The 138,572-nt window shown below is 46.3% G+C and overlaps 2 protein-coding genes and 2 long non-coding RNA genes across 5 annotated transcripts; 3 read left to right on the top strand and 1 right to left on the bottom strand.

The window, feature by feature from the left end:
- The first annotated feature begins 20,385 nt into the window (after window positions 1-20,385).
- On the top strand, window positions 20,386-30,125 carry Bmp10 (bone morphogenetic protein 10). Its single transcript, XM_028853677.2, has 2 exons — window positions 20,386-20,786; window positions 25,094-30,125. The coding sequence occupies exons 1-2, from the start codon at window positions 20,453-20,455 to the stop codon at window positions 26,023-26,025; spliced, it is 1,266 nt and encodes a 421-aa protein (XP_028709510.1). The 5' UTR covers window positions 20,386-20,452; the 3' UTR covers window positions 26,026-30,125.
- A 24,095-nt stretch (window positions 30,126-54,220) lies between these two features.
- On the bottom strand, window positions 54,221-128,627 carry Arhgap25 (Rho GTPase activating protein 25). The gene is given in 12 exon segments (XM_028853669.2): window positions 54,221-54,944; window positions 56,773-57,220; window positions 57,223-57,304; window positions 60,131-60,327; window positions 61,113-61,234; window positions 62,592-62,665; window positions 64,679-64,811; window positions 70,645-70,852; window positions 86,629-86,745; window positions 90,642-90,729; window positions 95,067-95,266; window positions 128,205-128,627. Coding segments are annotated over 12 exon segments (1,953 nt in total). The 5' UTR covers window positions 128,266-128,627; the 3' UTR covers window positions 54,221-54,721.
- Window positions 101,253-112,198, top strand: LOC119087631. Its single transcript, XR_005091115.1, has 3 exons — window positions 101,253-102,135; window positions 103,040-103,209; window positions 111,341-112,198. It is a non-coding gene; the product is annotated as an uncharacterized LOC119087631 (long non-coding RNA).
- LOC119087630 lies at window positions 125,285-132,577 on the top strand. 2 transcript variants are annotated; one of them, XR_005091114.1, is made up of 3 exons: window positions 125,285-128,180; window positions 130,685-130,843; window positions 131,218-132,577. It is a non-coding gene; the product is annotated as an uncharacterized LOC119087630 (long non-coding RNA). The 2 variants fall into 2 exon arrangements; XR_005091113.1 differs by lacking the exon at window positions 125,285-128,180 and adding an exon at window positions 128,187-128,281.
- Window positions 132,578-138,572: the final 5,995 nt, after the last annotated feature.

Here is a 138,572-nt window from a genome sequence, read left to right as displayed (position 1 = left end):
GCTACCTGCCTCAAACAACTGCCCCCACCCCCAAATAAGAGTCTGGCTGTGTGAATGTGTGTGTGTGTGTGTGTGTGTGTGTGTGTGTGTGTGTGTGTGTATACACACACATATATATGGAGGATTCTTCAGTCACTTAAAACTGTACAAATGTACATTGATGTAAAGTATATTCAGGTCACGTGATGAAGTGGTTTACTGAACATCCTCCACAGCGTAGGAAATTCAGAAGACACTAACATCTGACAGAGGCTGTGTGCTGTCACTTCAGGATTAAAGGTTGGGAAATAAATGTCTTTTTCCTTTTGTTCTTAGAAGATGGACTGATGTGTAAGTTGACAAATAAAACTCACCATTTACCCCAAGGATGACCCCAGCTAAGACTCCTAGCAATAGTGGAGAGGGTGCCTGAACTGGCCTTCTCCTGTAATCAGATTGGTGACCACCCTAACTGTCATCAGAGAGCCTTCATCCAGTCACTGATGGAAGCAGATGCAGAGACCCACAGCCAAGCACTGGGCTGAGCTCCTGGAGTCCTGCTGAAGAAAGGGAAGAGGGATTGTAAGAGCCAGGCAGGTCAAGGTCATGATGGGGGAACCCACAGAGACAGCTGACCTGAGCTCAGAGGACAGCTAGGGAGCCTACATGGGACCAACCTAGGCCCTCTGCATGTGTGTGACAATTGTGTAGCTTGACCTGTTTATGGGGCTCCTAGCAATGGGATCAGGACCTGACCTTGGCACTTGAACTGGCTTTTGGGAATTTATTCCCCATGCTGTGTTGCCTCATTCAGCCTTGATGCAGGGGGAGGAGCTTGGTCCTGCCTCAACTCCATATGCCCTGCTTTGTTGACTCCCACGGGAGGCCTGCCCCTTTCTGAATGGATGTGGAATGGAGGGTGGTTGTAGGGAGGAGAGGGGGAGGGGAAAGTGTGGTCAGTATGTAAAATAAATGAAAAAAAAAAAAAAGCCCTCACCATTCAGCATGTACGGCACCACACTTACTTACAGAACTTACCCCATCACCTGAGGAGGAAATCTCACAGGCCATCAGCAGGCTTCTGCCCATACCACCCAGCTGACCACCCCTGCTGACGCTGAGCTGCTTTCTGTGTCTTGAGGTTTTTACAACCCCTCCTGATTTGTGTTTTGAATCCATACTTAATTTTGTCGTTTATTTTTAGATGGTGTTGGATTTTAATGGGGGGAGTCTGTAGTGGGGCATCTCTGTAAGAATCCCTTGCTGGGGTAGTTAGTTACAGGGCAGAGGGAGGGGCAGGAGATTGAAGAGTTTGATTTTTTTTTTTTTTTCCTGAGATTTTCTGGGAATGAACAAAAATTAGAGTGAGCAAAAGAATGCCAGGTGATTGATTCATAAACACATCCACGGCCAGCCATTACCAGGGATCTGCAGGGTGGTGTGGCGGCAATGGGGACTTTAGCTCTAGAACACTAATTACTGTGGCTTGGGGGAAACTGCCAGAACTTTTCAAAATGACGTGGCCATGAATAACATAAAATAACACTTCTGACTTTTTTGTGTGTGAGCTAGGTGAGAAGAGGGTGCATTTCTTGTCAGCCCTTTCCTGCTGGGCGAGGTCAGTATCCTCCTCAGGGGCCTCGCCATCAACTGAAAGGTCAGTGAGAAGGATAGCACGAGCAAGTGTCTTAAGTCAGTGGACTATTTCACGTGGGGTATCTGCAGGGGTGGGTGTAAGAATCAGAGGCTGCCGCCGGGCAGTTACTGGACAGAAGTGGCGGGTGGAGAAGGAGGTTGAAAAGATTCAGTTTTTTTCCTCCAGAGATTGGCCTTTGCTGGGGATGAACAAAGAACGGTGAGTAGTGAGGAGAAGAATGTCAGGTGATCCAAAAACATATCTTCTGAGCAGCTGTTCCCAGGAACCTGCAGGGGTGGGTGTGGGAGGATTCTAGGCCAGCCATTATCTACAGCATTATCTATAGCCATTATCAGGGGACTGCGCAGGTGTGTGGCAGGAATCTGGCTAGTTCCTAGTAATAATCACAGAATGCTAATTACCGTGATGTTGGGGAAGCTGCTGGAACTTTTCAACATGGCACTTTTCAAGGTAAGATGGCCGTGGCTAACATTCCTGACTTTGACACGAGAAAAGGGGAGCAGGCTTGTCAACTTTTGAGCCAGCTAGGACTTAATATCAACTGGACACAGCCCAGAGGGGGAAGAAGGAGGCTCAGCTGAATTTCCCAAATCAGATTTGTCTGCCGCAGGCCCGGGAGGCGTTTTCTTGACTGCTAACTTGGTGTAGGGGAGCAAAGCCAGTAAGTGGAGTTCCTCTGTGGTTTCTCTTTCGTGGAGCTTCTGTCCTGACTTTCCTCAGCAATGATGGATTGCAACCAGCACATCTAAGCTGAACAAACGCTTCCCTCCCCCAAGTTGCATCCGTTTGCTGTGCTTGTTACAGCAGTAGAGAGGCAAACTAGAACGGCTCTTTTCTGCGGAACATGAGTGGTGTCCCTTGTGGGGAGGGGTGGGTTGGTCTTGGGACAATCTCTGGCATTTGAAATGTTGGAGGAGGGAGATGCTTTGAAGGGGCCCTTCCTCTTTGGCCCCTCAGCCTGCTATTATCTGTCTAACATTCTCCACTCAAGAGCTGAGACCCTAAAATCCATTTAGGAGATGGACATCGAATCAGTCTGACTGCTTCCGGCTGATGTTAGGGATGTAGAGGGATTTTACTCCTGTGACATCCAGGCATTGGAGAGTAATCAAAGTGACCCAGGTGGACAGAGTTAGATTGCTACAGAACCATCCTAGTGTGATCGACTGTAAAAAGAGGAGACAGAATCAAGGTAGCTGTTGAGTGTACAAGGTCCAGAGAAGAATGGTATCACTACTAAGGTTATACTAGACCTGACCCAATTCACCATGAAGGGCCAGAGATCCCGGTTTAAAGCTGTCCACCAATGGGATGATTCTGTTTAGTCTGATTTTGTAGATTTTGTAAAGCAAATAAGACACCAGCAGAATAAGCAGAAATATACAAATAACAGTATGTTTGTAGTTATGAAAAGCATGGAAACTGAAAATTCCTTGATTTGATTAAAGCTGGAATGGCCATGATTACTCCATCTAGCATGTCAGTAGCCCAGTCATAGGCTTGTAAAGCCTGGTCAACTGTCTGTTTTATATTATTATAAATTAGTTTAATGTTGATTATACATTCTTGCTGGGTATTTAAGACAATGTAGGTAGCCAAAATTAATCACTTTTCAAAAAAACAATTAAGGCCAGGTAGGGTCTGGTCCTCAGGGAAGGACCTCCTGGATCCTTTAGCTGCTGCTGTTTCTCTTCTTCTTCCTCCTCCTCCCCCTCCTCTCCCTCCTCCTCCACACCGTCCTCCTCCCCTTCCTTTTTTCCCAGTGGTTCTAAGGGAGGACAAGCCAAAAGCCTTTTTGGCTTCACTTGAAAGAATGGAAGAGTGTTTCCTCTGTGCTGACCTTCGTGTTTGTAGAATGGACACTGATTAGTGTCCACCCAGTGGGGTCTTCATGGCCTCTTTGAACAAGAGGACAAGCAACTTAACACAGCCATGCCCCACAGGTCCATGGGAATTGTTGTCCTTGGAGGGCAAAGGGCAAAACATTTAACCCCTCTCTCCACATCAGTGCAGGTCCATGACATCAGGCCCGTGGGAATTAGTTATCCTTGGAGGGCAAAGGGCAAAACATTTAAGCTCTCTCTCCACATCAGTACAGTATTCATGACATCAGCTACACCAGTCTGGTAATTTAAAGTCCTGTGTACTATCTAGATAAAGCTTGGGCAGAAATAAAACACTTTTGAATAAGCCCTGGTGAGAACTGTGATTCTGTTCTTGCAAGTGACACCAAACGTAGATCAATAACTTATGATATCTCAATTAATTTAAATCGAGGCTGAGTTGAACTTTGACCTTAAGAAAGCTTCTGTTGCTTGCTTAGCTAGGGTTTTGTGGATTTCTTTCCCACTCTGGAAAAGCACGCAGCCATTTTAGGGTAAAGTCCCATCATACAGAGGTCCTTTCCTAAAAATATTTTCATGCTTATACACCTTCAGCATTTTCTCCTATTACTGGTTCCTTTTCATTTCATTTCCCTTCTGATACCATGAGACATAGTAACAGCAAGAAATAAATGTATCATCTAATTAAATGAGTACTGAGTCCAAACAGACCATAATGTAATAAATTAATATTACCTGTATATTGTTAAACCATGGGTCTTTGTAGATTCTCAGGAAAAAAAAAACCATAGAAAACATAAAATACTGAAAGAACTTTGTGCTCTGTACAGTCTGTAGAACTATTTACCACATCTGTAAATCAGATGAGTTTTGAACGAAGACACGTAGCAGATAGAGAGAAAGCCCCTGACGAACAGCAAAACATCAAACTGATGTTTACAACATCCAGGAGAAGTGACTACAGAAGCTCTAACCAAGGTGATGCTAGGGTTATGACTGAGGATGTTTGGGCAGAGTCCTCTCCTGCAGCGCCTACCCACTAGCCCCATTGTAGCGATTTATACCACAGGCTAATCAAAAGCGACCTCTGTTGTTGCATACACAAGAAGGTAATAGATTTTCTATTAAAAGATGAAGATAGTTCAAGATAATTTAGGCTTTGGACCTGTAACTGTTTAACTCTTTACACTTGTCATGGTATGGCTTGTTGGTATTTTAAAATAGGTGTAGCATGGAGGCATTCTATTTAATATTAAAGTAGAAAAGAACAATATGTATCAAAGAAGCAAAGAATAAGCAAAGGAGAAAAATGTGCTAATTTACATTAGAGGAATTTAAATCAGGTATCCCCAAAAATGTATAGGTAGGGAGTCTTTGTAAGCTAACAGTTGTATCAGAAAGACTTAGTATTGTCTCTATTTGTCATCTCAGGAGAATCAAAAACAGACATTTTTATCACTGAGGAATGACCCAGTAATATGTTAACATCTTGTAAACATAATAGTGTTTAAGAAATACAGAAGTATGGGCCTTTCTGTTCAAGCTAGAGCAATGGTTCTCAACCTGAGGGTTGTGAGCCTTATGAAGGTTGAACAACCCTTTCATAGGTCACCTAAGACCACTGGAAAACACAGATGTTTGATTCATAATAGTAGCAAACTTACAGTTATGAAGTAACAATGAAAATAATTTTTGGTTGGATGCTGTGGAATAATCTTCTTGTACACTGTAAAGATTTGTCGTTAGAATTGGTTTAATAAAACGCTGATTGGCCAGTAGCCAGGCAGGAAATATAGGCAGAGCAGGCAAACTAAGAATGCTGGGAGAGGAAAGGTGGAGTCAGGAGTCACCAGCCAGACACAGAGGAAGCAAGATGAGGGTGTCATACTGAGAAAAGGTACCAATCCATCTGACTAAACACAGATAAGAATTATGGGTTAATTTAAGTGTAAGAGCTAGGTAGTAAATAAGCCTGAGCTACTGGCTGAGCATTTATAAGTAATATTAAGCCTCTGAGTGGTTATTCAGGAACTTGTGGTGGGAGAGAATTGTCTGTTTATAGTGGGAGGTTACCACAACATGAGGAACTGTGTTAAAGAGTCACAGCATTAGGAAGGTTGAGAATCACTGAGCTAGAGGGTGTTACAGTTTCTTAGTGGCAATTGTTTAGTATTAATCTAGAAGGGTGAAGATCACAGGCATAATGAAATTTTATATAATGGGTCAGATTTATAAATAGACTTAATCTTTATCCAGTAAAATAAGGTCTGTGACCAAACCATGACTTAGTCAATGATAAAACATAAAAACAGTATTTAGAGAAATCAAATCACAGGTTTTAAATATCTCATTTAATAAAAAGATAAAACAAAACCCTAGCTTTTATAAGCCAGTTTTTGTAAACATTGCTAAGATTTGGTGAATATTAGTAAGACTAGATCAATCCTTAGGAAATCCTTATTGCTGTACATAAATTTCATGTGGATGTAACAGAATTCTGATCTCAGGCACTATAATTAATTAAGCTAAAACCATATTGTAAGCTTTCTTCATAAATTTTTGCCAGTGGTGATGGTGCATGCCTTTAACCTCAGCACTTAGGAGGCAGAGACAGTCGGATCTCCAAATTTGAGGCCAGCCTGGTCAACAGAGTGAGTTTCAGGAGAGCCAAAGCTACTCAGAGAAACCATGTCTGAAAAAAAGTTTTTTTTCCTTCTCTAACCATTCATCAACTCTGTGCTTTATATCATTTAAATTTTAATGGTTTAATTTTGTATATAATACATTTTACATATAAAATACAGTTGGTTTTTACAGTTATATGTATAGTTAAAACTTAATAAAACTTATTTAAAACACATATCCTATATTCCAGATGTTTAACAGTCATAACTACAGAAAGAGCATGGTAGTCAATAAAAATACTGAAAAACTAAATCACCTTCAAATGTTGGCATACATCCTACCCATCTACATACACCCATGCTGTGGGATGGTCTGTATGTCAAATTGCTCTGATTGGTCAATAAATAAAACACTGTTTGGCCAGTGGCCAGGCAGGAAGTATAGTTGGGACTAACAGAGAGGAGAGTTGAGAGAAGTGGAAGGCAGAGGGAGACACTGCCAGCCACCGCCATGACAAGCAGCATGTGAAGATGCCGGTAAGCCACGAGCCCTGTGGCAAGGTATAGATTTATAGAAGTGGATTAATTTAAGATGTAAGAACTAGATAGCTAGAAGCCTGAGCCATTAGGCCAAACAGTTTAAAGAATATAAGTCTCTGTGTTTACTTGGTTGGGTCTGAGCGGTTGTGGGACTGGCGGGTGACATAGATTTGTCCTGACTGTGGGACAGACAGGAAACTCTGGCTATACACCCACATGCATGCACCATCTTAAAATCAGGAATCAAATAGAGCTCTATAATCTTATCAGCTGCTACAGGCCTTATGACATATACAGTTTACATATATGTTAACATTTAGCTGCAGCACAAAAATAAAATGATAACACACTAAAATAACACGATGGCATTTAACCAGCCAGAGTGAAGGGAGATGTGACACTTTCCTATCTGGGCAGAGAATGTGGGTCCTTGGCAGCAGTTTCACCATATAAGGGAGATGCAGCTGGGCATTGGATTGGTTAACTTGGCCTCCACCTCTAGCCCCATCCCTGAAACAAGGGTGAGGTCATTCCTGCAGGCTAGAGAAGCAGTCTTGAAGTCTGCAGGTTGTACATAGATTAGCTTTTTAAAAATAAATAATGGAGCTCATGAGGTTAGCAATGAGGGGAGCTTCCAGTATGCTCATCATGGCAGCCACATGGGTGAAGATAGACTTAGCATCTTTGAGAAACAGAATGGCCACTAGCTGTGATCTGAAAGCCGGGCTGGGGTTACTGCAGTGGAGGCATGCTGGGTCTCTCCCTGGGGGACCCACATGACAGAGCCCATCTGATGATCATGTTTTCAGCCTCAACATTCTCTCCTGTGACCCCAAACTAGGGGCTGTGTTACATCAATAATGACCCAGGTGGTGTCTTAGTTAGGGTTACTGTTGCTGTGAAGAGACACCATATCCAAAAGGAACTTGAGGAGGAAGGGTTTATCTGGCTTACATATCCAGAATCACAGTCCATTGAGGGAGACAGACAGGAACTCAGACTGAGAGGAAACCTGGAGGCAGGAGCTGATGCAGAGGCCATGGAGGGATGCTCCTTACTGGCTTGCTCCTCATGGCTTGCTCAGTCCACTTTCTTATAGAACTCAGGACCACCTGCTCAGCAGTGGCATCACCCACAATGGGCTGCCACATCAATCGGTAATTAAGAAAACACCCTACAGGAATGCCTTCAGCCTTATCTTATGGTGACATTTCCTCAGTTGAAGTCCCCTCCTCTCAGATGAGTCTAGATCATGTCAAGCTGAAATAAAACTAGCCGGCACTGGTGACGTGAGAACTGGACGGTGGTGTGATTTTGTGTAGCTTAGGTTTGGAGATTTCAGTTTCCTTTCCAAACCTGAGCAGGTTGACCCAAATCATGAACACTGGATGTGCATTATTTATTCAAATGATTTTGCCAAGTTGATCGTAAAGATCAGAAATGGAATTTGGTAAACAATTAAACGAATTTAAAATGCGCTTGTTTTGTAAATTTCAAATATCATATACCTATGATCTTATTGCTGTATCTCATTACTGATCCCCTTTGCAGAAGAAGTGGCCGGTGGCAGGGTGCATCATCACGGAATCCTTTCCATGTCTTCCTTTTCTATCCAGGAGAAGCAGGCCCCTCACCTGTATGCTGTGACGTCTCTCACTGGGCCCAGTGCTGTTTCTGTGTTTAGTAGTTCTAGGAAGCTGTCCCCTCCACTTAACTCTCCTTCAATTTGTCACCTAATTCCTACCCGGAACCTTTAGCTCGTTGAACAAACCTCTCAATACCTCATTGCATCCCTTTCTTTGTAACAGGTCCTCAGAGCGCCCTATCCAACCATCAGCTACTGAAGGTATTAACCTGAAAAAAAAATGCAGTGAGATGTACCGGTAGAGGAGATCTGAGATTTGTGTAGGTCCTCTGTTACATTCTAGTTAGACTTCTTATCATGCATCTGTTCTGACAGTGAGGGCTTCTGTCTGGTAGGATACTTTGGGTTTACCAACAACAGTCACCAGATGATAAAATACCAGCGGGTGACTACTTGACCACATCTTGTGACGAATACCTTTTCCCAAAGTCCTGACATTATAACTCATCATGCTGTAAGAAAAATGTGTCCTGGCAACTGCTTCTGAAGCTATCTTGGAATCCTGTCATTATTCTTTGGGCAATGGAATGATACAAGTCATTCTTATAAGTCATGGGTACTGAAGGGTGATGCTAAGTCCTTCCAAAGCATTCTGGAAGAGCATCATGAAGCCGCCCATCGCTGCTATCAGACACCGTGTGCCCCGTGAGAGGAGATAATGGGAGTGTGACAGGGACCAGCATGTGCTTAGTGACTAAAATTAGTTTCCAATCTGACATCTCATTTCTCCCTTCTCTGGAATCATACACAGTTTTTCCCATACATGGTCCATTCTGAAAGAATCCCCAATCAGAGGTCTAAATGTCAACTGCCCTGAAATTCTGATGGTGAATGAATGTGTAACTCTCCAAACAGACACTGTGGAATCTTGTCACCACTACCAGGAAGAAGCCAGAGAGAGCCATGGCCATATACTGAAGAACAGCCTGCCATCTGGCCTTGTAAAGCCATGTTGCAAACAGGCAGGCATTCTCTGCAAGCTGATTTCCATCCCAATTTGGAGCCTTCCTCCACTCTTCCTATTCCCACATGTCAGCAGCCCCACGGGAGGTCAGGGTTTAGTGTTAGAAGCAAAATGTAAAACTCTCCCCCAGCCACAGAGCTGTTCAGAGCCGCTGCTCGGAGGTCCAGACGAAGGCAGAGTGTTTTGTAAGAACTCCGTGCCTAAGACTTGACAAGGTCCCTGTTCTGCCGCTGTTCTGATAACCTTCTTATTAGTGTCAATAACCTAATGTGAATGTTTATTGATGTCCAGCTATTTTATGATAAGGAAAAAGAAGTTACAAATTAAGACCACATTTTACAACTATTACTGACAGTATCATTTCCATGTCCCTATAGTTCCCTCCCCCTCCAAAGACTTTCCAAGGACCTCTCCAAAAATCAGTGGCATAGGCAGCTCACAAATCTATTTGGTCATGCATGGGACTTACTATTTGTGGAATTAATACAGAGGAGCCAACTGTTAGAAGTATGTATAACACTTTCACCCATTTTTTTTGTTTTGATCTTTTTGCCTTTTTTTTTTCTTTTGAGACAAGGGCCCACTACATAGCCCAGGTTAGCTTTGAACTCATGGCCATCCTCTAGCTTCTGTCTCTTGGATGCTGGGATTCCAGGCAAAAGGCACCAAACCTAGCTTTGCCTGAGCTATTGATTTCAACTTCTCAAACTATCAGCAAATACTCTGTAGCCTATTGAATATCTAAAATTATTTTTAAAGATTTTGTTTATTGTTTTTATTTTATGTGTTTGAGTTTTGCCTGTGAGTATCGAAGTGCACCATGTATGTGCAGGACCCTCAGAGGCCAGAAGAGGGCATCAGATCATCTGAGACTGATGTTACAGATGGTTGTGGGCCACCCTGTGGGTGCTGGGAACTGAACCTGGATCCTCTGTAAGAGCAGCCAATGCTCTTAACTGCTGAGCCATCTCTCCAGCCCCAGGCATCAGAAACTATTAAAACTGTGAACTAACCACTGGTTTTATCATTACAGTGCCGCCCAGGGCATTGCCCATTTGAAAATAACCTTTTGCCTGGGGCTGGCTTCCTCGCTCTCTAAGATCTGGTTTAACTGTCAGGCTTCAGCCAATTTCCCCATCACTGTAAGGAGTGCCTGACAAACCATACTGGGGCATGATTGTCTCACCTTGTGGGAGCTGCGCATTAGACCGGTTGTGAATTTCCTGGGCCCTTTCCCACTTTCCTCTGTCTGTACCGGTTGTTCACTCACGTCTGCACGTCCATGAAGAGACAGGCAGGTGGGGACTGTGCTTCTCCAAGGTTCACATCAAACTTCAGTTTTCACGTCTTCCCCCTTGTGGACACAGCTAAGGAGAATTTCCTGGAGCTGTGGCTTGACCTCCTCTCACAACCACCGCATAGGCAGCGAGAGTGAATGGACCGGGCCAAGGAATGAGACCCTCTCGCTAAGTGAGACTTCACTGGGTAATCATCCAATCATTGTTTTTTTTTTGGTTTTTTTTTTTTTTTCAAAGTTCTAAGCAGTTTTCAGATGCATTTGAATCGCAGGTTAAGGCCTGACAAGAGAGAGAGGAGACATTAAGTTTAAAACAAAACTTCTCTTGAAGGGGAAAGGAATAGTTTCACGACCCAAAGTGGCCTTGATCTCTGCTTTCCTAAGAGATGCTCAGGATCAAGCCTTATTATGTTTGATAAGTAATGTCACCCCTCTTTATGGGTGACAAAATGAAGGCTTTAACAGCTTTAAGTAATCACCAGATTGGAGCAAGGATCCAGTATTCTGACCATGGGGTCACAGTCTGATCAGCAGGGAGCCCTAAATTGGGCCGTCAGATTCTGGCAGTAGGTTGGATGTAACACTATTTAAACTGGTTTCATGTTTGCTAGTTCCGTGTCGTTCACTGGGGGACAGACAGAATTTTATCTACAGATCCAATTTCCAGCTGAAGTGGGACTTACCGCTTTGTCACCTGAGTAGTGAACATTAAAAATATTTTAGAGGACCCCACCCCCCAGCCCCTGCCAGTGGACCTCTCTGAGAGCCCTGGAGTTCAGTCCTTGTAGATGTGTCCTCCTATGGACCAAGAATGTGTGTCCCACGAGTGTGTAGCCGGAGCCTGGGGCTGGGAGAGAGAGTGGGATTTGATTGGCGTCCTGGAGAGGAACGGGTAGAAGTCTGTGGAATTCTAGCTAAAGGACGGTGAAGGTGGTGTTACAGACTTTGCCCAGGGATCTGGAGATATTCATCAAATGTGAAACATTTTGGTGAGTAGTGCTGTCCTTAGCAGAGATTCAGCAGTGAGAAGAAGACGTTCTCTTCTCCCGAGAGAGGTTTTTCTCACTGGTGTGATGCAAGGAAAGCGAGGCAAGAAGCTCTGAGGGAAGCGGACACCCACCTTCTGAGAAGACACTCCACCTCTCACTCACAGGGAGGAGCTCAGCACGGGCCGTCACTGCTTGCCATGCTCGGGGTCTCTGCTCCTTTTCTGCAGCGCTCTGCTTCCGTACTGAGCAGACGACACACTTGCTACCATTTCCGTGGTTCTGCAGGGCCCCACGAGCTCTGCTCCTGACATTTGCTATTGTGCCTCCTAGTTCCCGAAATTCCATGATGGAATTGACTTGGGTGACTGTAGGGATGACTCTGCTCTTATGTACGTAGGATGGAGAAGATTCTGAAAGGGAGTCCTTCATCTTTTTGCTATATGACATTGAATTTGCTTGGGGGAAGTCATGTTTTAAGACTATCCATAAATGGTGGGATTTCTATCTATCTTGAGCTGTTTCTCACTAGGTTGATAATTATTCTTTCTGCTAAAGCTCTGCACCCAGCTTCTTGAGCCTCACTTTCTGCATTTCCACCTCTTGACCTGTTGCTCCCACTGTCTCATTTCCACTCTCCAAGTTCAAAACCTCTCCACCAGCTACTTCTTAGACCACGAGGTTTCCAGTTTTTAATCTGTTAAGTAAAAAGTCAGTTAGAGTCCATGTTTCTACAAGCTCTGAGCACCTTCTCTGCCCCCAGGAAGCCTTGGTCTCTGTGTCAGAGTCCTAGTCACATATTATGTGTTCCACAGAGGGTATCTTATGGCTCTTCATTGAACCTCAGTTTCCCTGGGTGCAGAGTAGTATTGACCTCAAGACACCTTGAGGATTAAGGGGTCATGCATGTAAATAGTTCAGTGCACAGTCAGGCACAGGTGGTTGGTACTTTCTGTCGTCATGGTCATGTGTCTCCCCAGGTCCTTCTCCACACCGCCACACTTGCTTTTCTCAGTAGATGAGCTGAGCTCTCTTACTTCCTACAGAGAGCTCAGGGCACCAGAAATGAAGTTTCTCAGCTTCTTTCACCTCTTCAAAGGTGAAAGAGAGAGTTACCTCCTAGACTCACTCTCCTGCTCCAGACACTACCCTCCTCTGTGCTATCCCTCCACTGAGTAAACTTCCTTGGGGGTACAGAGCATGTGTAACGAAGCATCCGGGCTTTAGGGGTGCTTGAGCTGGAATCAATCTTCTCTCTCCCTCTTCCTGACTTCTACAGCAACCCCTTCTGCTGATGATAATCCTGAGGCTGTAGGTTTGGAGAACGTGGTCTGGCCCAAAGCAGAGCTTGAATAAATGGAAGCGTTCTGTTGTTACCTTGGCTGGCATGGAGCATCTTCCCTGGAAGCCCCATGTCACTGTGCAGTACATAGTGCAGGGACTTAATGAACATTTGTTCGAGTGGTGGCAGTGAATGGCAGACTTGGCTGTGATAAGGTCGCCTCTGGCTGAGGCTCAAGATTCCCTACCTTCGTGGGGCTGCCTCCCCTCATCAAGGTTTCTGAGAGCACACATTATGAACTGGGTGCTCTGGGCAGTCATTCTGTTACTATGAAAACTTTCCCCAAACATGTGGTCCCCTGAAAACCTGGACCAGACCACACAGTGGAACAACTATGCTCTGGTTGGAAACAACTTCAAGGCTTGGAACCAAGGGCAGCAGCTGTCTCAATGGTTCTTTTTTCTGGACTAGTACTTCGGTACACTTAAGAAGAAGAGTTTAAATTAAGCACAGAAAGAAAACTAAATAGTTCAGAGGGAATCTTGTATAAGGGGGTGGGGGGGAGAGGAACATGCCATTCTTGTCACATCAGTAACTTGAATGACCAGGAGTCCTATAAAACGAGTTTTGGCCAATATTCCTAAAGCATGGTCTAATGAGAAACAGCCAGAATGGAGCGCTGACGGTTCCAAGGGTACTTTAGAGAACAAATAGCCAGTCAGCAAGTAACAGTACTGCATCACAACACCTGTGCTCATTGACCGCAGAGCATCCTCTGTGTGCCAGCCTCCTTAGTGGGTTCCAGGGATACACGAATGCAAAACACTCAAGTTGCCCTCAAGTTGCCTGCGTTATTTGAGAAGACGGACATTCTAACCTTATCATGTGGAAGCTGATACAACTCAGAACTATGTCAACCATGCAACAGAAGGGTCACTCTCGTGTCTGGAATAATAGATTGGGAGCAAACTTTGGAATCATTTTTATCACAGATTTGGCCATTTGACTCTATTACACGCTGCTCTGGGAGGTTTCATCTTACTAAGCCAATGACCGCTGAGTGGCAAGATAGAAGAATCAAGGCAAGTGCTAGAATCTTCATGAATAGAGTCGACCCCTCCCACACACATTATTGAGTGACTTGGGCATGATTTAGCTGTCTGGCTGCCTATTTAGGGAATTCTGCTGTTATCATTCACTAGAATTCCTTTTAGGTACTGTTATCAAGACTAACCCTTCCAAGTCTTTGGGAATAATTAGTGATGAGTCTTAAACGTAGTCATTTAAAACCTAGATCATTTGCTAATAATTTGGGGGCACTTGTGGAGTATGTGATTTTGACCCTCTGAACATACACAGTATAGGTGGATCAGAACCAGGTTACTTGAAGACCCTTGTTTAAAATCTATCTTATCACTTCCAAGTCTGCATTCACACTGTTTCATAAGGGTTTCATAACCAGAGCTACTGCCTTATAAATCACAGTAGAGTGGAATCTGACCCTCAGAGTCTCACCTTCAGGGGAAGGGGAAATAAATTGCTTGGAAGGCATTGATGACCCCTTCCCTCCCGCCAGAAGACTGTTTCTACCAAAGGGTTTGTTATCATAATGCTACTGTAAATAATACTTTTTAAAAATGACCCATAGTTCCAGGAACTTTTCTCCTTTATGCACAGTATTTAATAAAGATGAGTCACATTTTACTTTGAATCGATGTACAACACACTTCGGTTGTTGTTTAATTAAGACCTTGCCTGAGGATCCTTTCTTTTTAAACTTGTCCAGTGAAAGTCAACAGGCTCCCACTGATAAGACAGGTCCCATTCATTCTCCTCTTCTCGCTTCCTGTGCAGTGTAGAGGCTAGCCAGGCTGACCTCTAGTTTTCCTTCCAGCTTTCAGAGCCTAATGCTTTTTAATTACACTGTTGGATTGTGGAAATGGGAAATTGAGGTTCATTTGTGATGTCCTCTATGATGATACAGCCTCAGGCTGTGGTGCTGACATCCACAGATTGATCTGCTCAGACTGAATTTTTTTATGAGGCCACTGTTTATTTCTCACAGGTGTCCAGCCTTCTGTAATAATACGTGTGGCTTGCCCTGACCTTGTAGCTCTGTGGACAGGAACCTGCTAATGATTCCTCTAAGTCAAGATGCGAACTGTTCTTCCAAAACCTGTTTACACTGAATTCTCCAGATGACGTGATTGTATTTTGTAAGAAAGAAAGAAAAGAAAAGGGGGAGGGGGAGGGGTAGACTCATATCCAGCCTGTTCTTAAGTGGAAATGGTACACTTGAAATTGAATCTGAATGAGAAAATACAAGACATCAGAGGGGTCTTTAGCCACAGGGAAATTAACTTAGCAGACAATACAGCGAGGCCTCTAATGTATCATCTAATCAGGTGTATAATCATAACAGCCCTATGAACTACCATCCTAACAAAAGTGGCTGAGAGAATTAGGAGGAATTAGAGGCAAGGATGTGACTCCAACTTTCTCCAAGCACGGGTCACCCAGTCACTTCATCTAACCATTTGGATTTTAGGGGCTTCTGCAAAATGAGAAAACAAATTGCACTTTAGACATTGGGCCTTGGCTTGTGAGTGCAAAGTGCCTGGCAGGCGGGCTCTGTGAGGCTGCGTGGTGATGACATGCTTTGAAAAGCCAGTCACTCCGAAGCACAGGCTCTTGACAGAGCCTTGAGTAACTAAACCCAAAACATCTTCAAGTTTGCTCATTTTCATCCCTAAAATGATTGCCTGTGCCTGGCTGCACCTCTTAGATTTTCTCTGAGCTGCTTTCCTGATTGGGGTGTGCTGCGAGGCATGAATGGCAGCTTATCTCGCCCCGAGTGCGGAATAAGCCCTTAGCAGTCCCTGGTGTTAAAGGGCTTGACTTATCTCCTGCAGTGGCAGAGTGCCCTGGCTGCCCGTACATCCTTGTCGCTGCTCTCTGTGCTGTGGCTCAGTACAGCTGTCAGACACCTCTAGTGTGAGAAGAGCACACTGATGGGCTGTCCCCTCCCAGGATATCCCAGGTCAGCGGGCATTTTCATTGTTAGCATGTTTTACTTAAAAAGCACATTTGAAAAAAGATCGGTTGCTCGAAGCACCACAAAGACGTTTCTTAAACGACAGGTGACGTACTCTCTTGTCACAGGTAAACGTCGCCCTGTTCCAGGCTGTGCTTGTGCTGTGGGAAGCTCGGCAAGCATAATCACCTCCATTGAAAGTGTGTCCCACTCACTGTTCCAAAAGACGCCCTCCTTGTTAGATGTTTGGAATTCGAGCACACCTCTTTCTCTAAACGTGACCTCTCTTTTCTCCGTTTTCTAAGTCGGCCAGGAAAACCATTCCCGTCTTTTCTCTCTCTGGTTGGAGGGGCACCAGATGTGAGGGCAAAAGGGACACTCTCACAGGACTCCCCCAATGTTCAGATTTTCTCTTTCAAAAAACCCTCCATCAATGAGTTTGATTTTTTGTGTAAAGAATGACACAGAGCATCAATATTCCAGTAAGTGATCCCCTATTGTTTATCAAATGTTTGTAGTTTTCCCTTTGAACTGTGATACCAGCTATTTTTTAACCAATTTTTCTTATTTGTGAATCTTCCCCCAGTTCTTTCTATCTTTCGATCTATCCCCACAATACAATGCTGTTATGAATGTCATTGACTTTTGATAGATCCTAATATTTGGCATGAGTCTCCCACTTAATTTTTTCCACATCTACACAGCTGTTAATTCCGTTCTTCAAGTTCCCCTCTCTTAGGAGTTTCAGGATGTGGACGGGTGGGTATCTGCAGAGACATTCAGCTCACCCAGAGTCCCCCAAGTCAACTAACACACGCTGACAAGGACATCGCTCAATAAAATCTTTGCTAGGAAGAACAAGCATGGGACACCTATTTGGGAAACAATCTAGCATTGTATAATATTGGGAATCTTACCTACTAGCCAATAACTCTGTTCCTATATTTAATTTTATGGAACGGAATCCAGGTCCCCACTGTCCAACACGACAAGTACTAGCTGAGTGCACTTGTTGAAATGCCAACAGTTAAAATAAGATAAAATTAGAAAGCCAATTCTTCCGCCACTCTAGCTGTGGTCTTGAATCCAGTATCCAGGCATCTCGGGGACTATGGCGATGGACAGGGAGTTATAGCAGATGCACTCCTAGAGAGTCTCTTGAGCAGAAAAATAGACATCATCCATGGTAGAACATGAAAAAGTGAGTTCCAATGTCCACTAACAGTGAACAATAAAACTTCATATTTATAAAACTGACAATTTAATATTGAAAATCAATGAATAACAGCCACATGTAGGCATCCAGTGTGTGTGTGTGTGTGTGTGTGTGTGTGTGTGTGTGTGTGTGTGTGTGTGTGTAAAATATGCTGGAGGCAAAAGAAAAAGATATAAAAAACTGAAACATTTCAACTGATCTATGCTAAAATAGATAAACCCATCACGTAGCTTGTTAAATGTTTTTATTATTACATGATGTTTGAGACATATCTCAAAGTCTTGATCATATCGGAGTAAATAGCAAGAACAATGTCATGATCTTAAGGTGTGATTCAAGGAAGAATGGGCTCCAAGAACCTAGAGCCATCTTCAAGGAGCTCCTAACTTCATTGACCTCATGTCAGTCAGGGGATATATATTGACTGTTTTTTTTTTTTTTTTTTTTTTTTTTTTTTTACTTACCACAACTCATGGGACAGCAGAAACCATAAGGATGTTGTCCAATGTCTAGTCTTGGATTGAACCATGAGTCCTCTGAGACTACAAAAAAGCTCAACCTTAGATCCTGCAGGCTTGTAGAGTTGTGGAACTAAATGCAGAACATTTTGCACCAGCTTGAAAAGCATTATGTGTAATTGGTACTTTGTTTACCTAAAATGTCTACCATAATTCTTATATACTTATATACTTGGCTCAGCAGGAGAGTGATATTCAGCCCATGATGAATGGAATATAACACACTACAAATGAGTGGGACCCAAAATTATAAGATCAGTCCAAAATAATAGACTATGTCAAGAAAATAAATCAAGATAGTAAAAGATACATGGAGACATTCGGCTCCTTTGGAGTCAAATGAGAGTCACCGGGAAAAGATTTCTAGAGAAACTTTACCTGATAAAGAGACCTTGCAACAAAATGATAATGCATCACTGTTGCAGAAGATAGAGGCAATTAGCATTTCATTTCTGTGTGCATGCAGCCCTGCCTCTTCCTCATGCACGAAGCATGGGTATAGTGTATAAAGACCTTTACTAAGCACGTATTTCAAGATAGCATAGGTAGAGGGATGCAACTGTGCCCATTTTCCTGGTGTATCTATCTATTAACCAGCTAAAGACATAAATGTTGATGGCTTGCTTTTCTTTTCTTTCTTTCTTTTTTTTTTTTTTTTTTTTTTGGTTTTTCGAGACAGGGTTTCTCTGTGTAGCTTTGCGCCTTTCCTGGAACTCACTTGGTAGCCCAGGCTGGCCTCGAACTCACAGAGATCCGCCTGGCTCTGCCTCCCGAGTGCTGGGATTAAAGGCGTGCGCCACCACCGCCCGGCTGGATGGCTTGCTTTTCTAATACCAAGTACATACACAGAAGCCAGTGAGATCTCTATGGTCCACTTTTCTCTCTGGGTTGTGATGAGCTCAAAATGGTGGTGTGTGTGTCTGTCCTCTGACCTCTGAAATTAGTGCATCCTGGGAATGGAGTGCAGCCACTTGTTCTGATGTCCCACAAAAGTTGCATGTACATGCCTGCCATTCAGAATTTTGGAGTGTGTGCTGACATGTGTGTGTGTGTGTGAAGATAAGCAGGTGCTTGTCCTGATCAGCACATGATACAGGAGGCTTGCTGTCATGATGTCAGGAGCCTTGTGTTAAGATGCACCATCGGTAGAGTGGGCTGTGGCTTTGGGACTCACTTGCTTGTGGGTCTACTCAGGTGCAATCTATTTCTAATCTGCAGTCGCCATTCTGCTACATGAGCAGAACCATCGATCAAAACATTGGATTTGAATCAACTACCAGACCAGCAGACAGTGAGCATAAAGGAGATATGACTCTTCCTAAGCCAGCTCAAGAAGAAGGCTGTAAAAAAATCTAGGAAGGAGGAGAAAGAATCAAAAGGTGACTAGAAACTCGGGGAACCAGTGAAAATGGCAGATGGGGATGCTGCAGCTAGCCTATTAGAAAGGGTGCAGAAAAACTTAACCAAAAACTACGACAGTATTCTAGCGCAGCAAAGGTTTAGGTGCCGTCCTCAGCACGCACCGGGGGCTGCCTGCAGAGTTGCATAGGGAACATACTGAGCAAGCAGAAGAGATTCCATTGTAGTTGTCCCTGCAGGAAATCACCCCTTGGAGCTGTCTACAGAGCCACTGAGCCAGCTCCATGCCTCCTACTGCCACCAATTAGTGTGGACCGTATGGTCAGCCTGGCTTGCTATTCCTGAAGTGGACATGCAATCAATTCTACCAGCACCACCACCCCTTTACCGAGATACTGGACATTTTTAACTGCTTAGTAGTGCTGTTGGTGCAGATGCTGGAGCTCTGGACTTAGTCTTGGCGGTGAACTTGGCAGAGATTTCGGCTATGTAGAAAACCAGTATCACAAACATAGAACCTGAATCCACACCCAGCTACCTGCCTTCTCACTGACTACCAAGTACAAGGCTGGGCTGGGGTTTAGTTGCTATTACTACCCATTCCTGGTCTAGTGGAATTTTGGTTACAAAGTTGGGCAGTTTCTATTCCACAGTAATGAGACTGCCTGGGCTTAACCTGGGGCGTCACAGCTGCACAGTTCAGTAACTTCTGACCAGCTAGAGGACCGCAGGAGTCTACAACACGACAGGAATGAAAATGGGGTTATTAGACGAAGCACTTTAGATGCTTTCTGCAAAGCTCCTCACAACGCCATACTCCAAACCTCATCATAATCAGGTGTTGACTTTTCTCCAGCCTAGTTGCGAGTCCGTAGGAAAATGACCGTGACTCGTGGTCTTTCCCGTTCCTAAAAGCAAGTGCTTCCAAGTTGGTTTCTGAGCCATGTATATCTACTTAACTTGAAGCGATTGGATATTTAGTCCATCTTTGGACATGTAAGTCCCATCATTTGAATCGATATGCACTGTCGCTAATGTGCATTCTGTTGATTCTTACTATCTGCCATACACACGTGCAAAGCTGAATCCCATAAGCCCAGAATCCAGACATTCCTACCAAAAGGAAGTCGAATGAAAGAAAGAGCAGCAGGGCCTCTGAAAGAGAAAATTGTCTTATCCCTCACCCGTGTCAGAATGTAGAAGTGTTTACAAAATGCTCATTAAAAGAAAAAGGGGTTGCAAGATAAAAATGAAATCTGGTGTACAAGTTTACACTGGGCAGATAAGGAAAAGCTAGGCCCTATAGGGGATTTTGCTGTCCAATTACTGCAACCTGACTTTTGGCGGGGGTGGGGAGTAGTGGGGGGAGGGGAAGAGAGAGGAAGAGTTTCCATACTTGTGTCGTGTCCAGTGACACAAGACATTTACACTCCACAAGATAAAACTGCCACTTAGAGCCCAGGGGAGTTAAGCCTTGCTAGGTTGGCCTGGGGAGCTGAGCAGAGTCATGGGTTCTCTGGTCCTGCAGCTGAGCGCTGTCCTCTGCCTGGTGGCTCACTCCGTTTCTGGCAGCCCCATCATGGGCCTTGAGCAGTCACCCCTGGAAGAAGACATGCCTTTCTTCGATGATCTCTTCACAGAGCAAGACGGTATTGACTTTAACACACTGCTGCAGAGCATGAAGGACGAATTTCTCAAGACACTGAACCTGTCAGACATTCCCCTGCAGGACACAGCCAAAGTGGATCCGCCAGAGTACATGCTGGAACTCTACAACAAATTCGCCACTGACCGGACCTCCATGCCGTCAGCCAACATCATCCGGAGCTTCAAGAATGAAGGTAGGCTGGCTTGCGTTTTCACCTATGAGACTCTGGCTTTGCTTTTTCTCAGGAAGAAATAAGTAAACTTCCATGTGGGGATGATGTGGAAGAGGATGAATTCATGGAAATTCATGGCTCAGACACAGTGCATCAGCTGACCCTCACAGTCCACCTAGAACTCCAGAAATGCTATAAAATATCTACTTAGGAAAACCCACAGAATGCCCATCATTCTGGCATCAGAATAGGTTCTTGATAGAGTTTTAATCTGGACATCAGGTATCAAGGTAACATAAATGTTGATCTGTTGCTCTATCTTGTCAGCCACTTTCTAGACAGGACTTGATTTCTATCTGGGGTTGATAAAAATTTGTCAACTTTTCCTTAGATCAAAAATGGTGAAAACACTGACAAGGAATTAGAAATTTGGAATTTGTGGTTCATTCAAACTCTGGGTGATTTCTAATTGTGACATCATTTAAGCAATGTCCTGATAGAAAGGGGCTGTATTTGGGAGATTCTTCTAATGCTGTGTTGTGTTTAATGAGCCATAATAAGACCCCCAGGAAGTGTACAGGACCCAGCTAACAGTCCAGCCTATTGTGACTGTGTCTTCATGAAGAGTGATACACAAATTTCAAATTGTTATTTGTTTCCCTCAGATCTTTAAATGAGTCAGCGAGCCAATCCTATGTTTAAACGGCACTAGTAGAAAAAAAAAAAAGCATGAAAATATGGTAGAGGCTGTGGATACAAGGAAACTGGGTCTTTATTATTTACCAATTGTGCTTTTATAGACACTGGGCTCCTAAAAACGAGGTCTGATCAATATTTGCCAGATGCTCTCGGAAGCAGAAGGCAGGCTCACAAAGCAGCGCAGGACTGCTGAGAGCTAGCTGCCTTGGGGAGTTGTGACTAACTAGTCTAGGAGATGGGAGCCCCACCTTCCTCCTGTGACACAGAAGCTGCATGGCTTCTGAACAGATGAGCGACTCGCAGGCAGCTAGAGGTAAGGGAGGGCTCATGGTTAGGAAGTGCTGGACAAGCCATGATGACTTTTAATGAATTACTTAATCTTGGCTCTGGAGTAAACACTGAGTGGGTATTCCCCAGACACCAAGATAGCATTTGCTCTTAAAATTCAACTGATCACCACCATTTCTATTTAGTAACATATTTCTGGTGGAAACTGCAAGCTGAGATTCTAGGTTCCTTTGGAGGCAAGTCTAGGAGGAAAAGAGCAACCTCCTGAAGGAGCCTGCCTCAGCTTTCTTCTCTGAGCCACGGTCTAGCTCAGGCATGGTGGGAATGTGGTCTAACTCAGGCACAGGGGGAATGCAGTCTAGCTCAGGCACAGGGGGAATGGGTCTAGCTCAGGCACAGGGGGAGTGGCGTCTAGCTCAGGCACAGGGGGAATACAGTCTAGCTCAGACACAGGGAGAATGCGGTCTAGCTCAGACACAGGGGGAATACAGTCTAAGTCAGGCACAGGGGGAATGTGGTCTAGCTCAGGCACAGGAGGAATGTGGTCTAGCTGAAGCTTGGTGGGAATGCATTATTCCACTCTTATTTCTTGCTTCTCTCATGGAAGAGCAGGTGATAAAGGGGAGGATGTGAGCAAGCTTACCATTACTGGAGATCCATGGGGAGGATCAGACTTGGGGACACCCAACCATCCACCCCTTGCACCTCTGTCAGCCTAGAAGAAGACTGGTACAGCAGAAGACAGGTGTCCCTTCACCAGGCTCTCCCTGCTGGCTGCTGTCATCCATCTACACACCTTTTGTGTTTGCTGAATGACATGCCCTGGGAGGTAAAGACCAAGAAGATTCCAAATCTAGGTCATCTTTGAACTAATGTCACGTGCAAGATGGAAAATGTGGCTTCAGTTCTTAGCTTGGCTCCATCCTCCATATTGTCTAGGAAGTCAGATCTATACATGGTGGTTTGATTTCTTCTGGTGCAAAACTAGTGGTGGATCCATGTGTGCATTGTGGGTGCCACGATTTGCAGAGTAACTGGCATGTGGAATCTGTCAGGGACTTAGTTCTCTTGCTCTGAAATGTGACTCTTCCTGCAAAAAATTGTGGGTGGTTTTATTTAGTTAAGGGTTGGTTGCGTGTGCATGTGTATGTGCATTGTTTTGTCTTGTTTTAAGCTGGCCTTGAACTCACCTGTAGCCCAGGCTGGCCTTGAAATACTCATATTCAAATTTTAAAAATTGTGAACTATTGCTTTCTTTTGAGACAGTATTTTACTATGTAGCCCAGGTTGACTCTCGATCCTCCTATCTCAACCCCTTGAATGTGAGTTTATTTTTGCAAAGCACATCTTCATTGAAGTATAGTTAATATATAGGAATCTGCATGTATTTAAGGTGTATAATGTAAGTGTTTACATTTGTAAACATCCACTGAAGTCCCTGCCACAGTCAAGACAGTGAGCATGAACATCCCCCGAAGCTTCCTCCATTCCAGAGCACATTTTCTTTGTACTTCTCTCAGGAGGGACAAGGACCCTGCTCTCCCATTTTTGGTCTTCTGTGACAGCAAGTGCACAGGTGACTCCTAGTAGGATAACCTTTCAGAGAGAGACCTGAAGGCACCAAGGCCTCAAGAGGGAGGCCAGAGATGGAGCGGTGGTAGTGAGGCAAGAGGCCTTTCTTTCTAAGAGTCAGAAGAACATCCTCAAAGGTACAGAGGGCTGTAGTTCTTGTTTTTGGTTTATTTTTCAAATAGGATGAAATAGTCATTCCATTGGTCAGTAAATATCCATTGAGCAACTGCAGCATTCTGTGTACTGAGGAGAATGGACAGGAGCCAAGGCTTGATCAGGATGTTAAGCCCTGATTACAGTTGCTCTGGCCACACCAGTGACTTCAGGGCCATCCCATAAGTCAGTGTCCCCACTGTCACTGTGAAGAAATTTTTAGTTAGCACCCAGAGGAAGCTGTGAAACATGTGAAATATCTATGTGCTTTATCTGTGTAAATTTAAAAAGCCCATATAACTATCAGCTTAAGGGCAAACCTTTAAGCCTTTTGAGAGTAAGTATAAAGCCATCAGCTAAGGAAGGATGCTGAGCATAATGTGGATCATAGAATGCACTGAGATCATGAGCTAGGTATGCAGTTGGGGAAAGGTTGCCAAGGACAATAGAGGACCCTCGGTTGCAGGTCCCTGGTATCTTGATGTCACAGTCCTTGGATACTCTGGTGTCAAATGCCTCAGTCCTTGTAGAGGCAAGCTACCTGAGGTAAGTACACAGGAGTTCTGGGTTCTCTGAAAAATTCTCACATTAAAAGATAATATCAGGGCCGGGCGGTGGTGGCGCACGCCTTTAATCCCAGCACTCGGGAGGCAGAGCCAGGTGGATCTCTGTGAGTTCGAGGCCAGCCTGGGCTACCAAGTGAGTCCCAGGAAAGGCGCAAAGCTACACAGAGAAACCCTGTCTCGAAAAACAAAAAAAAAAAAAAAAAAAAAAAAAAAAAAAAAAAAGATAATATCAGACATGGTACAGTGACACATGCTTGTCAAGTGTCACAGGAAACAAAGTTCGAGACCATTCTGCTGTATACATGGTTTACAGGCCAGCGACCTGGTTAAAAAAATTAGTATGAAAGCATTTGGAGACATGCTTCTGGTACTAAAGGACCTTTAACGAGCTATTTCATACAGCTCCTGGGTGGTGTGTGTGTGTCCAACTCCATGCTGGCTGCTAGTGAATACCAGTAAGGCAATCCATCTACCCCTGAGACACATCTTCTCTCACTCACTCGGGAGGACTACACACTCCAGACCAGTTTGACAAGACTTTGCTAAACTTTGTCACATTGGGACCGGGTCAGCAAACTTCCTCTGTAAAGGCCAGATAGTCCATAGCTAACTCCGCCTCTGCAGGGCAAAATTAGCCGGAGATGGTACAGCAATACCCAAGCAGGGCTGTGCTCTGCTGAAACTTTATTTTCAACAGCATTTTAAACCCCAGTTTGGCCTGTGGGTTTAATGACCCCTGGTTTATGGAGATCTTCCATGAAGACCAGTGGCCAACCAACCACATGGAGATCACCGCCCATTACAAACAAACTTTGAAGTCTTTAGTCATGAGCTAGTTCAAAACAATCTCCACGATCCGTTTCATGGCTCATTACTGGTTGTTTGGACAGAGGGCTTGTCTGCAGCTCCAAGATTCCTTCCAGTTCTGTCCCCGTGAGACAGCTCAGGGTGGGCAAGGTTTCTTTCGTCTTACTACAGAAATAAGTACCTGCTTTATCATGCAGCATACTTAGCAAGTCTGTTTTCTCATAAATATCTTCCTTTTTTTAGATCTGTTTTCTCAACCCGTCAGTTTTAATGGGCTCCGGAAATACCCTCTCCTCTTCAATGTGTCCATCCCTCACCATGAAGAGGTCATCATGGCTGAACTCAGGTTGTACACACTGGTGCAAAGAGATCGTATGATGTATGATGGTGTGGACCGTAAGATCACCATTTTTGAAGTGCTAGAGAGTGTCGAGGGCGCCGAGGACGAAAGGAGCATGCTGGTCTTAGTGTCAACAGAGATCTATGGAACCAACAGTGAGTGGGAGACATTTGATGTCACGGATGCCACTAGGCGTTGGCAGAAGTCAGGCCCAGCGACCCATCAGCTGGAGATCCACATTGAGAGCACACAGAACCAAGCTGAGGACACCGGAAGGGGGCAACTGGAGATAGACATCAGTGCCCAGAATAAGCACGACCCTCTGCTTGTCGTGTTCTCTGATGACCAAAGCAATGACAAGGAGCAGAAAGAGGAACTCAACGAAATGATCACTCACGAGCAGGATCTGGACCTGGACACCGACAGTTTTTCCAGCGGGCCTGACGAAGAGGCCTTGTTGCAGATGAGGTCTAACATGATCGACGACTCTACTGCTCGAATCAGAAGGAACGCCAAGGGCAATTACTGCAAGAAGACCCCACTCTACATCGACTTCAAGGAGATTGGCTGGGACTCCTGGATCATCGCGCCACCTGGGTACGAAGCCTATGAATGCCGCGGTGTCTGCAACTACCCTCTGGCAGAGCACCTCACACCCACAAAACATGCTATTATCCAGGCCTTAGTCCATCTCAAGAATTCCCAGAAAGCTTCCAAAGCCTGCTGTGTGCCCACGAAGCTGGATCCCATCTCCATCCTCTATTTAGATAAAGGTGTTGTTACCTACAAGTTTAAATATGAAGGAATGGCCGTGTCTGAATGTGGCTGCAGATAGGAGAGGAGTCCCATGGCTTATTTAATAACTGCAAATGTGTATATTTTGTGTTCTATTTAATGAGACTATTTAATGAAGGTGTACAGACAATAGAGGTTGCCATCTTAGGGAAGTGGACAGGTCAAATGTGCTGTAGAAAATGTGTATTTTGCTATACAATCCGGTCCCTTCCACTCATCTTGTTTGGACTCTCATTTCCCAGTGATACATCTCTAACAACAAAATGCAGGCCTGTACCACTTATCCTCTGTGTCAGTGTGGAAAGAGCAGCCCCTAAAGGGAAAGAGTGTCAACACACAGGTATTTGTGCATGTTTGTGCAAGTGCACATGAACTTATAAAAATCTTTTTGTCCAAAAGAGGCAGACTATGCTCATACATGTGAGTGGCTTCCTCCAGAGTGTCTGTATTATAGGATATGGAATTTAGGGTGAGAAAATTCATATCAGGAATTTAACCATCTAGAGAAGCATATTTTCCAGATCTTCTGGGAATGGGAATGTAGTTCTTTTCAGTTGTATCTGCCATGTCTCAGAGCAGCAGGCTCGATGAGCAGGCTGCTGACTCAAGAGGTGGGTGGGGTTGTCAGATACACGAAACAAATGGCCTTGACAGGCAACGGTCCCAGAGATGCACTTGCAAAGACCAGGCCCCTGGGCCATGTACTCCGGAGGACAGTTGCCTGGTCAAGAAAGATGGGGGTGGGGGACTTCAGGACTGACTCCCCCTCAGTTCACAGGAGGCAAGGCCACATGTGCCGGCCTTTTCTGCTGTCGAGGGCCATGGAGGTGGTGGAGGGGGAGAGGAGGAAGGGCGCAGGTGGTGTCCTCAGGTGTGATGGTAAAAATCGTCACAATTCTAATGGGATAATTAAATCTTTTTGGACAAAATAAAGCTATCCAAGACTAAGAGGACTATCAGAATGGAGCTATTTGATGGACTGTACTGAAAACAGTCTTCATTTTATGACCCCCCTCTCTTTCATCTTCTTCTCTTATTTACCTTTCTGCCCATCATGCCTCTGGTTTGGTTGTCTTTCTTTCCCGTTCATTACCCATGACATGGGCTGGGAGGAGGCACCTGAAAGCATTTTCACTCAGTGTGAAATCAGTTAGTGGTTTGACTTGTAGACTTCTTCTGGAAATGGAACTTGATTTGATTTTAGCTGTATTCTTTACGCTATGTTTTTCATGAAGAATACAGAATAGAAGACTAGAGTCCAGGTGAATACATTCAAACCCATGAATTAGTAGATGCTTGAGCAGGCAACTCAAATGTTGAGCTTAAACTTTGAAATCAGCCTTGATCTTGGAAGGGACCCTATAGCATGCCCATTCTTCCCACTCCCCTCTCCTTCTGGTTGGAAATTATTCTCCATCATCAGGTGGGTTATAAGGACACTGAGACCCTAGCCTTATAGCTTTCTGTTAGGGTTCTAGACTCTGTACAGGAGGATCTAGAGCAGGCAGGTCCTAAGTCACCCCAGCATCAGCAGACAGGTGACACAGTGATTCACATGAGAAGCAGGAATGTGGCTTCTAGTACATTGCCCAACCCTACCCTATTGGTACTATATATTAATTTGGGGCTAGCTATCAGCTTCCTTTCCATAAACTTCTTAGGGTTATACATTCAGATTGTTCTGTCAAGGAAAGGCATTTTCTGAATTTGAACTTCAACTCCAAATAGCCAGTTGGTCAAAATGGAAATCTCAGAGAAGTTGTTGCCCTAGAAGAGGAATATTTTGATTATAAGTGGGAACACGGTGAGGGACATTGTCTTGGCTGAGATGGAGATTCAACTCTTTATAACACCATGTGTTTGGGCACATGCATAAATCTGTGTAGATATAGCTGGCATTGGATAGCCACGGCAGCATCCCCGGAGGAAATGGTACAGCCTTCATAATCTATGGTACACCACACATACTCATACTCCATGGTACTGCTGGTCCTTCTTTCTTAAGGACACTATCATAGACATATAACAAACTCTCAGCTTGGCAGGAATAGTTTCTTCTAAATTCTAGTCATGGCTCCACAACCAGCCCAGGACAGAGAGCAGCCCAGCTTTGTAATTTCAATAGTTTAGATGTGTTGTGTGATGCCGAATGCCTTGCAAACTCCAGGAAAACATGACAGCCTGATCTGTGGAACTGCATGCTCTCTGGCTCAGAACACCACTGACATTCACATCTGATACTGGAGGTGTCAGCTCTTGTACCCCACCATGCCCACGGCTGCTGGCCCAGCCAGCTCTTGGAGAGACTTTGCTGAGCTATGGAAGGGAGGTGACAGTTGAGGCTGTCTACATATCCCACATATTGATTGCTCCATTTCCTACAGTGCAAACGTAAGCTGCGCTTTTCATGATGGTCTTCTCGTACAAAGGTGTGCAGATAGTCACGTACTGGATATTCAAGTGTTGCTGTTTTCATGATTGTTATGAATTTTGCTGCCTTATCAAAAAGTGAAATGACAAAAGCCATAAATAGAAGCATTCTTCTCCCTTCTCCCAGCCACTGCCTGCAGCCTGTTCCCTTCGCTGTCTTAACCTGAAGCCACAGAATGGGTAGATAAAACTTAGTGATGACAAATGTTCCACTGCGGCCAGCCCATACCAATCTTGCTTTATTTTTATTTCTTATGCTTTGATGGCAAAAGCTGATAAACCTAACAACTCTGGAGGGAAACTCTAGCAGGGGACTGGACAGCTCACCACCAGCATGGTTATGTAAAAGTTTCTAGGCTTCTTACTATTTATTGATTAATCTATTTATTTTTGTAATATAGTGTAGAATATTAAATATTTTATTTTTATGTGTGTGACTCCCGCTTGAATAGAATAGCCTTCTCCGCAGTCCGTAGTGCACCCTTCCCAGGAGTGTAGCTTGACTGGATTGTACACATATATGTCTGCCTCTGCTTTTTACATCAAACTGCTATTTAAGGGATCCGGCCATGGCTTTGTGTGTTTGTGTCTTGTGGGCAAACTGTGACCGCCCCCCCCCCATATCTGCTGACTTGTAAATAGCAGAGTTGAAACTGAAACACAGATGTTTCTGAATGTGTTTGGTCAATAAATGATACGCCACCCCCTAAGTCAACCGGTCTCTTCATCATGAGAGAGAAACATGGTCAGCCATAAGCGAATGATTACTACTCCGTTAAATGGAAGTGACATTTAACTGAACCTCCTCCCAAATGGGGCCTCTTTTTTTTTTTTTCTGAAAATATCCATTGCCTCCCTGATATGCCAACTCAGACACACAATTGTACCAAAAAAAAAAAAAAAGTCAAGGATATTAATGGAGCGATTCCTCAGAGTTCACCTTCCAGCACCCTGCCCTTTTCTAGTGTGAAACTGTTAGTCTGGGAATTTAATGATGAAATACTTTTAAAAATGATTACTAGGGTTTTATCATCTTTTTTATAATTTATATTCTTTCAGTGAAAGATATGTTCATATGAAGGAATTTACATCTCAATTTTTACCAAATTTATAAAGTGTAGCATTGTTTAGGCCAATTACTTTGTTATTTATTTGCGGTGCTGTGTAGATCCACTTCGGAGTGAGCCCTACTCCGCCCCCCTTAACTCTCCGCAGTTCTCTAAGTCCGTGTGTGGTGGGAAGGGAACATGGATTTTCTGTGTGTGTGTATTTTCTTGTTTCCAAACACATTTGATTTCACACATTTAGTGAAAGGGGGAGAGCTAACCCTGTACCACGCCAGCACAAAAAGGATGTTTCCACACACGGAAACGCCCCCTGGAGAATGATCATTCGCGGTGATCAGTTCAGTTCTGTCACACATGCGCACTGGTGTTTGTGAGCTACTGGCCGAATTGCGGCGTGGGGATTGACGCGAGCTCTCACCCAGCAGGCTCGGAGGCATCCAGGAAATTAGTTGATACCTGGACACGCCGAATCAGCTAAGCACAGTCATTTCTTCGGAAAAGCAAGTTCATCATTCTTGTCCAGATCTACTGCAAGTTAAACCAAAAGGAAGATGGAGATAAATATTTCACACTCTGTTCATTAAACAAATGTGTACATCAGAGTCATCTTGTTAAATAAAGTGGAAAAATTATTTTGACAATACTCTTTGGCAGTTTATTTTTTTAAAAATTTGATCTCTCCCTCTTTTCTACACTCCTCTTTTTATGTTTCCACATAGCAGTATATCCAGATGTAATAGAACTTCTTGCTTAATTAGTAGAAAATGGTTGGAAGAGACAATAAGCTGCCCTGAGCTTCTGCTTTTCAATAGTCTTCTCATCCTATATGATTCTTGTAAACTCCAGGAATACTAGCAACAGATGAGGAAAATGAACTGGCCCCTCTTTGCTAGTAACTGGAAAGTGATTCTTTGAATCCTGATTGTATTATATCAAAGAGCAATTAATTTGCAAAATATTCAGGTTAAATTTGATTGACCTTTCATTACTGAATGTCACATGATCTCAAATTTAAAAGGGGATCCTTAAAGCTACTCTCTAGATAGACCTCAAAATACACCTGTGTTCTCTGCAAATATTAGTTATAAGACAGGGGTGTCCTGACTTCTTAGGGGACTCTACTGCTGTTCTGTGCTCAGTTTAACACATACTTTGGGTCACTATGTGTGAAAGTCTCTAGAGAAGCACAAAGGATCTTTAGGGTCCCAGGAAATACACAGCGAGTATCTGAGTGTGTGAGATGTGCGGCTCCCTCCTCTGCGTGGGAGTATGAGGAAGGAAGCATGGTGCGTGATCTGGAAGGAAATTCATTCTCCAGGCAGCATGCAGGGCTTGAAGGGCAGGGAGACAGCCTATGGAGGAATATAGTTCCTCCCAGAAGACCTTCTTCTGCCTCTCTCGAGTGGACTCGAGCATTCTGGCTAGCAGGATCCATCTGGCATGTGTGACAAGGAACACAGCCCTCATCCTTGGATGAGCACTGACAAGGTGAGGCAGAGTTCAGTCCAGAGGGGAAGAGAGCAGAGCCCTCCTCAAGGACTTGGGTCAAGCCAGGACTAAAGGGGATAGGGAAGCCATTCTCATGACGAGGCTTTGAATTCTTTAGCAGCCTATCCATTCTTCTGTAAATAATTCCATTTATAGATGCTGCTAATGGTGTGGGGCCTGGAGCTTTTCTCCACATGTGGTCTGACCTGGGCAAGGCCGCTCTGATTGGCTACTTAATTCTGGATGTCTTTTTTTTTAAACTGAGGCAACTGGGATGCACTGGGCAGAACAGAGGGGCACATAATTTTAGGAGGCAGCTTATAACAAAGTGTGAGAAAACTATATTCAGAGCTCATATAAATATATATGTATCTACATATATATTTAATACTGTGCTAAAATTCTAAGAATGAACTTGTGTGAACTGATCTTTCTGCTGTTGAGAGAATAAGATGTGAGACCCCAGCACGTGACTCTGTCACATGGACAAGAGCCCACTTTCGCACAGAAGTGGCCCTTTGTAAATAAGGGGGATATTTGGAGGCGAGAGCTTGTTAACTTGGCAGTTATAAATGGATTATGGGATTATCGTAGACTGTCTCTCCACAACCGTCATCTTAAAGAAATGGCTCCTGCCTTCCCAGCTCTTCCTCAGTCTGTCTCCACGGACCTCAAGTGTCTATCTCATCCACCCTGAGAAAGCTGGGAAATGCATGGCTACACAATCCATTTTTACTTTGAAATTAGATTCTTAGAGTTTGAGTCTTAGAGTTCAGCCCACTTAGCTGAAGTTAAGATTTTCTGATAAGAGGTTGTCACACCAAGACTTGGCAGAGAATTTCACAGCAGAATGCCCGATGATTTCCTTGATGGCCCGGGAATGTTTTCAGCAAGTCTAACTTCTAATTAGTATTGGTGCCTAAATGTATAGCAGCCTGATTAATTATGAGGAAATTTTAGAGGACCCATGTGAAGACCATTCTGCAAAACAGGCAGTTCTGTTTAAAGATAAAAGTAAAAAGAAAAAGGCAAACCGAGACTGAGGAACCGTGAGAGGTTAAAAGAGATTCAAGCGCTCTGGCAGCACCACCGTGTGCTGTGGAGTGGAACCGAGAACTTTCTGAAGGGGCAGAGAGGACATTTTGTTGTCCTTAGCTCTCTGCTACTTGGGGGCATGTTGGACTTTATCAAATGACACCCTCTCAAATGGACGTTTATCTTTACAAATCTGTAAGGCGATTGCGCTTTCTCCGAAGTGGTGAGGGGCTGTGCAGGAGGCGGGACCAGGCTTCCTTTGTTTTCTGTGATGTGTACACGGGGTCTCTGTATACACAGAGATGTGTACGGTGTATACACACGGGATCTCTGCCCTGTGGGCAAACTCAGCAGAAGGACGGGACAGGAGAAGTGTTCTTCAGTGTGGAAAACCTGATGTCTAAAAACGAACCACAAGACATTTTCCTGAAATAGCCAAGTTCAACCTTCTGTTCCCCGAAAGGAAGCATTGCTTTTCAGGCAAGAGACCATCTGTTCCAAGTGTTTAGAGAACACTCTCCAATGCCTGGGAATCTAAACTTCCTTACACCCGGTTCAATGTTTGATAAGGAAAGGGCGCTAACAGGATGGGAACTGAGTTACTATATTAAGAAATCCAGGCGGAACAGAAACCAGCCCCCGAAGTTATTTTGTTTATGCTCCATCTGTTTTAATTAACATAATATTTACATGAGACCGGCTTCTGTTATGTTTTTTTGCTGCAACCGTCATATGTTTTCTTCTTTCCTTCTCTCTTTTTTGAAGTTTTTGCAAAAATATGATTGCAAAAGCATTGTGAGATTTGGACACGGACTCAAAGCAGAACACTTTAGCTGCCAGGGCCCTTTCTTGACGCACAGTGAGGTCAGATATTAGCTCCACAAGCTGGCTAGTGAAACTTCAACCTAAGATAAATAATACAATTTTACTATAAACATTTCTCAAATATTGTACAAGGCGTACTTATTCTAAAAGTCTTCAGTGTTTACCTCAAGTTCAGATTTAATTGCACATTTTTATTTGTGGAATCTGGCAGCCTGTACATGATGGCTCAGAAGGTTACAGGAATGGAAAGAGGTATGCCTGTGCATTCCTGAAGGGACTGTTCAGAGGACCCACAACCAGGGCTCATGGCTGAAGAACGGCTTTGAGATTTGACCACAGAACCTGCTCAATCACAACACTACAAGCCACAGGAATTCCTATTACCTTGTCAGGTCATTTCATATCATTGGTCCAAACCTCTGTATCCTTAGTGAATTCTTTGGAAACTTGCAGACCCGTGACCTGAGGGCTGGTTGTTGACCCCTGCAATGTCCAGCCCAGATTCTTGTGTACTGATGTCCAAATCTTGCCTCTAGGAGTGTCTCATTATTGCTACCATTGCAGCGTGACAAGCCACACCCAGGAAGCTCTTTAGATGATGACTGTTTCTTCTGATCATAAATCTTGGGTTGATTCAGTTTTGAGGGGACCTCTCCAAGATGTCTTTGGTCTGATGGTGGCAGGGATATCATCAAGGCAAAGGCACCTGACATAGATCCTTATAGGTCTTCATTTTCTCTCTATGTGTTCTCCCCACAAGGCCACCTTGGGGCAGCCAAAAAGGTCCTGGAGTGCATATTCTGCCTCAAAAGTGCAGTGCCTCCTTTAACATCCCTTTGGGCAATGTGAGTCACTAAGCCAATTCAGACCCCAGGGAGAGATGGCAACTCTGCCTCCTGCTGACAGGCACATTGACAAATTCTCAATGAATGCATCAGGCACACGGTCAAGTGTGAATTCCTTGCTATGACTGAGCTTAAAGAGTGACCTAAGGTCCCTCCATTTTCCCACCAGTCCAGGTCACAGACCTCTTCTGACCCCAGATTTCCCAGTTGGGGCTTCAACTTAAATCCTTCATGTGTCTTCTGTTTTCAAACACAAGGGACACATGCCAGGACCTCTCCTTTGAAGAATCAACTCTCACTACCTTTGAACTGAGGGGCAGCTGCCCATCCCCCACTCAGCTCCGCTTTAACTATCAGCTAAGTAAATTAAGATGCGTCAGCTGTGAACTAACAGTCACTAAAATCAACTTTTATAGAATATTTATAGACGTGGAAAATATTTTCTAATAGCATAACAGTTTTCCTTAAGTCAAATCATTTTTAGTTTTTAAATATTTGGTAACCCAATATATCTTAAAAGTACATTCAAGCCAGAGATATAGACCCTTTCAGGCCCCCTGATTTTGTATATTTTAAATCCAAATTTATCATCCCTCCTTTTGGAACTACACAACAACAACAACAATAATAATAAACACAACTCATCTGAAGTTACCTTACCAATCAGTAGAGGTATCCCCATTTTAACACTAGAATTCTCGGCATCTAATATGAGGACTCAGTGTCATGCAAACAGGATGTTTCAGTGAAATTTTGTCCTGACATCTTCTGGATACATTATTTATTTATTTTTTTGATGAGGCATACAACAAAGAACTCCAGATTCTACATACTGCATTTCGCATTTTCCCAAACTTTCATGAAGGTGCTTGAACAAATGCCAGGTATTAACAAATAAATCCAGCCAAATATTGTTCTGTTTTAAGTAGGAGCCACGTGGCGTGCATGAATGCCACCTGCCTGAGGAGTTGCAAAGAGAAAAGCAAAGTGCCTCTGAGACAGCCCAGGGTGTGGTGTTGAAAAGCTCTGTGCAGAGAAAGCAAAGACTGAAGGCTGTGTGTCCCCCAGGACGTACAGTAACCAAGTCCCATGATCTGTCACCTTTGGTTTGTTGTGGCTCACCATGGCAACTTCTTATCTCTGAGAGATGTTTTTGGATCCAGAGTTGACACTTGAGGAAGTGGCTCTACTTGACTAGCTTGACAATTGGGACCAGCAATGGAGTAACGGATCTCTGTAGGGCAGATACGGTGGGTGCACTATAACCAGTGTTTCCAAGGCCATGAAGTGATACCAAAACAAGGCATCGCTGGAAATCTGATTACTCCAAAGTTCCAACATTACCAATTAGATGAAATTAATCAGCCACCTACAGTTGCAGGTAATCTGCTACCTGCAGTCGACATGAATGCATCAAAATTCTCACTTTGGAGATTACACAGAATCTTAAAATTAGTGGTTGGAGGGTGGAGCTAGATGCCACCAGCTAACTCCAGCTCCCCAGTGATTCAGTCTGACATGAGGTCTGCTGTGGACTATTACTTTAACTAGGCGAAGATGTGTTGCATTTGTTTATGCTGCATTTGTTTAATTACGTAACGATGTGCTGCTGTTTCACCTTGCCTGCCTAATGCATCTGGTTGGTCAAATAAAAAGCCGACTGGCCAATAGCTAGATGGTAGAGGGATAGGCAGGGCTGGCAGGCAGACAGAATAAGTAGGAAGAGAGAAGAGAATGAGAAAAGAGGAGAGAATGAGGGAGAAAGAGAGGGAGATGCCCAGGGCCAGCCAGCCAGGCAGCCACCAGCCAGGCAGACATGGAGTAAGACATACAGAATGAAAGAAAGGTAAAAAGCCCTGAGGCAAAATGTAGATGAAGAGAAAAGGGTTAAATTAAGTTATTAAAAACTAGTGGGACAAGCATAAGCTAAGGCCAAGCACTCCTAACTAATAAGTCTCCATGTCATGATTTGGGAGCTGGTCAGTGGCCCAAGAGAAAGCTGGCTACAGAGGTCCTCGTGCCGAGCTGGACCCTCTCTGCTGCTCTGAGACTGCACGGCTGTCTTCCTGCCATCAATTAAGCTCTTGCCCCTTCTTAGGCCATCAAAGGATCCAGGGCTCCATGGACTGTCAGAACGGGCAACCCCAGGAGCCAGGCAGACAGCAGAGGCGAGGAAGCCTGTGGCTGTGGGGCCTGGAGAGCATGGGGGCCTTGGCAACTTAGTCATTGTCAAGATCTAAAGTAGAAACAGAAGGTTTAAAAGTTGAGACTGTTCAATCTCGTTCCAGAAAGGAGAACTCTGCAATGGACAAGAGAGCACATCTGAGAGCTGAGTTTGAATTTCAAGTCTTCCTTTCCATCCTGGTCTGGGGCAGGCCCTGGGAGAGCCCCTCCCTCCTGACTTACTACAGCTGTTCACACTCACCTCTTCGTTTTGATGCTATATATCAAACTGCATGGTTCCTTCTTTCCCCGGCTTTTAAACTATGATAAAGCACACTTGAATGAATTTGCTATGCTAATCGTTTGTAGGTGTGCAGCCAACGATGTTAAATACAATCATAATGAGAAACTATCCCCACTGTCCTCAATCACTTTACTTATCTAGTGAAACAGAGATTATAGACCCATTAGATGATATCTCTTCGGTTTCTGCTTCACCCCATCCCTGTAGGCCACCATTCTACTTCCTGACACTGAAGTATAACTATTCTGCTGTGTGTGTGTGTGCATGGGAGTGTGTGTGTGTGTGTGTGTGTGTGTGTGTGTGTGTGTGTGTGCTTGCATGTGGAGGCCAAAGATAGAGGTTGAGTGTGTCTGCTTGATTGTGCTCCACCTTTATTACTTGAGACAGGTCACTCACAGCACCAGAATATTATTAACTTGGATGAGCTGGGTTCTGGGATCTGCCTGCTTCCTTCCCTCTCCTGGAGTGCAGGGGTTACAGACATGTGGGGTGTGGGGATTCGAACTCAGAACCTTGTGCTTGCACAGCAGAGACTTTACTGATAGAGCCATCTTTCTGACTCTGTTTAGACTGGACCAAGTGCTTCATATAAATGTAACCACACAGGGTTTCGCATCTGGTAATGTCATCAGAGTTCATCCATTTAGTCCCCCACATGTCAGAATTCAATCTTTTTCAAGGCTAAATAGCATTTATGTAGCCGTAAGTTTTCTCGGTCCCACCTGGCCCTGCAGTCCTGTGTTCCTCTGGTTCTGCCCAGCCCCAGGGTTCCTCAGCTACTTATAAAATAATCATACAGAGGCTTAATATTAATTACCAATTGTATGGCCTATGGCAGGCTTCTTCCTAGCTAGCTCTTATAACTTAGCCCATTTGCAGTAATCTATAAGTTGCCACATGGCCGTAGCATCACCTGTCTGCTGGCATCTTGCTGCTCCTTCGGCAACAGCTGGCATCTCTTCTGCCTCTGCCTTTCTTCTCCTCTCCCTGTTTTGGATTTCTCACCTGCCTCTAAGCTGCCTTGCCATAGGACAAAACAGCTTTATATATAGTCAGTGGGAGCAACACATATTCATAGCATATAGAAAGACATCCCACAGCACATTTATATACTTCACTCTCTACCATCCATTCATCTCCTGTTGGGCACTTGGGTTACTTCCATATTTCAGTTGTTATAAGTCATGGTGCTATAAACATGGTGTTACAAGTATTTCTTTAAGACCCTGCTTCCAGTTCTTTTGAATATGTATCCAGAAGGGAATTAATGAATCTCATAGCAATTTTATTTTCAGTGTTTTGAAGAGCTGTTGCTGTGAAGAGACCACAGCATGACCAAGGCAATTCTTATAAAGGAGAACATTTAACTGGGGCTGGCTTACAGTTCAGAGGTTTAGTCTATTATCATCATGGCAGGAAGCATGATGGCACACAGGCAGACATGGTGCTGGACAAGTAACTGAGAGGTCTACATCTAAAATGGCAGGCAGCAGGAAGAGAAAGAGACACTGGGCCTGGCTTGAACATCTGAAACCTCAAAGCCCATCCCCAGTGACATGCTTCCTCCAACAAGGCCACACCCACTCCAACAAGGTCACATCTAACAGTGCCACTCCCTATGGGCTGTGGGGGCTGTTTTCATTCAAGCTACTACAAGCTGTAATGGCATCTGTATGTTTTTCATTTTCATCAACAGTGCCCAAGAGTCTCTCTGCAAACTCCTGCCAACACTTGTTATTTTATTTCATTTTTAAAAACATAATAACCCTAGTAAATGTGAAGTAAATTCTTACTGTTTTGATAGTATTTCTTTTAGTTTCATTCACTTTCTTGCAAACAGTGTAACTTCATTCTTCTCTGAGACTGAATGTCTTAGTTAAAGGTTACTATTGCTGGGATGAAACACCATGACCAAGACAACTTGGAGAGGAAAGGGTTTATTTCAGCTTAACTTCCCCATGACAGTCCATCACTGAAGGAAGTCAGGACAGGAACTCAAACAGGCCAGGAACTTGGAGGCAGGAGCTGATGCAGAGGCCATGGAGGGGAGCTGCTTACTGACTTGCTTCCCATGGCTTGCCCAGAACCACTTACCCAAGGATAGCATCACCCACAATGGGCTGGGCCCTCCCCCATCAATCACTAATTAAGAAAATGCCTTGCAGCCAGATCTTATGGAGGCCTTTTCTCAATTGAAGTTCCCTCCCTTCAGATGGCTCTAGCTTGTGTCAAGTTCACCTAAGACTAGCCAGCACACTGAGGAAACATCTGTCTGCTGATTTATGTAGGTGATCTGCTGTGGCGGCGGTGAACATGAACACACACACACACACACCACACACACACACACACACACACACACACACACACACACACACACACACACACGACTGTTGTGGTTCATTCCTGTTTGATTCTTAGCTGACAATCAGGCATTGAGTGGATTTTGCCTGACACCCCCACCCCATTCTAGGCATTTTGTCTGGGCTTCACATCGATGTACGGCCAACAGCATCCTTGAAGGCCCTCATGAGCCTGCCGAGAACCTGGATCCTTGCACTGTTCCTACCTCTAACACAAGCAGGGCTTCCTTTCGCCAGGCATACCACTTCCATGGGTTTTCAGCTAGTCTGTGTACTGGAATTATCTGAGGAAGAATTTTCTTTTTTCTTTTTTACTTCCTCCTTTTTTGTTGTTTGTTTTGTTTTTTGTTTTTTGTTTTTGTTTTTTGAGACAGGGTTTCTCTGTGTAGTTTTGGTACCTGTCCTGAATCTTGCTCTGTAGACCAGGCTAGCCTTGAACTCACAGAGATCCACCTGGCTCTGCCTCCCGAGTGCTGGGATTAAAGGTGTGCGCCACCACTGCCCGACCCTTCTTTTCTTTTTTCAATTTTTTTATTTTTTAAAATTAAAATACTACGACATCATCTCCCGATCCCTCCTCCCTCCAACCCTTCTGTCTTCCCCTCGTTTGACTTTGAGGGAGAATGTTCCAAGTAGATTCCTGGACACACAAGGAAAATCGCTCTTAATCAAGTACACAAGATATAGAGCAGAAAGTTCTTAAGCACTTTCCTCTTGAGGTTCTTATAACCCTTTAAAAATCCAATTACTCATCTGAAAGAGTTCACATTTATGAGGATTATTTCCTTTGATATTTATTATGCTAAGAGCTGAAACTTTCAAAATGTACTTGTTAATCCATATTAATAAATTAATTGCACATACATATAAGTAATTCAGTTTGGAAACATAAAATATGCAAAACAAAGTCGCTATAAAGACAAGATTGGCCTTGCTTCACAATTTTGCAAATCTTGTAGACGTCTGGCTGGGAGGCAGCTCCACTTTCCTGCCTGCTGCAGCCAGTTATCTGAACCCAGTATAGGAAGAGAATTTGGCTTCATATGAATTTGCAATTGACAAAGGTAAATAAATATTTTTAGTGGCCTGCTTAGTTAATTAACTTTTTCTCCTTCAATGATAAAATGAACCTTAGTGAACGACAGCTCTTCAGATGCTGGCCGCAGGTGGAATGTTAAAACGCCAGTGTGTTCTCGGCACGTGTTACACTAAGACCCTTTCATCCTCTTCACTGTTTTACTCAGGTGTGAATCCAAAACAGTGAATATCTGACACTTGCAAAATGGTCTGCTTATAGGCAGTCTAAATATTGACACATTTGATTATGTTATCATCACATGTCATGTGACACCTGGAACATTCCACTGTGGATTCTGTGAGAGAATGAAAATCATAAAAGCAAATCATGTCCCAGCATTGAAACGGAATTATATGTGAATCCATGAACCTGCCCGCACAACAAAAGCGCCCTTTCTTGGTGAGAGACGGTCAGTGCAGCTGCAGGCTGCACTCTGCTAAGCTAAGTAGGCCCTGCAGAGATGCTGCAGTTTCTGTAGTTAGGTGGCCAACCCTTAAGTGGAAGTTTTAAACTTGAATCTGTGTTCACCTACAGGAACAAGGTTGGCACTTGAGACAGACAAAGATGTCATAAGGAAGAGTCCCTCAGGTTGTCAGTCTCCTTCGACAAATAACACTCACCCACGGGACTCATCCCAGTGCCCTTGAGGGAAACCTTGCAGGGTGATATTGCCTTTCCCTGTGACCTAGGAGATACACGTTTATGTTACTGCATACTTCCAAAGCCAAATGCCATTAAAATTGGGAAAACGACAATTTCTCACACAGGAGAGCTTATTTTGAGTTTCTTCTGTTTTCTGTGTGTTTATCTGTTTAGGTGTTGTTGGGATCCCTAAATATATTTGATGTGGAAAAAACATTTGTGACCTCATGGGAAGCAGCAAAATCAGAAGAGCTAGAGGTGGAGTTGAGAAGGGAACTGAGAAGAGAAAGCCCTTGAGAGTCCCCTGGCCACTGTTTTACAAACAGTGAAACTTTTAGTGACATCATTTTGCCCAAAGCCTTGCAAAGCTCATCTTGCTATAGGGATGGGGAGGAAGAGTGAGAGTCCTCACTGACCCCAAGCTTCAGGAAGCATACAGATGGCCGGCCACACTGCCTCGGCTCACTCTGCCCTGCCTCCTGTTCTGAGGAAGAAGCTGAACAAAGGGACCTGGCTGTTCCACTTGTCAAAAGAAAACAAGTGTCAGCCTCCTGGGCAATTGTGAGGATTAATGGTGATAATCCTCAATGGAAGTGTGTGCCAATAACAAGGGGCCACAAAAACCAGCTCACAGCATCTCGGAGGCTCTGGCTGCCTCCGATTTATGCCCACCTTTCCCTGTGACATGTTTTTATTCTTTTCCTCCCAGGAAAGGGCTTAGTTGGAAGCTGATTTATCATACATTTATTTATCTGTTTTTGACAAGGTCTCATGTAGACCAGGCTGACCTCAAATTCACTATATAGCTGAAGATGACCTTGAACTTCTGAACTCTGGCCTGCATCTCCCAAATGCTGAGATTATAAGCATGTGGCACCACATCTGCTACATGCAGTGTTGAGGCTGGAACCCAGGGATTCACGAATGCTAGGCAAGCATTCTACCCAACTGAGCTAGTGATATCCCCAACTTGATTGTTGGTTTTAATGGGATGAGCTTAGTCAGACAAAGTTGTGGGGGTTTCAGCAGAATTCTCGGGGAGCTCCTTCTGGACACTTCCAATGTTCCTCAGAGCAGGCACCCTAGAGGGGAGGGATTGGTTTGAAATGGAATCCTTTGGCAGTGAAAGTCCCATAAAAAGAGACCCAAGTGAAATTTCTATTTTCATCTTTCCAGTGACGGCAGCCACTTCTTGTCACTCTCTGTCCCATGCATCATGATGTGAACAGCTATTGTCTGTAGTATGTTTCTGTCACCACAATGTTTGTGTCAAACATATGAAGCCAAGAAACCACAGAGTCCTGCTAACCTGAGTCAATTAGATCTTTTTTTAAATTTATTTTATAATTAATTTAATTTTACATATCAGCCACAGATTCCCCTGTCCTCCCTCCTCCAGCCTTCCCCCCCAGTACACCCCCATTCCCATCTCCTCCAAGGCAAGGTCTCCCCTGGGGATTCAGCTCAACCTGGTAGATTCAGTTGAGGCAGGTCCAGTCCCCTCCTCCCTACACCCAGGCTGAGCAAATGTCTCAGCAAAATGTCCCTAGGTTCTAAAAAGCCAGCTCATGCACTAAGAACAGGTCCCAGTCCCACTGCCTGGGGGCCTCCTAAATAGTTCAAGCCAATCAACTGTCTCACTTATCCAGAGGGCCTGATCCAGTTCCACGAGGGTTCCTCAGCTATTGGTTCGTAGTTCATGTGTTTCCACCAGTTTGGCTATTTGTCCCTGTGTTTTTTCCATTCATGGTCTCAGAAAGACACAGGGATGGCCCAAGGACAGAGAAATGGATGGGATCTACATGAGCAAACTGGACGTGAGAGGGTGGGCAATGGAGGGCAAGGGTTGGGGGAAAGAGAACTTAGGGGAGCGGGAGGTCCCAGCTGGATCAGGAACAGGGTGGGAGAACAAGGAAAGAGATACCATGATAAATGAAGACCCCATGGGAATAGGAAGAAGTAGAGTACTAGAGAGGTTCCCAGAAATCCACAAACATACCTCCACAATAGACTACTGGCAATGGTGGAGAGAAAGCCCAAGCTGACCTACTCTGGTGATCAGATGGCCAAACACCCTAACTGTCATGATAGAACTCTCATCCATTAACTGATGGAAGCAGATGCAGAGATCCATGGCCAAGCCCCAGGTGGAGCTCCAGGAGTCCAATCAGCAAGAGAGAGAGGAGGGATTATGTGACCAATTAGATCTTTGTAGCTGAAGTTTTCCTGGTCCTGCCTGGCCCATGGTCAGGACAAATCTCTCTCACCCACCAGTCCTGCAGCCGCTCGGACCCAAACACACACAGACTTATATTACTTATAAACTGTATGGCCGTGGCAGGCTTCTTTTTATCTTAAATTAACCCAGTTCTATAAATCTATATCTTGCCATGTGGCTTGTGGCTTACCAGTATCTTACCGGTTGCTTGTTATGGTGGCAGCTGGCAGCATCTCCCTGCCTCAGCCTTCCACTTCCCAGAATTCTTATCTCTCCTTGTCCCACCTATACTTCCTGCCTGGCTACTGGCCAATCAGCATTTTTTTTTTTTTTTTTTTTTTTGTTTTTCGAGACAGGGTTTCTCTGTGTAGCTTTGCGCCTTTCCTGGAACTCACTCTGTAGCCCAGGCTGGCCTCGAACTCACAAAAATCTGCCTGCCTCTGCCTCCCGAGTGCTGGGATTAAATGCGTGTGCCACCACTGCCCGGCAAATCAGCACTTTATTTCTCATCAGTCATCCACAGCAGATCTTTCCTCCCCATTGTTTGCTGGCTATCTTGGTCTCAGCGATGCAAAAGCAGCTAATATCCTGACAGACCCCCAAGTAAGCATTAGACAAAACACGGGCGTGGGTCTCAGAGGAGTAATGTTGCCCCTAAAGCCACTGCTTCCTTCTTACCCTCCAGAAAGCAAGCTTCACTCAGAGTCCCATTCTGCTCCTTGTAGAACCGCCCCTTTTGGTGTCCAGAGACACTTTACTTTCAAACACCGAAGGAAGGAAAGTCTCACTGGAAAACGCTTCTGTTTATTTCCAGTGTCCAATGTGTTTTGAAATTGGGTGAGTGAGGAAGTTACGTCCCCTGGTCCTCTCTCTGAGGCATGACTCTTTCCCTTCCCTACTGTAGGGATTCTTTTCTGTTTCCACAGGGACAGAGTCTCTGAACCCCCAGACCAGGCCAAATCTGCAGGTACATATTCCTCTGCACCTGCACACGCTAGACCGATGTCTGTCTTCCCAAATACACACTAAGTTTCCTTCCTGCCTAATGTTCCTGTGGCATCACCAGGTTCTTTAACATACTGTTTCCCTAAAACGGAACTGAATTTCCCAAGTTAATCAGAATGGCTGGAGATGTGTACATGGCTGGTCTCATTATAGTAATCAACCCAGCCTGTCATAGAAGCAACCCCTCTCTTCAGAGCAAACACTGGACAGTGTTTCCTGCTGCCTGCCTGACTTCCAGACGAGGCTCGTGAGTCTTCAGACCCCGGGAGCACTTTCCACGACTCAGGCTCTCCGCCCCTCTCTTTCCCAGAATTTCCAGATTCCCTCAGTGGGAGAGAAGGAAGGTAGGAGGAAGAAAGGGAAGGAGAAGGTGAAATCAAGATCTGTTCTGAAGCAGTACACATGCCTGAGGTCCGGAAAGAATGCATTCAAGAAGTATATCCAGACACAAAACCGGCTGGCTTCATGAAGAAGTGGATTTTGTGGGAACAAAGGTCAGGCTGTGGGGGGTTCCTGGTGGTTCTGGTGAATGGTGATAAACTGTCAGGTTGTGAATCTGAAATCCCTCCCGCCCCTTACAGGGTCATGTTTTAAATGCTTGCCCCATAGCTGGTGGCCCTCTTTTGGCAGAATTTCCATTACTTCCTGCCTTCTTTATTCTTCCTTGATTACTATGGAGTAAGGTATGGTAGCGGCCCAAGCAGGTGCTCCTCTAGCTCAGAGTCTATAGACCAATGACCCCGAGACTGTCTGCAATCCTTCCAGGGCATCGTGGCCATCTGTGCGGCCCACTTAGTTAAAGGATATTGCAAATCCTTTATGTTTTCATGGCCTGGAGCCCTTGTCCACTGGTGGTGCTCATCTGTCCTGCAGATTCTCAGGATCTCAGGAAAAATGAGATCCTCTTCTCTGTATCGTATGGAGTGTGGTGTGCATACCCCAGAAAGAACACAAAGAGTTACACAGTGACCGAGTCGCCACAGCAAGGGGTGATGAGACAGAATAAAAATGATTAAGATAAAAATAAAAAATAGTATCTAACACTTACTTAGTTCTTAGTAAGTGCCAGGCAGCGCTCCAAGGGTGACACCTTGCTAATCCTCATGACAGCTTTCTGAAGTGGGCAGAGCAGATCCCCTGTTTATTCACGCGTCTCTGCTAAGAGACCTCAATTTAGTTCATCCCCATGGCAAGGCAGAGGAGCCAGGATTAAACACACGAACCTACCGACTCTGAGACGGATGCTGAGAAAAGGAGTTTGAGACCAACGAGGGAGAATCACAAAACTGAAGCTAAGAAAGGCTGCAGCTGCAGCTGAGGGTGCAGTTGAGGGTCTAGCTGAGTTTGCGGAGTACTTACCTAGGATGCAGGAATTCCCGAGTTCAGGCCCCAGCACCCCGCTAAACCAGGTGTGGTGGTGCACACCTGTAATAACAGCACTCCAGCGGGGGAGGCAGGAAGATCCGGAGTTCCAGGTCATCTTCAGTTATCTAGTGAGTTCGAGGCCAGCCTTGGATACATGAGATGCTGTCTTTAAAAGGAGAAGTTATTTCTGGGGAGTGCCCCTAAATATGGAAGAAAGACAGGGACTTCTGTCTTATGAAAATGGCTGTGTCTCTTCACACTGTCTCCAATACCACACAGACTGCAGGTGGTGAGCAGCCTGGCCCGGGGCATGGTAAATCATGTAATAATAAAGACCAGGAGCTTCTGCTCGACTGATGTCCCGTCCAGAGTGACCGCCTGTCCCCTACAATCCCCACCTGACTCTGTAACTGCAGTGTGGAGTAGACTCAAAGCATGAAACAATGGAGTCAAAAAAAGAAGCAGATGAGGAATGGATGGCACCAGGCGAGATGTACAAGGTTACTTAAATTCTTAAAACAGAGAGATGCACAAGTCCACCCAAGAGAAAAAACAAATGTTAAACACCCGAGTTTGATTTAAGGGCATGTACCTGCTCAAGGCTGTGAAGTGAGCTCCGGATAGGAAGCGTCTACCTCTCCCGCTTGGATGTCAAGTCAGTCGTTTTTAGCCTTCTGTGACCTGGTTCCATATGGCTGGTCCAGTGGCTCCTAAACTGGTTGATGCTCTGCTCGGTGCACCACATCTCCTCTGCTCTGAACCAGTTCCTCTGAGAGGTCCTATCACTTTCCACATACAGGATTAGCTCTCTAGCACCACCCCCTCCCAGCAGCCCCTCATCAGCACCAGGGGATCCTTTTCCTGTCTGTAGCACGATCCTGTACAGGTCTCTGTCACGGCAGAGCTGATCTGGAAGCATCTACACTTCAATAACTTAGGCCTCGGTAGCTTAGTAGCTGTTTGAAAGGACACATATAAATGGAAAGAAAAACAATGCTTTTAGACTCCCGTCTGTAAATAAACACCATTATTAATGGTCTGTGGGCAATTGCTGTGTTCTGTGTGATTTCTCGGACCTGGAAATTAGACTAAGCATCGCCACTCTTGTTTCCTGTCCACCTTGCTTTGTGTGTGGTGTTTGCTGTGACTGGAAGGAAGGCAGACACCCCAGACCCAAGCTACGAGAACCCATGGCTGGCAGGCTGCCCCGGGCTTCTGTGGGTGCCAAGGGTCACAGTATTTCTCTCTGAGGTATAAAATACGGAGCTGGTGGGACCGCTCAGTGGGGAAAAGTGCCTGCCATGCGTGCATGGTGACCTGAGTTCGCTCCTCTGATCCGACTGTGGAAGGCGTGGTAACCGGAAGCTGTCCTCTGACTCCATGTGTGCTCTGTGGCCCATGTCCTCGCAGTCACACTCATGCACACAAACACATAACAATAACACAGTAAAAACGTAAAATGTGGTGTAAGCCAGCACCGTGCCCCGGCAGGTTTGCTTTGGAACACAGTCTGGGACTCTCCAGAACCGTTCACGTGCATGTGTCTAGAATTCTCCAAAGGATCGGGTCTGATGCAATGACCCGGACAGACAGTCTGTGCCTCATAGGTCATATAGGTGATTAGATGTGACCAACATTAACAAGATAACCTTACTCTTAAATACATCTGCATCCCTGTTCTTCAAACCTAGGATGTTTAGGGAAGGAAGGGTGAGCAGTGGCTTCAGGAGCCTCATGCCAAACTAGCTGTCAGGTCACCAGACTCCCAGAGCTCACACTACAGGGGAGTTGTCCCTGGCCTCTTGACCTCTGATCCAGGACCAGAGAGCCTGGTTCTGGACTCCAGGCTGTAGTGTGAGGCATGGGCCAAGCGCTCCCTCTAGTGGCAGCAGTAGTTCTTACCTTATCAACTCTAAGGGGACAGCCGTAATAGTGATGGTTTCTGTGGATTTTCGTGGAACAATGGCTACCCTTCGGCCTTTACGAAAACCTCTTCATTGGTGATCTCCAAAGACTGAGGCATAGGACAGAAATGTAAAATCATTTGATTCTTTTTGTACCACCTTTACCTATACATACACTCACTGGTGTCTACCCTCCTTCCTCCCTAGCCCCCAACCCACCACCACCCCTGTTTATGGTTTTCCCACTCATCTGCCAGCCGGGAGGTGTGAGGATGGCTGGGAGGTGTAAAGTTGAGGGGTCACATAGAGCACTTCCTGCCTCCTTTCAGGTTGATGTTTTCTTCGCTCTGTTTTTCTCTTTGCCGCAGGAAGGGATGGAGGAGACTTCTGGGCCATCCTTGGTGTGAGTTGCAGATCCACTCTGGAGTCAAGTGCAAGGGCCCTGTGTTGCCTGAGGCCCATGACAGACCCTTTGGGAACAAAACTATAGTTCAGAGCAAAAACTTTATAGAAATACAGAATGTGCTAGTGGCCACCTCCCCATAGACCTGTCATGGTAACAGCTGTTTCAACATGGGGCCAGGTCTTCAGGGTTCCTGAATCATATTATCACACAAAACTAATAAAATGTTATTAGGCACAGCTTAAAATAATTGCATAATAAAATAGATAAAAAGTAAATAATAAAACAGTACAAAGCCAACTCGTCTGACTATAATCCAGGGCCCTTGTTATGGTATCCACGGGTGGGTTGACAAGGCTTGGGAGTCTGGTCTTACCTCCGGGGGCAAAGATGGAAAAACAATCAAACGAAAAAGCCTATGGTTCTAGCCATTCGGATATGAAGATGTTTGCTGACGTGTGGAGATTGTGAACAGTGGGACAGCTAAGAGGCAGCTCGAACGGAGGTACTAAATACTCTAGGGCTGTGGGTCTCAGCCCTCTTAATGCTGCCATCCTTTAATACAGGTCCTCATGCTGTGGTGACCCCCAACCATAAAATTATCTTCCTTGCTACTTCATAGCTGCAATTTTGCTACTGCTATGAATCCTAATCCCCAAGGGGGCCTCGACCCACAGGTTTAAAACCGCTGATCTATGATGAATCGTGCTTCCTTAAAATCCACATGGAGTCCTCCCCCTCCTCCTTCCAACAACTCAGACTGTGACCACATTTGGAACTGGAGACTTTAGGTGATTACGATGAAATTAAGTCGTGGATATGTGACTGGGGTTCTTACAGGGTGAGATCAGGACACAGCTAGACATGCAGAAAAGTGACACAGACCCACAAGGGACACACAAAGAGAAGCCGCCTCTCAGTCGTGGAAGGAGGCCTCAGAAGAAACCATCCCCACCCACACCTTTATTCATCAGGCACCTAGCCTCCAACACTGTAACTAAAGAAGTTTCTGTGCCCAAGGCACTCCAGCTGTGGCTTTGTTATGCATCCTGGGAAATAGTCACCCCATGGTTCAAGTTTTTCTAACAGGCTTAATGATGGTGATACAGAATTCCAAATGGTACCAAGTAGAGCAGAACAGGGATTCCAATTCAGATGACCCTCACTGTATGCAAATGATGAGTATTAATTTTTACCACCCTGGTTGTTTTGAGCCAACGGCTTTCAAAAGGCTGTTAAAGAACCCAGACATTATCACTGTAAAGAGGACCCACATTGTAAGCCCCAAGGAGCTAAGGAGGATTTCTGCCCTGCTGGGGGATTACTGTATGTTGGTAAGCCTCACTACGAGAGCCTTGTGCCAACAGGGACAGTGGACCTACAGCCTACTTTAAGGGGACTTCTTTCTTCCAGGGGCCTTGGATGCAACACATCTTGGTCATTATGCTCATGGCTGAACTCATACAGCCCTCTTCCTTCTGAGGCAGAATAAGAAAGGCCTGACTTCCCAACCCTGTCTGTCTTTGAGAAGAAGCAGGCCTTTTCAGGACCCTCCTGCTCACCCAGCTTTTTCCCTGTAAGAGACCATCAGCAAACTACACCCTCCTTCACAGCCTGGGAGAGAAAATGCTTGTAAGAAAAACAAGGACTTTGGTCCTTGCCAGAAAATCAGCAATGATTAAACACAAGAAACGGGGGTCAAGTCAGTGTTGATGCCTCACAGCCTTGGTCACGGTGGTCACATGACATTGCTGCTTTTGCTTACTGGCCCAACAGGAGTGTTTAGCAGCCGGACCACATGAAACAGGCTCAGGACATCGAGTGTTCTGAGTCAGGGTGGGCTGCAGAACTGTGAGCTTCCATAGACTAGATCCTATATCAACTCAGAGGCATCCTAAGGAGATAGGGAATGCGTGACCCAGCTTCCTTCCACCACACCCTTTGCAGAGTCCTCCACATGCACGTGGAGGCCGCCTGTCAATGTCAGGCATCTTCCCCCATTGTTCTCCGTCTTGTTTTTGACAGTTTTTACAAAACCCAAAATACACCAGTTTAGCTAGACCGGCTGGCTAGGAAGCTCCAGGGATCCTCCCAACTCTGCCTCCCCAGCATGTGCCATCATACCCAGCTTTTTTAAAAGCTGAATTTGGAGGAGTCAAACTTATTTGGGTACAGCAAGCATTTTATCTACTGAGTTATCTTTCTAACCTCCAAAAGACAGCGTTGGTGTAGTCTGCAGAAGGGCATGATCAATATGTCTCTGAACAAATTAAACAGGTTGTCTTTAGTGCCTAGCTCTGCTGTATTGAAATAGACATATATATATATATAATTGAGAGCTAAGAGAAATGATGCTCTGTACAGAGCCTGAAGAGCACAGTATCTGCTGCTTGTTAACAGTAGTCATTGTCAAGGTGTTGGGACTGTTGCTAGGTAAGAGCCTGGATAAGTTTAGCACGGCGAATCTCCACAGGACAAAGAGGACAACAATGAGCAGCAGAGGGCCAAGAGGAGTCAGGGTCACAGCTCTGGCAATTCTTAGACATGCTTGATGTGAATAGGCTTTTCCACCCTGAGTCTGATCCTTCTGTCGTGGGTATTTTCCTCACTGTTTTGACATAAGGAAAGGAATGTATATTTTGGCTCACAGTTTAAGCATATCTATCACTGTCATGGGGAAGGTGTGGTGGCAGGGAGGTGAGGCGGCTGGTCACATTGCAATCTCAGTCAGGAAGCAGAGAGAGATGGACCCTCATCCTTAGCTCACTTTCTCCTCAGGCCAATGGAATGGTGCCGCCCACATGTAGGGTAGCTCTTCCCACCTCACCCCAACCTAGAAACTCCTTCACAGACATGCCCAGAAGTTTGTCTCCTAGGTAAGTCTAGATCTTCCCAAGTTGACAATATTAATTGTCACACTCTGCTCAGGAGATGCTAACATAAATATTGTCAATGGTTATAGACTGTCCCCCATAACATTGCACTCATGGTGAGTATCCCAAGACTGCTCAGGGATTCTTGCTCTAATATGGTTCTTAAAGGCAGGCAGTTGCAATCAAGCTACCCCCAGGACTCTAAATCCAGCCTCAAGTGTTTACCTTCTTTGCTGATGCATTGACTCAAACTTCAGAGCAAGTTGAACAGCTCCCATTGACAAGGGTAATCTCAGAATCCCCAGGTTTGTCCATGACTAAATTACTACTGATTTTTTTGTAATGCTTTTGGGGTCAGATTTTACCATCTGTGAAATGCACATATAATAAATCCCCACTTTGTCTCTTAGGCATCTTTTATCCTTACAAATTTTACTTTCTGTATTAGTCAAGGTTCTCTAGAGTAACAAATTATAAAATGAATCTCTCTACATATATAGAAAGGGGATTTACTAGAGTTACTAATTCAAAAACCACACAAAAACCGGCATGTAGGGAAGACCAGAGAATGGATCTGTGTGGACAGGGGACAGGAGAGGGAAGATGTTCATTTAATATTATCATTAGTCCTGATCCACCCCAACACTCAGCAGTTTACAAATGTATTTAACCATCCTGGTTACAAATGCAAATAAGGATCAACTGGGAATTTTGAAAGTATCCAGTTCTTTAGGCCTCCCCGCAAAGATTTTGATTCAGTGGGTATGGAGCAACAGCTGAGAATCAGATTTTTATTTTTGTTTTGTTTTGTTTTGTTGTGTGCAGGATTGAACCCAGGGCATCTTGCCTGCTAGGAAAGTGTTGTGGCTATTCTTAGTTGTCAACTTGACTACATCTGGAATGAACTAAGACCCCAAAATGGGGGGCACACCTGTGAGGTGTGTAAGTTTTGCTTAATTTGAAGTAGGAATTTCTACTTCTGATCTATGAAGTAGGAAAGCACACCTTTAATCCTGATCTTGAGGTGGGAAGACCCACCTCTAATGTGGGCCATGCCCTCTGCTGGAAGCCTATATGAGGACATGGAAGAGGGAAGTTTTTACTCTTTGCCTGTTTGCTCTTGCCTTGCTAGCAAGTCCTTAACTGGCATTAGAGTCTGCTTCAGGATTCTAGCATCTACTGAAGACCAGCTGAGACCTCCAGTCTACTGGATGCTCGGACTTTTCGTTGACAGCCAGCCATTGTTGACTTACTTAGACAATGGCCTGTAAGTCATTCTAGTAAATCCCCTTTCTATATATGTGGAGAGATTCATTTTATAATTTCTTCCTCTAGAGAACCCTGACTAATACAGAAAGTAACAGCCACCCAGGGAATCCCCCAGCCCTCTTTTCATATTTTTCCTTTTAAGACAGGCTTTGAGTAAGTTGCCCATATTGGACTTGAACTCATCTGTGGTCCTAGCAGGCCTTTATCTTCTGATTCTATTGCTGGAATTGCTGGTCTTCACCCACTGCATCCCGCAGCAGAATCCTTGTCAAAGACCGTGAGTGATTCTAGTGTCTGGCTGACACTAAGAGCTGCTGGCATAGGCAGCATTGGCGATGCAGAGGAGGTGAGAAAAACAGCTCCATATCCGGTGGGTCTTAGCTCTGACCCTGAGCTGAGCCCAGCTTTGCATTCTGCAAGTGCTTGGCAGCTGGCGCCCGTGGGATTCAACCCATCACTGAGGTTTAGGGAAAAGGAGCTCCTGGAAAGATGCCAAGAATCTCCGAACTGTAGACTGCAGGTTCCCCACCTCCTTAAGTTTCTTGTTCGTTACTCTGGAAACACTGGTCAGGAAGCTTATGTCTCCCACTCTGTTTCCCTGGCCACTGAACGCACAAGCTGGATTAGATACAGTAGGAGTTAGTCTGTGATGCTGAGTTTTCCTGACTGGGCTACGAGAACCTGCAGTTATACTCATCCTCCCTGCACACTACAGTTTGGACGCTGCTCTAGGAATCGGAGCCAAAGATCCAGCTCTGTCTCTCTGCCGCCAATGCCAGATGCCAGCCTGGGATGGGTGTACCTGGAGCCCCATCCTGGGCAATGCCTTCTCCTTATGCGATGTGCTGAAAGGCCACCCACTTTCCTTGCAGCATCAACATCCAAGTGTTCCCTGGCTTCCTGGTGAGCACATGGCCTGGTCCTCACTGGTATCTGCACAGGAAGTGGTGGAATGCGGACGTTTACCCAATGTGAGTACTCAAGCATCTTCCCATGAACCTGTGGAGCCCAGCCAGCACTTGCTGAGGCGCTGTGCTCTTTGCCCTCCTCCCTCATCAGTCCCTAGCTGTCTCCTGGATCTTGTTTCCCTGAGCAGAGCTTAAGGAAGTTCATCAAACAACAAAATCAGTTTATTGTACACACCCCATGTTGCAGGCTCTGTACTAGGAACACCACACTTGGTCTCTCCAGGCTCCCAGCCTGCCCCAGCCCACCCAAATCTCTACCAGGAGGAGATTTAACAAAGCCTGGCACAAATTGTCCCATCCAGTCTGTAAACTTTCAAAGAAAGTACCACATCTGCCTTATGCTTAAGACAAATATGCGCCAATGCATGCCATGCTCAGTACTGTGAGGGAGAGGAAGTCTAGCTGGGCAGAGGGCAGGGCGAGGGTGCTTTAATCATGTGACACAAGAGAGAGCAAGGGGAAGTGGGGGTGTGGCTGGAGAAGAGTAAGATTCACTATAATCCTGTACTGTGTGTAGGCAGGGACTCCTAGACCTGACAGAGTGCCTGACCTGTGAGTCCTGGATCCCTCTCTCACTTGTCCCGTCCTTCTGAAGTGAGAGCTGCTGTTCCATTGCCTCAGCATGAGGGGGAAAGCATTGCTAGACTAGAAGAGGGTGGGGTTCAAACAGCACTTCTACCCAACCTGACTGAGGGCTGCCAAACCCAAGCTCCTGTATTCCCGGCCTTGACACAGACTCCGGGGATCCCTGATCATATTTTCAGAAAACTATCCTCTGTGGAACTGTGACACTGCTCACTCTCATGCTCCACTCTGTCAGCACACAAAGAAACAGTGGGAGGCAACGAGAGAGGACGTGTATTGGCAGAAGCAACTTCAGGCACTCATCGATTCAAATCAGGTGTCCTGTGCATCGATTCAAATCAGGTGTCCTGTGCACGGCACCATGCCGGTCTACAATGTACAAATGGTAGTTCCTAGGAAGCCAAATGTCATACTGCCCCTCTTACTGCAGTGTGTGTGTGTGTGTGTGTGTGTGTGTGTGTGTGTGTGTGTGTGTGCAGGCACACGTGCTGCGCGAGGTCAGCAGGACAACGTGTATTGGAGTCTCTCCTTCCAGCATATAGGTCCCAGGGCTCTCTCTCAAGTCTGGTTGGGTCTGTAAGCAGGTGCTGTCACCCACTGAGCCCCCTCATAACCCCTGACTGCTCTTAGTAATGCCCCACCGCCCTCTTCCCTGTCTCCTGCAAACATGTCTTAGAGATGATGCTCTGTGCTCTCCGCACGCTCTCTCCATCAGTACCATCTTCAGGGCATTGGGGGTGGGAGAGCAGGACCCATCTATCTGTACATTTACACTTTGAACAATAAACCATGGCCAAAGGCAGGTGACATTAGCCATAGTTAAGAAAACAGAGAATAGTGCCAGATGCCCCTCTCAAGAGTAAACTCATTTTCATTTTGGTGAAGTTAAAAAATAATAAACAAATAATCTTCACTATTAGCTACACAAATCCACACTCCTGAGGTTACCTCATAGTTGAAAAGTCTTTGTTCTTAGGTTTTGGCCACAGGAGGGTAACCCAGCATAAGCTCTGCTCACACAGCCATGTGCTGTGAGAGAGACTCACCTGCTTCAGCCAAGAGGTACCTTCTCCTAATTCTTTTTTCTTTGTTGTTGTTGTCATTATGATATTTATTTATGTATGTATGTATGTATTTATTTATTTATGTATGTATGCATGCATGTATGTATTTTATGTGTATGAGTATTCTGCTCGCATGTATGTATGTGCACTATGTGAATGCCTGGTACCCTCAGGGGCCAGAAGAGGGTGTCAGATCCCCTGGAACTGGAATTACAGATCATTATGAGCCACTGTGTGAATGTTGGGTCCTCTGGAAGAGCAGGAAGTGCTCTTAGCCACTGAGCTAACTCTCTAGCCACTCTCTACTAATTCTTAAAAAAATGTCTGACAGATGGTCAATATCCTTGCTCAATTTGTTTTCTTTTTTTTATTTGAACATATTTTCTTGCCAATTTTTTTTCATAAATACACTTCATTGTTTTGATTCTGGTTCCAACAGTCCAGCCTCCCCAAAGAGTCCTCATTGGGTGAGTTCTTGAGAGCTAAGCATCATGTTCTGCGCATGTCTCAGAGCTGACCAGAGTCACCTGACCAGGCAAGTTAGCCGCATAGAAAACAAAGACCTGAGGCCTTGGCCTAGCTCTGGCCTGAGGTCCTTAAATGTCTCCTTTGGACATTTGGAAGATCCCACTTCACTCCTCCCACAGTGGACTAACAGTCCCTTGAGTACAGTACACGGCCACAAGCGTCCTGGTATACTGTTGCTGCCTCCACATTCTGTTTATTTGCCGAGGACTGTAGACTTCCCCTCAGGTAGCTGTCCATCTTAGGAGGTGATCCTATTTTCCAGTCATCAGGTACATGGAGAAATGGAGTGGAGTTGACTGTCCCCACCACACACCTCAAAGCCTCAAGCCTCGGTCTTTGTCTCCGGACTTCTTCATTGACTTCACAAACTCCTTGACTTCTTCTTCCAAGACCTTGTTCCTCCTCTCAACGTCCTCCCTGGAGCGCTCCACATTTCGAAGGCTGATTTCCAGGGCTGCGGACTTCTTTCTCTCCCCCTCCAGCTCTTCATTGAGCCTGACCACCTTAGCCCAGACATCGTAATTTTCCTTCTCCAGGCTGCAAGGAAGAAAACCAAAGGAATGCCTGAGTATTAATTCTAAACCCTTCCTTCATAGCCCTGCACCCACGTTCACAACCTCTTGCTCATTTGCCTTTCTGAGACACAAGATACCAATTGGTGAAATGCCAATCCAGCCATTGTATGTCTGTCTGTCCTGCCTTCCAGGAGAAGACTTCACAGAAAACCTGACTTCCCAAGGCACTTCAGGGTCTCACTTAACACCCTGGTGATGTCCTCCCCAAGCAGCCTGCCTGAGCTCATCTGCAGACATAAGTTGCCATCTGAGCCCAGGTGTCTCAGAGACTGCTGTACTCAGAAGGAGTAGACATCTCTACGGTTGTCGGTCCTTCTGCTCTTCAGTGGCATTTGGTCTAGGACATAATGACAGCCTTTTCTAGGACTGATTTGCTCCTGAAAAAGTATCACAGAAGTCTTATAATTCTACAAATGGTTGATTTCAGGTTATCAGACAGAGGACATATGTTTTGCTTGAGGGCCATCCTTCTGTATGGAACAATGGATGGAGACTCACCATAGTCTTTCTTTTTGATACCTAAATCTTAGTAGAAGAAGTATCCGTAAATGTGAAAGCCCATTATTCTCATTATGACAAGTGTTCTTGTGGGTCAAGTTGGACTAAAGTTACCTCTTTGAGAAAGAATTTGCCAAGGGAGAAGAATGAGGAGAGAATCACAACAATGACCAGTGTGACATGATAGCCCTAAGAGTGTAGTAGTGGCACACACATGACCAGTGTGACATGACAGCCCTAAGAGTGTAGTAGTGGCACACACATGACCAGCATGGCATGACAGCCCTGAGGGTGTAGTAGTGGCACACACATAACCAGTGTGGCATGACATCCCTAAGGGTGTAGTGGTGGCACACACATGACCAGCGTGGCATGACAACCCTAGGAGTGTAGTAGTGATACATATACTTTGGCAGTAGCCAGCAGCTAACAAGCCTTAAGACCTATTCAACAAGAAGGAAACCATGCCAGGTACAGAAACATAGTTAACTACTCAGGACTAGTGTAGTTGTGGATCTGGAGGAGAACCTGTTAAACCAGCATAACCCCTAACGACAATCTAATTTGTCTTTATACCTACAGGCAAGTGTAGTCTCACCACTCATCAAGGAAACTTCTCTCTTTGGACACACAAAGACCACGACAGAAAACCACAAACAATCAAAATGCAGAGTTGTGGATTCTGCTCCCAATGGATACATCTACAAAACACTGTCACACCTAAGGGTCAGCGAACACTGGGGAAGAGGGGGTGGACAGATTGGAAGAGCCAGAGGATCAGGGAGTTTGCTGAGAGATTGTGTCTCCAACCACTCAGAAACTCATTCCAGAAAGCCTCACCAACATGGCTGCCCAAACATAGGCAAGCCAAAGTGAATGGAAGAAAACCCACAGGCTTCAACCCTGCACAAAGAACAACAGGCAACCAAAGATGCTGAGAGCAGAGAAATGGTCTCCCCAGGGAAGAGCACACCAACTCTTACCCCACACCAGAGGGTCAGCCCTGAAGACATACATTAATATAAAGCATCAAGAAAGTTTCCCTCCACTCACATAAGCAGATTCACCCTGAACACTTGGGTTTCATTTTTCAAGTTTCCACAGATCTATTAAGCAAGGTAGGATTTTCCCATCTAATCTCTTCGTTTGTCCTTTTCTTTATTAAGTTTGGTTGCTACAGAGTGCTCTGTCCCCTGAAATACGTTATGCCATTTTAGAAGGTGAAAACAATATATACTTCCTTCTAAACACAGAAGCCAAGTGCACTCAGTGGCCCTCTGCACAGGACTTACTTTTTAATCTGTTCCTCATACATGTGCTTCTGGGTTTCGATTTCCTTTTGCAGGTGCTGGACCATCCTCTGCAAAGAGTCGAGGTCATCCTCTCCAGAGTTCTTGCTTCCAGACCCCATTTCAGAGTCTGTGCTGACAAGAGCATCTCTCTTGGAGTCACAGGCAGGAGGAGAGAGTGTACCTGCTGGGTTCCCTGGGGACCCTAGTGGGGCAGGAACATTATCGTAGGTAGAAGTCCGCTGGTCATTGGAAAGGTGGCGCAGGTCTTGAGACAGAGTTCTCCTGTGCCCTTCCCCTGTCTTCGCCTCTGTAGATGGAGACCAGAACTCATTTTTAAAGATTTCCAGTTTGCTGCTAGTGGTGCCTTGGAACGCTGATGTCAGGAAACACTTGCGGTTGGGGAGCGTTTGAGTCCTTTTGCGGGATTGCACCCTCCAGTCTCCTGGGTTTCCCTGGAGGCGTTCTCATTGTCCTCCTGATGCTGCTCACCGGGCTGTGGTCCAGTGGGGCTGGTGGCATCAGGACTACCTGCCTGGAAGAAATAGCCATGGATATTATATTAGTTTTTTTTTTCCTTTATGTATGTCATGCCCTCAAGATATGGGTTAGAGACCTGGGAGGAAGATTTTCCTAGTCACACACCTGTGATACCCTTAGTGGATCACCTCGTTGATAATTTACCAAGAGGATATGACAATTAAGGGACTCAATTAAACTCCAGAGAGGAAGCATGAACTAAAATCACTTGCTCGATTGGTGTGAAATCCTAAGTGAGGATCCTTTCATGACCTTAGGAGGTTTTGTGACTCAAAGCCCAAGACTCATACGTGAAGTTCAATAAGCTCCACTGAGTCCATTTCCACGACCTCCAGAACGAAGAACAGCCGCCATCCACTAGGTGAAAGGCCAAACAGCACTCTGGGAACAGCTTTATGAAGCATGTCCCAGACAGTGAAGGGCTCCTGCTGGCGACTCCCTGTGGTACTGAGCTTACATACACTGAAAAGGAAAACATCAGTGACCAAGAAGAAGTGGGCAAAGAATTTAAAAGACAGATAGTTTGTGCTGCAGGGATGGCTCAGTGGTTAGGAGCACTTTCTCTTACAGAGGACCGAGGCTCAGTTTCTAGCACCCACAGAGTAGTTCACAACCACCTATAACTCCAATTCCCAGGAATCTGATGCCCCCTTCTGGTCTCTGCAGGCTACTGCATACATGTAGTGCACATATACCCAAACAGGCTCACATACATACATATAAAATAAATAAATATTTAACAAACCAAAAAACCAAATAGTTCACAGAAGAAAAATGAACTGACTCTGACACTTTTAAAAAGATAGTTAGCTCTTTTCATAACCAATGGGAGAGGCTCAAGTTAAAGTTACTAAATTATCAGTTCTTTCACGGGGTGGGGACACCCCTAATCCTGACAGCATGGTCCGTGAACCATAGGCCTGTTCATGCATTTCTGTGAAAGGATAAAATGGCAAGATGTCAGTAACATTTATGAAAATCACATATTTAAATCTATTTATCTTCTCACCCACTAGTCCCATTTTTGAGAATTTCATCCCAGAATTGTATCTACCTAAATACAAATTGAGGTGTGGGCAGGATGATTCATGGCAGCCCTGTTTGTGGTGCAAAACTGACCAGTTCATCCCAGGTCCAGAGAGGGGATCACAGGTAGTCAATGAATGGAACACCATACATATAATTGCCAAAAATGAGGTCATGTGGGTAAGTATTTATGCCCTGATATTCGCTAGAGTCTCCGGGATAATACTGGTAAGTTTTAAAATATGAGAAATGAAATAGAGAAAAATAAAATTTTTGTGTAAAAGGGGAGATAAGAAAACAGTTTCTATTTATATCGTCTTACATTTGCATAAAGGAACAGCTGAAGGGCGAGGAAAAGCTAATCCAGCAGGAAAGGGAGGGTGTGAGAAGGGAAGCGTGGTGGTTAACACTGCCAACTTGCCAGAATCTAGATCACTACAGAGACGATCTTCTGAGCATGCCTGTGAGTGAATTAGCGGAAGTGGGAGGACCCACCTTGACTGTGGGCAGAACCACCACAGGGGCTTGTGCCCTGGACTGAAGGAAATGAAGAATGGGAACTGGGCACCTGAGTTCATCTCCCTGCCCCCTGATTGTGGATACGGTGTGACCAGCTGTCCCAAACCCTCGCTGCCATGGCTGCTCTGCCTTTGTGGACTGTCACCCCCGTCTACAAGCCAGAATGAACCCCTCCTTTCCTAAGTAGCTTCTGTCAGGGATTTTCTCACAGCAATAATGTAAGAACTGACACAGGCATGGAGCAGGACTTCTCAGCTGGTAACTTATTATGTTGTGTTTTTTTTTTTTTTGAACCATATGGTTGTATATAAAATCAAATTGAAGAGAAAAAAGTGAGTCCCACATAAGATGGGAAAGTCAGGGGCTGAGGTACCTTCTAGCCAATCCCCTGCTTCGGCAGGAGCACGTGGTCTTGCAGGACTAAGACCTCAGACATGACATTCTGCTCTAGAGCATGCTAGTGTTACTGCCTGGATCAACCTCCTGCCTCAGATCCTCAACCAAAAGAAGCGTGTGTGATGAACTGCTCCCAGTGTTATGTGGACTCCGGAGCTGACAAAAAACCCAACCCAAACCAAACCTAACAAACAAAGAACTCCAACCACAACCATTTATTGCTTTTTTCCCCTCTCATCTTTAACAGCACCATAGGTAGCTTTCTCGGTCAACTAGAAATTTAATTTTTTTTAACTTAGCCACATATTAAAAAAAACAAAAACAAGCTGCTATAAAAAGTCTCCATATCCTTTTTAAAACCATCTGTTCCTATAAATACATGAAAATATTTGACCTTTGTCAGCCTTCACCCTCTAATAGTCTATATCTTGGAGACTCCAGAGTCCAGCAACACTGAGAACGTGAGCTCTGAGCCTTCTGTCCAAGCGAGGGGCTGACGCTGTAGAGCAGCTTATCAGGGCATGAGGAGGACTACACGAACACAGCTCCTGCTCTGAGGAAAGAATCACGTTCAGAATCACCGGGACACCCGCCCCACCCCCTGGACTTCCCCTCAGAATCTTCAGCAGCTCTCACATATTTATTTGTTTCTGTTGAACCTCCCTGGGATTTTGTCTTGGAGAAGATGTCAGGAAAGGTCCCAAGACCCAGTCAATTCTCACACATGTCACTAGCTCCAGGTTTTCCCGGTGTGTTCTGATGGGTCTGTGCCAGCTCTACCCACAGCCCCAGCATCACCCACCGCTCCTCAAACTGCTGCCTTAAAATTACCAGACTAAAGGAAGAGTCAGGGGGAGGGGGTGGGCAGCAGGCATCTTACTGTGTTATTGAAGCTGTCTGTCCTCGAGAGTGGTGGCTCTTCTGTGGCATCCCATCCCACAGAGCTCCGAGGCACTGGAGCCTTCTTGGCGTCGTTCTTCTGGGCAGGGGGTGACAGTGGTGCATCCTTAGACTTGGGAAAGAGGACTTCGTGGTCTCTGATCATCATGGTCATCACTCTTTGGATCTGAGGAGTCCCTGAAGGAAATAAGAGATTTGTAGTGCTGGTTCATGGAACAGGAGCCTGGAAGCACTCAAGGGTTGCCCACTCTCCAAGAGGATGTTTCCATGTTGGCCCCAAAACTATAGGCTCATTTGCTCTTCATGGGGCCCTTCTTAATTATTTGGAGTTGAATATTTCTGGTGAGAGGATGTACTAAAATAAAGATATATGGTGTGTATGTGTGAGTGTGAATAGGAGCTGTTGAGGACATTTTCCACCTATATTGGCCTGAATCAGCTTTTATCAGGCAGTAGGTAACAATAAGTCAAGAAAACAGACATCTTTCCCTCCTGCTGTGGTCTTCCATGTGATGTCTGTCTTCTCATTGCACCCCAAGCAAACGGGTGTCAGGAACACTGCCTTGTCCCATGCATGGCAAACATGAGTCCTCTGGGCCAGGACTTTTGCTTATCAAGTCAAGACGCAACCTCACAAAGCTTTTCAACTTAGCTCTACAGCAGCCTCTTTGCAAATCAGCTTGTAAAACAAAACCCTGCTTGTCTTCTTAGCTATGGGTGTTTTAAAGTCATACAAAAGACTCGGAAACACTAGTTAATTGGTTTGAGGTCAGACTACTGTACTCTGAGGCCATTGGGCAGGGGACATAATTCCTGCACTGCTCAGGAGGCTGTTAATACCAGTCAGAAGAGACCACAAGTGGACAAGCTCGGTAAGCTGCAAAGCAGGACACAGACACTAGGGGCAATGTTCTCGCTGTCACATCCTGGGCTCCTCTCTATTGCAGGATCAACTTATGTACCTTTCATGATCACAGCTGGGTCTTCAACCTTCGACCTGATGAGGTTCACTCCAATCACAGTGGCCAGGTTGTCCACACTCATCTTGTTGACGGCACAGTTCAGCTGGATTTCATGCAGAAATCTGGGGACAGCCAGGAAACCCCACCATAGACAATAGGAAGTGGCCAGGAGAGAGAGTACTCCCCGGACCCAACAGTACACTTGTTGAATTCTAACTCTTTCCCCTGTTTCAGGAGTGGAGTGAACTGGCTCTGCCTGTAAGAGTTTAACTTGAATTTGGAAGTTCACAGACCAAGGAAGGATGAGGAGCCATGGACTGTTCACTTGTTGGGGGAGGGGCGGGCTGGAGGTGGAGTCTCATAGCAGGGCTTGTTTGGGAATAAGAGGGGGCTAGAAGGACTCAGAACAGTGTCCAACAGCTTCAGTGTTTTGCCTTTACCATTTACTTCTCAGTACCCACCCCATTCATGTTTCCAGAGAGGAGAAAATGTATTGGTGAGGAGGACTTAGAGATGGCAGAAGAATCCATGGTGCCTCCTCTCTCTCATCCTCTGATTGGAGAATGGAGCATCTCCCACTCTTAGCAGATGCTCAGCATTTAACAAGGAAGTCCCACTAGACTTCCAACCATTAGAAGCCTGAAACCCTCAGATTTGTTGGAAAAACAAAAATGACTGAACAGATCAGTAAAGAAATTCTGGATATCTTAAAAACAACAAACAAAAAACATTAAAAAGTGGGTAGCCTGAAATACCATAAAACTCCAAATTTGAGAAAAAAATTATGTGTTCACATGATAAAAATGACATATTATGGGATAATTTATTTTATGATAAAGGACATGCTTTTCAGTTGGGTATAAAAGCATCCCCCTGTGGTTACACTCATGTAAGAAAAGACTCATCAGAGAGAAAACACTCAGGAGGAGACATCACTGGATGTGGGGGCACATTGCATCTAGTTTTGGTTCTTATGTACAGTTTTTATATCTTTGTGGGTTCCAGATTAAGTTTGAGTCATCTTTATAATTTGGAAATTACATCACAGTATTTTTGAAAAAAGAAAGACAACACGGACATGTGAAGATTCCCAGCACAGCAGATCTGAGCTGGTCCACCTGCAAGGTGTTGCCACAAGGACCTCACACAGTAGGTCCTCAGAAAGGGCTGCAAGAAAATATAAATGGTGGCCTAGAATGAATTTTTCCAGGGTGTTAGTTTTGGGAAGAACAGGGATTCCAGGTTCTCTTGCAGGCCCTGGGACAGGTCTAAAGGAAGGAATGTGTTCGTTCTGTGTGCAAGTTCTTAGGGACCCCTGACATTCTTGTGCGAACAGAACACCCGCTCAGTGCTCCATGAAAGGAGCTGACCTTCTGTGGTTCTGGACCAGAATCTGTGATCTTAGAGGAACTGCCTCCTCTTCTAAGCAGGGCTTCTCTCTGATGGCTGGAAACTGTGGCTCCACACCAGGAGACTCACCTGCAGATGTAGCTCAGGAGACTATAGTTGTCCCGAGGAAGGATGGACAGCTGCTTCGCCAGTTCCTGCTGAGCCTGGGAAGAGAGTTTTGACTTGAGTAAGCAAGCCTGCTGCCTGTTTGTCGGCAGTGAATGTAGAGATGTGACTGTACATCTGTGGAGGACAAACACTTTGGTTGTCACTCCTGTTCCCACAGGTCTCCGAGTTAAAATATTTTGAAATTAAAATTCTGAGAATTCATAAAGTGTGAATTGAAGCCCAGACTGCTCTTGAATTCCCTATGTAGCCAACGGTGACCTTGAACTTCTGATCTTCCTGCCTCCAGGAGTGCAGAGATTAAAAGTGTGTGCCGCCATACCCAGTCTGTGCCAGGGCTCTCTACACAGACTAGAAAGCAGTCTACCAACTGAGCTCCATTCCCAGCTGCCATATTTTTTTTTTCTAAAATGTATTTAAAATGTCTGTTTGAAATAATGTTGCCCACCCGCTCCTGACCTTGAACGGACTACCTGATAACTCACATTGATGATGATTTGCTGAATGAATGAGGTGTAATGGTCCAATAAACAATCAAACCACAACCTAATATCTCAGAAGGACCTTAAAAGTGATGAGAAAAAGGTTCTTCTGTGGCGGCTTCAAAGCCCCGTGGTCTTGCTGAGAAATTCTGGGACATAGGCCAGACTTGGCCACACCGGAAGGCGTGCCCTGGGATGGGCAGCTCAAGTTTTACAACAGCTATAGATGTCAGATGTGGCCATTCATAAATCACATGCGCCAGGGAGAGGAAGGACAGGTCTCGCTGCCCTTGCCAGCCCAGCTGTCTGCAGAGCCTGTGATCACCCTCTGATGACGTGTGGGGTGGCATCTAACATGACTCTCCTTAGGAGTTTCTCAAGCTTCAGTCCATATCGTTCACAAAGGAGTTCTGAAATGCCCCTGTACATCAAGGGTTTTCGTAGCTCCTCTCTCCCCCACAACACCCACAATTCCGGTAGACGGTGCAGCCTCAATTTTTTTTCTTGGAAAACAGCTGCATGTTGGCTGCATCGGCACAGTTCTCTTCCTGTCCCAGCTTTGAAATGTAACATCCTCCTCTCAGCCGGGATCTTCATAACCATGGCTGCCTATGCGCAGTCCACCCAGGGAGATCTGAGAGCTGTTTTCTCCCTGGCCAGGATGTCCTGGGACTCCGACCACATCACAAATACTGAAGAACAGAGAACCGCTCAACCCCCAAAATCTTCAAGTTATGAATTAGTTTCACGTGCCTTGGTCCTCCAAACAATTCCAGGCAAAGTGGACAGGGCATTGTCTAAGTTTGCGTTGCTCGACATGTGTGCAAATTAAGAATTTGGCTCTTCTGGTATACTAGCCATATTTCGTGGACATGATATCACATGTGGCTAGAAGTTAGCACCTGGGACGGTGATAAGATTACATCACCACAGAAATCCTATTGGTTTGACTAAGTATACTGAGTCTCATAGAATATGCCTGAGGGGGTTATTCTTCGTTACCAACCCAACTGGATTTAGAATGACCAGTGGAGGCACACTTCTGGTACATCTGCAGGAGTGTGTCCAGAGAGGTTTAATGGAGGTGGGAGGTGGGGGGCCCACCCTGACTGTGAGCCACAGCATCCCACAGTCTGGAGTTTTGGTAAAAGGAGGAAGGCAAGCTGAGCCTGGGCGCTCTTCTGTCTGCTTCCTGACAGTGGCTGCAGTGTGCGCAGCCGCCTCGGCCTCTGCTGCCACGCCCTCTCCACCACCGTACACTGTGTCTTGAAACTGAGTCCACATAAAGCCTTCTTCCTTCCTCACGCTGCTTTTGTCTGGGATTTTAGCACAACAACGAGGTCGTAATTAATACAGCGCACGATTTGTCAAATGACAGAATGAAGGTCAAATCCAGGTCTTTGGCACTGTTTTGCCAGTGGGACTGGCATCATTGGCCTGGCACTGCCGCTGAAGTTCCAGCCTCCCACCAAGGGGTGTGGCCCCCACGCCTCACTCTCACCTGCCGGAACCCTGTTCAGAAAATGAAATGGTTTCTTCTAAGTAGGATGGTCAGCTAGAGACACCAACCTTTGCCTCATCCGCATTCATGAGGTGCCCGCAGAGCAGGAACCCTTCATACTGGCTCCAGGGAACCACGGGCTCTGGGAGGTCTCGGAGGTAGAGCTTCAACAGAGAGGCAACGGTGTGCACGTCTGTGTCCCTGAAAGGAAACAAGCTGCGCTTAGGGAGCAGAACCCAGGGTTTCTCACTGATCCTGATGGGCCACCGGGTCAAAGCATGGACTACAGAGGGATGTGTTACAAAGGACCAGAGCCTGGTAAAGTCCCAGACCCAGACATGGGCTCCCAGAACAACTCCAGCCGCTGCCTCTGCTTCCACAGCTGCCTCAAAGGTAACAGCAAGGTTCACTTTTTCATGAAATGCTCTTTAACTATTTTGACCTTTTCCTGCCTTCTTATTTCTTCAGACCACTCACAGTAGCAATGTCTAATTAGTCTCTCATTTTGTGTGTGAACTCAATTATATCCTTGGTCCATTGTTCTCATTTACTCCCAGGATGTTCAAAGAAGTTCTGAGGTCCAGTCATATATCTCATCAACAGTTCATTTGATCATAACCAATGAGGAAGCTTGCTTTCATCTTGGTTTCTTTTTTCCATTCTTTTGCTGATTTCAGTAGCAAGCCTGAGGGAATACCTAGTTCCATCAGACCACAATGCTTGGAACACACAAATGTTACTAAACACTGTGGTGGGAGATAGGATGTGAGAATCCCAGGACTCAGTAGATTACAAGTCTATAAAGGGACAGCTTGAGAGACATAGGTGACTCTTCAGATTAAATCGTAAGGAGTGGGAGATCTGAAAACCACAGGTGTGTCAGCCTGGCCAGTGGGAATAGCAGCCCCCCCCCCCCAATGAGGGTCTGTGACATTTGGCTTCTTATGTTTATAGCAAATGTTGCCTCAACTCAGGAGGCAGATCTGGCCTGGAACCTTCATTTTTGTAGCCTGCTGGCTGACAATGACTATTTCTTTTTTAAGTGTTTGGAGAAAAAAAAAGCCAAAATCCATCTATCTCATGACATGTGAAAATCATATGCACTTGAAGTATCAATAAAATAAGTGAGAGGAACACAATCCCACTTGTTCACTTACAAACTGTCATTGCTTCCTTACTGTGAGAGAATACAGATGTGTCAAAGCCCCAAAGAGCCTACGAATGTAATCTGTGGCCCAGCCTGGGAAGTCTGCAGGCCCCTGAACTGCAGTGGTTGCATTTATTCTGCTAAAAGAGAAACTAACTCTGAATCTACCACATAATAGTGAGTCACTCAATGAGGGGGTGTGTTCTGAGAAGTGCGCCATTAGGGAATTAGTCACCGTATGAAAGTCCTGGAATGATGTTCATAAGACCAGGTGGTATAAGCTGCTGTAGTCCTAAGCTACGTGGGAAATGCTGTTGTGGGCTGCCATTGAGGCTTTTGAGGCAATGCAAACAGGAATACCGTGTGTGTGTGTGTGTGTGTGTGTGTGTGTGTGTGTGTGTGTGTGTGAGAGAGAGAGAGAGAGAGAGAGAGAGAGAGAGAGAGAGAGAGAGAGAGAGTTTCTTTTGTTTGCGTTTCTGTTCTTAGTTGCCAATTTCTTGCTTTGGCTTCTGTGCCACCCCCAACACCACACCCCATTCCCACTCCCTAATCCATTATCCCCACCCCTGCCTCTGAAGCCTGTGAACTTGTTGCCTCTGAAGGAGAGCTCAAGCTGCAAAGGATACCATCTGCACTCCAAGGCAGGAAATTGGGGCCAGGCATGTTCCCTTCACACGGATATTCAAAAACATCCTACCCTACTGAGTCACGGTCTAAAAAGAAAAACGCGGCTAGAGAAAGCATTTTCGGTGAAAACGTGAGGAGAGGTGGCAGAAAAACCAGGGCCTGGCAATCTGTAGAATTCTCCTAAGTGCTCCAGTGTCACGGACCACCCTGTGTCTGTTTGTGGCCTCTACCACATACACAACGAAGCTCCTGTGTCCTGACCATCATCTCAAGCAATCCCTCATGGCCCTCTCCTTCTACTCTGGACTTCAGATAGCCACAGCCTTCCCCAGGCCCTGTCCTCTCCATCCTATCCACCGATGGCATGGCCCCAACATACAAAACACACCCACAGAATGAATGGAGAGGAAAAAATGTCAGTGAGAAAAATAGCATCAGTGATACAGGGGGAAACAGACCCTTAAGGAGAAACCGCAGCTTAGAAAAGGCAATTTTATCACAAGAAACAAGGATGGCAAAGATATCCAAAGTTAGAAATAGAATGGGAGGGCAGTGGTGGTGCATGCCTTTAATCCCAGTGTTGTTGGAGGACTTCTCTCAAGGTTCCCCAAGCCCCGCAGTCCCACAATCCACGTATAAAATAATCACTCAGACGCTTATATTACTTATACTGTATGGTGAGCTTTTGCTAACTGTTCTTTTATTTAATTAACATTTTTATAAACTATACTTGCATGTGCTGGTGGCTTACCAGAGTCTTTACATGCTGCTTGTCCTGCGGTGGCTGCAGTGTCCCCTCCTCAGCTTCTGCTTCCAGATTCTCCTCTCTCCTTGTCCACCTACTTCCTGCTTGGCACCTACTTTCTGCCTGGTCACTGGCCATCAGTGTTTTATTTATATAGAGCAATATCCACAACATCCCAGCACTCGGGAGGCAAAGGCAAGTAGATCTCTGTGAGTTCAAGGCCAGCCTGGTCTACAGAGTGAGTTCCAGGACAGCCAGAGCTATACAGAGGAACTCTATCTCAGAAAAAAAAAAAAGGGAGGGTGAAGAAGAAATAGAAAGATGTTATAGCCATAGACACAATAGGATTATATGGTATTATATTATATTCTTAGAAAGTCCAGTTAATTTTGAGAAGGATGAGGCTGACAGTGTCTGAGGTTAGCCTGGGCAACTCATTTTTGGTTTATCAGGTCTCATCATTTTCTCAAGGACTTCTTGAGTTCCACCAGACCCACACGGCTCCCTTTCTCTAAGTTCGGTTATCTCTACTCATCATTTTTAGCACTAACACAATGGAACTTGTGCTGGTTCCTGTGTATTCGGGGTACAATGTCACCCCACTGTGTTAGTGTTGACTTGGGGGTCACCCTATGGTCTAAGTCTCCAGGATCGTTTCTTTTGAGTTCATGTCCCTCCAAACCAAAGGGTCAGCCTTAAACTGACTTGTTCAGTTCTGAGTTCTGACCCATTTCAGGTGGCCCTGCCAGGTTGCCTGGGAGCCCTCATATGGGCCATGCAGCACACCTGTCCATTCTCCCAGAGAGGCACAGGGATGGGAAGGACATCAGCGTTGTGGCCAGGAGGCATCCAGCCCAGTAAAAACCAACAAGGAGATTTTTAAAACTGGTTTTGCTTGTGTACGTGTGTGATGTGTGTATTTATATGTGTTCGCATGTGTGTGGGTACACACACATGTGAATGTGAGTGCATGTTCCTGTGGAGGACAGATGTTGACATGGGCGCCTTCTTCATTTCTCCCCACCTTATGTAGTGAGGCAGGGTTCTTCACTTGAACACAAAAGCTCGAAGATTTGGACAATCTAGCTATCTGGATAGCTCAGGGGGCCTCCTGGCCTGGCCTCTGGAGGACTGGGATTGTAGCCAGGCCACCATGTCCCTGCCATTCATTGCTGGGGATCTGAAGCCCCACCCTCATTTTTGTGTGTGTGTGGGAAGGTCCTTAGCCACTGAAGCCTCCTGCCCTAGCCGTACAAGGAGGCATTTTATTTGCTTTTCTCTATTTGGTGAGAACCATGTATACCTGTGCTAGAATCTCACCAAGCAAGGGACCCATGTGACATTTATTCAGGTGAAAAAACAGCAGGTCATCTGACAGAACCCAGTGTATGGCCTTGGGGAAGATCTAGGGGCTGCCCATTGGCCCCATGTGAGAGATGCCAGGAAGGGATTCCTTGACCTTCCAGCTCCCATAACTCACTGAAAACATTATGATAAACATGTTCAGGGTTCAGAAAAGCTACACCATAGGCGAGGTGTATCTTACTCTGGTGGCAAAAGTCTGCAAGGTGCTAAGCCATGGTCACCTGTAGGTGCTGGGACACACTCTTAGCCTTGGCCCTAAACATGTTGGACGTTAGCTAAATGACAAGAATAAAAGGTGCCTGCATTCTTCTCCAAATAAGGGTTGTCCACTCAAGGGACATATGGACCCAAGAGCTAGCCCTAGCGCCCTCTCTCTCTCTCTCTCTCTATCTCTCTCTCTCTCTCTCTCTCTCTCTCTCTCTCTCTCTCTCTCTCTCTCTCCATGTGTGTGATTGTGTGTGTGTGTGATTGTATGTATGTGTGTGAGGGAGCAGCTGTCCTCCTCCTTCTGAGCTCCCTAATTTCATGGGAACCATAGACTGCCGTACTACCTCCCCACACCGACCTGGCAGAATTCAAACTGGCATCCAAGGCAGTTATTTAGCAAATCCTACTATAGTTTTTGTCCTTCAGCTTCCTGACTTTACTCTTTAAGTAATAACCCACCTACATCTTTTGATCAACTCAAACATAATCTAAACATGTAGAAGAAAATTGACTACGACAGTGAGTATACTAGAACAGGCACCTGCTCATGAACTCTAACCGACTGTGCTGTTAAAAGGGCCCATAACTTGCTATAGTTCCAATGATAGCTATACTGCTGCTTGCTAAACTACACAGGCAAATTAGCCTGTGGCATACAAGGGTGGAAGAGACAGTCGTATGGCAGGCCAAACTAAGACCGTGGCAGAGTGGGCATGGAGAAAAACTGATGGGCCTCAGAGGTGTTTCAGAGGAAAAACGGCTGCATTGGTGGACAGAATGGAGCTGCAGGGGAAGAGCGAGGAGACTCGTGTGTAGAGTGACTCAGGCCTTCGTCATTTCCCCTCTGTTCTGAATAACTCTAGGGGGTTTCAGCATTTGTAAACTGGGGAGTGTTCAGGCCCATTGTACCAAATCTTGTTTGCTGAGCTGCTAACTAGGTGAGAGTGCTTGGTCTTAAGCCAGCAGGACAAGTGCGTGCAGGCAATCAGGTACTGCACAGTAAACAGCGTGGGCAGTGTGTGGTGGGGCTGTACCAGCTAAACACGCAGTGTGTGGTGGGGCTGTACCAGCTAAGCATGCAGTGTGTATTGGGGCTGTATCAGCTAAGCATGCAGTGTGCGGTGGGGCTGGACCAGCTAAGCATGCCGTGTGTGGTGGGGCTGGACCAGCTGAGCATGCAGTGTGTGGTGGGGCTGTACCAGCTAAGCATGCAGTGTGTATTGGGGCTGGACCAGCTAAGCATGCAGTGTGTATTGGGGCTGTACCAGCTGAGCATGCAGTGTGTATTGGGGCTGTATCAGCTGAGCATAATACAGAAGGACATCCTTTCTGGATGCCTGGAGAGTGAGACTGTAGGAATTGTCACCACACCAGATATTTCCCAAATAGGATTGGAAACCTTTGATGAGGAGAAGGGTGAATGCCACGCTGCCATGGTGGTGTATACTCTAGTCAGACAGCTCAGAGCTGAGTTTAGAATCACATAGTGCTGTGGCTTTGGAGACTTACGAGAATTGCTAGTTCTAGCCACTCCTGGAATGCTGGAGAAGACTACTGGTGCCTGTGCACAGACGTGGTGATCCTCCCTCACATGTTTATGTAGATAGCTCTGCTCTTGATGTTTCTCATCTGCATGAGGGTGCTGAGAGTGTTCCTAGGCTAAGCCTCAGTTTTCCCCCATGCTCTGCATCTCCCCTTCCCTCATGTCCTAATCATCACCTAAATCTGCCCAGAACATACTGTGTCCTATAAATCATTTGCACACTCTGCTAACTGTGCCCAGGTCCCAAAATTCGGAGTGGTGAACAGAACAAACTCTTCTTCCTATTGTGATCCGGGGCTTTTGAAGCCTCTGCAAGGGTTCCTGGCTCCACGAGGTCCTCTCCCCAGTCAGCTGGGCAGGGCAGAGGCGGACGGGGCAGTGCAGGGTAAGGACAGCATACCTGTCAAAAGAAGGCCGTTCCCCTGCATCGAAGGCATCTCTCAGCTGCTTCACTAAGTTGTCCTGCCCAGGCAGGCGGAAGATGCCCTCTTCACTCACACCGTGTTCCAGGATGAACTCTGCACACTTCTCCACCAGGATGGGCACCAGGTGAGGACCAAACTTCTGCTCGTAGGCCACAGTCTCATCCAGGCGCTGGCCAAACACCGCTGGGAAGAAATAGGGGACCCCTGAGTTATTCTGACCTTCTCTGAGTCGATGAGTAGTCAGGGGCTTTGCACATTTCTTCTCTTTTTAAAATTATTGTTATTTCTATTATTATTATTATTATTGCTATTATTATTATTTTACATGTATGGGTGTTTTGCCTGCATGTATGTCTATGCACCACATGCAGGAGTGCCCTTGGAGGCCAGATGGGGGCATCAGATTCCCCAGGATACAAGTTACAGATGGTTGTAAGCTGCCATGTTGGTGGCTAGCTCCTCTGGAAGAGTATTCAGTGTTCTTAACCACTAAGGCCCCTCTCCAGCCTCTTTTTTTCTTTAAAAATTATATTTATTTTAGTTTAATTTTTGAGAGTTTCACACATGAATACCGTATTGACATCATTTTCATCCCTTGCTCTTCCACATCCAGCTCTTTCCACGTGCCCTGCCACTCTCTCAAATTCATGCGCTCTTCTGCTTTGATTGTTGTTTTATATACACATGCACAAGTACACATACGTGCACACCACACACACACACACACACTGCTGGCTAAATCCATTTAGTGTTGCTCTATATACTCGTTTAGAGCTGACCACTTGGGATTGCTAACCTATCAAGGGGTCTTGTCCCTGGAGAAGATTAATTCTCCCTCTTTCAGCAGCCACTGATTGCCTGTAGCTCTTCATCTAGGAGTAGAGTCTTGTGAGAATTCCTCTGTTAACATTGTCATGTCAACTGGTACTGTTATTGTTCAGGTCATATTTATTTGACCATATTTTTGAGCTTTTGTGGGTACAGATTCCCTGTCATAGACAGCAGACACTATCTCACAGCCGGGGTCTTGGTCTCCCAGCTCTTACAATCTTTTGTCCCCCTCTTTCATGACATTCCCTGAGCTTCAGGGTTGTATTTTAGGTGTATTAAGTGGGGTTGGACACCATACAGTCTGTTGAACTCTGGATTTTGGACCAGATGTGAGCCTCTGTAATGATCTCCAACTGCTGCAAAAAGAAGCTCTTTGATGAGGGCGAGAACCACGTTCAGTTAGGAATTATACTGGTTCTCATCTAAGGTCCAACATCCCAGCAGCCACAAGTAGTTGGCTGGCTTTATAGTATCAAGCATGAATGCCTTCCTCTTGAGTAGGTCTTCAATCCAACTAGACAGCTGTTGGTTGCTCCCAAGATACAAGTGCCATTATTGTACCCTTGGGGCTATCTTGCCGTCCTGCTCATTGTTGTGGTTTTATAGTTGGGCAGGATTATTGATTACTTATCTCCTTTGGCAGATTGCATAACACCTTTTGCTACTAAGAAAGCTGGTCCTCTGGGAAGAGCTTCGAGTTGGTTCCAGCTCAATTTTTCTAAGTCTTATGTCTAGCACATGTGGAGTCTTCAGCAATAGGGTTTTACATTCAACTTCTGGGAAGAAACCAAGGGCAGCCACAACAGCCCATACTGGGGGAGTCTCTTCCACTGCCCTGGCCTACAGCTCAAAAGGAGGTTCTATGCCTGGCACTGGGGGTGTATTAGACAGTTTATGGCTCTTGGAGGGAGTATTATTGATGCAGAAGAAATTCAAAGTGATGTCATTGGTATTATAAAGGGCTTACTAATAGATTTGCTTAGGAGACATTAACTCACACAAGTAAAATTTAAACATCGGAGCACTGCCTCTAAAATACCCCCCCCCCATATAAGTAGTATGATAACCAGGCCTGTTAGAGATAAGAGAAATTTAAGGTGCTAGGATACAAATGTTTATTCACTGGGATTGACCAGTCATTAGGTTCTGTGGTGGTTTGAAAGAGAACGGTCCCCATAGGCTCATAGATGTGAATTTTGGTCATCAGGGAGTGGTACTATTTGAAAGGATTAGAAGGTATGGCCTTGTTGGAGGAAGTGCGCCACTGGGGGTGTGGGCTTTGAGGTTTCAAAAGCCCAAGCCAGGTCCAGTGGCTTGCTCTTCTTACTGCCTGCAGATCCAGACGTAGAACTCTCAGCTGCTTCTCCAGCACCATGTCCTCCTGCATGCTGCCACGCTCTCTGTTTTGACAATAATGGCCTTCTGGAACTGTAACCCCGCCCCAGTTAAATGCTTTCTTTTGTGGGAGTTGCTGTGTTCATGGTGTCTCTTCACAGTGATAGAACAGTGGCTAACACAGACTTCTTTCCCACAATAAAGACATACCTCTAAGCGACAGCTTAAGGAGGGCAGTGCGGAGTTGCAATCGTCATTAAGTCTCGTCCCACCATTAAATTACCTGTGCTCTGATCAGGAAAGGCAAGGTGACCCTGGCTAACAACCATTTGAAAGAGAACAACAGGACTATGCTTAAAATAATTCTGGCACTATGTAACATGTGTGCTGTTCTAAATCTCCTATCTGCCTAAGCAGGCAGACTGGCAGTCTCCTGATGCTGTTTAAACTATTTGAAGTGTAACCTGGGGCCAGGACCTGAAGAGATGTAAGGATGACAGCGTATGTAAAATGCATAAGCCTAAGGTGCAAGTAGCTAATGAAATCTTGTACCGGGGAGTCGACTCTTACTTGGCCATTAGCCCCAGATAACCCAGCACTATTAAAGAGATTCCCCTCATCTCTAAGTGTATTTCTCACTGAGAGAGCATATTATTTCCATTCCATTATGACAGATAGCCCACTGCATCCCAGGGCCTCAGCTCCAGGCTTGGCTTCTGAATGTGCCCTGCCCCAGCTACTCATCTGGCAAGTTTACCAATGCCTCCAAGGCTCAGTGTGGTTGAGAGGGAAGTGACTATGATGGCACTGTCACCTCAGGGCTGCTGTCAAGATGAAATGAATGAGAAACAGTAAGCAGAGTGCCTGACAAGCTTCAAGTTTAGTGCTGTCTTAAATACGTTAAAAAAAATGGGGGTCAAAATGGAGACTGACAGAAACAGCCCCGAATGTACAGCCTCAGGAAATTCAAATGACTTGTCTTCGGGTCTTGTTTAAAGGTAACGCAGGAAAATCAAGAACTGAATTCTACTGGTAACATGGAGCATGGAAGCACAAGAGCCAGCCCATCACCTGGTTATCTCATACCGAGTTAAGCCATTAAGGTCTTTTGTAGAATTCAGAGTGTTTGCTCTACTTTCAAAAGCACAGCTGTGGTGAACATGTTCACTGGAATGTCCACACACGAAGGCCTAATATTTGCTTATTGTCGAATTAATTAGTGTCTGGATAGATGAACACAGACATTTCATGCTGTTGAACTATTTTCCTGGGGCGACTTTCTGCATGTTGAACTACAGGGTCAAGTGGTTTGACCTGATGGTATGCAAATTGCTTTGCAAAACTATTTTTCCAAATTGCACAGCCTCCAGCAGAGCAAGCGTGGGCCAGCTCCACCTCGGCTCTGTCAGCACCCAGCTCTGTAATTTCCCCACCCCTGAGCCTGATAAGATTAGATCTACGTGAAGGCAGTCAAGGCCTACCTGTTCTTCCCACAAGCTCCACGGCTCCCCTGTACCCTTCAGGTTCAGAGGGCGATGGATTCAGTTCTGTCCAAACCTGGGCTCTGTCCTAGAAGCTGGCCCTTTGCAAAGTCTCTTGGTTCTCCCCCTGAATCACTGGCTGTTCTCCTCCATCCAGACACTAGTTAATATGGATTCCACCTGTGAAGAAGGGTATCGGATCCTGAATCCCCGTGTCCCTCTGCTTCAGTATCTGGCATTTTCAACCCCTCTGGCACTTACTTCTCTAACCCACTGGTCTGTTAGAGCACCACTGCCCTGCTTCTGAGGTCATACACCTCTTCCTCGGTTGCCACAGCAGTGTTCTTCAATTGGCCCTCAGTGCCAGATGGCTCCTCCCTTGTGGTATCGGGCTCTGATCCTAAATCTGCCCAGACGTTGCCTATTTGACTTCAGTGCATCTCAGTGCTGGCCTAACGTCCACCTACCATTTTTGTATGACCTACTAACGTGTATTCAAAGGCACCTCACTCTGATGCTCCCCAAACACAGTGCTCTCCAGTTTCTATGTTCTCCAACGCTCTTCTCCCTCCCACGTCTGCTCCCTTCCCCGCCTCCTGGAATTCTATTTGTCCCTCCTGGAACTTTTCTGACGTCATCATCATCCCTGCCAGGCCTTCTTGCTCTCAGGTAGAGAGATGACATCCCACTGTGTGTGCCCTTCTTCTTCTCTGCCCATTCCATCCCTCTCATGTAGGGCTATTGGGACCCGCGTGTCTGTGTCTGGGCATGTGACCATAAGTTCCTGTGGTTAGAAAACACAGGTAAAGTCTCTTTTCTCCCGCTGTGAGCCCGAGGGCTCAAGGAGGGTGGGCAACAGATTCTGCTCAATTACTTAGTGGATTAATATTAGTATTTTCTAAAACGCATGGCTATTCTGGCATTTCTTTGCTTGGAACACTAGCAGTCATCACGTATATTAATCCAGTTCCCTCTGTAATGGTCATCAAGTGGCCAGCACGGGCCAGCAGCAGCCTTGTGGAATGACAGGGAGCACAAAGACCTTGTCATTGCCTCCAATTACCCAACTTCCCATTATGAAAATGAAAGGACCACACAGAAAATGCTGAGACAGTCAGAATGTTCAAGACCCCACAGAACTGGGCTTCTGTCTGCTATGAAAGGAGCTGGATAGATATTTCCACTGTGCCAGATCACGATTGAAATGACTTAAAACACAGACAGTCATGCCGCACTGGGAAATTCTCTCTGAGAGGCACAGAGAACCACTGTCAGAGGGAAAGGCAAATGTCTTCTGGAGCATGGATTGTGGGCACCAGTGGGCCACTAGATCCAGATGGGAACAAATAGCCCAAATATACCGAGAACCAAGAAAAGTCTGACTTCCCTGTTCCTCCGGGTCCACACTCAGCTGTTCTCATGTAGCTCTTAGCAGGATATCCATTTCTCAATATTACGTTCCCCTCCAACAACCCTGCCCTGTCAGGTCTGACTTGGTCAGTCCACTGAGAACTGAGGGCATCATGTTATACAGAGATAGTGCCGTATCCCAGAATGCACTAGTCCAGTCGTCGTGAGAGCTGGGTTCCGAATCCTTGCCACTCTTGAGCCTCACTGCCTTTTCACTCACTTCCCCGCCCCCTCCCTGCTTCAGCAGGTCAGCTGACTCCTCCCCAGGGAAGACATAAACAAGGCTGGCTCCCAGGCCCTGCCCCCACCCTCCTCCTCAACAGGGTCTTCCTCTCTCAGAGGAAGAAGAACCCTGTTCTTCCTCCACCATCTGCTTTCTGAGCCTGTCAGCTCCGTCCTTTCCAGCTCTTCCGAGACTTGCTCTTTAAGAGTCAATCTACATCTTTGCCAATTTATAAAGACCAATCCTTTACCTCAGCTCTGCAAAGCAGCAACTCTTACCGTTTTCTATTTGCCATTGTTCTCACAAAATGTGTGTCTACTTCTGGAGGGCGTTTCCTCCCTCACATCCCATTGAATTTATTCAGTTCCCAACTCTCAACTCATCAAAGTTTAATTTTCATAGCTCATCTCTTTGCAGCAAAACTTCTTGGTGATAGCGGATGCCTTCCCAATGGCCAAATCCTACTTTGGACTTGGGATGATTCCGTACCTGCTGGTCTTCTCCAAACACCGATAGTCCTGTGTTGCCTTTCTTTCCATTCCTCTCCACGTGCCTACAGAAATTCCATTCTCATCCTGGTGGCTCCCCTGTGCCTCCTTTCCATGTCTCCACACATTTGGGTACCACCTAAAAACCAGTGACCACACCCTGCTTCCTCCCCCTCCTCTATTTCCCTCAGTCCACACAGAACAGCTCGTCTCCCAGGGTCTTCTTCAATCCCACACTCCTCCTGCTTCCTCTTTAGTCCCAGCTCTTCCACTCCCAGCATTCCTCACAACCCACAGCATTTAGACAGTCAACCAAGTGTCAAGTGCCATGAGAACCCAAAGCCTCTGGCAACAGGTGCCTAACGCAAACGGACCAATTAGCAAGACTGAGGGCATCACACTGGAGTTATCCCTAAACACTCTCTGCCTCCAAACAGACTGGGCCACCTGAAACATGTTAACCCCCTCCTGCCTCACTGCCACTGTTCACGTTGTTACAGTTTGGAGGGAGGGACAACTACGTTTCTTGCAAATTTCTCCTGCAGAATGCACAAAATCATCCAGCAAATCATCTGCAGGATCTTTGAAGCTTGAGGTCGTGTTAGAATAAAAAGGAGGCTTGCACTTAAAAACTTGAAAGCTGATGCCTGGAACTAAACACCCAGTCTTCCTGAGTTTGGAAGACGTAGGGAGGGGATGGAGCCCTCTCTGAATGCACAGATCTCCCCACTCACGCGCTCTCTCATCACCTCTTATGTAGTTTGTGATGATTTATTTAAGCAGCACTCTTCCATGGGCTGTGAGAGCCTCCGAGACAGACAGCCCGTCTGGTTCACCTATTTTTATCTCCTGGCACAGAGGCTGCCTTAGACCTCAGGAACATTCCACCTGCTGTCTCCTCCCATGCTCTCCACTCTCCACACTTCCCTCTGCTCAGCATTTCTCCGAACTCCCTCGTGTCAAGGAGACCAATGGCCTTTCCACTTTTTGATTGTGGGGTTAGATTTCCAGGCTCATCTCAGCTGTTCAGTCAGCAGCGTGGGGCCCAGTAGGTCACGCTTCCCCTCTCGCAACACTTTCTAGTGGCTCCTGGAACTACCCTCTCTGGCTTCCTCATTCATATCATCGTCTGCTCTCACCCTCCTCCAGGGCTTCTTCCTTTCTCCCTGACCTCCAAGCACTAGCTTGTCCCAGGCACTCTCTTCCCTGTCCTAACCCACTTCCGTATAAACCCATGACTTTAAATTCCTCCAGGATGAAATCCCCAAACTAACTTCGTATCTGTAGCTTAGAACTCAGCCAAAGCCATTCCCTCTATGGAGAACTCAGCACATGCCCTAGAAACAGGAGGGCCACTGTGTCCCTTCTTCCACGAAAGAAAGTATCCTTTGGCTGGACACAGGCCTTTAATCCCAGCACTCGGGAGGCAGAGGCAGGCGAATCTCTGTGAGTTCAAGGCCAGCCTGGACTACAGAGTGAGTTCCAGGAAAGGCTCCAAAGCTACATAGAGAATGCTGTCTCAAGCCCCAACCCCCAAAGTACCCTATGCTTGTCTTGGTCAGTTTATATCATTCCTCATGCAGACCACATGGGAGTGTGGCATCCAAAGCAGATCCTTGAGTTCAAAACACACACACACACACACACACAGAGAGAGAGAGAAAGAGAGAGAGAGAGAGAGAGAGAGAGAGAGAGAGAGAGAAAGAGAGAGAGAGAGAGAGAGAGAGAAGAGAGAGAGAGAAGAGAGAGAGAGAGAGAGAGAACTGCACCAACTGTACTGGTCTTGTTCTCTGGGTCCTCACCTTTACCTTTGTTTGTTTGTTTGCTTGTTTGGTTGGTTGCGTTTTGTTTTGGGGACAGGGTTTCTGTATATCACAGCCCTGGCTGTCCTGGAGCTCGCTTTGTAGACCAGGCTGAACTTGAACTCACAAAGTAATCCCAGAGGGCCGGGAATAAAGGCATGTGCCACCACCCAGCCCTTATCTTTACCTTTGCTTCCAGACACACATGGAAAAGCCTGGATATGGGGAGAGAAGGTGAGGCAGCTCAGGGACAAAAATCAGAGAGGCCAGTGAGGGAAGAGGCCAGTGAGGGAAGAGGCCAGTGAGGGAAGAGACCAGTGAGGCCGGCCTAGGTGGTGCCCACCCCTTCAGGGCATCTGGACTCCATAGTTCTGATCTTGGCTGCAATGTGAGGTCCAATCAATTCATTCACTAGAGCTCACTGTCACTCTGAGCCAATCAGTTAGCAGAAGCGCTTCCATCTTAACAGTTATAAAAGTCAGCCTATAAGTATAGCCACTGTGTGGTTGCAATATAAATTTATAATTGCTAAATGCAACACAATCTTCACAGCAATTGACTGGTTTGTTTTTTAACTTTATTATTAAAAACTTGCAAAATATGATAAAATCAAAATATGATAAAAATATCATACACCGAAATAAGGTGGGTTCAGATTAGAAATTTCTCTAAGATCTTATTTCAGTCAATTGGTGAATGCCAATTCTAACTGTATATCAGTTCATTAAGCTGTACAGGCTTTGGCTAATTTTTGAATGGTGCAACTGACTGATTTACTTGGGCTAATCTGAAGCTGGAAACTGAGAAGCTAGTAGACTCAGGTTAGAAATTTGCCTAAAGCCATATTTCTTTTCTGGGACTCTCTGTGCAACAGTTTTATCTGGTTTTATTAAAGTCAATGAGAAGGCAGGCTACTGTCTTAAAAAAAAGCTAAGAAAACAAAACAGGGGCTGGAGGGGGGGAAGCTCAATGGGTAAAGCATTTGCTCTGCAGGCGCCAGTACCCGAGCTTGGTCATCAGTTTAGTCCGAGAGAGGTGAAGACTGTCAGGTCCCAGGGCTCACTGGTCAGCAGCCTAAACCTGAGTTCCAGGCTTGCAGGAGACCACATCTCAAAATGTTAGATGGAGGGCTCCTGAGGAATGACACCCGAGGTTGATCTTGGCCTCCATGTGCACATACTTAGTGCACGTGCGTGCATGTACACACACACACACATACACACACACACACACACACACACACACTTTTTTTTTAAGGGATTGGACTATAGTTCATAGCATTTGCCTATCATGCATGAAGTCTTGGATTTTACACCACAGTACCCGCCCCCCAACTCACTGTAACGATATTTAAGACATCATTCATGTCCAGGGAGGATCCAGGGATAGAGCCTCCTGGTGTTTTTCCCATAGTGCTCCAGCACCAGCTATAACCATCTTATCCTTCTAATATCCTCCCCAATTTTTCCTCAGTCTTCAGACCTAAGGCTTTGAACAGGAGATGCCTTGTCCTGACAGCCCACGACAGTGACATCCTGTTCTCACAGATTAACACAGCTGCCCCTTCTGTTCCCTGTCCATCCATCTTCCGTCCTCAGCCCCAGAGATCCCTCCCCAGAGTGGCTGCAAAACCCCAGGGCACTGAGTGGTGTAGAGAAGTGAAAATGGCTAGATCAGCTGTGACCTCCCCCTGTATCTTGTCCCTCCTCTGTCACCATTCAGTTTCTCTGAACCCTTCCCCCGCAGCCAGACCCCAGCACTGCCCCTGTGCCGGCTTCACGGTTTCCCAGGACTCAGTTTCAGATGCACACCCTATCCCGACACAGAGTACAGAGCATCTGAGAAGAGTGCCCTATCGTGGAAGAGTGACAAAATAGGAAAGAAATACCTCTCTTCCGGAGCTTGGGGGCTCTCTTCCTGAAGTTCCAGCAAAAGAGGAGCGCCAGGGTGGGAAAGCCACAACCCAGTTCCCAGTGCGGCATCTTGGGGACGTGAGGCATGGCTGCCGAGCACTCTGCCTCAGAGACAGAAGCCAGTCTGGCCTCTCTTCCTGCACTGCCAGAGCTAACTGTCCTCTCCGGCTTCCAGATCAGCACATGCTTGCAAAGGCTGCTCAGGCTCTGACTCCTGGGCGGAACCCTAGGGATGTGTCGGCACCTGCCCGGCCCTTTCCCAACCTTCTTCCTACTCACCTTTACACACAAGAGGCTGGCTCCCTCGGCTTTCAGAGAGTAAACATAAAGCTGTCAGAACACAATAAAAATAAGTGCCTCCTTTTACTTAGCAGCTAATTGTCAGCCGCCATTCAGGGGACAGCTCTGAGGTGGGTTAAAAGAAAGAAAGAAAATCCCACACGCAAGCGTTTACCAGCATCGCGCCATATATCAAGCTGTCTGGCAGGAACACAGAATGCCACTTAGCCTTTATGAAGCCAGCCCACCATCTCCTGGAAAGGCTTTCAGAGACACACATGGCTCAGTCAGGGTCTTCTGAGATAATGATCTCAGAGGTAGGCTGTTGGGTGAAGCAAGCCATTCCCCCACCCCCTCCTCTTGAGAAGACATTGCTGCAGCTGACCCTGTGCACCCTAGAGAGCACCTCAGAGGTACAGGCAGGGAGAGAACTGCCAGGAAGGGCCTGGGGCAGTCTCGTCCTGCCAGCCAAGTGTTCACCCCTCTGTCATTCCCCAGGCAGGAATCGGGACTCATCTTTGACACCCCCTTCTCCCTCCGCACGGAATTCACACCCGAGTCCTGGCGGTGCCACCTCTAGAGTGTTGTGCAAACCTGTTTGATTCTCCCAGTTCCACTGCCCTCTTCCTGTACAAGCTGCCACCCATCCACTCCCGCCTGGTCTACTGCCTTTTCTCTGGGCCTCCGGCCCAGGCTATGATGCACAGAGCAACTAGAATGAGCTTTTAAATTCAATCTGACGTCATTGCCTTCTTTCTTGAACCTCTCTCCCCAATGGCTACCTGTTGGTCCTAGTAACCAGCACATTCACCAGCTGTCCCTACTGCTACTGGCTACCCTCACCCCACCCTGACCCCCACCATACGCTCACCTTTCTGTCTCGAGACATTTGCAGGTGCTCTTCCTTTTGATACACACACTGTTCCTTTCCCTGCTTTTCTGTCTGGTTCACCCCTCCTGCCCATTTGGAGTTCAGTGTGAGTCATTTCTAGTTCAGGGAAGCCCGCCTCCATCTCCTTCACACAGATTTCCTTTCCTTTGTGTCTGGCATTTTTATTCCGTGACACATTTTCACTTTTATATTTTAAGGCAGGTTCTATCCCAGTCTGACCTAGAACTCATTCTGTAGCCCAGGCTGGCTTCAAACTCTCCGTGAGCCTTCTATCTTAGGTCCCAAGTGCTGGAATTATAGGCGTGAACAATCACACTCGGCCTTCAGAGTGTTATTCAAAATTATCATTTTATATTATCCCTTGGTTTTTAAATTATAATTTTAGTGTGTTTTAGTAGCCTATGAGTTCCTTGAGAGAGTGCTTTCCTTCTCTTGCCCAATGGGGAGGACCAGTGAGTCTTTCTCCCTGGTGCTGGCATGTGATCACTGGAGAGTTTTAGAGTGAATGAATAGATACATGTCTTTCTTATGTTTAGGAGCTAGAGGAAGGGGAGATGAGAGAGTTGGTAGAAATAAATAAAAGCTATCAGGCTTAGCTAGAAAAAAAAAAGACTAGGCCACACAGAATAAGGGATGGCACATCCCATAGCTGCACTGTGCTGTGGATTGTGAAACCATGTTCTGAAGGGCATGAAGAAATAAAAGAGCAGAGGAAGAAAAACTCCTTGAGGCTTATAGTAAGTTAATATTTACATGGCATAAGCCTTGTGTTGGCAAATCCACAAAGAAACCTAAACAAAGGAGCTGAACCCTGTCTTCTGACAGGAGCATCAGAGAGAAGGATGAAACCTGGACTTGAGGATGTGGTCTCCATGCAGAGGAGAGGAGTCTAGAGAACACACACACACACACACACACACACACACACACACACACACACACACCAGAATTGAGGCCTGGGATGAGCTATTAGAAGCTGATTGCCTCTGTTCTCTTTCCCTGCTTAACTCGGCAAGACTTTGGGGTTACATCCCCAATTTCCAGGCTACTGATGCTGGGCCCGTCTATCCAGCGGTTCCTGTGCAAACAGCTAGCCTGCTAGAAAACACCAAGCTGCTTCTCCCCAAGGAGATGTGGGACCATGCAGAGTCTGCCAGAAGGGAGGAACAGCTGAGAAGCCAGAGACCTGGGGCCACCTTTCAGCGACAGGAGCAGGAGAAGGTGTCAGTTCTGCCCAGAGTGGCTTCTCTCATTTAACGCTGGCTCTCAGGCAGGCTACAGGTGCAGAGAACACCCTGCTGTGGAAGGCAAAGCTCTTCGAGTTCAGCTATCATTCTGGCTAGTTTCCATGCTTTCGTTGGATTTCCTAATGATGTCTTTGGATCAAAAAGAACTTCAACAAGGCTTGCTGTTGACATGCTCCATGGGAAATAATTCTAGAAGGAGCACTTCCCTTCACTGAGTCCTGTCTTGGCTGAGCATCAGCCAATGGCAAGAGTAGCCTGGGAGAATGACCCAGGGTGACTCTGCTGTGGAGGAGTTCTTCCTTAACCAGTCCATTTAACACACGCCAGGTACTATTTCAATCCTGGGGTACACAGAGAAAAACAATTCCTGCCAAACAGATTGAAGACTTGATCCCAGTGAGGGGGACTAGGAAATAAATATTTCTCAAAAGTTACAAAGGGTTTACATGCTGGAGAGAGAGAAAAAAGAACAGAGGAATAGGGAGGGCTGGGCTAGATAAAGACAGCTACTAAATGTTAAACAGAAATGCCCAGATGGGAATTACTGAGGTGATCTTTAAGCAAAAGCCCGAAGAAAAACAAGCAAACAAAAAATACACAAGTAAGCAAGCCATGCAGAGGATTCTGAACAGAGAACAGCATGTGCAAGGGCCCTAAGGCAGGGGCATGCCTGTGGTGTCTGAGGAGGCTGGTGATGCTAGAGTGCAGTGGTGTGGAAGGAGGTTTAGAAAGCAAGGACGAAGAGGTAATTAAGGGGACAGTGTGCATTGTGGATCAGTATACAGCTTTTAGCTTTCACGTGGAGACGGGAAGAGTAGGAAAGGGTTGAGCAGAGGGGACTTGACCTGACCGTTGTCAGGCCCATTCTGACGGATGGCATCAGCATGTCTGTCAGAGGGAAGATATGCAAGTTTAGCAGTGGGTTTGAGCAGGTGATTTTCGATCAGGTGGAGAGGTGAGGGTAATGAGAAGTGGCCGAGCTATGCATGGGAAAGGCACAGTTGTCCTAGGGTTGGAATGAGCTGGCAACGTGTCTTAGTGATGTCACAGTTTGGGGAGTACGTCCTGCTATCCACTTGCAGTTCATTGATGGCACCATACAAAGAGCCCTGGCTCTGGCCCTGACCTTCTCCAGATGGTCTCCTGGGGGTGGCCATCTACTCTTTGGGGTCTGAAGTTCCCTCAGTTAACATGGGAAGGACGGGAGCAATGTCACGGCTGCAGTGAAGCTCTGCTGTCTGCAATCCATGTTTGGTCTGTGGGAACGACTTTTCTAAGAAGTGCTGTATGGTACTTGCCTTTACAAACCAAAGGCAGTCCTGTGCTTTGAGATCATTGAGAACCATGTGCTCATTCTTCTTACATACTGTGTCCCCAGTCTGCTTAGATTAACTGACTTCTAAGAAAAGCAACCTAATCGATCTTACTGTATTTTGGACTCCTGAGGTGCCATGTATCACTCCTTTGAGGCTCAGTCATGCCCCTGCCTGGGAACAATGAATGTGCAGGTAAGATATGGTTCCTAGACTAAAGACTATCTGCTGAGATCAGCCAGGCCTTGACAGCAAAGGGCCCAATGAAGAGGACAAAAACAGCCTGCAGGTACAGGCTGATCCTAACTGGCTGTGGCTTCGCGTGCTGTTCTGAGTCAGTATGGCCCTAAAAACCATTTCCTCCCTTTGAGACCCCTAGAAAAGCTTGATCAAGACAGGAGTTCTTCGTTCCTTTTTGATGTCCTATTGGCTAGGATGTTCAATAGATAGAGAGGGCAGCCTTTGTTCGAGAGGTGAGATCAGAACTCTTCAGTCTCAGGCAAATGACACCAAGGGTCGGTTTTCCTTAGTTTACTCCGTGACACTGCCACATTGGTCCAATGAGTAGTCATCACAACCACAGCTAATACCATTCCCTGAATAAGTCCACAGTGCTCTCCCACTCCTAGGACTAAAACTCCATTTCCTCCTCAGGGTGGAGGCTGAGAGCTTGACAAGAGGAACTTTTGAATATGGGGACAGAGGTCAGCATGGCCAGACTCATCCAGGTGGTAGAAGGCCCAGGGCCCAGGGAGAGCACAGAGCAGATGCAGTTAGATAACACCCATCACCCCTGCCAACGACCAAAGCCCCTCAGTGTGAAAAGGATGTCTCAGCAGGCTTTTGATCTTGAAGTCAGGGGCTTAAGGAAGGTCCTGGTGAAGACATTCCAGGGGGAAGCAGCACAGGATCGAGCTTTCATATGATAAAAATAAATAAATAAATAAAACCTTCTTGGCACAGTTACCATAATAAAAGCTTGTGTTTAGGACTTGGGAAACAGCCAATGGAGCCATGGCGCTTTCTGTGCATTGGTGCAGATGTTAATGAAAGCCTTGGCAGACACACTCCTATCCTATGGCTTCTTTCTCCAAGCCCCTCCTGGCAGGCCACAGGACCCAAGTCCCCAGACGGAATCCTGACCTCAGCTGAGCCAGGTGGAGTTTCTTTCTCAGGAGTTAACAATGGGGCTGCAGAGGCTGGGCTGGTGCTGGCAGAGACGTTGGCTGGCATAAGAATATATGTGGGACGAGTGTGGGCATGAGGGACAGGAACCAGGCAGGTGTGCAAAGAAAAGTCACTGGGTGAAGGTATGGCCCCAGAGGAACTGATAGAATTCCATTTCTCAGTTCTTGTCCCTGTGGAGCCCAGGGGAGTTCCTGTCCCCAGTGTATCTACCCAGCCTTTTGGCTACTTAACAGCACTGGACAGGATTTCTATTCTGCATCAAAACAGTCTTTGGAATGACTCAATAAGATTCTATGACAGGGACTAGAGAAATGGATCAGCAGTGAAGAGGGCATCTCTCTATGCAGAGGATGAGAGTGTGGCTCCAGCACCCATAGGCAGCCCACTGCCTGTGGCTATGGCTCCAGGAGATCTGACACAGTTTTCTGGCCTCCACAAGCACCACATACATGTATGCATGCGCGCGCGCGCACACACACGCACTCACTCACAAATCATAAAAATAAACCTCTAAAAAGATTTTATAATAACATGGAATAACTCAGTTAGAAAGCATACAAAATTTCATACATTCTACATTTATCTTTCAGAAAAAAAATATATGTACATACAACGCTGGAACAAAGAGGCTCTAAACTCAAAAGGACTAATTTTTTTTTCAATTTTACATAAAATTATTTTGGTATTCTTGTAATTTCTGAAAGAAACTGTTGGGAAATCATATCAATATTTAACCATGAATGCTCCCATAAATGAGTTCTAAATAAGAGACAACATCAATAATTAATTACATATTTATAGTTTTCCTGGAGTCAACACAAATAGTTCATTTACCTAAAATGTTGGAAAATGGTATTTTGTGAACTTACCCATTTGAATTATTCTATGGTTTTATGAAATGAAGAAAACATGCTACACTCATATCTGTTGATCTCATACATACTTTGCATTAGGTTTTTGTTGTTTGTTTTTCGTAGTCAGGTCGTTGCCCAAGGGTGAAAATATCACTAGGATGCCCAGAGACCTCAAACACTGTGTATGCCCTAGAAAAGACTAACTGCAGAGTTTACCACACATCTGTAAGACCCGGAGAGCTCTTCCCCTCCCTTGGGGGCAGCTGTCCTTCTGTACTGACCAGCCTTGATTGCACATCTTATCATTAGACTTCTCAGATCCATAACGGACATACCCATGGCACAGTAAGAGTTAAGGCTACCAGGAACCCAGGTCAGCTAGCCAACCTCTTCACCTCAGAGACAGTACTTTAGCTAAAGTGGAGAAGGCCCTACTTTCGGGGTGTCACACTCCTTTGCTGGCCAAGGCAAAGGACTCACTATGATTCCTTTTGATCTGGAGTTGGCTCCTTGAGGTGAGCTAGGAGGGTGTCCCGATCCCCAGAAGCCTCTTCCCCCATACTCAGCAGAGGGCCTGACTTATGCCAGTGGCTTCAGGGGCCTCTGATCCTCTCCTCTGAACAAAGAGAGACGGTGTCTGGAGCCTGCTCCCTCCTCCTCCCAAGAGGCCTGCTCAGAAGCGGTTGTATGTGCGAGTCCTTACCTCCAGAGGGCGTGCCGGCCACTCTCCTGAGGAACTTAACCCACTCCTCCATCTCTACCTGAGAGCTGGCCATGAGGATGTAGGAGTCTTGTCCTATGCGGTTCTGGTCACATGAGGCTGGAGGAAAGAGAATACATGGGGAGGTTGTAGAGTGGGAGGAGCCCGAGCCAGGGGATGGGGGTGGGGAGTGGGGGAGGGTTGGGGGTGAGGTGAGGAGGGTCTTGAACCTGGTTTCTTAGTTCAGTGAAGTCCCGAGAGTCAAGTGCTATCTAACGTTGCCCAGGGGCCCCGAATCGTGCTCCACTTTTACGGCTTTAGCCAATGGCTTATTTCTATTGACAAGTCACTGAATACAGGGCTCCCTGCTGGCAGAGAGCCGCCTCCACAGAGGTCAGAAGCCATTTGCTACTGACAGGAAGAGCAACTGCAGCATTCAGTGCAGCATTCAGTTCAGCGTTCAAGGAGACTTCTGGTCCCCATGCCCACAACAGATGCTTCCCAAGACAGCCTGAGCTCAGCTGTGGAGATCCGGAAGGGAACAAAAGCCCCAGGCAAGAAGGACCGTGGGTACCAGAGTGCCTTTCTCATAGAACTGGTGTCTCCGTCACAGATGTTGGGGCCATGGAGTCTTGCAGAGGTGGGATTCCAATGCTTAGTTAAGGGGCACATGGAGATTGTCAGGGCCTTGTTTACCAGTCTCACTTTAAACTAAATAAAGCTTAAATGTATCAAGTGAGCAAAAAGATGGTAGAAAACACAGAGAGGACAAAGGGGTGGCACAGGAAGGGACAAAAAAATGAGGAAAAGTGACAGAAGAAGAAATGAGGGACAGAACGGAACCTAACATCTTCCTACACCTCCCTGCGGGCAGAAATCTGCAGAGAGAGAATTTTCTTCAGCTGGTAAAGGTGTTAGAAGGGACAAGCATAACAGTAATCCCTTCGATCATTGGATGCTGATGAAGTCCCCTCTTCCTACAGCGCCACATCATCTGAGAGAGCCCATTCCAACTGTCCTAGGGGCCTAGCCCTGGATTTTCCTGCAGAATGCAGCTTTCCACCCCTTTGGTTCTGGCCTCCTGGACTGAGCATCACCAAGCCTTCTTTCACAGTTTGGGGTGAGCTGATTCTAAATCCATTTTGTCATTGTCTCAGCTCCATAAAAGCCTTTCTTGTGGGAGCTCTAGGGGTAAAATTGGAAGCAATAAATGCTCAGGAAAGAACTAAAAACTACCTGAGTAGCCACAGAGTCCCTTTGAGATGGAGTGGGGAGTCGTGATGTTACCAGCTTACGGTTATTAGGACTGAAGCCCAGAGATGCCAGGTATCTACCCACTGGAGACCAAATGCCAGGCAAGGCTGCTGCTCTCCTCCTCCCTATGGATGTCCTGATGGGCAGAATCTATCTAAAGTCCTCTCTGCTGTGAACACACTTCAGTCTGCTGTACTGTCAAAATACCTCTTGGTTTACTGGCTCCAGGAACCCCTTTGGTTCTGCCATGAGAAACCCCACTGGGAAACATTTCCTCTGGCCACTACCTCTGAATTGTCTCGTTGCACAAGTCTCCTTATTGGTATCCATCCCTATTCTGTCCTCATCCCTATAACTTACATTTTACTCTCAAATGACATGAATTTTAAACATGAGCCATGTCATGCCACTGTACCTAGAACTTCCCAGTGGCTTTCCATCCTTCTGGCATAGACGTTCAGTTTCGTATAATTGCCAAGAACTACCTATCCAATCCCCTACTCCTAAAATCATGTCACCCTGACCACATAGTCCACTTGGAATTCTCTGGCACACGGAGGCTTGGGGATGCTGCACTAGCCATCCTTGTTCTTGGAAAGGCTTCCTCCAGCCAGACACTTAAGTTTCTCTGTTGGCATCTTCCTAAATTTACCTCAATCCCCCCTTCTCAGGGACCCATCCTCTGCCTGCTCTACTGTCAATGACTAAGCAACAACCTCCACCCTCCTCAGTCAGAACGTCTTCTTCCTTGCTTTAATTTTGCCATCAGGAAAATGATACAGTTCGCCAGGGCTATTTGGTGTGAGGCTGGATTGTTAGCTGTGTGTAGCTGTTTCTGTTCTTTGACCACCCGCCCTCATGCAGCTCCAGCTCTGAGCAGATGCTCAACACATTTGCTGTTGAATGAATGATAGCGTCTCCTAAAGTGCTAGTGTGAAGGCTGAATGAGATGTGTTACACAATGGGAGGAGAACCCTACACACTTGTTCTCAAGCTAAAGATCAGGCAGAGAGGGACACCCTTCCTCACCAGTTGCCTGCTGTAAGTTAAAGGCATAACTATGTGTACGCACTACTGTGTGGCCCTGAACCTGGGGTCTGTAGAGAGAGAGGGCCTTGACTGGGAATCCTGTTTCTTATGGCAGCATGACCTTCCTCAAGAGGAGGACTAAGAGATGAACTGAAAATTTTACGTAGCTTAGTCTAGGCTAGGTGGAGCCTTGGAAACAGCAGTAGGAACAGAGGTTCTGAGTTTAGGATTGCTATATACCCACCTGTGTAGGTAGAGGAAGATACCATGACAGGAAGAGACAGATGGACAATGAGATAGACAGAAGGAAAGACAGAGAGACTGAAAGACAGAACAGGGAGAAGGAGATGGAGAGAGCGGAAGGGAGAGAAGAGCTGCATTGAGGAACTCCTGCAGGAGGAATATGTGTGGGCAAGATGATGAAGGCCAGCCTCTTCCCTTCCCTCCCATTGAGCAGCCTTCTAGGGTGGTGGTTTACGGGGCAAACCCACAATGCACTTTCAGGGAGCTTTCCATGGAACTTTCTGGATAGAAAATGCAGTCACTGGGACACACTGTTGTGGGTGGTTGTAGTCCAGGAGTTGCATTGGGAGAGAGATCCTAGAGACATCACAGTTCAGGCGTGAAATTGATGGAGTTTTCCTGGATGGAAATGGGAGGAATGACTGGGATGGTGGGAAGAAATGGCTAGATCTTCAGATTAGAAAACAAGAGAAGCCAGGAAATCAACTGGACCTCATTTTTCCTTCTCTTTGGTGTAAATCATCAGCCAACATTAGGATTTTTCTCTGCGTTGTAATTCCCACCAGATGTTCCCAAAACCAAATATCTACATAGCACTTACTATATGCGAGGAACCACACCAAATGTTTTATCCAGACATCTCCATGTAGTCCTCACTGTCATCATTGTCCTCATTACAGATAAGTCAGAAACATCAGGGAGAATCTAGAGGGGCTGCTATACAGTGAGAGGCGTGGTCAGGGCTTGGGTGTGGGGAGATCGGTTCCAGAGAGGGTACTTTACTCCTCCGCTGCCATGCTTCCTTCTCTACCCACGGCTCTTTGTACATGGCTGTCTGTGTGAGCAAGAAGAAGAGGTCTAGGAACTCGTGACCTTCCCTGCTGGGATCAGGGCTATGGCAGCCAGACAGCATAGCACTACTATCATTCCTGGCTGGGCAGGGGCAGCCTCAGAGCAAGAGACCATGGGGGAGCCCCAAGGTGGCAGATGCAGGGGTATGTGCTAAATTTCCATTGTTCTTAATATATTCTTCTTGGAGAACAGGCACCTTCCAGCATACAGCTCATGTGCATGCAGGTGACATCTAGCACCTGTAGTCCAAGGCTAATTTCATTTCTCATTAGGTCCTGTTGGAACATAAAGGACCACTGAGATTCTACCACCTCAAACCATTCATGTGGCAGTATCACCCAGCTCAACATGTATTTCAACTGGTAGTATGATGCAATCTGGGTGAGGGAGAATGGGTGACAGCTATTCACAGTGAGGGCCCAGAGCCTCATGCTACAACTCCTGGCTCCAGGCATCCTGAAACACTCACAGGATTGCACCAAATGAGTACCCACCTGTCATGGGTGTCCCTTACGCCAGTTAATCACCTGGGATATGTTCACTAACTGTATGAAGAGCCACTATGAGTTCATAGCATGGTTGATTGATGGATTGTCACCTTGACTTCTAGGCATGAGATAGAAATGCAGGCTACCTACCTGGAATAACTTCGAAGACAAATTTCCCAGCTTCTTCGGGGTTTGTGGCGATTTCTTTGACTGTACTGCCTGGCAGATACATGGAGCCCTGAAAGATCAAAGGTTACGCTTTTATGTAATCAGCAATTTCTTACCAAGGGAGCAGTTAATTTGGGGAAACAAACAAGATGCTAACAGTAGAGTGAGGAGAGCAAGCAGAGGAATGTGGGAGCTGCTCCCAGTTTAAAGGGCATCCCTCTGACTCAGGCCTTGGCCGAGATGAGTGGCAGCTGCTGGGTACCTAGGAAAACCAGGACAAGGGCCTGACTGGAGACAGCTCTCAGAGAACCGAGTTGCTTCCACCCTGCATGCACACAACGCTCCAGCAACCTGTTGGGCTTTCCCACACTAGATCCTCACAGCAAGGACTGTCACTTCCACCATTCAGATGTGGCTTAGATTGGGAGCTAAATGGCACAGCTGATTTCTCCAGACTTAGTGACTCCCGATTTATACACACGACCCTGAGGTTGAAGGTCCTGAGTTGTCATTATTCCAAACAGTCTAAAGAAAAACCAGCAGCAGTGAACGTGGAAAGGATTAGAAGCTCAAGACATTTCCAAAATAACATCAGAAGCCTGGAAGAAGAAAGTTTCCTGAGATCTGGGAATAAAGATGTCTGAGAGAGAAAAGGAAGGAATAAGAAGGAAGAGGAGATGGAGGGAGAGAGGGAGACAGGAAGAGAGGGAGTGGGAGGAGGGAGCGAGGGAGTTTGGGTTAGTGCAGCTCCAGAGGGAAAAGCCATGTCGTTTTATACAGGAAGGAGTGCCACCAGGAAGGAAAGTGTCTTTCAGAGGTACCTCTCTCAACTGTCACTTGATACCCCAAATCACTTCATCACAACATTGTAAAGATAAAGTACTAGTGTTACTGCATGTATGTATAATCTGTTGAGCACCTGCAGGAGGCCAGACCCTGCTCAGTGCTCCAACTAGATAAGTGGAGCAGATCCTCATGGGAAATCCAGGAAGGATTGTGTTCTCAGCTGGAGAAGTGAACAAGAACCCGAGAGGTGAATTAGCTGGAAAACGGTGACTTGAACACTGGACCGCGAGAATCCAGAATTCCTGATCAGGACTTCCTAACCAGACGTGGCGCAAAGAAGCAGCAGAATTCAAGTCACTCACACTAACCAGAACGCTCGCTGCAGGTCTCCCCTCTCACTGTGCAGGGAGACCCTTGGACGTCATAAGCAAACAGGGGGTGACTAGAGGAAGATGCCCCGGGGGTAAAGGTGGGACAGTGGGGAGAGAAGGGTCCAAGCTGCGTGTAACTACTGTCACTAACTTTGCCGGTTGGCCTGGGTGGCTTCTGAGTGGAGATGGGGCAGAGGCAGAGTGCATGGCTCCTGAGAGCAGATCGAGGCCCATTCAAACGCTGTGTGAGCCAGCTGCTGAGCACAGCCATCACTGGAACTTACACTATACAGGCGCACGGTAAATGATTTAGTGTTCAGAAGAGTAATGTGGGGCTGGAGAGGTGGCTCAGCGGTTAGGAGGAGGGCCTGCTTCTCTTCTAAAGGGCCCGATTTGGGTTCCCAGCACTGTGGCCCACAACTTCTCCAGGGAATCTGACACCTCAGGCCTCCTTGGACACCTGCACTCACATGCACATACCCGCCCCCACCCCACCCATTAAACATTAAATAGAAGTCATCTTTATTTGAGTGAGAGGATGGAGATCACAGGACGGTTGTAGAACAGCCACCGACTGTGGTTTGGGATATACTGTGCCCATCAATTAGATTTCCAACAGTAAGAAATTTGTTTTGTTTTTTTTTTTTAAATTTCAGAATATTTCCCAGGTGGTGTGGCACATGCCTTTAATCCCAGCACTCAGGAGGCAGAGGCAGGTGTATCTCTGTGAGTTCAAGGCCAGCCTGGTCTATAGACAGAGTTCTAGGACAGCCAGAGCTACACAGAGAAACCATGTCATGAAACAACAACAAAAAATGTACCTTATGTTTCAGAACGTTTGTACAATATGTTATTTACCATGATCACTGGCTACATTCTAGAATAACAGTCAACACTAAGGAACAATATTTGTGACATGTTGCCACTTTTATTAAATGATATCCTTACTTCACATGTACGGAACAACTTCCTAAGTGTCCTAAGTGTCTGCGGACAGGGAATGCTCCATTTAGGCAGCTATTACTCGACAGAATTGTGAATAATTTTTTATTTGTGTTTTTCTGATGATCTAAACTTCCTACCGTGTACAAGTGCAGCTTTTACAAACAAATATGCAGAGCAGCACACAGTAAAATACCTCCTTTATAAGGAATGACCATTCTCTCCCCACAATTTGTATTTTTAGATCTGAAAGGAGTGTGTTGTTTTATCAACCGTTTCTTTATTTCAGCCGCCTGGTGGGGGTTGTGAGGTTTCCTCCCTTGGCCTCTTGGTCTGATTACTGTATTCACAGATTTCATAATAAACTGTCCTTGAGGACCGAGAACATAATTGCCTACTCATCCTCGGTCAACTGAATCAGGAGAAGCTGTGAGTTTCTCACGTGGGGAAGAAGCCGGGACTCCCACGTGACAACCGCTGTCACTAGCTTGTTTTTACAGAGCAGGGTTTCATGTGGGCTTCGTACTATGCGACCATGTGACAAGCACAGGCCCGGCAGTATGGTCTCGTTATTAATAAGAAGGGAGGATCCAGAAAAGGTAGCGATTACTGCGGAGCCCCGGGCAAGAGCGCAGTGCTCCACGGGAGGCACCTTCCCCTTTCCACACGGAGATGGCCACTACCCAGCAGCCCTTTCGGTGGGCTTGGGGTGGCCGAAGCGGCGTGGCCTCCCAGAGGATTCTCACATCACTCTGATGCACCAGCCCCCGTGATCTTGTCCTGTGTTTGCCAGACTTGATAAGATCTGTGCTGTTCATAAAGAACAGGAAGTCCAGTCACCACACTCAGAGGTCCGCAAAAGCCGGCGAGGCGGAGTCTCCGTGACTGTTTCATTTTGGTTCCACCCATCTGCTTGTCTGTTCCCCTGCTTAGCCACCTCCAGTATCCATATGTGGCTTGTCTTCACCTTCCTAATTTTGGGAGTCTATTTTCTCTGATAAGTTCTAGTAAAGCCCTTCCACCCTGCTTCCGTTACCACGGATATGAACCTGGTGGGTACGCAGCAGTCTTCGGTGCCAGGGACCTTAGTTTATACTCAGGAACCCACAATCATGGCTAGTGGTGGCCCGTCACATTCTCACTTCCCATTGTGAGCATCAGAATAGAGGGAACAGGGAGAAGAACCGGCCTGAGGCTGAGGAGCGCAGCTGAAGATATCCTCACCCTTAGGTGTGATGCTGTCCTTCTGCCCTGGATACCCCGAACCTGACCGCTGAACTTCAGCCCGCAGCCCCCTCCGACATTCCTAGCACCGTGACCGCTGTCTATAATACCTGTGCTGCCTGCCCAGACTCCAGTCTGTCTTAGGACACACATCTGTGTACAGCCAGCTGAAGACTGCAGTGGCTCTCCATGACCCTCGGTGTAAACGCCCAAGTCTCTGCAGTGACACTCACAACCTGCCCCCTAAACCCACACCCTGTCCTCACTGCTCTGACCTCTTCCCCTCCGGGTCTCAGCACTGGTTCTGTTACTTCTCTGACCTCTTCCCCTCTGGTTCTCAGAACTGGTTCTGTTCCTGCCACCCGGAACCCCCGGTACTCCCTACCCAGGTCACCTACGCTCCAAGCGCCAGTCTGTGGGTGGCCATTCCTCTGCCCAGGAGGCCCCTGTCCCAGAGACCCACCTGGCACCCCCTCTCCTTAGCATCTCCACCACCTGCATGATGCCAGTCTGCATTCCTGCCCCATTAAAGATCGCAGTATGTCTCCCAAACGTCCCCCTCGCCCTCTTCTCTTTGCTCACATAACTCATCCTTTTTCTAACAACTCCATGCTTCCCTTATCTGTTGGGATTATTTGCTGCTCCGTTCAGCAGATATTTCCCCTGCTTTCCTGACTGATTCACTTCACATGTCTCCAGCGGTAACTGGTGTGGGAATATTTATGCATGAATGCATGAGGCATTAAATATAGTAGTTGTCCAAGGCATAGTAATTGAACAACAACAACAACAACAACAGAGTCCCGAATCAGTTCTTCCTAGCTGCTATGATGGGCTCCCATCTCAGTGCCACCGTTACGGCGTGAGACTGGACTTGGGGTGCCCTAGGAACCCTATTGTGCTAGTGGGAATGTTTCTGCCATCCTCACACTCAGGGCATGTAGAGAAAATCTACGACAAGGCAGCAGGACCACCCAGCTGGAGGTGTCTGGCCCCACCGAGGAGGCCTGGAGGAGTGAAAGCAGCCGGTGGGCTGGGGCCAGCTCCTCCGGACCTGAAGCGAGGGCACACACCCAGCAGGTACCTGCGGCTTGGAGTCCTCTTCGTCCTTGTAGTAGTAAAGCTGCTGAGCCCTCAGCACGAAGTACCGCTGCTGCCAGTTTTTCACGATGGACCTCTGCTTCTTCAGCCAGCCCATCTTGATCGGCCTTTCCAGGGGGTTGGGGGTGCTTGGTGGATGAAAGGCCGCCATCTGCTCCCCAGTCATCACGCTCCTTGACCGAGCTATAGAGAGGAACAGACAGGCGGGCTGACTGAGGGACATGAAGCAGGGAGTCAAGAGCGGGGTGGGGTGGGTGGGGTGGGGGGCTGAGAGGAAGCCCTGCTGTCCCCCACACCCCAGAGAGGAGCCGGGGGCCCTCCTCCTGAAAGGAGCCCAATCGACCAGTGCCCGCAGTCCAGCTGTGAGCTGTGAGCTGCAGAGCGGAGATTGGCTGGGGCCTCTGAAGAGGAAGTGGCCACAGCATCTGACAGAAGGTGCTTCCTTTTCCTGCGTGGGAGTATCTGACAGAGGACAAAATAATGCCCTGCTCTGTGTCCAGTGTAAGGCCCACGCAGCTGCACAGACCACCGGAAGCTGTCCGCTTTTCTTCCATGGCTCTTCTGAGGAGCCAGCCTGTAGCTTGGGCCCCACCGCCCCATGCTGTCTCCCCCTGCCAGTCCCCGTGGACTTGGCACCTCCTGAAGTTTCTGGTCAAGTGTCATGTACCCTCCAGGCCCCGCCCACTGTGTTTACATCACTTGGCTGGCCCAAGGGCTTCGGTTGGCACATTTGTCGTATGCTTCTGGTCAGATGGTCATCACTAGCAGAAGCAGAAGTAGGGCTCGAAGCCGAGCTCCTCTGCCCACTGCATGCTGTCATTGGCTTCTGGCTTCCTACAGAGTTCTGCCTGTCATCTGATCGGGTCCTAACCTGTGCCTCCATGGTGACTCCCACCCAGAACAACTAGCTCCTTCCTTCCTGTCCCTCCAAAGTGACCCAGTCGCTCTGCTGGCTTCTAGCCAACCCTTTCTTCTAACATCTGCCTTTTTCCTCCTCTAGCCAACTCAGCAGTGGCCTTCCAGCCACTCGGAGCCACAGCCTTGTGCTGATGTTCTGGACACCAGTGTCTGGGCTCCGCTCTGCTGCTGAAGCACATCTCTAGCTCGCTGCTTCTTTAGTTAGCTTTAGTGTATCCCTGAGACACTAATAATATGGCTAAGTTATTGAGTCTATTCTCATCCTTTTTCCTTGCCTGACTAGAGAACTGGCCTTTCTCTCTTGCTTTTGACTGACACTTCTCCAAGCCCCAGTCAGTTTCCATACTAGCTAAACCGGGTTGCTGATAGTCCTTACAATGTAGAATTGCGAAGATTAAACAAACAAACAAACCATTCAGCACACTTTTAGTTGAGCAGACGCCACTCTTATTTTTGTCGATGGTGACCACTTCTAACTACAAGGATGGAGAGCATCTTTAAGTTTAAGAGCATCCTCAGTCTCTCTCACTTCAAGCTTCAAACCTCCGGATTTTACTCATTCCCATCTTTAGTAAATTTAACTGCAAACTTCTCCCCGTGGCATTTGATTGCTGCTTACCTGCCTCCTTCTAGGCCCATGGTTCTCAGCCTTCATTCATTCATGTTCGCAGCATCCTTCTGAGGACCAGGGCTTTACACAGAATGGCAGTCTGCTCCAGCGGTATCAAAACCCACCACCTCTACGATGCAGAGTGCTACAGCGCTGTGTGCGCAGAGCTCTGCCTAACTGGGCCCTTCAGTCCCACAGTCACTCTGTGTTCCTGTTATTCCTTAACTCCCACGAGGGAACTGGAGGGGTTGTAACACATGCCTGACCCAGCCTTCCGTTGGACAGCCATCAACACGGAAGAGCACACGGTCAGGGCTTGTGGAAGATAACTTTTCAGCTTGATGCCAATTTGGTTTGTAAAGAGATTGCTTTGTATCCGTGTGTCTTGACACCCCAACCAAAAAACAAACAAACAAACAAACAAAAACCAAACCAAACAAACAAACAAACAAAAAACTTGGCTTCCAAACTTTTTTCCCAGCTGACTACTCAATTCCAGAGTCTGTCACTGGCGCTGATCACTTTCTCAAAGGAACCCCCAGGGCAGTGAGATGATGAACAGGCACTGGCCGTGGAGCAACGAGGAGGAGTTGACCTGAGTGAAGGACCGAAGCCTCTGTGCAGCATTATATCTTTCTGTGTGGGAGTGTATCATGAAAAGACTCATCTGTACCAGGAAGAAGGCACACATGGACAAAAGGGAAAGTGTCCTTCACACACAAAGCTTTTGAAGAGGATGGAAGAGTGAGGTGATGGGCATTCTCTTCTGCTGTAATGGCCTCAGTTGTAAGCCCATTCCAGGGCAACTCTGATGACCACCCACCTAAAGCAACATCAGATATGGAAGAGGACCCCTTCTTGCAGCAGAGTGATGAGGAGCCTCCAGAGGACCAAATGGAACCAACACAGAAAAGGGAGAAATTGGACAAAGGCCACATGGTACCTATGAGGACACTCCCATAACCCCACAGACCTTATTAGGATCACTTCTAGAGGCAAGGAAAGTGGAAGATCTCAGAAGCACCCAGAAATGGGACAGGGATCTAAAGAAACCAGAAAGATTCTGTGGATTGGAGGGAATTTGATTAACATGGAACCTAGTGGGTAAGGTATTCTTTTATAATTTAGTTCTGGGGGAACATGACTCTTTAGGGTAAAAAACAATAGCCACACCAAAAATGATCACCCCTAAAAACATCTGTGCCCTGAAGAATGGCCTGGGAGAGGCAGGAGAAGGAGGTGTGAATGCCTGGTATTCTTAAGTATGGCCCAAAGAGGACATGATAGCCATGAGACAGGAAGACAGCACGACACCAAGACGTGGTCTAGAAAGATACCTCTCACCATATGTCCAGCCAGTGTGTCTTGAGTGCGTGCCATCATCCTACCATCCCTGATACAACAATAGGTCCAGGGTCACCCATTCCAAGTTAGAGCATGTGGAGAGACCTGTACACACTCTTCACAGCTGGAAGTCAAGCCCAGTATTGGGGGACAGTGACAGCGCAATGAGCCAGCAACTGAGCAGAGCAGCTTCCTGCCCCATCTCAGCCTCTAGCCACCAGGCAGGCCTCTTGGGGATGATGCAAGTGCTAGAGAAGCAGCCTGGTGGGTCTTGGCTTGGACTAACATTCTTTGTTACTTCTTTGGACAGCCCCTCTTTGTAGGTGATCTGCTACTGTCAATGGTTAATTCCTCGTAATAAACATGGCCATGGTGACAAGCTCTGCTGTGAGCTGGTCTGCACACCCATGGTAAGTGTTCCCCTCAGGGAAGAGGTATGAACTAGGTAGGCATGGCTACAGAGCAGGCTACAGGGAACAAGGGAAGGAGAGTGAGGCCACAACCGCCCAGTGTTTGTAGAATTCCCTGCAAGAGCAGGGTGAGGGCTTCAATGAGGCCAGGAACCCAGGAGAGATAAAACAAGTGCCCAGCTAGCACTGTGCTAGACAATACAGCAGTAGTCACCGTGAGTGGCTGTAGGCAGTTACATGTGTTAGGGTAAACAGAATTAAGTAAAAACACATTTCCATCAGCCATGCTTCAAGTGCTCAGTAGCCAATGGACTACTGGGCCCAAAGAAGTGGCCTTTAGGTGTAGAGTGAGGCTTCAACCTTCTTCTGAGAGGGAAAAGAGGAGCCATTTCATGCCACTGAGCAAGGGGAGACCATCACAAAACATAAGCATGTTATGCGATTAGATTGTCCATGCTGAATTTTAGTGTGCACCGAGAGAAGAGAAATAGAAGATGTGTGGACCCAGGGTTTTCTTTCTGCACAGAAGTTAGCTTATTTTTGCCCCAAGTTGTAACAAGCGAAGATTAAAGAAGGAAGTATGAGCAGAGAAGTTGCCTCGGAAACACGGCCACTTCCTCTTCCTCTCCCATCTGCTGACCCACTGACCTGAAAAATAACCACAAACTTTCCTAGGCCCACCTTTGAAGTATCTCTACCGTGAGCTCTCCAGTCACCCCCGTCAAGGCTGTGCTTTGGGGGGCTGTGGGTGCAGGGAAGAGGTTCACCAGGATTTAAAGCTGGGAGGGCCTGTGGATATTTTCTCACCATGATCTGTGCATCACCGTGGAAACCCGTCTGAATGAACTAGAAAGGGGAGGAGAATTCCTCCAGATGGCTTCCCTCCAGACAGCTCTGTTGGGTTACAGACCCATCACCAGGGTTACAGACCCATCACTGCTTACAGGCACCAGGGAAATTCTCAAGTTCACCACATGGCTAGTCAAACTCACCACCCTCCCCCTTCGCATCATCTGCCATTCCTGCCTTGTGCTCACGAACATACCCCAGCTGCCTGCCTTCTCTGGCCTCTACAACTGGTGTCCCATGATTGTCCCTATGACTGTGGCTCCTGCAGTCAGCACTGATGAGACTGCTGATGCTGTGACCCTTCTTAAGCACAGACTTAGGTGTCTCCTGACTACAAATCTCCCCCGAACCCAGCACCTCTCTGCTAGAGATCAGGTATAAACACCCTGTCCATGGACCTGAGGGCTGTGTGCCTTTCTACATATTTTCTGTTCTTCCTACACATCCAGCCTGCAGGATAGTATGCTCCTTGCATGGATTTCCTCTTAAAAAGTTCTTGCCCATCCTTTGAGACTCACATCAGGCCACATCTCCATGATCCAGCAGCTAAACCTGCCAGTTTTCCAGCCCTGTCCCTTCTTCACTGGGGACATGTGTGTAGAGCAGCATTTTTTTTTACCCTGCCTGGTAGATTTCGTACCCTGTCTCCCTCTCCACTTGCAGTATAAGAGGACAAGGATGCTGTTTCTGTGCCTGTCCTTGCTCATCCTGTATCTTGGTCGTCCCCCCCACCCCGTGATCAGCAGGCAGGAAGAGGTAGAGAGGTACACAGGCTTCTGTCACAGTGGCCGTGACTGAGTCTCCATCTAACCTACTCTATGACATGTTTCTTTTTTCATGAGATTGTGAGCATCAGAGGCACTTGGTATGTGGTTAACCTATAAGAGCTTAACCATGATACTGGACATATCTCAGCTAGTGCCTATTTTTAAAACATAAGACTTGACCAGCACTCAGGAGGCAGAGGCTGGTGGATCTCTGTGACTTTGAAAAAGAAGAAGAAAAGAAGCCGGTGCTGTGAACATTGTTATTGTTAATGTGCAGTTAATTTAATGTCAATCGAGATGGCAGACTAGAAGAGTAAAGGGTAAAAGGGGGAGAGAGCCGGAAGTGGGAAACTAGCAGGACATCACACAGTATCCAGGTGTGACACACAGGCCTGGATTAGGGAGGAATTACAACTGAGAGTGGACAGACAGACTGAGGACAGAATGAACGAGGAAGAGCCCCGAGTCTCCGAGGCTTGGGGTTTGCAAAGCTCAGGAAAGCTAGCCTTCCCACTGCTCAGACAGTCCACGTTGCCGAACCCTTGATGGGCTGCAGGATAGTGTCAGCCCCTAAACCATGGACCTCCCTGCCGCAAGAAACCCTTAGAGCCCCAAGACCTAACTGCAGGGGCAAGGTGGAGAGGGCCTTAGAGGACAAGAGTGCTTGGCTTGCAGCCACCCCAGAGTTCTGGGGTTTAACAGGTAAGGGTCTGGATCAAGAGAGGCTAGAAGGAAGAATTTAACTAACACGGAAACCTCACATCAGAAAAATGAGGCGGTGGATCTTCAGAAGTCAGCAGGGCTGCACACAGCAGCAGCTGGCCCAGAGGGGAGCGGCCATCACCGGGGGCTAGGGATACAGTCCTCCGTACAAGAGGAGCATGCTGCTTCCCTCAGGACATGTGAGAGAGCCACCAAGTAGGAGTGCCATGCCGTGAGAGTGGTGTCGATGAGAGTGCCACACGGTGAGAGTGCCACACATTGAGAGTGCCACACAGTAAGTGCCACATAGTAAGTGCCACACGGTGAGAGTACCATATGGCCTAGAAGAGGTCTGGCCAGCACACAGTCCTTGGTGAGTATTTAGTGAATGTATGAAATGAGCATTTCAGGATGCACTGACAGCTATCATCAAGAAGCTTCATATTTGTAGGAAGTAATGGCAAATTTTCCTATTTGTGGGACTTCTAGGTGTGTTCACTTGTACCAGTGCAGGCAGTGGCTGGTACAAGGAATGATGCCTACTCCAGTAATAATAGGCCGCCGGTTACTTAACACATATCAGGTACTTACAAGTACCTGCTTTGGTGCGGGACTCCAAATGTCTCCATTACTTCCATGCCCACACCAGCTCTTCATTACGTAGTACCTGAATTCGACCTCCATTTTAAATACAAGGGTCTGAAGTCCAGAGAGCCGAAGCGGTTATCTCCAGCTAGTGGAAATCTGATTTTAAAACCAACTATCCATGCTCAGGCCAAGAGACCCAGAAAAGAGCGGCATCCTGTGGTGAAGAGAGCTGCCCACATCACCAACCAAGGTGGTTCTAGAGTAAGAAAGTGTGCCGAGGACAGAGACAACCGTGCTTCATCTGGGCAGGCGCAAAGCCCTGGGGACCGACCACAGGAAGCTCCTGGTCTTTGTGAGCCTCTGCGTTGTAACAGGACGTTGGGAGCTGAGTAATTTACCCAGAACAGAGACCATTTGCTTTCCAGTTCTGAAGGCTGCTCATGGCCCCAGCCTTTGAGCTACAATGTCCCATGGTGAGAGAGCAGGAGGAAGGGGCAGGCAAATTAAGAGCGAGTTGGAGTCACTTTGTAACAACCTGTTCCCTAGATAAAGGCATCGCTCCACTCCTGAGGAGAGTCTGTGACAATCACCTGTGGTGAGGCTCCACCTCCAAACACTGCTGCACTGTAGACTGACTCCCCAATATGTGAACCTGGGGGACAGACTCAAGCCATAGGACACCCACCTGGCCCCACCCAAGTTGCCTCAAGCACTGCATATAAACAACCTCATGTTTCTGCTTCCGCCCAGCGCATCATTTGTGACACTCATCGGGCCTTGAAGAAACACTGACAGAGAAGGGTGCTGAAACCTCAAACCTGCCACCAGGCTTTGCTGACACCACCCGGAAGATGGACATATTAGGTAATCCTGCTGCGTCTCACCAGCTCACTGCCCACGCTCATTGGAAGACCATATGCTAATTGAAACCTAGTGTGGGCATGGAGTGGGAAGGAGAGTGCTGAGATAGCCCAGCTCTACCCCAGGCAGAGGGAGCTGCTGAGGTACCCTCTGAGCAGTAAAGCTATTGCTACCTCAACTTTGTCTTCGCTTGGGTATGACGAGTATCACCACTTACACAGACAACAGGCCGTGTGAGCCTGGAAGCAGCAGAGGGACTTCTTCTGTCTGCTCTGAAACGACACACGAACCTTCCCTGAACATTCATGTTTATCTAACGCCTGGAATTGTCCCCTGAATGCCTGCCTTTGCTGCCCAGGACTGGAGTGCATTTTGCTTTCGCCATCTGATGGAAATGTCTTTCATGTTAGTTAGGGGACCTTGACAACTGCAGAGCAGAGCCTGCCTTGGAAAGGATTATTGTATAGATAGGATGTTGTCTCAGTAGTAACAAAAGAGGTACTGACAATGGAAGTGTGTGTGTGTGTGTGTGTGTGTGTGTGTGTGTGTGTGTGTGTGTGTTGTAGAAGGGGAGGGAGTGGGAGTAGGAGAGGGGTGGGGATTAGAAGGGCTTGGATTTCTGCTGCTTTTTATTTATTCAGCAGCCCTAGAAACCCAGGCTAGGAACCAGCCTCAGGCTCAAAATATTTCCTGCCTTCAGGAGAATTCTCCTAGTCTGGGTTACCTCTCAGGATACCTTTGTGGTGTTCACATTTTGGAGCTTTCATGGTTCTTAGGGCCATAGAGTGCCATCGCCTCTCTTGGGTCTGTGTGTGTTTCCATCAGTTGCTACAGCTTCCTAGCTCTCTCTCTCTCTTTTTTTCTTTTCTTCTTCTCTTCTCTCTCTCTCTCTCTCTCTGCATAACAGGAAACCAAGTGTAATAACAAGAAGTTTTGCAGAGTTGTGAACACTTCCTACTAAGCAAGGCCTCTTCCTCAGCGCAGACACTAGGAGAGACATGGCAATGGGTAGCAAAGGAGCCCTCGAAGACAAAGCAGCTGTGTCTCTGGCTGTCAAGAAGTTCCCTGCCTCCCCAGGTAGGAGTGTGAGGAAGAATGCTCCAATCTACGGGACTGTGGGATAATTAGAGCCGTGAGCTACCCAGTGGCAAGAGTTAAATTAAGAGTTATGCCCTTCTCCCCCATATCAAAACTAGCCATTTTAGGTAAGAATTTTGCTTTATTATCCACTAACATTCATAAATAAATAGTGTGTTAGGGTGCTTGAAGTCTCTGCATTTTTTACATGTGAGGGCCTTCCACAGGCATAGTCCCTCCAGGAAAACAATACTCCAGATCCATCAAGATCTGAGTCTTGGGGGCCACAGGCCTTTGTCCTTCATCAGACATTGCTCTAGGTGGTTCCTGGGGCCCCTGGACTTTGGGAAGAATACTTTCTGCCTTGAACCTTACCCAGTGTATAAACAACCATTGGGGTGTGACGGCCAGTGATACAGCATGATGAAAGGATCCCATATCTCATTAGAAATTAAACTAATTCATGTGTGATCAGAAGGCTGATGACCTAAGATATTGATTAGTGTTGTTAAGCATGGTCAAAGCAACATGGTTAGGAAATAAAATATCCATATTTTTTAAAGATGTTTATTTCAGCATGAAGCAAAGGGTTACACTGTGTGTGGAATTTGCCTTAAAATATCTCAGTAAAGAAGAAATAAAGGGATATATTCAAAGGTGACAACCTCAATAAACACTGAATTTCAGAAAGAGGATATACAGGGGTGTGTTTGGGGTGCACATACTAGAGTTTCTGATATGAAGAATGCCTCCTGCAGGTCACTATGCTCAAGCACAGAAGGCCCGAGGGGAAAATAAAGAAGGAGCAACTTTTGAATCCCTACCCCCATCCTTAGTCCTGGCACTTAGGTCTCTGACCTCTAACGACAGTGCTCCTTTACAACTGCTGTTGAAGTGGCCAAGCCTATCTCAGCAGCAACCAAAAGAAAATCTGAAAAGAGTGAAACAAAATCTGAAGTTGTAGGTGGAGAGAGAGGGAGGGAAGGAGGGAGGGAGGGAGGGAGAGAGGGAAGGAGAGAGGCCACTGCACACAAAATACAAGGGAAACAGTGAAGAAAAAAGTCTCTACATGGTAAAAAAAGAAAGACTTCTAAAGCAGTTTATAAAGTTAAATACTTAAATAAAGTTAGACAGGTTTCCTGTTCTGTCACTCATCTGTGCCAAATGTCTAGACAATCCTAGGAATGCAGGGACACTTAAATAACTGGTTTATATCATCCATAGTTAAGACAAATTTTTAAATCGCCGTGTTCTCAAAAAACTGTGAACTTGTATGCAATATATTCATCATCAGCCTTACTGAGAGTCAAAGTCAAGAATGGAGGGCTCCGTTCTTGCCCTGGTGTGTTGGAGCGCTCCTACAGTCACAGCATTGTCAATTACGTAGTTTTCCTTCCTTCTGTTATATGGTTTGTTATAGTGATTGACGTTTTAAGGCTGAGTCATCCTGGAGTTCCAGTAATGAATTCCATCATGACAATGCATGGCCTTTGATATTGTGGAATCCACCATGATTGTATTTTGTTGGAAATGTTTACAACAATACTATAAAAGACAACAGTTTGTTGTTTTCTTGGAGTATTTTTGGCTAGCTTTGATTTCAGGATGCTGCTACCTTCTAAAATGAGCTGGGAAGTATAGACGAATTTCTAAACAGTCTTATAAAATAAGAAACACAGAGCCAAATATAGGGGTGAAAGCTGTAGAGATGAGGGAAATAATGAGAGTCACCAGCTAACTTTAGCTCACCATGCCACCCTGTAGCTTCCCAAGAGAGAGAGCTACTTCCTATCTATCCAAGCTTTTATTGCCTTGCTGTTCTGCCCTCTCATTGGCTCTTAGCCCAGTTACCTCACTTCCTTGTCACTGCCTGTCTATACAGACCTCCGTCTCTATGGTTGATACTGTGATTAAAGGCATGTGTCACCACACTTGGTTGTTCCCTAGTGTGTCCTTGAACACACAGAGACTCTGCTTGCCATGTGATTGCATTAAGGGCGTGTGCTACCACTGCCTGACTTTTGTTTATGGCTGGCTGTGTCCTCTGATCTCCAGGCAAATTTTATTTATTAACATACAAATGAAATATCAACACATTTCAGCACAAATAAAATATCACCACAGGGAAGTTTCTCTTAAATTTTTTGGGAAAGAGATCAATTAGTGCCAGTCATTTTTAAAAACTTGATGGCAGGGCTGGAAAATGTCTCAGCGGTTAAAAGCACTGGCTACTCTTCCAGAGGATCCAGATTTTGTTCCCAGCACCCACCTGGTGGTTCACAACCATGTGTAACTCCAGTTCCAGGAGAGTTGATGCCCTCTCCTGGCTTCCAAGGGTACCAGGCACACAGCCATGCATGAAGGCACAACAGTCATCCACAAAAAATATAAAATAAAAATACATTTAAAAACAAAGATTTGATGGAGTTCACTGGTAAAGTATCAGGTCTTTCCTGTGTTGGAATTGCGATTACTGATTTAATCTCAACCATAGTTGTAGGTTTCTTTTTTAAATTCCTTAGTTCTTCCTGGACGAGTCTTGGTAGTGTGGCATATCTGGGACTTTCTTCCATCGACTCTAGTCATCAAGTTGCTGATATGTAACTGTCCAGTGTACTAACTTTCATTACTTGTGTGTCTGTGGAACAGGTGGCAATGTTTCCAATTCCATTTTTTATTTCAGTAACTTGAGCCTTTTCTAGAAGGGGTTCTTCTATAGGTCCAGTGCATTTTGATCACTGTGAGTGTGGTTGTCCTTGCTTTCTTTCAGTTAGTATTTGCAGGGAAGGTTTCCCAAAGCTTTCACTTTTAATCTACTGTGTTTTTGTGTACACAGTGAACCTCTTGTAGACAGCTTATGTTTGGGTCATGTTTTCTTCTAAATTCAGAAAAATCTCTATTTTGTCATTTACATTCAAAGTAATCATTGATGACGTTGGACTTAATTCTGTACATTTGCTACTCATTTCTCACATTCCTTATAGCATTTGGTCCCTCATTTTTCTCTATTGCTATCTTATTTAATTGAATTTTTACATCAAAGGGTTTAAATTTCTCATTTCTCTTGCATATGTTATTTATCTATTTTATATTGATTATGATTGGAATTGAATTTAATAGTCCAAATATATTCCATTTTAAATTGAATTTATCCCAACTTCACTTTAATAATATGCAAATACGGTTCTTTAATGCCTGTGCCCCTATGCCTTCAGGTCTGAATATCATCAAATTATATTTTTATATCTTATAATTCCAAGAAAATTAACTTTTTAATCTTAAAAGTTTTAATCTCTTAAATTATTACAAAACTGCATAGTTTATAAACCAAAATTGCTATTATGTTAGTGTCTAGAGTAATCTTTACACATTTAAACCATGCAGAAAAAAGGGAGAGTTTCACAGCACTGTTATAACTTGTTTAGTAACTGTAGGTCACACACACACATTTTCTGTGGTCTGAATGTCTCTGTTGTCTTGGGTTACAGTTAAAAACCTTCCACTTGGACCTGCTGCATGAGACTAACAAATTCCCTTAGCTTTTGTTTCTCTAGGAACGTCTTGCCTTCTCTCCCACTTTTTAAAATTGCCCTTTATTTACTTATCTACTTAGAGTGTGTGTGACACACATGCACACATGCACACATGTGCCCGCACAAGCTTCATAGAGCACATGTGGAGATCAGAGGTGTCTTAGTTTGGGTCTCTATTGCTATGAAGAGACATCATGGCCACAGCAACTCTTATAAAGGAAACATTTAATTAGGGTGGCTCATTTATAGTTTCAAGGTTCAGTCCATTATGATCATAACAGGGAACATGGCAGCATGCAGGCAGATGTGGTGCTGGAGCTGAGAGTCTTACATCTTGCAGGCAACAGGAAGTCGACTGCCTGTCACACTGAGTGAAGCTTGAGAAAAGACCTCAAAGCCCACCCCCACAGTGACACACTTCCTCCAACAAAGCTACACCTCCCTTTGGGGGCCATTTTCTTTCAAACCACCACCAGGGGTCAGGTCTTTCCTTCTACCATGTGGGTCCCAGGGACTGAACTCAGGTCATCTGGTTTGGTGGAAGGCATCTTTATCTGAGTTGAATTAGCATTATTGAAGGGTAATTTTGCTGGATGTAAGATTCTTGGTCAATAGTTCCTCTTCTTCTAGAAGGTTGAAGCTATCAAACCACTGCTTTTTGGATTACAAAGCTTCTGATGAGAAATTTTCTCACAATCTTATCAAGTATCCCTTGTAGGTGATCAATCGCTTCTCCCCATCTGCTTTGAAATTTCTCTTTATCATTCTTTTCTGAAAATTTGGTTGTAATGCCTCTCTCTGGGCCCTTGAGTTCCTCACACTTGTAATTAACTCAGCTTCTTGGATCTTTATATTCATGTCTTTCTTCAAGTGTGGGAAGTTTTCAGTTATTATTTCCTCAGACATCCTCCCTTCCCCTTTCTCTCTTCCCCTGGGACTTTCATAATGAGTGTGCCACTCTGTTGCTCGTGTCCTACAGACCCCTTAGGTTCTGAGCATTTTCTTTAATCTGGCTTATATTCCCCAAACTTGACAATTTCCACTGCCCTAATCTGGAGTTTGCAGATTCTTTTTTCTTCCTCCTCATGTATGGTTTTGAAACCCTCTGGTAAGATTTTCATTTCATTTATAGTAATTTTTAGCTTCAGCATTTCTTTTAATTTTCTTTTACATTTTATATTTCTTTTTCACAGACAATTTCTGTTGATCTATTTTCCTTTTGAAAAGGCCATACCTCCTTGTTTCTTTATATACTTGGTTATTTTTTCCTGTAAAAATAAAGAAGGAAGGAGAGAGAGAGAGAGAGAGAGAGAGAGAGAGAGAGAGAGAGAGAGAGAGAAAGAAAGAAAGAAAGAAAGAAAGAAAGAAAGAAAGAAAGAAAGAAAGAAAGAAAGAAAGAAAGAAAGAAAGAAAGAAAGAAAGAAAGAAAGAAAGAAAGACTCAGCATTTGAACTTAATAATGTGACTCTGGAAATCAGATTGTCCCCTCTTCAGGGTTTTCTGCCTGTATGTTTGTGGTCAGAGCACAGATTCCTATCATTTGGTGACTCAATCTCTTTGTCCACCCTGGCTCCAGCAAGCTGCTCAGGGAATACATTCAGAGTTGCCTGCCACAAGGCTGGTTATGAGAGACAGATGAGGACTCATGTGCCAAGACCTTGAATTTACCAAAATTAAACACAATTTACCACTCAGACCTTCTCCTGAGAAACTGAAGCCTCCATGAGACTCAGAGTTCCAAAATAGTTGCACTGGGTGGATTCTGCAAGGTTGGTGCCCAGGTGGGAAGACAGATTGCTGGTACTTTTGTCCTTGTCCCAGTATCCTCCATGGGTTATGTTTTAGGGGATAATTTCATTCAACTAAACCTAGCCAAAAAAAAAAAAAAAAAAAATAGAAATGTGTTGAAAATAAAAATAGCTCATATAATAAACTGACTTGGGATATATTTATACAAAAGCAAATGTTTAATTTTTATTTATTATTATTGGGTTCTGATGTATGTGTTTGTACACGTGCATATGTGTGAGCATGTGTGCACATGTCACAGTGTATATGTGAATAACTGGAGGTCAGAGTACAGCTGTCCTCTCCTGCTACTGTGGAATCTGGATGGGCCCATACTCAAGTTATCAGGCTTATGTGGCAAGTACTTTTACCAAGGAGCCACCTTGATGGCATGGGTAAACATTTTAATATGAATTGAAAATAAAATTAGGGAAAAGGCAACTGTCTCATGCACTTCTGAATGAATTACTCCTTTGCTCCTCTGATGTTGTATCTCAGCCATTGTCCTCTCTGCTTCTTTTCCTTGGCATTTCCTTCTCACATCAGCTGTGAACGGGGATGATTTAAAGTCAGGCCCAAGGGAAGCGGGAGGGAGTTGTTCTTAGATTCAGGAAACGCCTCCAAGGATATCTGCACTTTTAGTATGTGGGAAGATGTCCCACAACACAAACATAAACAAACAGCTCAGTCTTAAATGGGAAATGCCAGTTGATACGTGACCGCGTTTGGTTATTCTGGGGGTAGAAGCGTTTGGTGCATGAGTGTCCAGAGGATGCAGAGTGATATTCCAGAATGTTACACCATAAAATTTGCACTAGCTACCCCAATCTTCCATTGCTTTTGACCGAGTGATAGAAGATACTCTGGAAAATGCTGTTTTTAGGATCATTGGGAAGCCAGGGAAAGGAGGACTTAGAGCTCAGACACAGGAAACCCGTATTTGTTATGTCTAGTTGTGGGTGTGTTCTTTCAAGCAGTACTAAGGAAGAAAACATGAAAGATGTTTCTAAGTCACTGCAGGAAGAAGGCGAAGGAAAGACTCAGAGTCCCTAATATTTATAGAATGTGTTTGTTACTCCCAGAGTATCCTGGGCTGAGATGATGAATACCAACTCCCAACACTAAAACCATACTCCACTCGGGAAAAAGTTGACACTACATTCCACCAGGATCAACACTTTTCACTCTTTGGTACGCATTAAGAGATGGAAAAGCAGGTAACAGAGTGGGAGGAAGTACCTCCCATCACACATCTGACTAAAGGCTTGTATTTAGAATACACGTTTGTAGACTCTTGACTGTGGCTGGTACTCCACTTACTCTTCCCAGCCTGCTGCCTTCTTACAGTATAGTCGATAAAATATTCTCCAAAAAAGAAAAAAAAAAAAGGAGATGGAGGAAGAAGATAAGGGGAGTGGGGAGGGGAGAGGAATGGCGGGGATGGGGGGGGGGGGGGAAGAACAATCAAAACTCATCACTGAGAAAACAGGTCAAGTTAAAAAATGGCCAAACTATTTGAAGTGACACTTTGTCAGATGAAAAGATGTGATACATCATTAGTCACTTGGAAGATTTAAAATAAAACCACAGTGGGATGCCAACATAAACATAGTAGAATGGCTATGGCAAAGTTTAAAGCACACTGGCAAGCAAGGAGGAGCAGGTGCTCCCTTAGGAGGCGGAGGCGGATCAGACAGGAAGTGGCGCTGCCCCTTTGGCGAACAACCAACAAGTATTTTGTAGAGTTAAACTCAGACTCCTCAGTAGTCGAGCTCCTCAGCGTTTACCGGAGAGAAATGAAACATCATGGTCACGGAAGGTCTCTCTGTAGAGATCTATCACAGTTTATGCGTTAGTCTCTATCAGTCAGAAACAGCTCCAGTGTCCCTTCTAGAGGTGAGGATGCGGAGGGTGATTTTTCTGCCACCCTTTATATGGATCAAATAAGTAACTGCAAGAACAGTACTCGCCCTCCCCCTCAACAGTGAGGACGAGGAAAACAACAACAAATGAAATTCAAGACTGAGTCTATACTACCACAGTGTCTTAGTTCATGAGGGGGCTGCTGGCCACCTGCACCGGCTAGCGGAGCACATCAGCAGGAGTCCCTGCCACTCTGGCTGGGCTTGCTGCCACCTGGAGGCTCTGTCAGTTCATAAAGGCTGACAGCAGTGGCTGTCTAGAAACCTGCACTCAAGCAGCAAAAAGCAGCCCTAGGAACGTCCATCAGTTGTTACTTGTATTGGCCCAGCCCATGGAGTTTGGGCTAGTCCAACAAGACCTGTGGCATGCTTTCCCACCAGCCCGGCCGTTTCTTCTGCATCCTTTTACATATAACATTCAGAAAACACCCTAGATGAGAGGTGGGAGCCACCTGTCTTGTAAATGTCTGGACCAGCTGTCACAAGATTTCTTAAGAGGGAAGGGCTTTCTTTCTTTGCACTTAGAAACACACAGCAGTGTTTTTAACCTTTGTGAGGTTACAGATGGCACTGGGAGCATGCATGTTCACGTGCATTTCTTTATACAACCTCTAGGGGGCGTGCATTCACTGAAACCAGTCCGTGAGCACAAAGGGAAAAATCTTGATTGTAGGCTTGATATCTATGTTATCTAGGGATCATTTAAGCTACTCTGACACCATTTGGAACAGAAAGGGAGCTAGCAGGTCATGTGTACGAAAAGGAAGGGGAAAACCGTTGCCCACAAGGGGGCAGTACTTGCCTTCTTAGGCTGTACCAAATGCCAGTGTGGCTCTTAGCTGTGTTTATCCATGCTGAGTACCCTCTGCCTTCCCATTTTGCCCTTAGCACCACTTTTGGGCTTTATACACTGGAGTTTCCTGGTCCCTCCCACTCCTGCTCTTCTCCATCCAAAGTCCTTGGCTATGAAGCTTGCGTTGGGAGTGAGAAAACCAAACTCAGAAAATGGCCAGCAGCCCTGACGACCTCGTGTGTGAGCAAACCCTCCAGCTTCTCTGGGCAACTGAGGACAAACATGTGGGTGCAGACCCCCCCTCCCCCCGAGGACAAGTGAGAAACAATGAAAGTCACAAGTGGAGGGCATGGTCTGGAGTCTGCATTGCAGTTCTTGGAGGCTCTAAGTCAGTTCACACTTAAAGCAGGTGAGCCGGGGGCCAGGGAGGGAAAAGGGGTGCAGGAGGGAAAGGAGATGCAGCCGCCTCTTCTCCTGGGACCTGTGGGCACATGGCTCCATCTCTATTGTCCCTTCATACCCTTCCACACGCTCACAAAGAAATGACCACCTTTGATTTTAACAAAAGTCTGTTGTTGTTACCTCACGGACAGTTGCACATTACTCAAATTTTTTTTTTTCTAGAATACAGGCAGTCCTTTAGTGAGATATACATTGTTAGAAAATAAAAGGTTTCAGAAGTCAGAATCACTTTAATGAAGCAACATAGTTATAAGCTTTCAGTTCCTGCTCTAGGTCCCCCTCAGTCAGCCTAAGTGGTGCCTGGTGCTGAGGCTCCCCCTCCAGTCAGCCTAAGTGGTGCCTGGTGCTGAGGCTATCTGACAGCACCAAGAACAGCAAACCTCAAACCCTGCCACGTGTCTGATCACCCGGACCGGGCCGGTGAAAGGCTGAGTTTCCAGGGCTGGTGAGATCGCCCAGGAGGCAAAAGCGCTTGCTCTGCAAGCCTGAGCACGGGACTTCAGTCCCTAGACCTCACACTAGAAAGAGAGACCTGACTCTCGAAAGTTTTCCTCTGGCTTGTATGCACAAGTGGCATAATTCATGCACTCACACACACACAATAGTAATTAACTTAAAAATCTAAAATCTCTTGAGTTTCCAGCTCCTACCCCAGGTCACTTTGGTTGGCATCCCTGGTATGGAAATTTAGCAGAGGCTCTCGGGGCAGCCAAATTTGCAAAGCAGCTAATGAGAGGAGAGGTGGAAGGTGCTTACCCCTCGAGCCTAAAGCTGTCGCTCCTGTTTGCCTTGCTGGAGCCAGGATGACTGCACCGAACTATGAAAGTGTTAATACATAAGAGCCTCTCACAGAAAACAACAACAACAACAACAAAAAAAAACATGTAAATACTATAGGCTAGAGGTGGTCAGGAGGTTAGCAGTGTAGTACAGCTCATAATAAGGATGAGAAAAGGGAGTAGAGTGAGCCACAAGTAGGAGTCAGAACTCATAAGAATCATAGTGCATTAAGTGGAGTAGGAAGAGATCCTAAGGTCAAGAGCAGGCTCAAAGATGACCTGGCTTCCAGAAGAACATGGAAGACTATCATGAGGATTCAGTATCAAATGGAAACACAGAGTCCCTTGTTTGGAAATTATGGAAAGATACAAGACAATGGCAAGAGAATGTGAGAACCAGCATGGGTCTCATGGGTCCCATGCAGTGGTGCTGTGGGAAGGCAATCTTGATTACTAACAGGACAAGAAGGAGACTTCCACAAAGGTGGTACCTAGAACGGCCAGGGATGGAAGGTGTTACAGTTTCAATCTGAGATGTCCTGACAGGCTGATGTTTGAATGCCCAGTCCCAAGCTATGGTGCCATCTTGAAGGCTGTGGAGCCTTTAGTAGGTAAGACTTGATGGGCACAAAGACGTCCCTGTAGGCAGGCCTTTGAAAGCTATGCACACTCCTGGTTCCAGTCCTTTGTGCCAATATACCTTCCCCAACACACTTATAACAAACAAACTGAAATTCCTCAAAACCATGAACCAGAGTAAACTTGTCTCACCTTAAGCTGGTTCTGTTTGTCACACCAATGAGAAAAGTGACTAATATAGAAGACCACCATTAATGGCCTTTCTATGTAAAAATCCACAGAAATGCTGGCTAGGGTGGTGTAGATTTTTCTACTCATAAGTGAATGGCCTGATGGCATGATGTATCACTGAGACTGTGGGTTTTGACTAGCTATTGAGACACTCAGAGTGTCTGTGACTCTGGGGAAGTAGTCGTTAGTAGTGTGGGAAGGCTGATCTGGGTAGAGAAGAGAATTATGTGCAATTTTTTTTTTTTTTTTGCTAATACAGCATGTAGCAGTGTAGGAGTCAGAGTTTAGTGCAAGAAGAAGGAACTGACTTATGAAGACTTGGATGATCATAAAATGTTTTGAGGAACTGAAGGGGCAAGTTCTTTTTACCCAGAACACCTCCACAAGGCATAACACTTGATTCTTACATTGTCAGTCTGTCTGAGACCACCTCTGGGGAAACTGACTCAACATTGAGATGACTGCCACTGCTCTGGTGACCTGGACACAAAGCTGGATCTGAAGCTTGGCTGCTGGGATATCTTAAAAAATCTTGCTTGGCTCAGCAGCAGTATCCATAGCAGCCATGGTGGAACCACAGGAAGACACCTTTCCTTAGCTGATCTTATCTAGCTAGTTTAATCAGTACAAGTAATCTGGTTCCAGAATCCTAGCTGCAAGGGAGTCCCTGATTAGTTTCCCAACCTCTCCACAGGTAGGTGGAATGAAGTCCTAATGAAATATCTAGAGTAGCAACAATGCTATCATCCAAAATGGGCAGGCAATGAAGTTATTTTCTGGATATGCAGTTGATAAGCTTCATTTAGCTACTGGTCTTTTCAAGCTGAAATTTGCAGGTGGGATCTTCAAAAATAGAAAAACCACACAGAGGCTCCTCCTTCTGCCCACATCACTGCCTCCCTTTTCCCTCCTCCTTCCCCTCTTGGTCTGCTTTTTCACCCCTCTATATACTGAGTTTCTCTCCCTGCTCTGCTCACTCTTTCCCTCCTCCCCATCTTCCTCTCCCTGCCTCACTCTTACTCCTCCTCTCGTTCTAACTCTAACTACTACAAAACTGTTCTGCAGCATCAGTATTTGTACCTCCTGAGAGTCACTTTCCTCATCCTTAGTAGTGAGTGTGAACTGATTTGTCTCTGATGAAGAAAACTAAGCTACATTGTTCATCTTACCCCTAGCCCTCTGTTTAAAATTGCTCTTAAGTTCCTGAGTTGGCTGCCTCCTAGATAGCAAAGAATAAAACCAATGCCCAGTTAGAGATGAGCAGGGGAGGGAAGCTGGGTGAAAAGATCTGACCCCCCCTGAGTCTCAAGTGGAGGAATTCCTTGCTCATACTCTGCTCTGATGATGGAGCAAGAAGTATTCCTTGTGATCTTAGCCAACCATAGAGACTAGAACTGAGAGTATCTACATGCTCAGTCACCCTACACCCACCCACCCAGTGTCCAAATTATCTTCCAAAACCAAAAGTCTATATCTTTCTCTAAGGATGCCAGAATGAGCTCCACTGCTCTGCCACTGATAAGAACAGCAATTAGAGATAACAAAAATAAATATTTAATGTCCCTATGACAAAGGAAAGTCAGAAAAAGCCTAGCTATCCCACAGCATTTTCAGGGTAGCTACCATGTGAAGGCATATTCCTAGGGAATCTGAAAGTAAATGGAATAGATAATGCCTTCACTTTAGGGAACTTACAGTGCAGTTGTGCAAACAAATGAGATAATTTCAGCCTCAAAGTCACATTGTCAGGAAGACACTGAGATAGTGGGATGCAGAGGCGCTAAAGCACAGCAGACACTGTGCTCAAGCAAAGTCTCTTTGGAAAGATGTCTTTTCACTAAAACTGACTGAGTAGTGGAGAGGCCATGGTAAAATCTCAGAAAGGGCATTTCAAGGAGAACAGAGGCCCAGCCTTGAGAATACCCCAAGCAGAGCGCTTCCAGAACTGGAAGTCGGTGTATGCCTGGGCACAGGCAACAGTACCAGAGTCTTCGATGCTGGTTGGTAGGGGCAGGCCTAGCCTACACATGGAGACCCTGATTTTTAATTTAATTCTAAGTACATTGGTGGTTTGAAGGAACGAACGGCATGATTTGGTTCTTTTGAAGAGCTGCTGAGTTGGGCCCGGTGTGTGTCATGGAACAAGAGTAGGAGGAGGGAGACTGATGAGCGAACTGCCACGGCAGAAGGAAAAGGTCAGATCAGAGACACAGACTGGTGAGCCCAGCGCTTCGTCTGACGGATTCAGTGGGAGGTGGGAGAGAAAAAGATGAATGAAGCCAACTCCAGGTGTTAGCTACAGTACCTGGGTGGTTAGTAGAGCTGACTAAACCTTAGTCACTAAAGCCAAGTAAAGTGGATGGGAAGATATGGTATTTTATTTGTGCTATAATGTGGTGATTTTTTAATTTGTACTTTAATAAATAAAGTTTGCCTGGAGATCAGAGGAAATAGCAAGCCATTTTAGTAAACAAAGAAGTCTGGCAGTGGTAGCACATGCCCTTAATCCTATCACTTGGCAGGCAGGATCTTTCAAGACCACACTAGGGAACAGAGCCAAGCATGGTGACACATGCTTTTAATCCCAGTACCAACCATAGAGTTCTGGAGGCCTATACAGACAGGAAGTGGCAGAGCTGGCCAGGAAGAGGAAGTGATGTAGCTAGACAGAGAGCAAATCAGATGGCAGAACAGCAAGGCATATAAGCCTGGGTAGACAGGAAGTTGCTCTCTTTGGAAGCTGTGGAGTTGGGTGAGGTGAGGTTGGCCGGTGGCTTTCCCTATTTCCCTGATCTCTCTAAGGCTCTCACCCCTATATTTGGCTCTGTGTTCTTTATTTAATAAAACCATTTAGAAATTAATCTATAGAAAGAGAATTCAGAATCCTGTGGTAGCCAAGCTAGGGGAGAGAAGCCGCCGAGGCATCCAAGCAGACAACTGAGCTGTGCAGAATCCACAAGAGAGATTACAGCTAACAAAGAATGAGAGCTGGAGGTTAAAGCCTGAGGAAGCCTGGGCATCTGGTGAACTCACAGTCTCACCGGGGCCCTGAGGTGGGCAGAGTCTAGGTAAGCTTGCTCCCACGGCTTCATGCCTCACCCTGAGGAGGCAACGGAGGCCCACTAACGTGCAGGTCTCCAGAGGGGAACCCCTGTTGTTCATGTCTGAAGGTAGAACTGAAGCTAAAGGTGGGGACGATGGAATTTCTTTGTGATAGAAAGGGGGGCATTCTCATTTAGCTGTCACATTTTTCGTTTTGAAATATAAAAGTCTGAGCAAGAGTATGAGGAACTGTTAAGACCTTGAGAAGGAAAAAGCATAATAAATCCTGGAGTTTTGTTTTGGCTCTCAGGTCCAGAGTTTGAACTACCAAGGCAGACAACACACAGCAGGGCAACTCACTCATGGTGGCCAGGGAGCAGACAGAGAAAGTCACTACCACAGAGCCCTCTCTTTCCCCTCCTTTTTAATTCCTTCTGGCCTCCTGGAGCAAACTAGATAATCCCCTAGTTGATTGTGTTGGGAAAGTCCCTCATGGACACACCCATGGATGTGTCCTACTCATCTCCTCTCAGGGATCCTTATTCCAATCAGGTTGACAATTATGATTAACTACCTTTGGCAGCGAGAGTTTGAGGTAAAAGTAAAGTAACTTTGGTGGATAGATTTTATGGTTTGAGTGATGAATGTCCCTTCCAAATTCCTGTTAAAACTCAATCCCCAAAGCACCAATGCCTTAGCAAGCTATTGATCAGGGAGGGCTCTGCCCTCGAGGACAGAATGAAGGCCTTTAATGGCATGGCCATGAGCTATGCCCTAAGGTCGTCTGTTGAAGTCTTCGTCTCTAGCTGGTGGTACTATTGAGTAGTTCTGGGTCTTAAAGATGCTGTCCTTACAGTGGATTAATCCACTGACTCTGGAAAGCTGGGGGGTGGGGGACTCTGGGGATCTGGATCTAGGTGGAGGATGTAGGATGCACCTCTGGAGGGCACATCTTGTCCCCAGTCTTTGCCCCATCCCGCTTCCTGCCCACCATGAGATGACCGTCTTTGCTCATCTAAAAGCTATCTCCCATGATGCTTGATCTCACTTCATGCTAAAAGAGATAAGACTAAATGACAGCGGATGGAGATGTTCAGAACAGGGGGTGAAACAAGTAATTTTTTCCCCTTTTAAGTACCTTCTTGGACATTTTGACTCTTCTGCAAACAGCTGACTGACCCTGGGCCCCTACAAAATGTTTTGAGGAAGTGGGTTTGCCCTCTTCTGCTCTTCCATCCTCTGAAGTTACAGTGTGTGACCTCTCTTTACCCATCTCCCATCATGCCATGGTGCTGCGATTTATATGCAATAGGTTTTTACTGACACCAACCATGTTAAAACCGTGGCATTGGACTTCCTGGCCTCCAGCTCTGTGAGACGCAAATCTCAACTCTTTATCATTACTAGTCACAGATATTTTCACAACCATAGCATAGAGAATTCAGTCAGGGTCTCAGTGTCTCTGTGAGTGCCCAACTAAGGTGATGGGCATAAGCCTGAAGTAGAACCAGGCAGCCCAATGGTTAGATTTTCTTCAGGATGTTCAGAGTGGCAGGGGGTGAAGTCAGAGACTAGGCAGAAGAGGTAAACTGAGTACACAGGATGTGGAGGCCACTGAGGTGAGGTCAGAGATGGCACAGTGTACAGTGAGTGGCCTGTCCTTGTTAGAGGAGGCTTTGCCTATTGACCTACAAAGCAGCGGAGTGACTCCCCTTCAGACCCTGACATATAGTGTCCAAAGTCAGGAATGGCAGAGGGCTGAGCCTGTAATCTGCTGCATGTGTGTGTGTGTGTGTGTGTTCAAGGACTCTATTCCCAAATCCATTCCCAACACCATCTCTATGCTGGGAATGGCTTTCCAAATCAAGATCCTTTTCATTCAAGAATATTTTAACCTGGAAGCCTCCTTTTCACCTGAGAAGACAAACAGGCAGTTAGGTTTTCCAGTCAACACTGCTGGGCATTTCAGGTCATAGAAGGATGTAGCTGGAGGGAGCTTTATGCTGTTCAGAGAACTGGTTAAATCCAAGACTTTCTGGAAAAGTTAAAGGAAAACAGATGGGTCTCTGTAGCAATGGAACCACAGAGCCTTGTCTGTGGTCGCCATCTGCTGGCTGTAAATGAGAATGCAGTCTGGGAGTGGAAGATTCCTTAGGTGCACGTGGACTTGAATGATGGGCATCACCGTAAGGGCCGTAACAGAACAAACTCCGCGTTGGCTCTTTAAATGTTGTAACGACAGTCACACTTCTATGTTATGTCTGATTCCTTCTGATGGGGTAGGCCTTCCCTCAGATAAAAGGTACTGTTGGAGTATTTTAAACAAAATAAATTCTTTGACAAATTTCGCGTTCTGATCAGGCCAACCCCGTGCCCTCCTTTCCTGTACTCTACCACCACTTATACTTCCCAGATTCGTGGTTTCTTTTTTAAACCCACGGAGTCCAGTCAGTATTGCCAGAGAGTGCACAGGGGTCAGGATGTCTACTGGCACATGGGGACTTGAAGTAAACCGGTTCTCCTTCCCTGCGCAGCCATGAGTTGTCAATAGCTCCTCAGGTAGGGGTGGGGCCTCCTGGGTCCCTCCCCGATCCCGGCTGGAACTGTGGCCGCCGATCTTGTGTATTCAGTCTTGCCCCTTGCAGGTTCCTATACACAGCACCCGTGTCGTGACCAGAAACCACACTGTCATCGCAGCCATCTTCTAGAAACCACCAGTCTTCATCTTTTTCTCTCCAGGAGTCCTGAGCGGAGTGTCCAGCACTTAATAGACAGCCAATAATATGTATCAACCAGAATAAAGAAAAATGATTGAACTCAAGCAAGTTCCTGGGGAATGATCCCCCCTGGGCAATCTGATCAGACTTCCCAGGAGGAGGAGGGTGGCAGCGGGGATGGAGGGCAGAGTTGGAAGAACACCCAAAACGAGGACGACAACGGGATCTAGCTGTAGGAAACATAAGGGGAGGGATTTTGTGTGATTCTGGGAAGAGCCTGCAACACAGTGACAGATGTGGCTTCCAACGTGTGAGCAGAAGGAAAGATTTCTTGAAAGCCAAAGGAAGAAGTTAGAGCAGCAGTTTCAGACAGGCTGAGCAAAGACTCTTGGAAGGACTTCTGGATCCTAGAAAGAAGAATGATTCCTGGCTTTCAAATGTTTTCCCCAGCTCCATTTTTGCCCCCAAATCCTATGGTCTTCTGGAAAAATCGCCTCGGACCCTCCAAGTCTGAGGGAAACTGGAACCGCTGATGAAGGGAGAACTTGGAATGCTCGGAATGAGTTCAGTTCCCCTCCCCCCAAAAGATGAAATGTGGGTGAGTTCCAGGAGGTGCACAGGGCAATCAGGCTGAGACAGACTGGAGGTGACAGGTGAACTTACGTTATCACGGTAACTTAGAATTAGTAATGTACTGAAGTGCAGAAATGCCTGGCTGCCAGAGGCCAGAATCCAGCCGCCAGGCACCTGGGCTCATCGAGAAACGAGATCTGGCTAGGCGCGCTTGGGAGTGGCTGAGGAGTACAGGTACTCATCAAAGCCAGTCAGTCCCGTGGACACAATCTACTCCGCTTCTGGAGACTGTGATGGGCTTGAGGTTAAGGAAGACTTTCTTTAGCAAGGTGTGTGGAGGTGGGGGGTGGGGGTGTGTGTGCTTTCTACACAGGAGACCTGCAGAGAGAGGCACGAACCCTCTTTGAAGAGCACCTGTCCTAGGAGTGAACGGACTGGTGTGAGTGACTGAATGAGCAGGTGGATGAATGAAATCACTGGCCTGAATGTACCGGAGATGTCACTGCCTCGTAGAATCGTAAAGATAGAGGAGTGTGCATCAGCCGTGTTTTCACTCAAAACAGGAAGAAATGGCCTCATCACTACCCTCTCTTCAAACGCATCTTAGACAGATCACAATGTTCACTCGCTACTGAAAGATAAGAGCTCTGCCCACAGGATATACGATCAGGGATACTGATACACTGCATGTCCTTACATGCTGTCTTCAGAGAAAGGGGTTCATAAGATCTTCTTGTTCACATAGACAATCATTTTCAAAGAACACATAAATTCTCACTGAGGCCCAGCAAGGCGAGTATGCTAATCCATGGGTAGAGGTTGGCGTGACTCAGCTTCCTGGAAGCCAAGATGAAAGGGGGAACATAGCAGGTCCCGCGGGGTGCCTTATCAGAAGAAGAGAGCACATAGGATAATTTCTGAGCATTGGAAACCCAGAAAGCTTTCTCACGTGGGGTGACATATCGGAGCTACTGGCATTTGTCAATCCTTACTTCCAAACCAGAAAACTTTCAGCAAGTTTTGTAGTAAAAATAAAGCCCGAGAATATAATGTTAGAGCATGCTCAGTGGGCTTTCTTCTGCACGAGCCCAAGCACAGCTGCTGGTCTAATCCAAGGTTAAAGACAGGTTGTCTATAAACAAAGGACACGATGTTTGTGATGTGTAGGAAAGACTTTATTCCTCTCTCAGAATGCATAGGTGTTAGGAATCTTATTTGCAGAATTTAAGCCGTGTGTCTTAGACCGGCCATCAACTGTCAGCATCATCCAAGGCCATGCTCTTTCCACACCTCACGCTTGCTGGCCTCCTCCCTGTCTAACAATCATCAACAGACAGCCCAACCCTATGCCAATCCCATGCCCATGCCAATTCTTCCAGGCAATTGGGGTCACCCTCACTAGTAGGTCCACAGACTGAAGAACAAACTCTTGACAAAAAGTGACTAGTTAGTTGGCAGGGCTGAGTTGTACCACGCAAGTCCAGAAGCATCCACAGATATCACCCCAAAGGAGTCAACTTCTCTGTTGAAATTGTTTGTAAAGGACCATTATATCTTCTTTCCAGAGATTTGCCAACTTCCCGTGGACAGGGTAATGAAGCCCGGAGTGGAGAGAGAGTAGGTGAAGAAGTCAGCTGAAGTCTGCAGTGAATGTGACATGCTTGGGAAGTGCAAGAGGAAGGAGTGGGTACTGGGGTTAGATCACAAGCCCTTCTAGGTTGGTTCCTTTCTTGAAGAGGAAGGACATGAAATATGCACGAGACATCACCCAGTAAAATTCGCAGAGGACTGAAGGGAAGTCTGAGACTCACTGGAGAATGTAAACCCCTATGATCAGAGCTTTCCTAAACTAGGGGCTGCAGCCCCGTGGAGGTTCATGTAACTGATGTAGGAGCTGTGGAAAATACGCAACAGTAAAAGGTTTCTCATAATGCAATGGCCAAAAAGTTAGTTCAGACTCAAACATATGATGAATGTGAGGTGTTTGGGATGGCATTCACCTACGTTATATCATAGGATTTTACCGTAGTCTTGGTTCTGAGCATGCAACATGCACACTTTGCACCGTGCCTGCCCTCACACAGCACCAACACACACTGCTGATGCATCTGGCTCAGACTCAGATTATCACAGAATTATTGCAGGGATTTTAACAACACAAACAAAAATGTCTGCTTCTGTAGTAGCAAAATGCTTCAATTAAAAAAACATTTTCCTACTGCCATTACTCAGCATGTAACTATCAAATTAGTATATTTTTGGACTGAATTGTGTTAGAATGTTTGGTTTTAAAAATTGTTTGTTTTTTAAAGTTACTGACTTGAGTTTCTTTAAAAAGAAATCATTTCATGAATTTTGGATTTTAGTTGGGGCAGAATTTCCAGCAATTTCTGAAACGGCCCTACACATACTATTGCCATCTCTCTTTTATTTTTATAAAGATTTAGTTTTTTCTCATTTTGTGTGTATGACTGTTCGCCTACATGCATGCGTGTGTACCATGGGTGGGTGGTGCCTGCAGAGGCAGAAAAGGTACCTGGGCTCCTGGAGCTAGAGTTACAGATGGTTGTGAATTGCTTTGTGGGTGCTGTGAACAGAACCTGGGTCTTCTACAAGAGCAGACAGTTTGGCTAACCACTCATCTTCCCAGTCCCATGCCATTTCACATTATATATTTATGCAAAGTAGTTTTCTCAATATCGACAGTTACAAAATCAAAATATTAATCAGCTCTGAAAACCCTTGAAGATCCTCTGTGTTCTGCAGTATCAAATATTCAGCCAAGATTGAATTCCCTGTGCAAAAAAATGAACAAATACATCTTTGACTAATGTGTAAATGTGCTCTCATTTTTAATAAGTGGTAAAAATTATATGCATGCCACACTTATTTAAAATTTGTTTATGAACCATTACCATTAAGTATTGGTTTGTACACCAATTTAAAATACCTATGTACTTGGAGTTGCATAGAAATTCCCTGGGCTAAAAAAGTTCATAATTGGAGAAGTTTAAGAAATAATGGTCAGTGTCTTATGGAAGGATATGTTGGACAGGAAGATGGTGGCAGTAGATTTCAGGCTCTGTGTGACCCATGTAGCTACTCTCAGCACAGTCTTGTAATTGTTTCCCAGTCTGCCTCTACTTACCTGTGGGTTCCTGAGAAATAGTCCAGCTGCCTAGATCTGGTTGCTAATCCTATGAGAGTCTTTTCTTTCAAAGAGCAAAGTGGCAATCAGGAAGGGAAAAAGGCAAATTCTCTTTTCTCTCTGTGACTTTCTTATCTCAGTTCTTCCTGGGCTTCTGTAAAGCTTCGCTGCTGTCCTCTGTGATGGGGCCCTTCTAAATGGCCTGATCCTTACTGTGGTGTCCATGATTTCCCAGCTTCCCCCAGGGACCAGTTGGGCTCGTTGTTATGGCCACAGCTGGAACTTTTTGTGCCCTCCCATGTCATATCTCATGTTACCTAGGTAGCCCCAAATGGTGTTAGCTCATTCAAAGTTTTCTCTTTCAAGCCACGCTGTGTGTGGGAAAGGGCTGTTGTTACCAGCTTATCCTTACATACTCCCAACTGCAGCTGCATGGAATCCCCATGGCGTTCTCCTACGAGACTCTGAAGATGCTTTGTAAACGGCGATGTGTGTGACAAATATGCAGCAGCGCTCCTGTGAGCTACTGAAGGCCATTACACCCAGGCCAGGGGTGTCTCAACCCAGACCCATTTTAAGAGGCTTGGATTCTGAGAACCACTGAGCTTGTCACTTAGGTCCTAATCTAGCAGGAAGTGCAGACTGTCCAGTGTCTACAGATGGCACTCGGTTTGCGAATGGGTAGAAAACAGGTGTCTCTTCCCTTTACCAATGAAGCTGGTCCTCTCCTAGCTGCCGCTGCAGGAGACCCAGAGGGGACATTCAGCCTTCATTCCACAAGTGACAAGGCTCTGTCCTCCACTTAATATTAACGACTTAAAGGTTGACAATAGCCTAGGGACCAGGGACAATGATGTAACCTCTGCAGAAAGACAAGTGTGGTACCTGGCATAAGCACCCCCTTGGTGACAGTGAAGGAAGGTATGTTCCTAGCCATGGCTCTGCTACCCATGTGGTAATCTTCAGCTTTAGGGGACACAGAGCTGCACAGGGAGCACAGTGACATGAGTCACAGAAAATAGACTACCGTGGTCCAGATCCAGGCTGGTCTGGATTAGCATCTATTAAACTTGATGATTCAGTGGAAAGAAATCTCTAAAACCGAATTCACAAACATGCCTATCTCAGGTCACCTCGGGCTGTGTGGTGTCCGTGTGCCTCACTGGGGAGCGGCAGCATTCCAGTGTCCAGGTGACCCTGGACCCCAGGACATCTGTGAGCTGTGTGGAGAGACGTCTGTGGAGGAGCAAGCACAGGTCCTGGCTTAGCGGAGCCTCTTCAGCTAATGTGGAGCTTTGGAGTCAGCTGCCGAGCAGCTAAAGGATCATGTGTTGTGTGAAGGGCGTGGTCAGTTTGATTGGTCAAGCGCTTGGGTAGGGGTGCTAGATTTGCGCATTTTTAATGACACAGTAATACTTGCTTGTAATACAGGACACTTAATTTAAGTGTTTAGCCTTAGGATAATAACGCGTTCATGTAGAATACATCTCACGGATAGTCCTTTCCCAGAGTTATCCACTGTTAACAAACTTTGCATGTTTTTGATGGTTTACTGTGTGTTTGGATGTGTTGTTGTTGCTGTTCTGTTGACACAGAACCACGCATGTGCAGATTGCTGGGATAGAACCTTTGGTACATTACACATGTGTTTTCCATCCTTTCTCTCCCAAAAGAGCAATAACCCTGAATTTTACATCATGCAGTTCTGTTTTCCTTTATAGTTTTGCTACAAGCCTATGTACTTTTTAAACTCAATGTGAATGAATTTCACTCTCTCCAAGATAAGTTGTTGCTGCTCAGTTTCATTTGTGTATAACTGTAATTATTTGCTCTTGTGTGGTGTTCCATCTTAGAAAGATGCTACGGAGCGTTAAACCATTCCCTTGCTGAACATGGGGACTTCCCAGGCACATTTCATCTGCTGGCATGCACGGGGCTCCTCTAGGATGTGGTCTCAGGACAGAAAGACAACATGGTAAGATTTGTGAATGATCAGCTCAGGTAGGCTATGTCAAGAGCTTCTCCATAACGGCTTGGTTCCTCCCTGCACCATGTCATGGACAACATTTGGAATCGTCAGGTGCTCTCCGTTTATTTGAGGTAGTGGATGGGAACGAATGTACCACAGTGCTTCTCACTTGCATGTCCTGACTAATAACATTATATATTTTCATATGGTTCTTGGTCAAGTACGACTATGTGTGTTGTCTGCCTGCTTTCCAGTAGTTCACAGATGTCTTTATCCATTCACTTCTGTGTGTCCATGTGTCCATCTGTGCTTGGTACTTGTAACCCCAGCCCTGGAGAGGCAGAGACAGGTACATCTCTGGGGCTCACTAACCTGTCAGCCGAGCCTGCTCGAACTCCAGGCTGGTGAGAGAAATGATGGCTGAGGCTGTTCCTCAGCCTCACATGCACGTGCACACGTGTACACACACACACACACACACACACACACACACACACACACACACACACACACACACGGAGAGAGAAAGGAGAGAAAGGAGCTAGTCCAAAAGTGTGAATATTAGAAAAACAGGTGTGAACGTGAACACAGTGGCAGGCTGCCATGGTTCTAATGGCTGGACTGAAATGGTAGGTGATGCTACATCTAAGGAAGAAAGATGTGCTCTTGGTCCCACCTCAAGTCCAGGTCGCTGCCTTTACCTGCTGTCTCTAATTCCTGTTCCCCATGAGGATGGATGGGCCAGGTGCCAGGTGGCCTCATTCATGTTCTCCCATCACGGCACCAGGAGCACCAGGCCATGATGGGGACCTCCTGGCAGTTCTGTTCTTACTCTGAGGGTACCCTCCACCCTCTGAGGAAGAGCATAGCTACAGAGGCCTCCTCCAGGCTCAGAGGGGTTGGCTTTCCCTCCAGCTCTGGTTCAGCACTCCAGATTAGAGGAACAGAAAGGAAAAGCAGCCTCTCCGCTGGGATCCACAGTGGTTGGGTTTGTATTTTCCCATCAAGAGCCTTTCTTGGAGCTCTTGGGCTTTCTCCCATCCCCTTCAAGTCACATCTTAATAAAAGCCTCCTAAAACTGAACTATGTGATGTGGGCTCCAATCCCCATAACCTTATAACTGTAACCCTTTGGCACACTGGTCTAGGGAAAATATTACAGCCGTCTCTCCCCAAAGGACACTTGGCAATTTTGGAGACATTTTTGGTTGCTACTGTGGGTAGTGGTAGAGGGGTGTTATCATCCTAAAGAGGGAAGAGGCCAGAGATGCTGCTAACTGTCTTACAATGTGCAGGAAAGGCCCTGCGATAAGAATTATCCAGTCACAAATGTCAGCAGTGGCCAGACAGAGAAGCCCCGATCCTTCTCCACCTTACTACCCAGGATTGGAAACCACAGTCCCTGACTTCCCTGTGGGGACTCCCAATTACATGGCCCTTCTTCTGGTGGTAGCTTTTCTGACATATTGATAAACCGATTCCTACCGCTGTACTGGTCATGGGAGAAGGGACTGGAGATTTTGCAACTGAGTTGAGCACTTTCTCCTCAGAGGGTCCTACTTCTGATCTGGATGCCAGTTCATGTGACAGTCTGCGACAGGGTGACATGCATATAGATGGCATGGATACCGACAACAGCTCTTCTATACATTATGGACTTATCATTGTATGTTATTAAGTAGTACTAAACAATACTGCCTTCTGGTACTCAGATTTCCCTCAGGTAACAGACACTGCTGGCCCCACTGTGCAGGCCCTAGGCTCTGTGCTGCCTTGGAAGCTCGCCAGGACGATGCTCATTAAAATGCAAGATCCTGGGGTCCCCTCTTGGGGTCTCCTCTGACTGCACAGTCACGGTAGACCCTGAGAGTCCGTGATTCTAGCCAGCAGTAGAGGCTGCTCTACAGTAAGCTATCCAGGGCCCACCTGTAAGAACCAGTGGTAGAAATCACAAAATTCTCTCGGCCTAACGCCAGGCTTGAGAATTCAATGTGGTGATTTTCTGTATCTCTGAAAAAAATCTAACATTTATTCTCTCAAGTTTCCCATTTTCAGCTGAACATGGATGGTAAGGGAGCAGGATGCCATTACACTGGAGAGATGGAACATTTCCATGGGAACAGAGGCATGGCATTTTACCTTAAAAGTGGATTTGGATAACTCAGAGTGAACATCAAGCACAGATGTTTGTATGGACAGGAGAGAGAGCCCTTGCCTGCTCCTCATCTCTGAACTGACCTCAGTACACAGTCCCAGCTTTGTTTGGTAATGTGGTCTCTTGGTCACCAAGATAAATGGTTCCTTTGGTTACTTTCAGTTGAATTTCAAAGCCCCTTCTCTGACCTGCTTCCCATTTGTGAGTTTTCAGTGGACCAGTCATTTTAACACACCAACTACCATGAACCATGCAGCCTAAACTTTCCTTTTTCAGTGGGCCAGTGGTTTTAACACACCAACTACCATGAACCATGCAGCCTAAACTTCCCTCCAAGTAAAGTCCTTCCAAGCTGTTGTAAGACCTCAACATTAATGTCTAAAATCAAGAAGTTGTCTCACTATGTAGAGTGTGTGTGTGTGTGTGTGTGTGTGTGTGTGTGTGTGTGTAACATAGTCAATCACTTTCAGCCCAATCACTTCATCTGACTGTGATCAATTAAAAAGTAAAATTTAATAATAAAAGAAACATCAGGTATGCAAACCACGTCGATAACCCCAGCACTGAAGAAAAGCAGAAGGGTCTCTGTGAATCTGAGTTTCTATACCAAGTTTCAGGCCAACTAGAACTACATAGAAAGACCCCCATCTCAAAAAACAAACAAACGAAAAGACATCTATATGATAACAAACAACAGATTTGAGCTAATGTATCATAGTTGTCGTTAGAGGAAAACGGTATGAACTGAGGGCCAGAACGTCTCAGGATGCTCTAAAGTGGGTCTCTTTCACCTCTCCTGAGCTCTCTCACATTCTGTTCCTCTAGAACGCTGTTCTTATACTTTAAAAGTCGCTATGCTCTCACCTCATTTTCCACGTCTCCTTTTTAGTCTAGGTAGCCCCTCATTGGCCGCTGGGCTCACAAACTCGGCACTCCCTTAAATTCACTCGTGGGTGAATCACTTCAAAATACTCCAATCTCTGTGCCCTTACTGAAAGCCATCCAACAGAGAGACGACTTTCCAAGCCAGAAACAACTCTATAGACATGTGAACAAAACCTCAATTTTGTATACGAGGCACAGCCCAAGACCACCCAAGTTCCCTTGATCCACGCAGCCCACCTCTGGACAGGAGAGACCCCTTCCAGCATGCTGAAACTTCAGTCAACACATCAACCTGGATGCAAATCTCCACCCCACTCGGCATTGCTGCTTTTACCCACCAAGGACTCACAGCCCAGCATGCAAATAGTGGGTGCTCAAGCATAAGAACCCCCCGAGGTAAGGACCTGGACCTGACCTTACCTATTTTCGCAGCCTCCGCTTTCAAGTTGAAATCCCAGTTCCTTGGCAGCTTCAGGGACATTTTGCTTCCGATTTGGGTGAGTAGTGGGTCAAGTGGCCAGCGAGCCACAGTGTGTGCTCTTCTTGCTTTCTTCTGCTCCTTCCTTCAGTCCGTCCGTCCGTCTTCTCTGCCTGGTGATTGCTCCACAGGCACTCTTACGTGCCAGGCTGATCTGCCCACGTGTCTCTTCCTTTCTCTCAGATGAAAGGTCCATCCATCTGTCACTTGGGGATGGCACCCAAGCTCCCCTAATCCCACCCACAGTCCCCCGGGGCTGGCACCCTGCTTTGTGTTCAGTTTTACCAGAAACAGCCCAGTTGACGCTTTGATCGGAAGAATCTCAGGCCTTGCCGAAGCGAAGTCGTGATAAACAACAGTCTCTGCGTTTTTTTGTGTTTTTTTTTTTTTTTTTAAACAGTCTGCTTCCTTGCATTTTGAGGAAGTGGGTGGCTGTTCAGCGTTGTGGCGTTATGAGTACACTTTCTTCAGAAGACATTTAGAAATTTTGTAAAGCTAGAGCCTGTTTGTGATATAAGGCTGTGGTTTTAGTTAAAAAAGAAAGAGAATCCCAAGGCTCTCGCCGTGTGCCTCGATTCCTGTGCTCTCCTCCTCCTTGTCACAAACCACCAAAAATGGTCAGGCCGGCAGCCAGCTTTCTGTCCAAGTTACCGTCTTTAAAATTCTTGCTGTGTAAGGACCACATAGCTCTCACCTGCTTGAGATAGAGGTTCCTAGTGACCTCCATCTGATGCAAGGAGAGTTTTCACGCACTCAGCTGGTAAGTTGATTCCAGCTAGGCAGAAGCATGCAAAGGGTTAACGCTTCTTCCACTTTGTGTACAGAGGGTGCTATTTACAACCAGACCAACAGTTAAAAACTCAGGTTTTCCTTCCCCTTTGAAAGAATCTTCCTGGGCCTCCACGTCTTCTTCAGAAAAATGGATCCTTAACGACCGTGGGTGCTCAGAGGCCTCTGTGTGATTTCTGACACACGGTAGTTACCCCACAAACACTAATGCAACCTTCATTCTATCTAGTTCAGCTTGTGGTGGGCTTTTACATCTTTAACTGGGTCGGCTTCACCTAGCAGTTAAGCTTCTCGGCCCTAGAACCAGATTGCCTGTGTTCAAATCCCAGCTTTACCATGTGTTTGCTGTGAGACTTTGGGCCTGTTCCTTGACTGCTTCCTGTTTCAGTGCCCTCATCTGTAAATGCAGCCATTCACAGAGTGACTTCACAGGCTGCTGCGGAGGTTTCTGCAGACACCAGGCCTCTCTGCATAATCACTGCATACACGCCACACACCCAGGTCCCTTCACTTCATTGTCCTGGACAACCGGAGAGCATTTTCCTCACCTCTCACAGCTGTCTACTGAGGACCCAGTCTCCTGCTCCCTGTTGCATGCGTCGCCTCCCCTCTCCCCCAGCTCAACGTCATCACCTCTTTCTTCTTTCTCTTGAATGTTTCCTGTCAATATTAGCATTACCGAGTTTTCTTCACATCTTCAGGAAACTCTCTTGACACCTCTTCCTCCTTTGGCTGTAGCCTGATTTTGAGTAGTAGTAGTTGTTGTTGTTTTTTAAATAAGGACACTGCTGAACTTGCTGTTTTCTCTCCTCTTTTTCTTTCCTGGATTCCTCCTTTGACACTCTTGCTTCCTAGAATGGCTTCTCAAGAACACCAATGGCTCTCCTGTCCCTAACCTGCCAGGCCAGGTCTCTATCCTCTCCTCACTGGCCTAACAGCGGAGTCGGACATAAGAGCCCCCCCAACTTGGCACAACTCCAAACGTTCTCTCTCTCTCTCTCTGCCCGTCAGGGTCTATGGCTGGCCTGGTTTTCTGTTTCCTTCCCTTCTGCTCTATGTCTGGTTCCTCTGATTCCTTCTCCTTTCTCTGGTCTGCAAATCATGATTTACACCAGGATTCCACCAGTGGACTTCCTTCTTGTCTTTGTCACCTTGACAACCTTGGCTGCCCTGAGACTTTCACTACCCCACACCGTATATAACGACCCCTCTGTGAGTTCCCAGAACAGGCCACTTTTCAATTCCAAATTATGTACATCTTTGCTTAGATCTCCAAGAGTCAACACATACTGATCCAAAGTCAGTATCCAAGGACTGAACACGGTGACCCAGAGCGTGGCCTTCTCACTAGGAACTAAAGGAGTATATGAGCCAATAAATGCATTTCAGGCCTCTGTGCTCAGCTTGTCTGCTTACATTCCACTGGCCCACATGAGTCACATGACCAAGCACAAAGTCACTGAGACAGGAAGTATGCATAGCCCTAAGAGGAAAGGGACTACTCCATTTACCTGCTGTCACCCAGTACCACAGGAGTGCTGGGTTCCTTAACTTTGGCTCTGACTCCTGAGGACTTTGAAGCCTTAGATTTCCACTGCATCCTGCCTAACCTAACACATTATTCCTTATCCAGCCCTAAAAAAGCTGACAACCTCCTGAGCACCATCCCCGGCAGCTCCATGGGGAACTTGACATCCAAAGTCTCAGTCCTGGGATCTTTAACTTAGGAATTCTGAAGACATTCTGAAGGAGGCATTTAGAGACATATGGGGAACTTCCTGGACTCTTTGGGGTGAGTTCCTGCGAGTCTTGGAAAAACATATGACCCATGGGGAAGTTGCTGTGCACACTCAGAAAGTCAATCAGCAAAAGCAGCCGCCACGCCACGGAAAGGCTGCTCGTGGCAGCCCTGGAGGCCGACGCTGGGTGTCAGCTCCTGAGTGGGGGGTAGAGACCTGACGGAGCTCCTGCTGCACCCTCTCTGACCTTTAGAAGACGAAGAACCAGATGTCGTGGTTAATAGTAAAGTTTGGGTTAACGTCGGCAATAATGAAAGCGAGCATCCGTGTATTTGTCTGTTAACGCTAACCGTTTTTTAAGGACCTATACTTTTTGCTGGAGGAAAGCTCGTGAACAAGCAACTTGGTTTCTGCCTCTCTCTTTCAGCTCTCTTCTCCCACCTCCCAGATGCAGCTAATAGGAAGAAGGCCAATATAGAAGAAGCTAAGTAGAGCATGGGAAGGGATATGATGGGGAAGTGCAGGGAGCTGTGAAAGTTCATATGGGCGGGGCGTAAGCGGGACTCACAGGAAAGGGGGCCGGCTTCCTGAAGCAGGCTCTCTCACACTCTGACTTGACAAATGTGTTAGAGACATGAGAAGGTTTCCAAAAGGACCAGCTGTGGCGGCTCACACGCCTGTAATCTGAGCCCTGAGGCTGAGGGAGGCAGACTGCCCTGAGTTTTTAAGAGTCAGATCCCTTCACAAAATGAAAAGGGGGGAGGGGAGCAGGGAGAGGGGTGATGGGGCGGGGAGAGGGAGACAGGGTTATAAAAAGCTCTCTAGAACAGTATAGAAAGATCTCCTCTGCTTGCTCCTAGGCTGCTGAAAAGTGTGAAAAGAATGAGCGGGGTCAGAGGGTGCTGTAGGCAGGTCCCAGAAGGCCCTGGTGAAGTTTTGTCTTCTTTCAGGTAAATGGGGATCTCCAAGGAGTCTTCTTCAGCTTGGCAGAGTGAGGAGGCTGAACCCAACCCCCCAAGTGGGAGGACAGAAGGGAGGAAGGTTGCACAAGGAAAGAAGAGAAAACACACCAGAGCCTCTGATGGAAATGAGAACCCTGAAGGTTCTTACACAAGAAGCAGAGACGCTCTGACCCTGACTCCAGTGACTGACTGGGGTGGTGGCAGTTCCCACCACAGAGAAGGGGTATGCACAAAAGGAAAGAAGCCTGACCTGGGGCCGGGAACTGGGAGCCGTGGACTCGGTACAGTTCCAGGCCAGAAGTGGGACTCCACATGATGGAGACAGCAGTGGCCGGGCCTGTGTGGGGGCCAGGGTAGCTTCCCTGGAAATGAGACCACGAAAGTGGTTAGGAAGCAAGGGTGCAGGGAGGAAGCCACTGTCCACAAAAGAAACAGCAGTGGCCATTAAAATGTGTCCCCCAGCGTGTGCAATCGGGGGAGCATCAAGAATGGTCAAAGGAACAGGATGGCCAGAGGTCACAGGGAGACCTCAGGCACGTCTGAGGAACTGGACTTTTTTTTTTTTTTTTTTTTGGAAAGGCCTCACTGTGCAACTCTGGCTGGCCTGGAACTCACTGTGTAGACCAGCAGGCTGGCCTCTAACTCTTCTGCCTCCCAAGCGACAGGATTAAAGGTATGTGTCACCATGCCACACCCAACAAGGTGACAAAACTTTCAAACATGCCTTGCCTTTTACTGTGATTACAGAATCCCGTGGGTGTTCTTTGTAGACATTTTAAAGAAGAATAAACAAAAATGGCCGTGTCCATGTCATGTGGATAGTGACACCTCTTGATGTAAATACATACCCCTACCGAGTTCCTGAAACTTCAGATAGCGTGACTCCCTCCCTCTGCTGTGTTTTAGTTCTCTGTGTGCATGCTTACAGTGAGGTCTAGTCTATGACTGAGGCGTGGTGAGAGGTCGCACTGCTCCTAGCTCTAAGATAGGACAATCACAGCGAAAGCTCTGCCGCTCCAGTGTTCAGGAGCGTTGCTAATGATCGACAGCCCCCTGGACACAGCACAGAGTACCACAGCTGATGGAGACGGCCAAGCTGACCTTGTGGGTCACTACCTGACCAAGCCCTCCCAGTCCTCAGAGGCTGGAACAAGGGTCCCTGTGGACATACGGCGTTGCCATTTTCTTTAAGATACATGTGAGAAAAGTGAAAGCTCTGTACCCACATCTTCCTCCAGAGTAAGCAAGTGTAGCCTGATGTCAAATGCAGAAGGACCAAATACATGTCAGCCCATTGCCCCAGCTCCTTTGTATTTCACTCCTAGCTCCTGCAGAGATTAAAGGTGGCCCTTGTATTGTGGGGACACCTGACAGTGGGGGACACAACTGTAGAGCCAATGCCATGTGTTAGGGGCTAGCAGCTGCATCTGGCCACCTTGAATTACTGACTTAGAGCATTTGTCTTCTGAACTGTGGTGGAGACACCAAAAGCAACAGCTTTTTCCCTTTGGATTTGAACAGACTAGCTTCAAGAAAGCTGGGATTCTAAGGTAGGAGGTGCTAGTTTTTATTCTCTTTCCCTTGGCTATATGGGAAAAAAAAACATCAGGAAACAAGAATAAAATCCCACTGTGTTGCAGAGGAAGATTTCTGCCCTCTGAACACTGTGTGGCTACCAGGAACAGCCTCCTCAGCTCTACCCCAGATCCTTGTTCCTCCTGCCCTGCCATGTTCTGCCTCACCACTGACCTACACTATTTCCCCAGCTTTGGGTCTAATGTCTGGTTACTTTTGTGGCCAATTAAACTCTAATTTCTCTAACTAATCCATAGCCAAGAAAAATTATGCATGGGTTGTGAAGGGCAGCAGTGGCATTTCTGCCTCTGATATGGTAGTCTTCTAGAAGAAGGTTGCTCTGTGGGCCACAGGGTTAGGGAGAGAGATGCCTAGTTAAGTGAATAACTTGTCACCAGATTGAAAACAGATCTTGATGCTTAAAGATGATGAAAATGCCCCTGCCACACAGCCCTCTAGAACCAATTATTGGGTTGCGACCTATAAGGCCGAGCCATACAAAACTGCCAATATTCAGCAGCTTTTGACCTGTATTCCCCCCTTCTGCTCAAAATTTGCAATGGTTCAGTGGGATTGGGCTGTCTGCAATCCACTCATACAACAAATACGAAGTGAATCTCTCCCTCGTGGTGCCACAGACGCCAGCTAGGGGCTGAGAATGCAGTCAGCAGCAAGAGGGGCAAAGTCTCCTGCTTCCGGGAGACTTATTGTAGTGAGAGGAGACAGGTAATAAACCAAATAACGGAGTGCAGGGTGCTAGCCAGTGGGGAATCCTTGGGGGAAAAGACGTGCTGTATGAGGAGGGAGGCTGGTCAGGTTGCTGGGAGAGGGAGCAAGATGGCGTGTTTTTAACTGGCTGAGTGCTGGTGACTTCGTGGACGTGATAGCATTTGAGAAAAGACCTGACAAAAGAATGAGACAAGTACACACATGGACGAACCTTCAGGCAGGGCAAAGGGCAAGCAAGGAAACGGGCCTTCTGAAGAGGTGGGCATGAGCTGGGGGGTTCTGGGGGCAATGGGGAAGCCAGCTGTGTGTCTGGGACCAAGAAATGGGAAGACCTGTTGTCAGCCATCTTCCACCCTAGTGGGTGGGTCTACCATATCCTCCTGTGCGCTTGGTTGGGCAATGTCTTAGTTGGGGTTTCTATTGCTATGAAGAGACACCATGACCATGAGAACTCTTATAAAGGAAAACATTCAATTGGACTGGCTTCCAGTTCAGATTCTGTCCAATATCATCATGGAAGGAAGCTTGGTGGCATGCAGGCAGACATGATGCTGGAGAGGCAGCTAAGAGTTCTACATCTGGATCGGCAGGCAACAGGAAGAGAGTTACACTGGGCCTGGCTTGAACATATGAAACCTCAAAGCCCACTCCCAGTGACACACTTTCTCTAACAAGGTAACACCTCTCCAACAAGGCCACACCTCCTAATAATGCCACTCCCTATGGGCTTATGGGGCCCATTTTCGTTCAAACCATGACAGGCAATATCCATTCCACATTGGCACACCTTGGTACAATAAACAGTACTGTAGCTAGAGTTTTCCTGCCTTGCCCACAGTCAGGACAAATCTTTGTCACGCACCAGTCCCATAACCACTCAGACCCAACCAAGTAAACACAGAGACTTATATTGCTTACAAACTGTATGGCTGTAGCAGGCTTCTTGCTAACTGTTCTTATATCTTAAATTAATCCATTTCCATAAATCTATACCTTGTCACGTGGCTCGTGGCTTACCGGCATCTTCACATGTCATGGTGGCGGCTGGCAGTGACTCCCTTTCCCTTCCTGTTCCCTTAATTCTCCTCTCTGTTAGTCCCGCCTATACTTCCTGCCTGGCCACTGGCCAATCAGTGTTTTATTTATTGACCAATCAGAGCAACAGATTTGACATATAGACCATCCCACAGCTCAGTACCAATCCTTAAACAGGCTGGGACGAGGGGGCAGAGAACCAGTATGTATTCTGTAGTCTCTCATCTATGAATTTGAGCCTATGATCCACAGAAGGGCAAGGGATTAGAAAAGTATTTGGAATCACAAAAGACTAAGGAGGTTTTGGATGCATAAGCCATCATAATACACCCAACCACAGACAACCAAGACCTGCAGAATCCCTGCTGAGACCAACAGAATATAATGACTGGAAGTCCCACAGGCATCTGATTGACAGAGATGTACTGCTTGCAAGTGAAGTGGTTTATGATCAGTTCCACGGGGGACCTTCTACTTCTTCATTCCTTCTGGGACATCATGTAACAATGCACGTAAACAATCATTGACATTGCCTCCTCAAGAAGAAAACCACAACTACCATGGCCGGAGTCCCTCTGGGAAGCCCGGACCAAGAATGCTTCTCTCTAGCTTGGAGAGTAAGGAACCTCTGTGTCTGCGAGCCTGCTTGTGGGTGTCTGCACTGAGTCACACTTGCCCTTGTGTGTGTTTGCACAATGCTTTGCAAAGTTGTATTTGAGCACCACTGAGCCCACAGGTGGTCTGGAAAGGTTGGGAGTTCAGAAACCTGAGAGAGGATGAGAAATTAGAGACCAGGAGTCTGAGGACAGACTTCTAGGGCTCACATCTTTCCCTCACTCAGCTTGCATCCTGCATGGCACAGGGATGCTGACTAAACTTTCTAAGCTCTACTATTTCTTTGTGCAACAGTGAAGTGATTGTCTCTTAGACTTGCTGTTCTCAACCTGTGGGTTGTGATCCCTGTGGGGGTCAAACGGCCTTTCCACAGGGGTCACCTAAGACCATCTGAAAACAGATATTTACTTTACAATTCATAACAGTAGCAAAATGACAGTTATGAAGTAGCAACAAAAATAATTTTATGGGCAGGGGGTGCATGCCTTTAAACCCAGCACTCAGGAGGCAGAGGCAGGCAGATCTCTGTGAGTTTGAGGCCAGCCTGGTCTACACAGTGAGTTCTGGGACAGTTAGGGCTGTTACACAGAGAAACCCTGTCTCAAAAAACCAAAATAATAATAATAATAATAATAATAATAATAATAATAATAATTTTATGGTTGGGGGTCACCACAATATGAGGAACTATATTAAAGGGTCACATCATTAAGAAGGTTGAGACCCACTGTGTTAGAGCTCCTTGGGTCAAGTGAGATATTCCATGAAAAGTACTAAATACAGTGCACGCATGTTAGCAGGCTCTGAATGTGCATTAGATGAGAAAACAACACTCGCTGGTAAAATTATGAATCACAAAGATCCCTGTGAGTTCCTCTGTGTGTGACTTCCTCCTCTCCAGCAAGCTACAGTGTGCCATCTCCACTCCAACTGGAGGAAGACAGTCTGCCCTTCCTTTTTCCCACCAAAGCCACCCTGAACCAGACGCCAAAGGCCATATACGGGGAAGAGGAAGGGCGGGCGCTGTCTGTTCACAAAGCACTGTAGTCCTGAGGTGCTTGGGCGGTGGCTGCTTCTAGACCACAAACCACCGGTGTGGTTTACGGCTCCCTTCCTTGCCAGCCCAGCGGCCTAGCACATGTGCAGATAATGACAAACCTGACTTGATTTAGTTGGACAGATTGGGTGAGAGGGTGTGGGATGTCAGGAGGCAGACAGCCAAGCTCTGTCAGAGACGGGAAAGAGACCTGAGCTTCAGAAATGCAAGTTTAGAATCCTGTCTCCCTCAGTGAGGGAATCCAGTGCAACATGTGGAGAGCTGCATTCCTGTTTTGACAAAGGGTCTCATGTGGCCTAGGTTGACTTTGAACTTCCTATGTAGTTAAGGATGATCTTGAACTTCTGATTCTCCAGTAGCACCAGATCCAGTTTAGGTGGGGCTGAGTCTTGAACCCAGAGCCTTGTGCTGCTACCAACTAAGCTGTGTACCCAGTCTCTGGAGATCTATGTTTTGTGGGTTTTGTTTTTTGTTTTGGCTTTTGTTGTTGTTTGTTTGTTTAAAGATTTTGTTAATGTGTATGAGGGTTTTGCCTGCACACATACATCATGCATGCCCAGTGCCCTTGCAGGCCAGAAGAGGGTACAAGATCCCCTGGAACCACAGTTACAGACAATTGAAAGTCACCATGTGGGTACTGGGAACTGCACCCCAGTCCTCTGAGAGAACAGCAGATGCTCTCAGCTCATGAGCCAACCCCCAAAACTGTGTTGTAAAGACAAATCTGGACTGTTGAGCACCAGCTTTACAGTCCTGAGGTCAGGCGATTCAGAGCTCTGCCAGAACAGGAAGTACAGCAGCTGATTCTAGAGCTGATATGAAACTCTGAGGTTCAAGTTAGGTAACTACACACAGGACAGGCCTGCTGGGGAGCAGGAGCAGGGAATTTCACAGGCTGGGAGGGGCAATGCATTGGCTGCAGACACTCAAGCGCCTTTCCCCTCTTACAGACACTGTTCCTCCTACTTTACAGAACCATCTGGGACAGAGGAGCAATTTGTTCATAGGTCAGGCCAGAAATCTGTATTTTGTTGGAAAATTTTAGGGACCCCTAAAAATAATCAGTATGATCCCTGAAACAAACGATATGCAATATGATATGAAAGGAATTAATTTGTGGCTGTTAGTTCTGATGGTAAAAAGAGCAAATGTTTTTTAGTCATTTTGACAGAATAATCCTACCACAGTTTATCCATTATGCAAAAGGCTTTGCTTATGAAGTTTGAAGTAGCCATAAAATTGAAACTCATGTTCATCTTCATTTGAAACAACTGTTTGCCCTGTGAATCCTGAGTTGCATTAGCTAAAATTGCTCTCAAGAAGCTTCGTGAGTGGGTCTAGATAGTTGTTCTTGAGGAAGAGGGGGCGGGGAATGGCAATGAGGCCGCTCATCCACAGAAGGATTGGAAGGGGCTGCAAGGATAAGTCCGTTGATAAAGTGCTTGCCACACAGGCATGAGAGCCCGAGTGTGGTCCCCAGAGCCATGTGCAAAAGCTGGGAGAAGCAGTGTACACTTAGGGACCCAGCACTGGGGAGGAAGAGACAGGTAGATCTCCGGGGCTCAGTGGCCAGTCAGCCTAGCCTGCCTGGAGAGCTGCAGACTAGTGAAAGACACAGTCTCAAAAACCAAGACGGACAGCTCCTAAGGAACAACTTCCATGGTTGTATTCTTAGGGGTTTTTTTTTTTGGGGGGGGGTGTAGTTTTGAGACAGGGTTTCTCCGTGCAGTTTTGGTGCCTGTCTTGGATCTCGCTCTATAGCCCAGGCTGGCCTAGAACTCGCAGAGATCCGCTAGGCTCTGCCTCCCG

This window comes from Peromyscus leucopus, chromosome 3 (assembly GCF_004664715.2).
Source record: "Peromyscus leucopus breed LL Stock chromosome 3, UCI_PerLeu_2.1, whole genome shotgun sequence".
Taxonomy (NCBI): domain Eukaryota; kingdom Metazoa; phylum Chordata; class Mammalia; order Rodentia; family Cricetidae; genus Peromyscus; species Peromyscus leucopus.
This window is presented reverse-complemented; position numbering and strand designations above follow the sequence as displayed.

Excerpts from the sequence above, each read along its gene's own strand:
- Bmp10 (XM_028853677.2), top strand. The coding sequence starts at position 20,453 with ATGGGTTCTCTGGTCCTGCAGCTGAGCGCTGTCCTCTGCCTGGTGGCT. Across the intron at positions 20,787-25,093 it reads CCGGAGCTTCAAGAATGAAG|ATCTGTTTTCTCAACCCGTC; the intron begins GTAGGCTGGCTT and ends TCCTTTTTTTAG.